Source organism: Ranitomeya variabilis, chromosome 3, assembly GCF_051348905.1.
Source record: "Ranitomeya variabilis isolate aRanVar5 chromosome 3, aRanVar5.hap1, whole genome shotgun sequence".
Taxonomy (NCBI): Eukaryota; Metazoa; Chordata; class Amphibia; order Anura; family Dendrobatidae; genus Ranitomeya; species Ranitomeya variabilis.
The window spans coordinates 779,158,484-779,266,802 of NC_135234.1; the positions used below are offsets into that span (position 1 = coordinate 779,158,484).

At 47.5% G+C, this 108,319-nt stretch overlaps 2 protein-coding genes across 2 annotated transcripts; both read right to left on the reverse strand.

Moving 5' to 3' along the window:
* Positions 1–17,233: 17,233 nt before the first annotated feature.
* On the reverse strand, positions 17,234–75,524 carry LOC143817490 (olfactory receptor 51E1-like). The gene is made up of 4 exons (XM_077298947.1): positions 74,651–75,524; positions 74,315–74,558; positions 20,780–21,019; positions 17,234–19,139 (listed from the first exon to the last, which is right to left on the reverse strand). Exons 3-4 carry the CDS (start codon positions 20,806–20,808, stop codon positions 18,140–18,142), a joined length of 1,029 nt encoding a protein of 342 aa, XP_077155062.1. The 5' UTR covers positions 20,809–21,019; positions 74,315–74,558; positions 74,651–75,524; the 3' UTR covers positions 17,234–18,139.
* Positions 75,525–78,467: 2,943 nt separating this feature from the next.
* LOC143818646 (olfactory receptor 51G2-like) lies at positions 78,468–80,384 on the reverse strand. Its single transcript, XM_077299909.1, has one exon. It carries the CDS (start codon positions 80,287–80,289, stop codon positions 79,312–79,314), a length of 978 nt encoding a protein of 325 aa, XP_077156024.1. The 5' UTR covers positions 80,290–80,384; the 3' UTR covers positions 78,468–79,311.
* Positions 80,385–108,319: the final 27,935 nt, after the last annotated feature.

A 108,319-nucleotide genomic window follows, 5' to 3' on the forward strand; every position in this document is an offset into this window, starting at 1 on the left:
AGGTGGAGAGAAGGAAGAAAGTGCAATTATGAAGGAGAGAGGGAGAAATAGCCAAGAAGGAGGAGGGCAACAGTAAGAAGGAGTAGAGCAACAGACAGGAATGAGAAGTGCAACAGTGAGGAAGAGAGGATGAGAGGAGTAAAAGCCAGGAGGGAGGAGGGCAACAGTGAAGAGAAAAGAAGAGGAGTAATAGCCAGAAAAGAGGAGGGGAACAGTGAAGAAGAGAGGATAAGTGGAGTAACAGCCAGGAAAGAGGAGTGCAATAGTGAGGAAGAGAGGATGAGATGACTAACGGCCAGGAAGGAGGAGTGCAACAGTGAGGAAGAGAGGATGAGAGGAGTAAAATCCAGGAAGGAGGAGTGCAACAGTGAGGAAGAGAGGATGAGAGGAGTAAAAGCCAGGAAAGAGGAGTGTAACAGGGAGGAAGAGAGGATGAGAGGAGTAACAACCAGGAGGAAGGAGTGCAACAGTGAAGAGAAAAGAAGAGGAGTAACAACCAGGAGGGAGGAGTGCAACAGGGAGGAAGAGAGGATGAGAGGAGTAACAGCCAGGAGGGAGGAGTGCAACAGTGAAGAGAAAAGAAGAGGAGTAATAGCCAGAAAAGAGGAGTGCAATAGTAAGGAAGAGAGGATGAAAGGAGTAACAGCCAGGAAAGAGGAGTGCAACAGTGAGGAAGAGAAGATGAGGTGAGTAACAGCCAGAGGGAGGAGTGCAACAGTGAAGAAGAGAGGATTAGAGGAGCAACAGCCAGGAAATGGGAGTGCAAGAGTAAGAAAAAGAGGAGAGGAGCAACAGCCAGGAAATGGGAGCGCAACAGTGAGAAAGAGAAAAGGAGAGGAGTAACAGCCAGAAATGAGGAGTGCAACAGTGAACAAGAGAGGAGGAGAGAAGTAATAGCCAGGAAAGAGGAGTGTAACAGTGAGAAAGAAAACATTGGAGGAGTAACAGCCAGGAAAGAGGAGTGCAACAGTGAGAAAGAGAGGAGAAGATGAGCAACAGGCAGAAAAGAGGAGTGCAGCAGAAAGGAAGAGAGGATGAGAGGAGTAACAGACAGGAAAGAGGAGTGCAACAGTGATGAAGATAGAATGAGATGAGTAACAGCCAGGAGGGAGGAGTGCAACAGTGAGGAAGAGAGGATGAGAGGAGCAACAGCTGGGAAATAAGAGTGCAACAGTGAGAAAGAGAAAAGGAGAGGAGTAACAGCTAGAAAAGAGGGGTGCAACAGTGAATAAGAGAGGATGAGATGAGTAACAGCCAGGAAGGAGGAGTGCAACAGTGAGGAAGAGAAAAAAGGAGAAGAGCAACAGCCATAAAAGATGAGGGCAACAGTGAGGAAGAGAGGAGGAGAGGAGAAACAGCCAAGAAGGAGAAGTGCAACAGTGAGGATGAGAGGAGTAACAGCCAAGAAAGAGGAGTGCAACAGTGAAGAAGAGAGGATGAGAGGAGTAACAGATAGGAAAAAGGGAGTGCAACAGTGAGGAAGAGAGGAGGAGAGGAGTAACAGCCAGGAGGGAGGAGTGCAACAGTGAAGAAGAGAGGAGGAGAGGATCAACAGCCAGGAAAGAGAAGTGCAACAGTGAGGAAGAGAGGATGAGAGGAGTAACAGTTAGGAAAAAGTGAGTGCAACAGTGAGGAAGAGAGGAGGAGAGGAGTAACAGCCAGGAAAGAGGAGTGCAGCAATGAGAAAGAGAGGATGAGAGGAGTAACAGCCAGGAGGGAGGAGTGCAACAGTGAGGAAAAGAGGAGGAGAGGATCAACAGCCAGGAAATGGGAGTGTGCAAAAGTGAGAAAAAGAGGAGAGGAGCTAAAACCAGGAAATGTGAATGCAACAGTGAGAAAGAGAAAAGGAGAGGAATAACAGCCAGAAAAGAGGAGTGCAACAGTGAGGAAGAGAGGAGTAACAGCCAGGAAGGAGGAGTGCAACAGTGAGGAAGAGAAAAATAGAGAAGAGCAACAGCCATAAAAGATGAGGGCAACAGTGAGGAAGAGAGGAAGAGAGGAGAAACAGCCAAGAAAGAGAAGTGCAACAGTGAGGATGAGAGGAGTAACAGCCAAGAAAGAGGAGTGCAACAATGAAGAAGAGAGGATGAGAGGAGTAACAGATAGGAAAAAGGGAGTGCAACAGTGAGGAAGAGAGGAGGAGAGGAGTAACAGCCAGGAAAGAGGAGTGCAGCAGTGAGAAAGAGAGGATGAGTGAAGTAACAGCCAGGAGGGAGGAGTGCAACAGTGAAGAAGAGAGGAGGAGAGGATCAACAGCCAGGAAAGAGGAGTGCAACAGTGAGGAAGAGAGGATGAGAGGAGTAACAGCCAGGAAGGAAGAGTGCAACAGTGAGGAAGAGAAAAAAGGAGAAGAGCAACAGCCATAAAAGATGAGGGCAACAGTGAGGTAGAGAGTATGAGAGGAGTACCAGCCAGGATAGAAGGATGCAACATTGAGGAGGATAGGAGTGACAGCCAGGAGTGAGGAGTGCAACAGAGAAGAAGAGAGGAGGAGAGGAGCAACAGCCAGGAAAGAGGAGTGCAAGATTGAGGAGGAGAGGAGCAACCACCAGGAAAGAGAAGTGTAACAATGAGGATGAGAGGAGCAACAGCCTGGAAGGAGGGGTGCAATAGTGAGGAAGAGAAAAAAGGAGAGGAGCAACAGTAAGAAAAGAGGAGTGCAACAGTGAAGAAGAGAGGATGAGAAGAATACTAGCCAGGAAAGAGGAGTGCAACAGTGACGGGGAGAGGAGCAGCAGCCAGGAAAGAGGAGTGCAATAGTGAAGAAGAAAGGACAAGAAGAGGAATGACGAATGCAACAGTGAGGATGAGAGGAGAAACAGCAAGGAGAGAGGAGTGCAGCAGTGAGGAAGAGATGATGAGAGAAGTAACAGCCATGAAAGAGGAGGTCAACAGTGAGGAGGAGTAACATCCAGGAAAGAGGAGTGCAACAGTGAGGGCTTGTTTCCACTTGCGAGAAACACGTCCGTGTCTCGCATGTGGAAACCAAGCTGTGGCGCCGGCACTTTGGAGCGGAGCGTGCAGCTCCATGTGTTCCTATGCGGCCGCACGCTCTGCTCTCAAGTGCCGGCGCCACAGCTTGGTTTCCACATGCGAGACACGGACGTGTTTCTCGCAAATGGAAACAAGCCCTGAGGAAGATAAAAGGAGAGGCGTAACAGCAAGAGGGGGGAGTGCAACAGTGAGGAAGAGAGGAGTAACAGCCACAAAAGAGAAGTGCAGCAGTGAGGAAGAGAGAAGGAGAGGAGCCACAACCTGAAAAGAGGAGTGCAACAGTGAGAAAGAGAGGAGCAACAGCCAGGAAAGGTGAATGCAACAGTGAGGAAGAGAAAATGAGAAGAGTTACAGTCAGAAAAGAGGAGTGCAACAGTAAAGAAGAGAGGATGAGAGGAGTAAGGGTAAGTGCACACGTTGCTGTTTTTACCTCGGATCCGCAGCAGTTTTCCATGCGGTGTACAGTACCATGTTAACCCATGGAAAATAAAAACCACTGTGCACATGCTGCGGAAAAAAACGCGCGGAAACGCAGCAGTTTATTTTCCGCAGCATGTCAATTCTTTGTGCGGATTCCGCAGCGGTTTTACACCTGCTCCATATTAAAAAACTGCAGGTGTAAAACTGCAGTAGAATCCGCACAAAAACTGCGCTAAATCCGCGGAAAATCTGCGATAAATTCGGAGGAAAAACGCAGTGTTTTTGCCCTGCGGATTTATCACAATCAGTGCGGAAAAATCCGCACACCAGTCCGCAGCGTGTGCACATAGCCTAACAGTCAGAAAAGAGGAGAGCAGCAGTGAGGAAGAGAGGAGGAGAGGAGTAAAAGCCATAAAAGTGGAGTGCAACAGTGAGGAGGAAAACAGAGGAGAGGAGCATCAGCCAGGAAAGAGGAGTGCAACAATGAGGAAGAGAAAAGAGGAGCAACAGCCAGAAAAGAGGAGTGCAACAATGAGGAAGAGAAAAGAGGAGCAACAGCCAGAAAAGAGGAGTGCAACAATGAGGAAGAGAAAAGAGGAGCAACAGCCAGAAAAGAGGAGTGCAACAATGAGGAAGAGAAAAGAGGAGCAACAGCCAGAAAAGAGGAGTGCAACAATGAGGGAGAGTAAAGAGGAGCAACAGCCAGAAAAGAGGAGTGCAACAATGAGGAAGAGAAAAGAGGAGAGGAGCAACAGCCAGAAAAGAGGAGTGCAACAATGAGGAAGAGAAAAGAGGAGAGGAGCAACAGCCAGAAAAGAGGAGTGCAACAATGAGGAAGAGAAAAGAGGAGAGGAGCAACAGCCAGAAAAGAGGAGTGCAACAATGAGGAAGAGAAAAGAGGAGAGGAGCAACAGCCAGAAAAGAGGAGTGCAACAGTGAAGAAGAGAGGATGAGAATAATACCATCCAGGAAAGAGGAGTGCAACAGTGAGGAAGAGAAAAAAGAAGAGGAGCAACAGGAAGGGCAACAATCATGAGAGGATCAACAATCAGGAAGATTAGGAGAAGTAGCAAAGTGTCTCTTCAGAGCGGGAGAGGACTAGAATTCTAACGCCACCTATAGGAAGTAGCAATCCTAAAGTTAATGTCGACCCTTTAACGAGCCTTGTCACATGACTCAGGATAATAGCCAAAACCAGAATCTCAATTTGCAGACACTGTGTTTTGGGGGTACTGCCCCTCGTCAGTGCAAAGTGTGAGATCTGGTGGGGAAGAGGCATCTGACCAGGATCCAAGTGGTAACGGTTCTGCTTGCGGAGACTGATGCTTAACATGTCATAGATGGCACTAGAGTTATAGAGAGATAGGTAGGTATGAAGGAAGGGACGGACAGGAAGTAGCAGCTCTCATGGAGGAGGAGTTGGTAAGATGAGCAGTTGTCATGGAGTGGGTAAAGACAAAAACCAGCTGCCAAGAGGAAGAGGAGGAAAAACATGAGCGTGTAGAGGGAGGGGGAGATGAGGAGCTGCGATGAGTAGGGTTGAGCGAAACGGGTCGTTCATTTTCAAAAGTCGCCGACTTTTGGCAAAGTCGGCGTCTCATGAAACCGAGCCGATCCCAGCGTTGCATCGGCCATGCGGTACGCGACTTTCGCGCCAAAGTCGCGTTTCAATGACGCGAAAAGCGCCATTTCTCAGCCAATGAAGGTGAACGCAGAGTGTGGGCAGCGTGATGACATAGGTCCTGGTCCCCACCATCTTAGAGAAGGGCATTGCAGTGATTGGCTTGCTGTCTGCGGCATCACAGGGGCTATAAAGGGGCGTTCCTGCCGAACGCCATCTCACTGCTGCTGATCTGAGCTTAGGGAGAGGTTGCTGCCGCTTCGTCAGAAGCAGGGATAGCGTTAGGCAGGGTCCATTAACCACCAAACCGCTTGTGCTGCAGCGATTTCCACTGTCCAACACCACCTTCGGTGTGCAGGGACAGTGGAAGCTATTTTTTTTTTTTTTTTCTCTCAGTGCTGTAGCTCATTGGGCTGCCCTAGAAGGCTCCGTGATAGCTGTATTGCTGTGTGTACGCCACTGTGCAAACCAACTGCTTTTTTCAAAGCACATATCCTCTTGTTCCTTCCTTTCTGCACAGCTATCTTTTTTGTTTGTCCACACTTTTTATTTAATTTGTGCATCAGTCCACTCCTTATTGCTGCCTGCCATACCTGGCTGAGATTACTGCAGGGAGATAGTAATTGTAGGACAGTCCCTGTTTCTTTTTTTTTTTTTTTGTGGGAGATTAAGATTGGCATTTCTGCTAGAGTGCCATCCCTGTGTGTGCCATCTCTCACTCAGTGGGCCATAGAAAGCCTATTTATTTTTTTGCTTGATTTGGGTTCTAAAATCTACCTGAAAAAAAAAAAAACATCAATCAGTGGGAGATTAATATTGCCCTTTCTGCTTGTGTGCCACTCCTGACTCCTGTGTGTGCCATCTCTCACTCAGTGGGCCATAGAAAGCCTATTTATTTTTTTGCTTGATTTGGGTTCTAAAATCTACCTGAAAAAAAAAAAAAAAACATCAATCAGTGGGAAATTAATATTGCCCTTTCTGCTTGTGTGCCACTCCTGACTCCTGTGTGTGCCATCTCTCACTCAGTGGGCCATAGAAAGCCTATTTATTTTTTTAGTATTTGGTTTCTAAATTGTCCCTGAAAGAAATCATTTGATCTTATTTGGTTTCTAAAGTCTCCCTGAGAAAAAAAAAAAAAGGTGTGAGATTAATATTGACATTTGTGCTTGAGTGACAGTCCTGCGTGTGTGTCATCTCTGTGATTTTGTGCCACAGAAAACAGAGTGTGTAACATTGTGCCTGATTTTCCTTGTGGTCTCACCAACCTGTTAAGGGATATTGAAATCATACTGAAGTTATAGCTCACCGTGTAAGTTGTTTGACAGCAACAAATAAAGTTACTTTGGTTAAGATTTTAAAACAATGAGGAAGTCTGGTGCAAGAGGTCGTCGTGGCCGTGGGCGTTCATTGTCAGCTGGTAATGATGGTAGTGGTAGTGGAGCATCAGGTGGTCGTGGGGATAAAAATATTCCACCTAAGTCTGGAGCTGTGGAGCCAGTTTCGTCGTCTGGCTACACAAGGCCTCGAACGCTCTCTTTTCTGGGAGTAGGAAAACCGCTTTTAAAGGCGGAGCAGCAACAGCAAGTTTTGGCTTACATTGCAGACTCAGCCTCTAGCTCTTTTGCCTCCTCTTCTGAAACTGGTAAATGTAAAAGCAGCGCGTCACTTGTGGATGTTCACGGTCAGGGACAAGTCGCTTCCTTGTCCTCTTCAGCAAAAACTACAACAAGAGAGAAGGATGCAGCAGGCGACACAACGGGTTACTCCATGGAGCTCTTTACACATACCGTCCCTGGCTTAGAAAGTGAAACACTTAACAGGCCATGCCCATTACAAGTAGATTCTGACATGGAGTGCACTGATGCACAGCCACAGCTAGAGTACTATGCTGCTCCTTTGACTCAGACCACCACATTGCCCTCTCAGGGTACTGATCCACAATCAGACCCTGATGAGACTATGTTGCCCCGCCACGAATGCTATACCACCGACCGACACAGTGACACAGACGAAGTTGCACACGAGCTCGAAGAGGAGGTAATAGATGACCCAGTTGTTGACCCCGATTGGCAGCCATTGGGGGAACAGGGTGCAGGCGGCAGTAGTTCAGAAGCGGAGGTGGAGGAGGGGCCGCAGCAGGCATCAACATCGCAACAGGTTCCATCTGCCGGGCCCGTATCTGGCCCAAAACGCGTGTCAAAGCCAAAACCTGTTGGAGGACAGCGTGGCCATCCGGTTAAAGCTCAGTCTGCAATCCCTGAAAAGGGATCCGATGCTAGGAAGAGTGCAGTCTGGCATTTTTTTAAACAACATCCAACTGATCAGCGCAAAGTCATCTGTCAAAAATGTTCAACTAGCTTAAGCAGAGGTCAGAATCTGAAAAGTCTAAATACTAGTTGCATGCATAGACACTTAACCACCATGCATTTTCAAGCCTGGACTAACTACCAAACGTCCCTTAAGGTTGTAGCACCCTCGGCCAATGAAGCTAGTCAGCAACGCAACATCCCTTCCGTCACTGTAAGGCCACCATTTTCCGCACCACCGGCAGTATCTGTGCAGGTTTCTTTGCCAGCCAAAAGCAGTCAGGGTCAGGGAATCACCAGTTTTGTAGGAGGAAATATTGCATCTAGGGCACCGGCGGAAACAATACCGTCTCCAACCGTCTCTCAGTCTGCCATGTCCACCGGCACACCCGCAAGTTCCACGACCTCCATCTCTCCAGTTCAGCTCACACTACATGAGACTCTGGTTAGAAAAAGGAAGTACTTATCCTCGCATCCGCGTACACAGGGTTTTAACGCCCACATAGCTAGACTAATCTCGTTAGAGATGATGCCCTACCGGTTAGTTGAAAGCGAAGCTTTCAAAGCCCTGATGGAGTACGCTGAACCACGATACCAGCTACCCAGTCGACACTTTTTTTCCAGAAAAGCCATCCCAGCCCTGCACCAGCATGTTAAACAGCGCATCGTCCATGCACTCAGGCAATCTGTGAGTACAAAGGTGCACCTGACTACAGATGCATGGACCAGTAGGCATGGCCAGGGACGTTATGTGTCCATCACGGCACACTGGGTGAATGTGGTGGGTGCAGGGTCCACAGGGGACATCAATTTCGGGACAGTTGTGCCTAGCCCACGGTCTAGGAAACAGTTGGCTGTAGGCGTTCGCACCCCCTCCTCCTCGTCCTCCTGCAGAAGCTACAGCTCTTCCACAGACCGCAGTCGGCCAACCACTCCATCGGCAGATGACACTGTTGCACACCAGTTGTCCCATTATGGGCCAGCTACTGGCAAGCGTCAGCAGGCTGTATTGGCTATGAAGTGTTTGGGCGACAACAGACACACCGCGGAAGTTCTGTCCGAGTTCTTGCAACAAGAAACGCAGTCGTGGCTGGGCACAGTAGATCTTGAGGCAGGCAAGGGAGTGAGTGATAACGGAAGGAATTTCATGGCTGCCATCTCCCTTTCCCAACTGAAACACATTCCTTGCCTGGCTCACACCTTAAACCTGGTGGTGCAGTGCTTTTTGAAAACTTATCCTGGGTTCTCCGACCTGCTCCTCAAAGTGCGTGGACTTTGCTCACATATCCGACGTTCGCCTGTACACTCCAGCCGTATGCAGACCTATCAGCGGTCTTTGAACCTTCCCCAGCATCGCCTAATCATAGACGTTGCAGCAAGGTGGAACTCCACACTGCACATGCTTCAGAGACTGTGCGAACAGAGGCGTGCTGTTATTTATTTGTGGGAGGATACACATACACGGGCAGGCAGTAGGATGGCAGACATGGAGTTGTCAGGTGTGCAGTGGTCGAAGATACAAGACATGTGTCAAGTCCTTCAGTGTTTTGAGGAATGCACACGGCTGGTTAGTGCAGACAACGCCGTAATAAGCATGAGCATCCCCCTAATGTGTCTGCTGATGCAAAGTTTGACGCACATAAAGGAGCAGGCGTCTGCACCAGAGGAAGAGGAAAGCCTTGATGACAGTCAGCCATTGTCTGGTCAGGGCAGTGTACAGGACGAGGTAGCGGGCAAAGAGGAGGTGGAGGACGAGGAGGATGATGGGGATGAGTATATTTTTAATGCGGAAGCTTTCCCGGGGGCACTGGAAATTGGTTGCGTGGCAAGGCCGGGTTCTGGTTTTTTGAGGGACACAAGTGACGTAGATTTGCCTGAAACTGCCCCTCAACCAATCACAACCGGAGATTTGACAACTGGAACTTTGGCCCACATGGCGGATTATGCCTTACGTATCCTAAAAAGGGACACACGCATTACGAAAATGATGAACGATGACGATTACTGGTTGGCCTGCCTCCTTGATCCACGCTATAAAGGCAAATTGCAAAATATTATGCCACATGAGAACTTGGAACTAATATTAGCAACCAAACAATCAACTCTTGTTGACCGTTTGCTTCAGGCATTCCCAGCACACAGCGCACGTGATCGTTCTCACACGAGCTCCAGGGGGCAGCAGACTAGGAGTGTTAGGGGTGCACACATCAGAAGTGGTGTTGGACAGAGGGGTTTTCTGACCAGGTTGTGGAGTGATTTTGCAATGACCGCAGACAGGACAGGTACTGCTGCATCAATTGAAAGTGACAGGAGACAACATTTGTCCAGTATGGTTACTAACTATTTTTCATCCCTTATCGATGTTCTCCCTCAACCGTCATTCCCATTTGATTACTGGGCATCAAAATTAGACACCTGGCCAGAATTGGCAGAATATGCATTGCAGGAGCTTGCTTGCCCGGCAGCAAGTGTCCTATTAGAAAGAGTATTCAGTGCTGCAGGTTCAATATTAACCGAAAAAAGGACTCGTCTGGCTACCCAAAATGTTGACGATCTAACATTCATTAAAATGAACCACAACTGGATTTCGAAATCTTTTGCCCCACCTTGCCCGGCCGACACCTAGCTTTCCTATGAAAAGCTCTTGCCTGTGGACTACTGTGAATTACTTTTCTAATGTCTAATTTGCTGCAGCTGATTGTCCAGCATACGACATGTTTACACCTCCCTAAATGGCCAAACTCCCCACACGGGGCCGTGGTATCGCGACTTGGCGCAAGCACCCGTGAGACTGCTGTTTGTCTGAAGAGGTGGGTGTGCTCGCTTTTGGGCGACGGCATTGCTACTGGGTCCCTCATAGTACAATAAAGTGTCTCTGGCGGGGGTGGTGCGCACCCAACGTCAGACACACTGTTGTAACATGAGGGGCCCTGGGCCTGTACCGCCGGCCACAGGAGAGTTCACCCACCCCCAGGTCAAACATTGCTCTACCACTTCCACAGTTATCTCTCACACTTCCACCAATGTTTAGTGTATGCGCTGACATCCTTCCATACCTGCCACTGACAATACCATTGTGTTGACATGTATGATGGTACTTAACATAGTCAGGGGCAGTGTCCTCTATTTACCACAGTAAATACTTTGCGCTAAATTAGTAGGTATGAAACAACGCAGAGGATCCCACCCCTGAACCTAACGATTGCACCCTTTAGTGTTTTTGTTTTGTTTTAATGCGAGACATTCACATTTATTTGTTGTTTTTGACTACTAACTGGCAGACACTCATTACAATCGGCCTCCACTGACCAGACCACTGCTGCCCGTGTACCCCTGGAACCTATTTTACAGTGCCTACAGCCAGCCCATTTTATTGTGTTAGGCCTTCGAAGCCTGTCTACGGTCCCTCCTTCCACTAGGCCTCCACTGACCTGACCACTGCTGCCCGTGTACCCCTGGAACCTATTTTACAGTGCCTACAGCCAGCCCATTTTATTGTGTTAGGCCTTCGAAGCCTGTCTGCGGTCCCTCCTTCCACTAGGCCTCCACTGACCAGACCACTGCTGCCCGTGTACCCCTGGAACCAATTATAAAGTGCCTACAGCCAGCCCATTTTATTGTGTTAGGCCTTCGAAGCCTGTCTGCGGTCCCTCCTTCCACTAGGCCTCCACTGACCAGACCACTGCTGTCCGTGTACACCTGGAACCTATTTTACAGTGCCTACAGCCAGCCCATTTTATTGTGTTAGGCCTTCGAAGCCTGTCTACGGTCCCTCCTTCCACTAGGCCTCCACTGACCTGACCACTGCTGCCCGTGTACCCCTGGAACCTATTTTACAGTGCCTACAGCCAGCCCATTTTATTGTGTTAGGCCTTCGAAGCCTGTCTGCGGTCCCTCCTTCCACTAGGCCTCCACTGACCAGACCACTGCTGCCCGTGTACCCCTGGAACCAATTATAAAGTGCCTACAGCCAGCCCATTTTATTGGGTTAGGCCTTCGAAGCCTGTCTGCGGTCCCTCCTTCCACTAGGCCTCCACTGACCAGACCACTGCTGCCCGTGTACCCCTGGAACCTATTTTACAGTGCCTACAGCCAGCCCATTTTATTGTGTTAGGCCTTCGAAGCCTGTCTGCGGTCCCTCCTTCCACTAGGCCTCCACTGACCAGACCACTGCTGCCCGTGTACCCCTGGAACCAATTATAAAGTGCCTACAGCCAGCCCATTTTATTGTGTTAGGCCTTCGAAGCCTGTCTGCGGTCCCTCCTTCCACTAGGCCTCCACTGACCAGACCACTGCTGCCCGTGTACCCCTGGAACCTATTTTACAGTGCCTACAGCCAGCCCATTTTATTGTGTTAGGCCTTCGAAGCCTGTCTGCGGTCCCTCCTTCCACTAGGCCTCCACTGACCTGACCACTGCTGCCCGTGTACCCCTGGAACCTATTATAAAGTGCCTACAGCCAGCCCATTTTATTGTGTTAGGCCTTCGAAGCCTGTCTGCGGTCCCTCCTTCCACTAGGCCTCCACTGACCAGACCACTGCTGCCCGTGTACCCCTGGAACCAATTATAAAGTGCCTACAGCCAGCCCATTTTATTGTGTTAGGCCTTCGAAGCCTGTCTGCGGTCCCTCCTTCCACTAGGCCTCCACTGACCAGACCACTGCTGCCCGTGTACCCCTGGAACCTATTTTACAGTGCCTACAGCCAGCCCATTTTATTGTGTTAGGCCTTCGAAGCCTGTCTGCGGTCCCTCCTTCCACTAGGCCTCCACTGACCTGACCACTGCTGCCCGTGTACCCCTGGAACCTATTATAAAGTGCCTACAGCCAGCCCATTTTATTGTGTTAGGCCTTCGAAGCCTGTCTGCGGTCCCTCCTTCCACTAGGCCTCCACTGACCTGACCACTGCTGCCCGTGTACCCCTGGAACCTATTTTACAGTGCCTACAGCCAGCCCATTTTATTGTGTTAGGCCTTCGAAGCCTGTCTGCGGTCCCTCCTTCCACTAGGCCTCCACTGACCTGACCACTGCTGCCCGTGTACCCCTGGAACCTATTATAAAGTGCCTACAGCCAGCCCATTTTATTGTGTTAGGCCTTCGAAGCCTGTCTGCGGTCCCTCCTTCCACTAGGCCTCCACTGACCTGACCACTGCTGCCCGTGTACCCCTGGAACCTATTATAAAGTGCCTACAGCCAGCCCATTTTATTGTGTTAGGCCTTCGAAGCCTGTCTGCGGTCCCTCCTTCCACTAGGCCTCCACTGACCAGACCACTGCTGCCCGTGTACCCCTGGAACCTATTTTACAGTGCCTACAGCCAGCCCATTTTATTGTGTTAGGCCTTCGAAGCCTGTCTGCGGTCCCTCCTTCCACTAGGCCTCCACTGACCTGACCACTGCTGCCCGTGTACCCCTGGAACCTATTTTATAGTGCATAGAGCCTATTTTTTTATTTTATTTAATATTAATAAAGCAAGGATGGACTACGATGTACCACGCTATGAGCTACCCAGTTGACAATTCTTTTGCGAGAAAAGCTATCCCACCCCTCCACCAGCATGTTAAAGACCGCATTGTCCTTGCATTCTGTCAATCTGTGAGTCCAAAGGTACACCTGACAACAGACACATGGACCTGTAGGCATGGCCACGGAAGGTTACGTGTCCTTTGTGGCTCGATGGGTTAATGTATTGGATGCATGGTCCACACAGGGGACAGCCTGGTAAGTCTGTCTGCAGTCCCTAATTCAAGTTGTCCTCAACTGAATAAAGCTGAGCTTCTACCTTCTGGCTCTGATTAACTGCTGTTTTTTAAAAAATTGGTGGTTCCGGCCTACTAACGGTGTCTGCCCCTGCCTGGTGTTGTCCTCAACTGAATAAAGCTGAGCTTCTACCTTCTGGCTCTGATTAACTGCTGTTTTTTAAAAAAAATGGTGGTTCCAGCCTACTAACGGTGTCTGCCCCTGCCTGGTGTTGTCCTCAACTGAATAAAGCTGAGCTTCTACCTTCTGGCTCTTATTAAGCTTTTTTCTTTTTTTTTTTTTTTTTTTTTTAATTGCTGGATGGGGCCTAATACCTCTGTTTGCTGCTCCCTGGTGTTTGTCTTCAACTGAATACAGCTGAGCTTCTACCTTCTGGCTCTCATTAAGTGCTGTGTTTTTAAATAAAAAAAATTGGTGGTTCCGGCCTACTAACGGTGTCTGCCCCTGCCTGGTGTTGTCCTCAACTGAATACAGCTGAGCTTCTACCTTCTGGCTTTCGGCCTATAGTATCAGATATTAAACTGCATTTGGCCTACTAGTGTGGTTAGGCCCTTGAAAAAGTGTTTGCTGCTCCTGGGTTTGCTACTCCACTGAACAAAGCAGTGCCGCCTGTTTAGTCCTGTTACCAATTTTGAACTGCATGTAGCCTACTTTATTCTTTGGCCCTATATCTGTTTCCTCCTCATCCTGCCCATTGCCCAGCCACTGCTAGATGAGTCTGCTGGTACATTGACCTAGACCACTACATTCCCCTTGCACTCTACACAGCCAGAATCTGACCCTGCTGAAAGTCAGGTTCCCCTTCCCGCATGTTATACCACCTTACACAGGGACAAAGAGGAAGGTGCAGATGAAAGTGCAGGTTCCTTCATCAGGTGGGGGGGGGGCATACTCGTTGGCGACGTCACTGGCACAGGGCCCCTCAGAGTACGCAAAAGTGTCACTGCTGGTGGGAGGCGCCCCCGCCATGCAAACACACCGCCATACTTTGAGGGGCCCTGTGCCAGTGCCAATGCGAACGAGTGGGCCCCCCTGCTTGCTCAGGATCACAGCACTTGCAACGTTGAAATACTTACCTCTCCCTGCTCCACCGCCGTGACGTAGTCCACGTTTCCTGGGCCCATTAAAACCTTGAACCAGCCCTACCCCCAACAACTTTTGCCAAATGACCCCCAAGTTCCAATGCCCAACTATTATTATAAAGTTAATTAAGATTGACAAGCTTCAGAAACAAGAATGGATGTTTTTGGCATTAAAATGGGAACTGTAGGTGTTTTCCTGTCCTCCACTCACTGCCGACTATGCTTCCCCATTGACTTGCATTGGGTTTCGTGTTTCGGTCGATCCCCGACTTTTAGCGATAATCGGCCGACTGCACTCGACTCGACTCTGGACAAAATCGGGTTTCACAAAACCCGACTCGATCTTAAAAAAATGAAAGTCGCTCAACCCTAGCGATGAGAGGTTGGTTTGGGGATAACATATCAGCTTAATGGAAGAAGAAGGTAGAGAAGACAATCAGCTGTCCGGGAGGATGGGTCAAAGAGGATTAGAAAAGGAACGTCTGCCATGAGGAAAGGGGTAGTAACAAGCAGAGACTGAGATTTCACAGAGGTGCGAAGCTTGTGTTTGTTTTTCTAAGAAAGTAATAGTTTAATGACATGATCCCTATATCGGGAACGTGTGAGGATTATAGTGTGAATATACAGTGTGGGAAATAAGTATTTGATCCCCTGCTGATTTTGTGAGTTTGCCCACTGACAAAAACATGAACAGTCTATAATTTTAAGGGTAGGTTCACTTTAAAATTGAGAGATAGAATATAAAAAAAAATAAAACCAAAATCACATTGTATAAATTATATACATTTGCATTTTACAGTGAGAAATAAGTATTTAATCTCCTACCAACCATTAAGAGTTCTGGCTCCTACTGACCAGTTAGACTCCTAATCAACTCGTTACCTGCATTACAGACAGCTGTCTTACATAGTCACCTTTATAAAAGACTCCTGTCCACAGACTCAATCAGTGAGACACTAACCTCTACAACATGGGCAAGACCAAAGAGCTTTATAAGGATGTCAGGGACAAGATCATAGACCTGCACAAAGCTGGAATGAGCTACAAAACCATAAGTAAGACGCTGGGTGAGAAGGAGACAACTGCTGGTGCAATAGTAAGAAAATGGAAGAAACACAAAATGACTGTCAATCGACATCGATCTGGGGCACCATGCAAAATCTCACCTCGTGGGGTATCCTTGATCATGACGAAGGTGAGAAATCAGCCTAAAACTACACGGGGGAACTTGTTAATGATCTCAAGGCAGCTGGGACCACAGTCACCAAGAAAACCATTGGTAACACATTACACTGTAAAGTTTTAAAATCCTGCAGCGTCTGCAAGGTCCCCCTGCTCAAGAAGGCACATGTGCGGCCTGTCTGAAGTTTGCCAATGAGCACCTGGATGACTCTGTGAGTGATTGGGAGAAGGGGCTGTGGTCAGAGGAGAAAAAAATTGAGGTCTTTGGCATTAACTCAACTCGCCGTGTTTGGAGGAAGAGAAATGCTGTCTACGACCCAAAGAACACCATCCCCACTGTGAAGCATAGAGGTAGAAACATTATGTTTTGCGGGTGTTTCTCTGTTAAGGGCACAGGACTACTTCACCTCATCAGTGGGAATCTGGATGGAGCCATGTACCGTAAAATCCTGAGTGACAACCTCCTTCCCTCTGCCCGGACATTAAAAAATGGGTCGTGGCTGGGTCTTCCAGCAAGACAATGACTCAAAATATACAGACAAGGCAACAAAGAAGTGGCTCAAAAAGAAGCACATTAGGGTTATGGAGTGGCCTAGCCAGTCTCCAGACCTTCATCCCATAGAAAACTTATGGAGGGAGTTGAAGCTCCACGTTACCAAGCGACAGCCTCAAAATCTTAATGATTTAGAGATGATCTGCAAAGACGAGTAGAGCAAAATTCCTCCTGACATGTGCGCAAAGCTCATCATCAACTACAACAAAACATCTGACTGCTGGGCTTGCCAACAAGGGTTTTACCATCAAGTTTAAAGTCTTGTTTGCCAGAGGGATCAAATACTTATTTCTCATTGCAAAATGCAATTAAATATATATAATTTATACAATGTGATTTTCTGGATTTTATTTTTGATATTCTATCTCTCAATGTTAAAATTAACCTACCATTAAAATTATAGACTGTTCATGTCTTTGTCAGTGGGCAAACTCACAAAATCAACAAGGGATCAAATACTTATTTCCCCCATTGTATTAGTAATTAGTCGTCCTGGTGTTATATTAATGATGGCTCAGGGCCTGGATTAATTCCAGGACACAAAATCCCCCAAAGATAAAGTGAAACATTGTATCAGTGTTGTGGAGCGGTTCCTTCCTAAATATACATTCGCCATTGACACGATGTTGGTGACATTCCATGCATTTTTGTTTTTCTGTTTTCCAATTCCCAAACCACGGCTGAGCTGCAAGGTGCACTGCGGACACCTCATCCTCTTCACAAAATCATCCGACCATTCCTCATTGTTACAGACCCCTTCATGCTTCTGACATTTCATGTGACTCTCCCAGCACTCCTGTCCTCCTGGCACCCTCAAAGATAACATCCCATAATACATCATGCAAAGGACGAGTGTCAGATGGGAGTCATGGAGGGCAGCTTATTAATGAGGACCTTCTGTAGAGATAAAAAGATACTAATTACCTGTCAGTCAAGAGCCAATGTACCTGTTCCTCACAGCTCACCTCCTCCTCCTCCTATACATTGACCTCTATATACAGTAGATAACACAGGATATACTGTATATACACAGACATTGATGATTAGTTCTGGAGCGGTGATCCTTTGAGGATCCTGTGGACTTGGACAATCCAACGTCTAGTAATTGAGCAGATCCCTCTAATGTCTTAGTCTTCTCTGCTTTGCGCTCGTGGCATTACCTGGTGTCCTATGATTTGGAGATCTGGTAGTTTGGAATAATACGCCATTGTGGTCCAGCTAGTTGATTCTACTCATTGGATGAAGAAGAGCAGATCCTGATCTATAACACTGGTGATCTGATCTTATTTTCGAGTCATTGGAGACAGATAATAACAGACTAGAAGAAGATTACCACTTTATTGTCTTGGTTCCTCTACATCTGACACATTTACAACTCTCCCCACTAAATTTATGTAACTCCTAAGATTCCTCCTGTACCTGGACCAGATAGTGTGAAGGGAACAGGGGCACCTTCTCTAGAGCCTTCAAGATCTACTTGGACTCCACTAGCAACGTTTCCGATAATTATTTCAAAGTGCAGCGTTGGAGAGGTGGCCATCTGGAAAACAAAACTGCAGCCACAATGCTGAAGACCCAGTCTTTATCAAAGAGGGTCTTCAGCATACAAGGCCACCTTTTCCATATTCATCTGTAATGGATGGAGGAAGTGAATGTCCCCAAGGTAACAAGGTTAGGTAAACTTAATAATATGCCCTATAAACTTAGAAGTAAGGGAAACTTGGGAGTGATGTAAGAAATTGAATCTTCTGCCATAATATTTTGACCGTGAGATGCAAATTCAATAGCTACAAAATTTCTTACAAAATAAAGAATACATTGTCCATTTCATTTTAAATGACGAGACCTCTAGTCCCACCAAGAAGCACAGAGGAGCAATGATGTTTGTGACTTAAGGTGCACTCACAAATAAGATTACAGTTGGCCAAGCCTGATGATTTTGGTGGAACTGGCTAAACATACTTCATGTAGGTCTTCTGACTTTCCCCTAACAGATGATGAGGGTTGGGTGACACTTATTGAAGGTGATGGGACTTTACTCTCTTTTGAACATTCTATGGAGGTAATTAGTGCCATTTTTTGGAAGAGTCCCCCTTTTCTGACACATTATTAATGGGCTATAATAACATCTCAAACATCTTAAATGATCGCCAGGTTTATTGTCCACTTCTCGATGTCAGTAAATCTTCCAAGGAGGTCCATGATTAAGGTTCTGCCATGCTTACATCAGATGATCATGGAATTTTTTTCCTGATGGATAATTTTACTATAAATCTTCTTCAGTCTAAGACGGATCTGCTTGGTTTTAATCCCATAAATTAAAGGGTTAATCACCGGTGGGAGCAGAAGATATACATTCCCAAAGAGAATATGGAGGGTGGGAGTTGTGTTTGATTTGAACCTGTGTACGACGGACAGACCGATCAAGGGGATGTAGTACACGAGGACTGCACATATGTGGGCAGCACACGTGCTGAAAGCCTTTGTGCTGTCTTCTTCCATCAGTCCTAGCACCGCCTTAATGATCAGAAAGTACGAAAAGGAGATGAAGAGCGAGTCTATGCCCATGACCGAGAGGATAACGAAGAGTCCATAGATGACATTGACCCTGATGTCTCCACAAGCCAGGTTCATCACTTCTTGGTGCAGGCAGAAGGAGTGAGTCAGGAGGTTACTTTTCCACTGTGGAAGCCTCTTGATGATGAAAGGGATGGGAACCATAACCAGAGTCCCTCTTCCCACAATCATTGCCGACATCTTACCAATTTTCTCAAGAGTTAAAATAGATGAGTATCGTAGAGGGTGACAGATAGCCACATAGCGATCTACAGCCATAGCCACCAAGATTCCCGACTCCAGTGCAGATAAGAAATGGATGAAAAACATCTGGGTAAGACACATGTCGAAGGCAATCACTCTGTTGTCCATCCAGAAGATCCCTAGCATTCTCGGCATGGTTGTAGTGGCTATCAACAGGTCTATCATTGACAACATGAAGAGGAAGATGTACATGGGTTCATGAAGCTCCGGATCCACCTTGATGATGTAAAGAATTGAGATGTTCCCCATAACTGCAACAAGGTACATAGAGATGAGAGGAAAGCCTATCCAGAAGTTGTAGTCCTCAAGAGACGGGATACCACTGAGGAGGAAATCACTGGAGTTGCTGCAGTTGACCTGAGCGATGGGCGACATGTCCTGGGTGAAGTTATAGAAGACGCATCTTCTGCAATGAGAAAATAAGGTCTAAAACAGATGAATAGAGAAGGATCTGACGGGCAGGAGGATCCTCTGTAACATTGTATAATGTTAGGAACTAGTGATGAGCAAGTATACTCTAGATTTCCCAAGCATGCTCGGGTGGTCTCCGAGTATTTTGGTGTGCTCGGAGATTTAGTTTATGTCGACGCAGCTGCATGATTTGAGGCTGCTAGACATCTTGAATACATGTGGGGGTTGCCTGTTTCTTAGACAATCCCCACATGTATTCAAGCTGTCTAGCAGCCACAAATCATGCAGCTGCGTCGACATAAACTAAATCTCCGAGCATGCTGAAATACTCGGAGACCACCAGAGCATGCTCGAAGAAACTCGAGTAACGAGTATACTCGCTCATCACTATTAGCAACCAATGACGGCATTACCGATAATGATGATGTCATAAACCAAACCGAGGACTGGTGGGGAAAATTGTCCATCACTGGTGTAAACAAACTGATACACTAATATCATGTACTTATGTATGTACAGCTGATATAACCTAGGCATCTCCATTATATAACTGTATATGTACAGCTGGTATAACCTGGGAATCTCCTGTATATAATTATGTATGTACAGCTGATATAACCTGGGCATCTCCTGTATATAATTTTATATGTACAGCTGATATAACCTGGGCATCTCCATTATATAACTGTATATGTACAGCTGGTGTAACCTGGGCATCTCCATTATATAACTGTATATGTACGGCTGGTATAACCTGGGCATCTCCTTTATATAATTATATATGTACACCTGGTATAACCTGGGCATCTCCTATATATCATTATATATGTACAGCTGGTATAATCTGAGCATCTCCTGTATATAATTATATATGTACAGCTGGTATAACCTGGGCATCTCCTGTATATACGGTAATTATATATGTACAGCCGGTATGACCTGGGCATCTCCTGTATATAATTATGTATGTACAGCTGGTATAACCTAGGCATCTACTGTATATAATTATATATGTGCAGCCGGTATAACCTGGGTATCTCCTGTATATAATTATATATGTACAGCTGGTATAACCTGGGCATCTCCTGTATATAATTATATACGTACAGCTGGTATAACCTGGGCATCTCCTGTATATAATTATATATGTGCAGCTGGTATAACCTGGGTATCTCCTATATATAATAATATATAGGAATCTGGTATAACCTGGGCATCTCCTGTATATAATTATATATGTACAGCCGGTATAACCTGGGTATCTCCTGTATATAATTATATATGTACAGCTGGTATAACCTGGGCATCTCCTATATATAATAATATATAGGAATCTGGTATAACCTGGGCATCTCCTGTATATAATTATATATGTACAGCCGGTATAACCTGGGTATCTCCTGTATATAATTATATATGTACAGCTGGTATAACCTGGGCATCTCCTATATATAATAATATATAGGAATCTGGTATAACCTGGGCATCTCCTGTATATAATTATATATGTATAGCCGGTATAATCTAGGTATCAACTGTATATAATTATATATGTGCAGCAGGTATAACCTGGGGATCCTCTGTAGTACAATATAGGTGCCGCAGCTTTTATAAGTCTTTCTCGTTACGTCTCACCTATATTCTTGTTGGGTTCCTGTCCACATCCATCACCTCTCCTCTCTGCTATGGTCTTTCCTCCGCATTCGGTCACCCGTGTTTTTCAAACATTTCTCCCAGGTGTTGAGTAGATCTTCGGTCGTCCAGAAAAAAAGTTTCTGAAGACGTTGGACATCAAACCTCCGAGATGCCGGGTCCAGGATCCACAGTGACCGATGAGACGAAGAGCGCGGCACGAGACTGCGGAGGCCAAAGGGTCTGTACGGAGAACAATAGATGTGAGATGTGCGGAGCTCGGAGATACAGAAAGAGGAAGCGGCTGAATATTATCTGATGGGAACGGACATTACAGCCGATCACTAGGAGGAAACTGACCCTGTGCCAGCTGAGCGCCAGCCAAGAGCCCTCATCACCCACACACCACCGCCGGCGGGCACAGTGTGCACAGGCTGCGGTAGAGAAAGCCAAGATCTCCACCCAATTGTACATCCCAGAGGCAACCACACAGTGATCACACGATATGTCTCAGGCAATGCTGTGGAGAAGACGTGGGCCGCGCGTCCACACATGATCTAAATGTGGAGAAAATGTACAAAACTGAACACGAGGTTCTTAGTCACCATTGTGATCCGACTGCGTGAAGCTGCTGCCACATCACTGTCACTGCAGTCGTGGTTGGAGGCTGGAGCACACTCAGCGTCGGACTGGAGCACCTTGTGCCCACCAGAGAAAATTATTTTTGGGGCCCACTATGTAGCTACATAGAAATAGATACAAGACCACCAATTGTGCGGTAAAAAGCGCTAATATCAGGGTATAATATAAGGTAGTTCACGTCTTAATTATGTATCAAGGGTTGGGGCAGCCCCCTCACAGAATATAATTTAGCCCCCTCATAAAATATAACGCAGTCCTCTCTCATAGAATATAATGCAGCACCCCACAAAATATAATGCCACCCCCTCAGGTATAACGCAGTCCCCACCATAGAATATGATGTAGCACCCTCATAGGGTATAATGCAGCCCCCTCATATAGTATAATGCAGCCACCACAGAATATAATGTATTCAACTGTGAGAATGCAGCCCCACCACAGAATATAATGCAGCCCCCCATAGAGTATACTGTAGCCCCCTCACATAGTATGATGTAGCCTTCCATAATATAATGCAGTCCCGGGAATAATGCAGTCCCCCCACAGAATATAATGTAGCCCCCTCATAAAGTATAATGCAGCCCCTCTCCACCCCCATCATTGTCCTCATCACCACCTCCATCATTGCCTTCTCCCCCACCACCCCTATCATTCTCCCCATCCACCTCCATCACTGCCCATTCCACCGCCTGCATCATTGCCTCCTCCCCCACCATCATTGTACAATTTATCACCTCCATCATCACCTCCATCATTGCCTCCCCCCACCATCATCATTGCCCATCACCTCCATCATTGCCTCCCCCACCACCATCATTGCCTCCCCCCACCACCATCATTGCCCATTTCATCACCTCCATCACTGCCTCCCACCACCATCATTGCCCATCACCTCCATCATTGCCTCCCACCACCATTGCCCATTTCATCACCTCCATCATTGCCTCCCACCACCAGCATTGCCCATCACCACCATCATTGCCTCCCCCACCACCATCATTGCCTCCCCACCATCATTGCCTAATCACCTCCATCATTGCCTCCCATACCATCATTACCTATAACCTCCATCATTGCCTCCCCTCACCCTCATTGCCCATCGCCTCCATCATTGTCTCTCCCACCATCATTGCCCATTACTTCCATCATTGCCTCCCCTCACCTCCATCATTGCCTCTCCACCACCACCATCATTGTTTTCCCTCCCACCATCATTGCCCATCACCTCCATCATTGTCTCCCCCCACCACCATCATTGCCCATCACCTCCATCATTGTCTCCCCCCACCAATATCATTGTCCTTCACCACACACACACAGCTCACAGCAGCAGCAGCTCATCACACACTCACACACACTCTCTCACACACTCTCTCTCACACACACTCTCACACACACACACTCTCACACATACTCTCTCTCATGCACTCTCTCACACACACACACTCTCACACACATTCACACACACACTCTCACACACACTCACACACACACACACACACACACTCTCACTCACTCACACACACTCTCTCACACACACTCACACACACTCTCTCACACACTCACACACACACACTCTCACTCACACACACACAAACACACACACACACTCTCACACACTCACACACACTCTCACACACACACACACACACACACTCTCTCACACACACACTCTCACACACACACACTCTCACACACACTCTCTCTCACGCACACACACTCACACACTCTCACACACACACTCTCACACACACACACACACACACTCACACACACACACACACACACACACACACTCTCACACGCACACACACACACGCAGGCACACAGCACAGCTCACCTCCCCACAGCAGCAGCTCATTACAGCAGCCTCTTCCTCGCTGGATTCCTGGAAGCTGTCTTAGGCTACTTTCACACTTGCGTTTGTAGCAGCTGCGGAGGGCTGCGGACTTCCTCCGTGAAGCCACGCCCTTTGCCGCTAGCTCCGCCTATTTCTGCATGCGGCCGGCATGCGGCCTGTGTACCTATATTTAACATTAGGTACGCAGGTCGTGCCGCAGTATGCGGATGCTTCCGCATGCGTCGTTTTGACAATGCGGAAAAAAAAAATTTGCTACAAGCTGCGTCCTACGCTGGTCACCGCGTCGTCAAAACGACGCATAATAATAATAATTTTTATTTATATAGCGCCAACATATTCTGCAGCGCTTTACAGCTTATAGAGGGGACTTGTACAGACAATAGACATTACAGCATAACAGAAATCACAGTTCAAAATAGATACCAGGAGGAATGAGGGCCCTGCTGCTCGCAAGCTACAAACTATGAGGAAAAGGGGAGACACGAGAGGTGGATGGTAACAATTGCTTTAGTTATTTGGACCAGCCATAGTGTAAGGCTCGGGTGTTCATGTAAAGCTGCATGAACCAGTTAACTGCCTAAGTATGTAGCAGTACAGACACAGAGGGCTATTAACTGCATGAAGTGTATGAGAACATGATGCAAGGAACCTGATTATGTGTTTTTTTTTTTTTTTTTTTTCTATTTTTAATTGGCCACACAGGGATAGTTAGGTTAATGCGTTGAGGCGGTAGGCCAGTCTGAACAAATGCGTTTTTAGGGCACGCTTAAAACTGTGGGGATTGGGGATTAATCGTATTAACCTAGGTAGTGCATTCCAAAGAATCGGCGCAGCACGTGTAAAGTCTTGGAGACGGGAATGGGAGGTTCTGATTATTGAGGATGCTAACCTGAGGTCATTAGTGGAGCGGAGGGCATGGGTAGGCTGGTAGACTGAGACCAGAGAGGAGCTGTAGGGTGGGGCTGAGCCATGGAGTGCTTTGTGGATGAGGGTAGTAGTTTTGTACTGGATTCTGGAGTGGATGGGTAGCCAGTGTAATGACTGGCACAAGGTAGAGGCATTGGTGTAACGGTTGGTGAGGAATATGATCCTGGCAGCAGCATTCAGGACAGATTGGAGTGGGGAGAGTTTGGTAAGAGGGAGGCCGATTAGTAGAGAATTACAATAGTCCAGACGAGAATGAATAAGAGAAACAGTAAGAGTTTTTGCAGAGTCGAAAGTAAGAAAAGGGCAAATTCTAGAAATGTTTTTGAGATGCAGATAAGAAGAGCGAGCCAGTGATCGGATGTGGGGGGTGAATGAAAGCTCGGAATCAAGGATGACCCCAAGACAGCGGGCATGTTGCTTTGGAGTAATGGTGGAACCGCACACGGAGATGGCAATGTCGGGCAAAGGTAGGTTAGTAGAGGGAGAGTTTTTGACAGGTTCAGTTTCAGATAGAGGGAGGATATGATGTTAGAGACAGCGGTAAGACAATCACTGGTGTTTTCTAAGAAGGTCGGAGTGAAAGCAGGAGAAGAAGTGTATAATTGGGTGTCGTCAGCATAGAGATGGTACTGGAAACCAAATCTACTGATTGTTTGTCCAATAGGGGCAGTATACAAAGAGAAGAGGAGGGGGCCTAGGACTGATCCTTGAGGAACCCCAACAGTAAGGGGAAGGTGAGAGGAGGAGGAACCAGCAAAACGTACAGTGAAGGATCGGTCAGAGAGATAGGAGGAGAACCAAGAAGCATTCGCATACTGCGGCACGACCTGCGTACCTAATGTTAAATATAGGTACAAAGGCCGCATGCCGGCCGCATGCAGAAATAGGCGGAGCTAGCGGCAGAGGGCGGGGCTTCACGGAGGAAGTCCGCAGCCCTCCGCAGCTGCTACAAACGCAAGTGTGAAACTGGCCTAAGACAGCAGCACGCTGGATGATGACGTCATCCAGCTGGGCTGTCTCAGACAGGAAGCAGGACGCCGGGAGGTGAGTGAGTACTTTGTGAGTGTTTGTGTGTGGTGGGGCTTTACATGCGGGCAGTGTTAGCTGCAGCCTGCGGCTAACGCTGCCCGCTATTAAAGAGAAATGGTATTCACTCCTCTCCACGCCCATAGGGGCATGGGGAAGCGTGAATATTCATTTGGCTTTAGCAGCAGGGACAGGATACGTTCTCCAGCTGCTGCTACTGGCTCAGGGCGGGCCCCCTTGACTCAGGGGCTCTATAGCCACTGGCAAGGGGCCCCTGGAGCAGTTGGGGCCCTAGGCAGCTGCTGGCCAGTATGCCAGCAGGTGTCAGTGCCTGGGCCCACCGGAGAATCCTCCGGGGGGCCAGTCCGAGCCTGAGCACACTCTTAAGGTTATAAGAAGTTAGGGCCCCACTGATGGGTTCAGCACGACGTGGCAGTGACTTCATACAGTCTGATCAGAATGGGAAACTAAGAACCTCGTATTCAGTTTTGTACATTTTTGCTGAGCCGCAATAGATCAATGTGTGATTTTTGTGCAGCGCCCCAGAGTCCTGGTCATTGCAGTACTGTGGCTCCGCCACTATGGGGAGCCATGGTGCGTCCGATGGCACTGAAGGAGTTCATCTGATGAGGTATCACAGACACCAATACATTTCACAGCCGGGCCTCTGGGGGGAGCTAAGGGTTCTATTCATTAGGCCACTCCCTACCATAGTGGGTAAACTGGGGGTCAGGCAGGAAGTTAGATCAGAAAGCTGACTGGATTGGACGAAGCAATACCTAGTGGCAGAGGGTGTTGTGGAGGAAGAGACAGTAGGGTCTCTGTCAGGGGTGGGCTCCTGACAGAGGCTTGGCATTGGAAAGAACGTAACGGGTCCGCGCCAGCTCCGGGAAGCGGCGGGGCCCAAGAAAGGACTAGAAGCGAGATAGATTGTGCTGAGTGAGAAACGAGATCAAGCGATAGGAGAATTCCAGTAGGGGTCGTGCTGTAAGACCGGAGCAACACCCTACTGAGGCGCACTACCGGTGGCCGGAACGCCGAGGGAGTATTATAACATTCAGCTTCAAGCAATACTCTAAACAGCGGCAGGACAGTCAGTTTAAGGCGGGCTGTCTAACTTATATCACTAGGGTTGAGCGACTTTCATTTTTTTAAGATCGAGTAGGGTTTTGGGAAACCCGATTTTGTCCAGAGTCGAGTCGAGTGCAGTCGGCCGATTATCGCTAAAAGTCGGGGATCGACCGAAACACGAAACCCAATGCAAGTCAATGGGGAAGCATAGTCGGCAGTGAGTGGAGGCCAGGAAAACACCTACAGTGCCCATTTTAATGCCAAAAACATCCATTCTTGTTTCTGAAGCTTGCCAATCTTAATTAACTGTATAATAATAGTTGGGCATAGGGAATTGGGGGAAAGTTGTGGGGGGAGTAGGGCTGGCTCAAGTTTTTCGTGGGCCCAGGAAATGCGGACTACGTCACGGCGGTGTTGCAGGGAAAGGTAAGTATTTAAACGTTGCAAGTGCTGTGATCCTGAGCAAGCAGGGGGGGGCCCACTCGTTCGCATTGCCACTGGCACAGGGCCCCTCAAAGTACGGCGGTGTGTTTGCATGGCGGGGGCGCCTCCCACCAGCAGCGACACTTTTGCGTACTCTGAGGGGCCCTGTGCCAGTGACGTCGCCAACGAGTATGCCCCCCCACCTGATGAAGGAACCTGCACTTTCATCTGCACCTTCCTCTTTGTCCCTGTGTAAGGTGGTATAACATGCGGGAAGGGGAACCTTACTTTCAGCAGGGTCAGATTCTGGCTGTGTAGAGTACAAGGGGAATGTAGTGGTCTAGGTCAATGTACCAGCAGACTCATTTAGCAGTGGCTGGGCAATGGGCAGGATGAGGAGGAAACAGATATAGGGCCAAAGAATAAAGTAGGCTACATGCAGTTCAAAATTGGTAACAGGACTAAACAGGCGGCATTGCTTTGTTCAGTGGAGTAGCAAACCCAAGAGCAGCAGACACTGTTTCAAGGGCCTAACCACACTAGTAGGCCAAATGCAGTTTAATATCTGATAGTATAGGGCGAAAGCCAGAATGTGGAAGCTCAGCTTTGTTCAGTTGAGGACAACACCAGGGAGGGGCAGACACCTTTAGTAGGCCGGAAAAGCCTATTGCATTTTTTAAAATGGTAATTTGGAGCAGAAGGTTGAAGCTCAGCTTTATTTAGTTGAGGACAACACCAGGCAGGGGCACACAGACAGACACCTTTAGTAGGCCGGAAAAGCCTATTGCATTTTTTAAAATGGTAATTTGGAGCAGAAGGTTGAAGCTCAGCTTTATTTAGTTGAGGACAACACCAGGCAGGGGCACACAGACAGACACCTTTAGTAGGCCGGAAAAGCCTATTGCATTTTTTAAAATGGTAATTTGGAGCAGAAGGTTGAAGCTCAGCTTTATTTAGTTGAGGACAACACCAGGCAGGGGCACACAGACAGACACCTTTAGTAGGCCGGAAAAGCCTATTGCATTTTTTAAAATGGTAATTTGGAGCAGAAGGTTGAAGCTCAGCTTTATTTAGTTGAGGACAACACCAGGCAGGGGCACACAGACAGACACCTTTAGTAGGCCGGAAAAGCCTATTGCATTTTTTAAAATGGTAATTTGGAGCAGAAGGTTGAAGCTCAGCTTTATTTAGTTGAGGACAACACCAGGGAGGGGCAGAAGCCGTTAGTAGGCCCTAACCACCATTTTTTTTTTTTAAAACCACTTAATGAGAGCCGGAAGGTTGAAGCTCAGCTTTATTTAGTTGAGGACAACACCAGGCAGGGGCACACAGACAGACACCTTTAGTAGGCCGGAAAAGCCTATTGCATTTTTTAAAATGGTAATTTGGAGCAGAAGGTTGAAGCTCAGCTTTATTTAGTTGAGGACAACACCAGGCAGGGGCACACAGACAGACACCTTTAGTAGGCCGGAAAAGCCTATTGCATTTTTTAAAATGGTAATTTGGAGCAGAAGGTTGAAGCTCAGCTTTATTTAGTTGAGGACAACACCAGGGAGGGGCAGAAGCCGTTAGTAGGCCCTAACCACCATTTTTTTTTTTTAAAACCACTTAATGAGAGCCGGAAGGTTGAAGCTCAGCTTTATTTAGTTGAGGACAACACCAGGCAGGGGCACACAGACAGACACCTTTAGTAGGCCGGAAAAGCCTATTGCATTTTTTAAAATGGTAATTTGGAGCAGAAGGTTGAAGCTCAGCTTTATTTAGTTGAGGACAACACCAGGCAGGGGCACACAGACAGACACCTTTAGTAGGCCGGAAAAGCCTATTGCATTTTTTAAAATGGTAATTTGGAGCAGAAGGTTGAAGCTCAGCTTTATTTAGTTGAGGACAACACCAGGCAGGGGCACACAGACAGACACCTTTAGTAGGCCGGAAAAGCCTATTGCATTTTTTAAAATGGTAATTTGGAGCAGAAGGTTGAAGCTCAGCTTTATTTAGTTGAGGACAACACCAGGCAGGGGCACACAGACAGACACCTTTAGTAGGCCGGAAAAGCCTATTGCATTTTTTAAAATGGTAATTTGGAGCAGAAGGTTGAAGCTCAGCTTTATTTAGTTGAGGACAACACCAGGGAGGGGCAGAAGCCGTTAGTAGGCCCTAACCACCATTTTTTTTTTTTAAAACCACTTAATGAGAGCCGGAAGGTTGAAGCTCAGCTTTATTTAGTTGAGGACAACACCAGGCAGGGGCACACAGACAGACACCTTTAGTAGGCCGGAAAAGCCTATTGCATTTTTTAAAATGGTAATTTGGAGCAGAAGGTTGAAGCTCAGCTTTATTTAGTTGAGGACAACACCAGGCAGGGGCACACAGACAGACACCTTTAGTAGGCCGGAAAAGCCTATTGCATTTTTTAAAATGGTAATTTGGAGCAGAAGGTTGAAGCTCAGCTTTATTTAGTTGAGGACAACACCAGGGAGGGGCAGAAGCCGTTAGTAGGCCCTAACCACCATTTTTTTTTTTTAAAACCACTTAATGAGAGCCGGAAGGTTGAAGCTCAGCTTTATTTAGTTGAGGACAACACCAGGCAGGGGCACACAGACAGACACCTTTAGTAGGCCGGAAAAGCCTATTGCATTTTTTAAAATGGTAATTTGGAGCAGAAGGTTGAAGCTCAGCTTTATTTAGTTGAGGGCAACACCAGGGAGGGGCAGAAGCCGTTAGTAGGCCCTAACCACCATTTTTTTTTTTTAAAACCACTTAATGAGAGCCGGAAGGTTGAAGCTCAGCTTTATTTAGTTGAGGACAACACCAGGCAGGGGCACACAGACAGACACCTTTAGTAGGCCGGAAAAGCCTATTGCATTTTTTAAAATGGTAATTTGGAGCAGAAGGTTGAAGCTCAGCTTTATTTAGTTGAGGACAACACCAGGGAGGGGCAGAAGCCGTTAGTAGGCCCTAACCACCATTTTTTTTTTTTAAAACCACTTAATGAGAGCCGGAAGGTTGAAGCTCAGCTTTATTTAGTTGAGGACAACACCAGGCAGGGGCACACAGACAGACACCTTTAGTAGGCCGGAAAAGCCTATTGCATTTTTTAAAATGGTAATTTGGAGCAGAAGGTTGAAGCTCAGCTTTATTTAGTTGAGGACAACACCAGGCAGGGGCACACAGACAGACACCTTTAGTAGGCCGGAAAAGCCTATTGCATTTTTTAAAATGGTAATTTGGAGCAGAAGGTTGAAGCTCAGCTTTATTTAGTTGAGGACAACACCAGGGAGGGGCAGAAGCCGTTAGTAGGCCCTAACCACCATTTTTTTTTTTTAAAACCACTTAATGAGAGCCGGAAGGTTGAAGCTCAGCTTTATTTAGTTGAGGACAACACCAGGCAGGGGCACACAGACAGACACCTTTAGTAGGCCGGAAAAGCCTATTGCATTTTTTAAAATGGTAATTTGGAGCAGAAGGTTGAAGCTCAGCTTTATTTAGTTGAGGACAACACCAGGGAGGGGCAGAAGCCGTTAGTAGGCCCTAACCACCATTTTTTTTTTTTAAAACCACTTAATGAGAGCCGGAAGGTTGAAGCTCAGCTTTATTTAGTTGAGGACAACACCAGGCAGGGGCACACAGACAGACACCTTTAGTAGGCCGGAAAAGCCTATTGCATTTTTTAAAATGGTAATTTGGAGCAGAAGGTTGAAGCTCAGCTTTATTTAGTTGAGGACAACACCAGGCAGGGGCACACAGACAGACACCTTTAGTAGGCCGGAAAAGCCTATTGCATTTTTTAAAATGGTAATTTGGAGCAGAAGGTTGAAGCTCAGCTTTATTTAGTTGAGGACAACACCAGGGAGGGGCAGAAGCCGTTAGTAGGCCCTAACCACCATTTTTTTTTTTTAAAACCACTTAATGAGAGCCGGAAGGTTGAAGCTCAGCTTTATTTAGTTGAGGACAACACCAGGCAGGGGCACACAGACAGACACCTTTAGTAGGCCGGAAAAGCCTATTGCATTTTTTAAAATGGTAATTTGGAGCAGAAGGTTGAAGCTCAGCTTTATTTAGTTGAGGACAACACCAGGGAGGGGCAGAAGCCGTTAGTAGGCCCTAACCACCATTTTTTTTTTTTAAAACCACTTAATGAGAGCCGGAAGGTTGAAGCTCAGCTTTATTTAGTTGAGGACAACACCAGGCAGGGGCACACAGACAGACACCTTTAGTAGGCCGGAAAAGCCTATTGCATTTTTTAAAATGGTAATTTGGAGCAGAAGGTTGAAGCTCAGCTTTATTTAGTTGAGGACAACACCAGGCAGGGGCACACAGACAGACACCTTTAGTAGGCCGGAAAAGCCTATTGCATTTTTTAAAATGGTAATTTGGAGCAGAAGGTTGAAGCTCAGCTTTATTTAGTTGAGGACAACACCAGGCAGGGGCACACAGACAGACACCTTTAGTAGGCCGGAAAAGCCTATTGCATTTTTTAAAATGGTAATTTGGAGCAGAAGGTTGAAGCTCAGCTTTATTTAGTTGAGGACAACACCAGGCAGGGGCACACAGACAGACACCTTTAGTAGGCCGGAAAAGCCTATTGCATTTTTTAAAATGGTAATTTGGAGCAGAAGGTTGAAGCTCAGCTTTATTTAGTTGAGGACAACACCAGGGAGGGGCAGAAGCCGTTAGTAGGCCCTAACCACCATTTTTTTTTTTTAAAACCACTTAATGAGAGCCGGAAGGTTGAAGCTCAGCTTTATTTAGTTGAGGACAACACCAGGCAGGGGCACACAGACAGACACCTTTAGTAGGCCGGAAAAGCCTATTGCATTTTTTAAAATGGTAATTTGGAGCAGAAGGTTGAAGCTCAGCTTTATTTAGTTGAGGACAACACCAGGCAGGGGCACACAGACAGACACCTTTAGTAGGCCGGAAAAGCCTATTGCATTTTTTAAAATGGTAATTTGGAGCAGAAGGTTGAAGCTCAGCTTTATTTAGTTGAGGACAACACCAGGCAGGGGCACACAGACAGACACCTTTAGTAGGCCGGAAAAGCCTATTGCATTTTTTAAAATGTAAATTTGGAGCAGAAGGTTGAAGCTCAGCTTTATTTAGTTGAGGGCAACACCAGGGAGGGGCAGAAGCCGTTAGTAGGCCCTAACCAAAGTTGAAGGCCAAATGCAGTTTAATTTCTGATACTATAGGCCGAAAGCCAGAAGGTGGAAGCTCCGATTTAGACAGTGGAGGACAATTTGAATTAGGGACTGCAGACAGACTTAGTAGGCTGTCCCCTGTGGACCATGCATCCACCACATTAACCCATTGCGCCGTAATGGACACGTAATCTTCCGTGGCCATGCCTACAGGTCCATGCGTCTGTTGTCAGGTGCACCTTTGTACTCACAGATTGCCAGAGTGCATGGACAATGCGGTCTTCTACATGCTGGTGGAGGGTTGGGATGGCTTTTCTCGCAAAAGAAGTGTCGACTGGTTAGCTTGTAGCGTGGTACAGCGTAGTCCATCATGGCCTTATTAATAGTAAATAAAATATATAACTAGGCTCTATGAACTTTTAAATAGGTTCCAGGGGTACACGGGCAGCATTGGTGTGGTCAGTGGAGGAGTATTGCAAGTAGGGGCTGCAGACAGGCTATCAAAGGCCTAAAATAACAAACAGTAGGCAGTCATGGCAGTTTTACATCGGTTACATGGATACACAGGCAGGCACTCCAGGCAGCATTGTGGTCAGTGGAGGAGTATTGCAAGTAGGGGCCGCAGACAGGCTATCAAAGGCCTAAAATAACAAACAATAGGCTCATTGCAGTTTTACAGCGGTTACATGGATACACGGGCAGGCAGCTTGGTGGTCAGTGGAGGAGTATTTAAAGTAGGGACCGCAGACAGGCTATCAAAGGCCTAACATAACAAACAATAGGCTCATGGCAGTTTTACAGCGGTTACATGGATACACGGGCAGGCAGCTTGGTGGTCAGTGGAGGAGTATTTAAAGTAGGGACCGCAGACAGGCTTCAAAGGCCTAACATAAGAAAATGGGCTGGCTGTAGGCACTTTATAATTGGTTCCAGGGGTACACGGGCAGCAGTGGTCTGGTCAGTGGAGGACTAGTGGAAGGAGGGACCGCAGACAGGCTTCAAAGGCCTAAAATAACAAACAATAGGCTCATGGCAGTTTTACAGCGGTTACATGGATACACGGGCAGGCAGCTTGGTGGTCAGTGGAGGAGTATTTAAAGTAGGGACCGCAGACAGGCTTCAAAGGCCTAACATAAGAAAATGGGCTGGCTGTAGGCACTTTATAATTGGTTCCAGGGGTACACGGGCAGCAGTGGTCTGGTCAGTGGAGGACTAGTGGAAGGAGGGACCGCAGACAGGCTTCAAAGGCCTAAAATAACAAACAATAGGCTCATGGCAGTTTTACAGCGGTTACATGGATACACGGGCAGGCAGCTTGGTGGTCAGTGGAGGAGTATTTAAAGTAGGGACCGCAGACAGGCTTCAAAGGCCTAACATAAGAAAATGGGCTGGCTGTAGGCACTTTATAATTGGTTCCAGGGGTACACGGGCAGCAGTGGTCTGGCCAGTGGAGGACTAGTGGAAGGAGGGACCGCAGACAGGCTTCAAAGGCCTAACATAAAAAAATGGGCTGGCTGTAGGCACTTTATAATTGGTTCCAGGGGTACACGGGCAGCAGTGGTCTGGCCAGTGGAGGACTAGTGGAAGGAGGGACCGCAGACAGGCTTCAAAGGCCTAACATATAAAAATGGGCTGGCTGTAGGCACTTTATAATTGGTTCCAGGGGTACACGGGCAGCAGTGGTCTGGCCAGTGGAGGACTAGTGGAAGGAGGGACCGCAGACAGGCTTCAAAGGCCTAACATAAAAAAATGGGCTGGCTGTAGGCACTTTATAATTGGTTCCAGGGGTACACGGGCAGCAGTGGTCTGGTCAGTGGAGGACTAGTGGAAGGAGGGACCGCAGACAGGCTTCAAAGGCCTAAAATAACAAACAATAGGCTCATGGCAGTTTTACAGCGGTTACATGGATACACGGGCAGCTTGGTGGTGAGTGGAGGAGTAGTGCAAGGAGTGTCTGTCCCAGTACTCCCAAAATATAAATAGATGTTAATGTCTCGCAAAACAACCAAAACAAAAAAAAAGGTGGCATACTTAGGTACAGGGGTGGGCTCATCTGCTGAGTTTCTGACATAGTAATTTGGCAGTAACTATTTAATGGTGCCAATATAGGACACAGACACAGACTACTTTAAGTTGCATCATAGATGTCTACAAATTTGTATTGTCAGTGCCAGACATTGAATGATGTCAGCGAATAGACTAAAGATTGGTGGAGCTGTGCGACATAATTTTGCATGTGGTAGAGCACATTTTGAGCTGGGGTAGGGGGGAACTCTCTTGAGGCCGGCGGGACCGCCCCAGGGCCCCTCATGTTACAACAGTGTGTCTGACGTTGGGTGCGCACCACCCCCGCCAGAGACACTTTATTGTACTATGAGGGACCCAGTAGCAATGCCGTCAACCAAAAGCGAGCACACCCACCTCTTCAGACAAACAGCAGTCTCACGGGTGCTTGCGCCAAGTCGCGATACCACGGCCCCGTGTGGGGAGTTTGGCCATTTAGGGAGGTGTAAACATGTCGTATGCTGTACAATCAGCTGCAGCAAATTAGACATTAGAAAAGTAATTCACAGGCAAGAGCCTTTCATAGGAAAGCTAGGTGTCGGCCGGGCAAGGTGGGGCAAAAGATTTCGAAATCCAGTTGTGGTTCATTTTAATGAATGTTAGATCGTCAACATTTTGGGTAGCCAGACGAGTCCTTTTTTCGGTTAATATTGAACCTGCAGCACTGAATACTCTTTCTGATAGGACACTTGCTGCCGGGCAAGCAAGCTCCTGCAATGCATATTCTGCAAATTCTGGCCAGGTGTCTAATTTGGAGGCCCAGTAATCAAATGGGAATGACGGTTGAGGGAGAACATCGATAAGGGATGAAAAATAGTTAGTAACCATACTGGACAAATGTTGTCTCCTGTCACTTTCAATTGATGCAGCAGTACCTGTCCTGTCTGCGGTCATAGCAAAATCACTCCACAACCTGGTCAGAAAACCCCTCTGTCCAACGCCACTTCTGATGTGTGCACCCCTAACACTCCTAGTCTGCTGCCCCCTGGAGCTCGTGTGAGAACGATCACGTGCGCTGTGTGCTGGGAATGCCTGAAGCAAACGGTCAACAAGAGTTGATTGTTTGGTTGCTAATATTAGTTCCAAGTTCTCATGTGGCATAATATTTTGCAATTTGCCTTTATAGCGTGGATCAAGGAGGCAGGCCAACCAGTAATCGTCATCGTTCATCATTTTCGTAATGCGTGTGTCCCTTTTTAGGATACGTAAGGCATAATCCGCCATGTGGGCCAAAGTTCCAGTTGTCAAATCTCCGGTTGTGATTGGTTGAGGGGCAGTTGCAGGCAAATCTACGTCACTTGTGTCCCTCAAAAAACCAGAACCCGGCCGTGACACGCAACCAATTTCCTGTGCCCCCGGGAAAGGTTCGGCATTAAAAATATACTCATCCCCATCATCCTCCTCGTCCTCCACCTCCTCTTCGCCCGCTACCTCGTCCTGTACACTGCCCTGACCAGACAATGGCTGACTGTCATCAAGGCTTTCCTCTTCCTCTGGTGCAGACGCCTGCTCCTTTATGTGCGTCAAACTTTGCATCAGCAGACGCATTAGGGGGATGCTCATGCTTATTACGGCGTTGTCTGCACTAACCAGCCGTGTGCATTCCTCAAAACACTGAAGGACTTGACACATGTCTTGTATCTTAGACCACTGCACACCTGACAACTCCATGTCTGCCATCCTACTGCCTGCCCGTGTATCCTCCCACAAATAAATAACAGCACGCCTCTGTTCGCACAGTCTCTGAAGCATGTGCAGTGTTGAGTTCCACCTTGTTGCAACGTCTATGATTAGGCGATGCTGGGGAAGGTTCAAAGACCGCTGATAGGTCTGCATACGGCTGGCGTGTACAGGCGAACGTCGGATATGTGAGCAAAGTCCACGCACTTTGAGGAGCAGGTCGGAGAACCCAGGATAAGTTTTCAAAAAGCACTGCACCACCAGGTTTAAGGTGTGAGCCAGGCAAGGAATGTGTTTCAGTTGGGAAAGGGAGATGGCAGCCATGAAATTCCTTCCGTTATCACTCACTACCTTGCCTGCCTCAAGATCTACTGTGCCCAGCCACGACTGCGTTTCTTGTTGCAAGAACTCGGACAGAACTTCCGCGGTGTGTCTGTTGTCGCCCAAGCACTTCATAGCCAATACAGCCTGCTGACGCTTGGCAGTAGCTGGCCCATAATGGGACAACTGGTGTGCAACAGTGTCATCTGCCGATGGAGTGGTTGGCAGACTGCGTTCTGTGGAAGAGCTGTAGCTTCTGCAGGAGGACGAGGAGGAGGAGGAGGAGGGGGTGCGAATGCCTACAGCCAACTGTTTCCTAGACCGTGGGCTAGGCACAACTGTCCCTAAATTGATGTCGCCTGTGGACCCTGCATCCACCACATTCACCCAGTGTGCCGTGATGGACACATAACGTCCCTGGCCATGCCTACTGGTCCATGCATCTGTAGTCAGGTGCACCTTTGTACTCACAGATTGCCTGAGTGCATGGACGATGCGCTGTTTAACATGCTGGTGCAGGGCTGGGATGGCTTTTCTAGAAAAAAAGTGTCGACTGGGTAGCTCGTATCGTGGTTCAGCGTACTCCATCAGGGCTTTGAAAGCTTCGCTTTCAACTAACCGGTAGGGCATCATCTCTAACGAGATTAGTCTAGCTATGTGGGCGTTAAAACACTGTGTACGCGGATGCGAGGATAAGTACTTCCTTTTTCTAACCAGAGTCTCATGTAGGGTGAGCTGGACTGGAGAGCTGGAGATCGTGGAACTTTCGGGTGTGCCGGTGTACATGACAGACTGAGAGACGGTTGGAGACGGTATTGTTTCCGCCGGTGCCCTAGATGCAATATTTCCTCCTACAAAACTGGGGATTCCCTGACCCTGACTGCTTTTGGCTGGCAAAGAAACCTGCACAGATACTGCCGGTGGTGCGGAAAATGGTGGCCTTACAGTGACGGAAGGGATGTTGCGTTGCTGACTAGCTTCATTGGCCGAGGGTGCTACAACCTTGAGGGACGTTTGGTAGTTAGTCCAGGCTTGAAAATGCATGGTGGTTAAGTGTCTATGCATGCAACTAGTATTTAGACTTTTCAGATTCTGACCTCTGCTTAAGCTAGTTGAACATTTTTGACAGATGACTTTGCGCTGATCAGTTGGATGTTGTTTAAAAAAATGCCAGACTGCACTCTTCCTAGACTCGGATCCCTTTTCAGGGATTGCAGACTGAGCTTTAACCGGATGGCAACGCTGTGCTCCAACAGGTTTTGGCTTTGACACGCGTTTTGGGCCAGATACGGGCCCGGCAGATGGAACCTGTTGCGATGTTGATGCCTGCTGCGGCCCCTCCTCCACCTCCGCTTCTGAACTACTGCCGCCTGCACCCTGTTCCCCCAATGGCTGCCAATCGGGGTCAATAACTGGGTCATCTATTACCTCCTCTTCGAGCTCGTGTGCAACTTCGTCTGTGTCACTGTGTCGGTCGGTGGTATAGCGTTCGTGGCGGGGCAACATAGTCTCATCAGGGTCTGATTGTGGATCTGTACCCTGAGAGGGCAATGTGGTGGTCTGAGTCAAAGGAGCAGCATAGTACTCTGGCTGTGGCTGTGCATCAGTGCACTCCATGTCAGAATATACTTGTAATGGGCATGGCCTGTTAAATGTTTCACTTTCTAAGCCAGGGACGGTATGTGTAAAGAGCTCCATGGAGTGACCCGTTGTGTCGCCTGCTGCATCCTTCTCTCTTGTTGTAGTTTTTGCTGAGGAGGACAAGGAAGCGACTTGTCCCTGACCGTGAACATCCACAAGCGACGCGCTGCTTTTACATTTACCAGTTTCGGAAGAGGAGGCAAAAGAGCTAGAGGCTGAGTCTGCAATGTAAGCCAAAACTTGCTGTTGCTGCTCCGCCTTTAAAAGCGGTTTTCCTACTCCCAGAAAAGAGAGCGTTCGAGGCCTTGTGTAGCCTGACGATGAAACTGGCTCCACAGCTCCAGACTTAGGTGGAATATTTTTATCCCCACGACCACCTGATGCTCCACTACCACTACCATCATTACCAGCTGACAATGAACGCCCACGACGACCTCTTGCACCAGACTTCCTCATTGTTTTAAAATCTTAACCAAAGTAACTTTATTTGTTGCTGTCAAACAACTTACACGGTGAGCTATAACTTCAGTATGATTTCAATATCCCTTAACAGGTTGGTGAGACCACAAGGAAAATCAGGCACAATGTTACACACTCTGTTTTCTGTGGCACAAAATCACAGAGATGCCACACACGCAGGACTGTCACTCAAGCACTAATGTCAATATTAATCTCCCACCTAATTTTTTTTTTTTTTTTTCTCAGGGAGACTTTAGAAACCAAATAATATTAAAAAAAAAAAAAAAAAAAAAGGCTTTCTATGGCCCACTGAATGAGAGAGAGAGGTGGCACACCCAGGAGTCAAGACTGGCGCACAAGCTGAAAGGGCAATATTACTCTCCCACTGTTTTTTTAAGTTTTTTTTTTATTTCAGGGAGACTTTAGAAACCAAATAATATTAAAAAAAAAATAAAAAAAATAGGCTTTCTATAGCCCACTGAATGAGAGAGAGAGGTGGCACACCCAGGAGTCAAGACTGGCACACAAGCTGAAAGGGCAATATTACTCTCCCACTGTTTTTTTATGTTTTTTTTTTTTTTTTCAGGGAGACTTTAGAAACCAAATAATAAGAAAAAAAATAAATAAATAGGCTTTCTATAGCCCACTGAATGAGAGATAGCACACACAGCAGTGGCACACAAGCCCTGACTGAGGCCAATATTTTTCTCCCACTGATTGATGTAGTGTTTTTGTGTTGAGGTAGATTTTAGAACACAAATCACGGAAAAAATAAATAGGCTTTCTATGGCCCACTGAATGAGAGAGAGGTGGCACACCCAGGAGTCAAGACTGGCACACAAGCTGAAAGGGCAATATTACTCTCCCACTGTTTTTTTATGTATTTTTTTTTTTCAGGGAGACTTTAGAAACCCAATAATATTTAAAAAAAAAAATAAATAGGCTTTCTATGGCCCACTGAATGAGAGGGAGAGAGGTGGCACACCCAGGAGTCAAGACTGGCACACAAGCTGAAAGGGCAATATTACTCTCCCACTGTTTTTTTATGTTTTTTTTTTTTTTTCAGGGAGACTTTAGAAACCCAATAATATTTAAAAAAAAAAATAAATAGGCTTTCTATGGCCCACTGAATGAGAGGGAGAGAGGTGGCACACCCAGGAGTCAAGCCTGGCACACAAGCTGAAAGGGCAATATTACTCTCCCACTGTTTTTTTATGTATTTTTTGTTTTTTAAGGGAGACTTTAGAAACCCAATAATATTTTAAAAAAAAAAAAAATAGGCTTTCTATGGCCCACTGAATGAGAGGGAGAGAGGTGGCACACCCAGGAGTCAAGACTGGCACACAAGCTGAAAGGGCAATATTACTCTCCCACTGTTTTTTTATGTTTTTTTTTTTTTTTCAGGGAGACTTTAGAAACCCAATAATATTTAAAAAAAAAAATAAATAGGCTTTCTATGGCCCACTGAATGAGAGGGAGAGAGGTGGCACACCCAGGAGTCAAGCCTGGCACACAAGCTGAAAGGGCAATATTACTCTCCCACTGTTTTTTTATGTATTTTTTGTTTTTTAAGGGAGACTTTAGAAACCCAATAATATTTAAAAAAAAAAAAAAAATAGGCTTTCTATGGCCCACTGAATGAGAGGGAGAGAGGTGGCACACCCAGGAGTCAAGACTGGCACACAAGCTGAAAGGGCAATATTACTCTCCCACTGTTTTTTTATGTTTTTTTTTTTTTTTCAGGGAGACTTTAGAAACCAAATAATATTAAAAAAACCAAAAAAAAAAATAGCCTTTCTATGGCCCACTGAATGAGAGAGAGAGGTGGCACACCCAGGAGTCAAGCCTGGCACACAAGCTGAAAGGGCAATATTACTCTCCCACTGTTTTTTTATGTATTTTTTGTTTTTTAAGGGAGACTTTAGAAACCCAATAATATTTAAAAAAAAAAATAAATAGGCTTTCTATGGCCCACTGAATGAGAGGGAGAGAGGTGGCACACCCAGGAGTCAAGACTGGCACACAAGCTGAAAGGGCAATATTACTCTCCCACTGTTTTTTTAGGTATTTTTTTTTTTTCAGGGAGACTTTAGAAACCAAATAATATTAAAAAAAAAAAAATAAAAAAATAGGCTTTCTATAGCCCACTGAATGAGAGATAGCACACACAGCAGTGGCACACAAGCCCTGACTGAGGCCAATATTTTTCTCCCACTGATTGATGTAGTGTTTTTGTGTTGAGGTAGATTTTAGAACACAAATCAAGGAAAAAAAAAAAAAAAATGCTTTCTATGGCCCACTGAATGAGAGAGAGGTGGCACACCCAGGAGTCAAGACTGGCACACAAGCTGAAAGGGCAATATTACTCTCCCACTGTTTTTTTATGTATTTTTTGTTTTTTAAGGGAGACTTTAGAAACCCAATAATATTTAAAAAAAAAAATAAATAGGCTTTCTATGGCCCACTGAATGAGAGGGAGAGAGGTGGCACACCCAGGAGTCAAGCCTGGCACACAAGCTGAAAGGGCAATATTACTCTCCCACTGTTTTTTTATGTATTTTTTGTTTTTTAAGGGAGACTTTAGAAACCCAATAATATTAAAAAAAATAAATAAATAGGCTTTCTATGGCCCACTGAATGAGAGGGAGAGAGGTGGCACACCCAGGAGTCAAGACTGGCACACAAGCTGAAAGGGCAATATTACTCTCCCACTGTTTTTTTATGTTTTTTTTTTTTTTTCAGGGAGACTTTAGAAACCAAATAATATTAAAAAAACCAAAAAAAAAAATAGCCTTTCTATGGCCCACTGAATGAGAGAGAGAGGTGGCACACCCAGGAGTCAAGACTGGCACACAAGCTGAAAGGGCAATATTACTCTCCCACTGTTTTTTTATGTATTTTTGGTTTTTTAAGGGAGACTTTAGAAACCCAATAATATTTAAAAAAATAAATAAATAGGCTTTCTATGGCCCACTGAATGAGAGGGAGAGAGGTGGCACACCCAGGAGTCAAGACTGGCACACAAGCTGAAAGGGCAATATTACTCTCCCACTGTTTTTTTATGTATTTTTTTTTTTTCAGGGAGACTTTAGAAACCCAATAATATTAAAAAAAAAAATAAATAGGCTTTCTATGGCCCACTGAATGAGAGGGAGAGAGGTGGCACACCCAGGAGTCAAGACTGGCACACAAGCTGAAAGGGCAATATTACTCTCCCACTGTTTTTTTATGTATTTTTTTTTTTTTCAGGGAGACTTTAGAAACCCAATAATATTTAAAAAAAAAAATAAATAGGCTTTCTATGGCCCACTGAATGAGAGGGAGAGAGGTGGCACACCCAGGAGTCAAGACTGGCACACAAGCTGAAAGGGCAATATTACTCTCCCACTGTTTTTTTAGGTATTTTTTTTTTTTCAGGGAGACTTTAGAAACCAAATAATATTAAAAAAAAAAAAAAAAAAAATAGGCTTTCTATAGCCCACTGAATGAGAGATAGCACACACAGCAGTGGCACACAAGCCCTGACTGAGGCCAATATTTTTCTCCCACTGATTGATGTAGTGTTTTTGTGTTGAGGTAGAATTTAGAACACAAATCACGGAAAAAATAAATAGGCTTTCTATGGCCCACTCAGTGAGAGATGGCACCAGGGGCGGACTGGGCCAGGTGGCAGGAGTGCATATGCCCCCCGGGCCGGTGCCTGAGCAGCTGCACAGGGCCGCTGGAGGACCGGCAGCGATTTTAATACATAGCGCGCCGCATCCCTCCAGCCGGCCCTTTAAATCTAAGCCAGGTCCTGTGTGCGCGCATTGCCCGAGCTGATAAGTGCCGCGGCGGCCCACGCTAGTGCGCGAGCACGGCCGCGGTCCTAGTTCCTGCGCGTGCTCGTCTGCTGCCCGTGTCAGCGCGGGCAAGCAGGAGACCACGCGCGCACATTTGAAAAGGCCGGCGCGCATAGGACGCCTCCACCTGACCTGACTGTGTCTGACGCTGGCCGGCCTGTACCAGCGTCAGAGAAGACTGCTCACCAATGCCTGGGATCGTCTTCACCGCCGACGCTGGAGAGGACCCAACACATCACAGCCCTTCATCCTCCCGACCTCCCCCCCCAATCTCAGGGACCTGGGTGAGTCCCAAGATGATTTTTTAATGTATATACAGCAGTTGCACCTATATAATGTGTATAGACTGCTATATATACGTTATATAGGTGATACTGCTGTATATAATCACTATACCACTAAAATGTATGTATAGCAGCCTATATCTTATATAGGTGACACTGCTACTGATGCATATATACCTTATATAGGTGACACTGCAGTGTGTGTGTATACATACTGTATATACAGTATACTGTAGTGTACACACACATGTATGTATACACATATATGTACATGTATACACAGCAGTACCACCTATATAATGTATATACACATCAGTAGCAGTGTTACCTATATAAGATGTAGACTGCTATACATACATTATATAGGTAGTATAGTGATTATATACATCAGTATCACCTATATAATGTATATTTAGTAGTCTATACACATTATATAGGCAATACCGCTACTGATGTGTATATAGGTGATACTGCTGTGTATATATGTCGTTATATAGGCTATACTGGTGTGTGTATACACACACACACGTACATATATACACAACAGTATCACCTATATATAACATATATACACATCAGTAGCAGTATTGCCTATATAATGTATATAGACTGCTGTATACATGATATATAGGTGATACTATCATATACAGCAGTAGCAGTATCGCCTATATATCGTGTATCCAACATTTGCAGTATCACCTGTATAATGTATATACTACTGCATATACGTTGTATAGGTGATACTGCTGTGTATAGCAGCACTATCTATCTGTGTCTAATATATATATATATATATATATATATAATTTTATTTTATCAGTTTCATCTATATAATGTGTGTACACCAGTCACAGTATCACATACAATATATAGGTGATACTACAACTATACACATCAGTCGCAGTGTCAACTATATATTGTATATACAGTAGCTTCAATGTGATATATATTCAGCAGTCGCGGTGTCTCCTATGTACATCAGCCTCTGTGTCTCCTACGTGATGTATGCATCATAACATAGTATAATTCTGTCCTAATTACCGTATATTGTAGAGATGTGTGTGTGTGTATATATTTTTTGAATATATATATATATATATACAGTATATATATATATATATTACATAGAGAGAGAGAGAGAGTGTAGAGATGTTTGTATAGTATGGCGCTATGTATATATATATACAATATATAGTTGACACTGCGACTGATGTGTATAGTTGTAGTATCACCTATATATTGTATGTGATACTGTGACTGGTGTACACACACTATATATACACTGCTGCCACATCTCTACACTATCTACTATATAATTGTCTAAGGGTCACTTCCGTCTGTCTGTCACGGATATTCATTGGTTGCGGCCTCTGTCTGTCATGGAATCCAAGTCGCTGATTGGTCTCGCCAGCTGCCTGTCATGGCTGCCGCGACCAATCAGCGACGGGCACAGTCCGATTAGTCCATCCCTACTCCCCTGCAGTCAATGCCCGGCGCCCGCTCCATACTCCCCACAGTCAGTGCCCGGCGCCCGCTCCATATTCCCCGCAGTCACCGCACACAGGGTTAATGCCAGCGGTAACGGAGCGCGTTATGCCGCGGGTAACTCACTCCGCTACCGCCGCTATTAACCCTGTGTGACCAACTTTTTACTATTGATGCTGCCTATGCAGCGTCAATAGTAGAAAGATCTAATGTTAAAAATAATTTTAAAAAAATAAAAAATCATTATATACTCACCTTCTGCCGCCTTTCCCACTCCTCGCAACGCTCCGGTGACCGGTCCATGCAAGCGGTAGGTTCCGTTGGCAAGGATGGTCTGCGAGAAGGTCCTGCCGTGATGTCACGGTCATGTGACCACGACGTCATCACGGGTCCTGAGCGCCTGCGCGAGAAAGACCTGCGATGATGTCACGGTCAAGTGACTGCGACGTCATCACACCCTGGGACCGGAAGCTGCCGCCTGCACGGCACACAGGCGACAGAACTACAAGGGACCCCTCGGAAGGTGAGTATATGTTTATTTTTTATTTTTTAACCTGTGACATACATGGCTGGGCAATATACTACGTAGCTGGGCAATATACTACATGGCTCTGTGGTGTATACTACGTAGCTGGGCAATATACTACGTGGCTCTGTGCTGAATACTACGTCACTGGGCAATATACTACGTCACTGGGCAATATACTACGTGGCTGGGCAATATGCTACGTGGCTGGGCAATATGCTACGTGGCTGGGCAATATACTACGTGGCTCTGTGCTGTATACTACGTAACTGGGCAATATACTACGTGGCTGGGCAATATACTACGTGGCTCTGTGCTGTATTCTACATCGCTGTGCAATATACTATGTGGCTCTGCTGTATACTACATCGCTGTGCAATATACTACGTGGCTCTGTGCTGTATACTACGTGGTTGGGCAATATACTACGTGGCTGGGCAATATACTACGTGGCTGGGCAATATACTACGTGGCTGGGCAATATACTACGTGGCTGGGCAATATACTACGTGGCTGGGCAATATACTACGTGGCTGGGCAATATACTACGTGGCTGGGCAATATACTACGTGGCTGGGCAATATACTACGCGGCTGGGCAATATACTACGCGGCTGGGCAATATACTACGTTGCTGGGCAATATACTACGTAGCTGGGCAATATACTACGTGACTGGCCAATATACTACGTGGCTGGGCAATATACTGCGTGGCTCTGTGCTGTATACTACATTGCTGTGCAATATACTACGTGGCTCTGTGCTGTATACTACATCGCTGTGCAATATACTACGTGGCTCTGTGCTGTATACTACATCGCTGTGCAATATACTACGTGGCTCTGTGCTGTATACTACGTCACTGGGCAATATACTACGTCGCTGGGCAATATACTACGTGGCTGGGCAATATACTACGTGGACATGCATATTCTAGAATACCCGATGCGTTAGAATCGGGTCACCATCTAATATAATATATACACCGCTCTATATTCCTTAACACGGTATATAATATGCCTCTGTGTATATAATAGATTGTAGTATACCGTATAAACTCATGTATAAGCCGAGTTTTTCAGCATATTTTTTTTTGTCCTGAAAACACCCCCCTCAGCTTATACACGAGTCATTGTCCCAGAAAAACGGAGGGGGAGCAGCGAGTCACAGAATATTCCAGTGCCGTGAATATTCATTTCTCTTATAGGGTTCACAGCCACAGCTGCTGGCTTCCAGCACACATCCTACTTACCTTCCCTGCGCTCCCTCGCTGCATCTTGTTCTGGCGCCAACAGCTCTTCAGACCGAGCGATCATGTGTCTGCCTCTCATTAAGGTAATGAGTATTCACCCCTCTCCACTCCCATAGGCGTGGGTAAAGGCCGGAGACACACTGGTGCGAGATACGGCCGAGTCTCGCTGGTTAAAAGCAAGCTGTGGCACCTGCACTCCGGAGCGGAGCGTGCGGCTCCATGTATTGCTATGCAGCTGCACGCTCCGCTCCGGAGTGCAGGTGCCACAGCTTGCTTTTAACCAGCGAGACTCGGCCGTATCTCGCAGCAGTGTGTCTCCGGCCTAAATATTCATTATCTTAATGAGTGGGGGACACGTGATCACCCAGCCACAGGAGCTGCTGGCACCAAAACGAGATGCTGCGAGGGCATGCAGGGAAGGTAAGTAGGATGTGTTTTTTTTTTTTTATCGGAACCATGCATACATGAACAAGGACGGAGCCATGCATAAAAGGACGAGGATAAGGAGCCATGCATACAAAAATGGGAATAAGAGGCCCATGCATACAAGGACGGGGATAAGGAGTCATGCATACAAGGATGGGGATAAGGAGCTAAGGAGCCCATGCAGACAAGGATGGGGATAAGGAGCCATGCATACAAAGACGGGGATGAGGAGCCATGCATACAAGGACGGGGATGAGGAGCCATGCATACAAGGACGGGGATAAGGAGCCATGCATACAAGGACTGGGATAAGGAGCTCATGCAGACAAGGATGGGGATAAGGAGCCATGCATACAAAGACGGGGATGAGGAGCCATGCGGACGGGGACGGGGGAGCCATGCAGACAAGGATGGGGATGAGGAGCCATGCATACAAGGACTGGGATAAGGAGCAATGCATACAAGGACAGGGATGGGGGGACCATGCATACAAGGACAGGGATGAGGAGCTATGCATACAAGGACGGGGATAAGGAGCCATGCATACAGGGACAGGGGAGCCATGCATACAAGGACGGGGATGTGGGGACAATGCATACCTGGCTTATACTCGACTCAATAAGCTTTCCCAGTTTTTTTCTGGCAAAATTATGTGCCTCGGCATATACTTGGGTCGACTTATACTCAAGTATGTACGGTATATTGTGGAGCTGTGTATACTTCTACTGTCCTGCATAAATGGTGTAATTCTCAGTATCTATTCTTATTATGTATGTGTGTGTATCTGTCTATCTATCACTCTGATTAATTGTGAGAAAAGTAGCGTACTCCTTATTGGCCCATGTGGCAACGTTTCGGATCCATAACTGCACATTTCTCTGATATGGAAGTGAAATGTTGCCACATGGACTAATATAGTGTATAAAAAAAATCGGTTCCATTTTCTTCCACAAAAGTAGTATGATTCTCTTCTCACTTGCTGTCCGTGTGCAGTCGTTTTTTTTTTTCCTCAGCAGATGTTGCAGTCTGATACACGGCGAGTCAGACCATTGAGGAGATGGAGAAATTAATTTCTCCGTCTCCTCCACACTTGTGCTGCGAGAGCATTGGAGCACGGACACTCGGATCATGCTCACAGCAGAGCAGGAGCCAAGTAGCATTGGCAGATCACTTCCAATGCCATATGCTAGTGTTATTCCACCCTAATGAGCACCTGTATTAAAGGGAACCTCAACCCCCCCCCCAGCGTTTTTAACTAAAAAAGCCATCTTGTGCAGCTGTAATGCTGCATTCTGTGAAGGTGGCTCTTTTAGTTCTGGTCCCTTCCAACGCTGAAGTAATCGTTTTTAGAATTTGCCTGTCATACCTGTAGTTTGTCAGGGGGGCATGTCTTTTCCCCCCTGACACAAACGCCTCCCTCAGTACTCTGTGTGCCAGGCGCCACCTCCTCTTCCTTCATTAGCGTCTCCAGCGCCTGCGCTGTAAGGTTTTTTTCGGGCATGCGCAGCTTGCGCTGCCCTTCCAACTTACAACGCAGGCGCCGGGGGCACTAATGAAGGAAGAGGAGGTGGTGCCCGGCTCCGGAGCAGAGACTGCTGGGCGGCAGGAGGAGCCCTGGTCCCCTGTGAGGGAGATGGCACCTCTGCTGTGAGTCCTCTGCAGAGCAGTCACTGGGCGCTGTGCTCCTCAGTCCTCTGCCATCCTCTGGGCTCTCCTCATCCCCAGGGTGTCCCTGATGCCTGCCTGCAGTGTAAAGAGCACCATGTAAATGGACCTGTGTTCGATCATGTGCACTGCGGCGCCATTCACATGTGGCTCTTCAAATAACGCCTTTAAGAGAAGTGTTGAAGGGCAGGACAAAGTATAGCAAAATTCACTGATCAGGATGGGGAGTGTTATAGTATGTGGGCTGGTGGGGTTTGTGTGGCAGGGCTGTTTTTTTTTGTCCCAGTCCGGCCCTGTGTGTGTGATTATACAGTGTGTGCGTGAGATTATACAGTGAGGCTGTGTGTGAGATTATACAGTGAGGCTGTGCGTGTCATTATACATTGGGGCTGTGCGTGTCATTATACAGTGGGGCTGTGCGTGCGTGTGTGTCACTATACAGTGGGGCTGTGTGTGTGTCATTAATTATACAGTAGGGTTGTGCGTGTGTGTGTCATTATACAGTGAGGCTGTGCCTGTCATTATACAGTGGGGTTGTGTGTGTGACTGTCACTGTATACAGTAGGACTGTGTGTTTTATATATATATATATATATATATATATATATATATATATATATATATATATATACACTCACTGGCCACTTTATTAGGTACACCTGTCCAACTTCTTGTTAACACTTAATTTCTAATCAGCCAATCACATGGCGGCAACTCAGTGCATTTAGGCATGTAGACATGGTCAAGACAATCTCCTGCAGTTCAAACCGAGCATCAGTATGGGGAAGAAAGGTGATTTGAGTGCCTTTGAACGTGGCATGGTTGTTGGTGCCAGAAGGGCTGGTCTGAGTATTTCAGAAACTGCTGATCTACTGGGATTTTCACGCACAACCATCTCTAGGGTTTACAGAGAATGGTCCGAAAAAGAAAAAAAATCCAGTGAGCGGCAGTTCTGTGGGCGGAAATGCCTTGTTGATGCCAGAGGTCAGAGGAGAATGGGCAGACTGGTTCGAGCTGATAGAAAGGCAACAGTGACTCAAATCGCCACCCGTTACAACCAAGGTAGGCCTAAGAGCATCTCTGAACGCACAGTGCGTCGAACTTTGAGGCAGATGGGCTACAGCAGCAGAAGACCACACCGGGTACCACTCCTTTCAGCTAAGAACAGGAAACTGAGGCTACAATTTGTACAAGCTCATCGAAATTGGACAGTAGAAGATTGGAAAAACGTTGCTTGGTCTGATGAGTCTCGATTTCTGCTGCGACAATCGGATGGTAGGGTCAGAATTTGGCGTAAACAACATGAAAGCATGGATCCATCCTGCCTTGTATGGAGCATCTTTGGGATGTGCAGCCGACAAATCTGCGGCAACTGTGTGATGCCATCATGTCAATATGGACCAAAATCTCTGAGGAATGCTTCCAGCACCTTGTTGAATCTATGCTACGAAGAATTGAGGCAGTTCTGAAGGCAAAAGGGGTCCAACCCGTTACTAGCATGGTGTACCTAATAAAGTGGCCGGTGAGTGTATATATATATAATATATATTCATTCGCATGCTTGCAGTCACAAGACCACCTGTTCCCGGCACCAGAGAATCCTCACAGTGTGCACGATATGGGGATTCACACACAGTGACTTTAGACATGTAGCTTAAGATCCGACAACCCCTTTAAGGATGGGCCGCGACTCATGGGCCACTGCTGTGTGGTTGCCCCCCAGGCTAAAATTTGCCAGCCAGCCCCTGGATGGCACACACAGGGATGGCACTGTAGCAGAAATGCCAATCTTAATCTCCCACAAAAAAAACAAAAAAAAAACAGGGACTGTCCTACAATTACTATCTCCCTGCAGTAATCTAAGCCAGGTATGGCAGGCAGCAATAGGAGTGGACTGATGCACAAATTAAATAAAAAGTGTGGACAAACAAAAAAGATAGCTGTGCAGAAAGGAAGGAACAAGAGGATATGTGCTTTGAAAAAAGCAGTTGGTTTCCACAGTGGCGTACACACAGCAATACAGCTATCACGGAGCCTTCTAGGGCAGCCCAATGAGCTACAGCGCTGAGGGGAAAAAAAAAAAAAAATAGCTTCCACAGTCCCTGCACACCGAAGGTGGTGTTGGACAGTGCAAATCGCTGCAGCACAAGCGGTTTGGTGGTTAGTGGACCCTGCCTAACGCTCTCCCTGCTTCTGACGAAGCGGCAGCAACCTGTCCCTAAGCTCAGATCAGCAGCAGTAAGATGGCGGTCGGCGGGAACGCCCCTTTATAGCCCCTGTGACGCCGCAGACAGCAAGCCAATCACTGCAATGCCCTTCTCTAAGATGGTGGGGACCAGGATCTATGTCATCACGCTGCCCACACTCTGCGTTCACCTTCATTGGCTGAGAAATGGCGCTTTTCGCGTCATTGAAACGCGACTTTGGCGCGAAAGTCGCATACCGCATGGCCGACAAGCACAGGGGTCGGATCGGGTTTCATGAGACGCCGACTTAGCCAAAAGTCGGCGACTTTTGAAAATGATCGACCCGTTTCGCTCAACCCTACATATCACCTATGAAGTCTTGGGAGGCAATTGCGGGAGAGGGGCGTCTCTAGGGTCCCGGAAGAACTCCAGGCCTACCCGACAAACGGGTGCCGTTCTAACTGTAACATCAGGAAGGGACGGAAGATTAGAAGAACATCATTTAATCGAGTTGTGAGGGAACTTAAGAAACAGACACAATGGTTGTGGGGTACTTTCCGTAAGCACAGCAGGGAAGGACTACAACACATAGCGCTAAGAAGGAAGGCACCGATTTCCACCTGTGAAGTGAACTCTGGAAGTGCCATTGGACCGGCCGGACTTGCGCAGCCTGGTGAACCGTATTCTGGACTGAGGATTCAGAGATCTCCAGTAAAGAGGTAAAGAGACTGAAACCTGGTGTCCTCGTTATTTACCGCGACCTGCATCCCACAACTGCACCACCAACATCCACACCTATCATTCACTGTGCGCCCCACGGCAGGGTCACGGACCGGGGCCTAGCCGCCGTGACAACCCCAGAAGCAGAGACTCAGAGGCCCGGTACCGGGTACCCCTCGGCCCTGCGGCAGTGGGGGCGCTACAATTTGGCGTCACGAACAGGATCTACTTAAGCCTGAAGAATCAGGTCATGTGTGCCTTGGAACTGTGACTTGTTGTGCTTGGACTGTACTTTATTGCAAAGACTGTGCTGCGCCATTTACCGCCAAAAGTTCCCGCCAAAAACCGCCGCCATTGCTACACCAGAGAAGCAGGAGGGCGTGCCATGGGAGGAGACTACCAAAGTGGCGCCAGAAGCGGTGATCGCCCCCTGCGCCTCCCGCTGCAAAGCGATGACCTGCCTCAAAGCAGAGAACCGCCCCCTGACTTGCGATGGCGGGAACGAGGTGAAGGAGGAGCTCGACCTTGGAGAAATGGCAGAGTCAGATGTATGCCTTGCCCTCGAATGCCGGACAGCGACGATGAACAGCGGGGGCCCGAACAACGGCAAGGTGAACCCGGCTTGCCCTCATCCATCAGAAGAGGACCCGCGTCCACCGCAGCGGGGGGACCTGAGTTCCTCGGAGCCGGTAGCGGAGCTGAGCCTACCTATCCCGATCCCGGAACTAGTCGAAGAAGAGCTATGGGGAGCGGAGCCGTATCCAGAGACTGCCGGGGAGGAGCCGCGGTCCGGGCTGCAGCCGACTCCAGCGTCCTCGTTAATGGAACAGACCGACATCGGTGGAATCACATCAGACGCAGGTATAGAAAGCGTCCCTGCTCCCCCGACCGATCTCGATCCTGCGATCGATCCTCGCCCCCACAATAACCGTTTCCTTTTTGCGGGGCTAGGGGTATTATCCCCCGGCGCAACGGGGAGATTGATACCTCTGCCACCGACTCAGACGGGGGAGTTCGTAGATGTGAGCCCGGAGGGAGTTATCCTCCGGTGGGAGGCCCCCCGAATTGGACTGGATGGAGTCCGGCGAGAAGGTCACACCATTGCCGTGCTGAATTGGGAACAATATAAGCGGTACTTGATCCTACAATGGAAAGACTGGAAAGAAAGCGAACAAACTACCGCTGCATCAGCCGTGGACCAAGGGCTGAAGCCTGCACGGTCGGGAGGTGTCCACCATCAGCTGTTGTTTAGCAACCTCCCACGGCCACCTGAGAAAGAATAAACCTCGATACCATGAATCTGTAAATAGTTACTGTTTTCTGTTGGGCTGCTAAACCCGTTCAGGGTAAACTCTTAAAGGGATCCCTTTGTTGACCCGGGATCCCTATTGTTTGTTTTTTGTTACCAAAAGTTTTGCACAAGTTTTAAAAACTGCTGAATCATGAACTGTGCATGATCCGAACTCTTTTGCATATAGTTTGCACCTTATTAAAGGCGCTCCCTACTGGTTTTACTTAAACAAGGACTCTTTGCGAAGATACCGCACTGGAACCTTTGATGAGTATGGACTGGTAGCTTGAGAAGATGTGCTACCTGTCATGATCTCAATGGCAAGAGAACATAGCATAAGCATATATAGGAACTAGCTCTTGGAAGATGGGAACTGAGCTGACCATGAACTAAACCTAACGCACAACTAGCAGTGGCCGGGTAGCATGCCTACGTTGATTCTAGATGCCCAGCCCAGCCGGAGGACTAAATAAAGCTAGCAGAGGAAAATATTAGTCCTAGCTCACCTCTAGAGAAATACCCCGAAAGGAGACAGAGGCCCCCCACATGTATTGGCGGTGAGTAGAGATGAAATAACAAACGTAGTATGAAAATAGGTTTAGCAAATTTGAGGTCCACTTACTACATAGCAGAAGACAGAAAGGACACTTTCATGGTCAGCTGAAAACCCTATCAAAAAACACCATCCAGAAATTACTTTAAAACTCTGGCATTAACTCATAACACCAGAGTGGCAATTCCCGTTCACAAGAGCTTTCCAGACACAGTAACGAAACTACAGCTGTGAACTGGAACGAAATGCAAAAACAAACATGGACAAGAGTCCAACTTATCTAGTAGTTGTCTAGGAGCAGGAACAAGCACAGAGAGGCTTCTGAAAACATTGTTGACCGGCAAGCAACTAACAGAGCAGCAAGGTTATATAGCGACTCCCACATCTTGATGGGAACAGGTGAACAGAGAAGATGAAGACACCAGTTCAATTCCACCAGTAGCCACCGGGGGAGCCCAGAATCCAAATTCACAACAGTACCCCCCCCTCAAGGAGGGGGCACCGAACCCTCACCAGAACCACCAGGGCGATCAGGATGGGCCCTATGAAAGGCACGAACCAGATCGGAGGCATGAACATCAGATGCATTCACCCAAGAATTATCCTCCTGGCCGTATCCCTTCCACTTGACCAGATACTGGAGTCTCCGTCTGGAAACACGAGAGTCCAAAATTTTCTCCACAACGTACTCCAACTCACCCTCAACCAACACCGGAGCAGGAGGCTCAACGGAAGGCACAACCGGTACCTCATACCTGCGCAATAATGACCGATGAAAAACGTTATGAATAGAAAAGGATGCAGGGAGGTCCAAACGGAAGGAAACAGGGTTAAGAATCTCCAATATCTTATACGGGCCGATAAACCGAGGCTTAAACTTAGGAGAAGAGACCCTCATAGGGACAAAACGAGAAGACAACCACACCAAATCCCCAACAGAAAGCCGAGGACCAACACGACGGTGGCGGTTGGCAAAAAGCTGAGTCTTCTCCTGGGACAACCTCAAATTGTCCACCACCTGCCCCCAGATCTGATGCAATCTCTCCACCACAGCATCCACTCCAGGACAATCCGAAGATTCCACCTGACCAGAGGAAAATCGAGGATGAAACCCCGAATTACAGAAAAACGGGGATACCAAAGTGGCAGAGCTGGCCCGATTATTGAGAGCGAACTCCGCCAATGGCAAAAAAGCAACCCAATCATCCTGGTCAGCAGACACAAAACACCTCAGATATGTCTCCAGGGTCTGATTAATCCGCTCGGTCTGGCCATTCGTCTGAGGATGGAAAGCGGACGAAAAAGATAAATCTATGCCCATCCTAGCACAGAATGCCCGCCAAAATCTAGACACGAATTGGGTCCCTCTGTCAGAAACGATATTCTCAGGAATACCATGCAAACGAACAACATTTTGAAAAAACAGAGGAACCAACTCGGAAGAAGAAGGTAACTTGGGCAGAGGAACCAAATGGACCATCTTAGAAAAACGGTCACACACCACCCAGATGACAGACATCTTCTGAGAAACAGGCAGATCTGAAATAAAATCCATCGAGATGTGCGTCCAAGGCCTCTTAGGAATAGGCAAGGGCAACAATAATCCACTAGCCCGAGAACAACAAGGCTTGGCCCGAGCACAAACGTCACAAGACTGCACAAAGCCTCGCACATCTCGTGACAGGGAAGGCCACCAGAAGGACCTTGCCACCAAATCCCTGGTACCAAAAATGCCAGGATGACCTGCCAACGCAGAAGAATGAACCTCAGAGATGACTCTACTGGTCCAATCATCAGGAACAAACAGTTTATCAGGTGGGCAACGATCAGGTCTCTCCGCCTGAAACTCCTGCAAGGCCCGCCGCAGGTCTGGAGAAACGGCTGACAATACCACTCCATCCTTAAGGATACCTGTGGGCTCAGAGTTACCAGGCGAGTCAGGCTCAAAACTCCTAGAAAGGGCATCCGCCTTAACATTCTTAGAACCCGGTAGGTATGACACCACAAAATTAAACCGAGAGAAAAATAATGACCAGCGCGCCTGTCTAGGATTCAGGCGCCTGGCGGTCTCAAGATAAATCAAATTTTTGTGGTCAGTCAATACCACCACCTGATGTCTGGCCCCCTCAAGCCAATGGCGCCACTCCTCAAAAGCCCACTTCATGGCCAAAAGCTCCCGATTCCCAACATCATAATTCCGCTCAGCGGGCGAAAATTTACGGGAAAAGAAGGCACAAGGCCTCATCACGGAGCAGTCAGAACTTTTCTGCGACAAGACTGCCCCAGCTCCGATCTCAGAAGCGTCGACCTCAACCTGAAAAGGTAGAGCAACATCAGGCTGACGCAACACAGGGGCAGAGGAAAAACGGCGCTTAAGCTCCCGAAAGGCCTCCACAGCATCAGGGGACCAATCAGCAACATCAGCACCCTTCTTAGTCAAATCGGTCAATGGCTTAGCAATATCCGAAAAACCAGCAATAAATCGACGATAAAAGTTAGCAAAGCCCAAAAATTTCTGAAGACTCTTAAGAGAAGAGGGCTGCGTCCAATCACAAATAGCTTGAACCTTGACAGGATCCATTTCAATGGAAGAGGGGGAAAAAATATATCCCAAAAAGGAAATCCTCTGTACCCCAAAAACACACTTAGAACCCTTCACACACAAAGAATTAGACCGCAAAACCTGAAAAACCCTCCTGACTTGCTGGACATGAGAGTCCCAGTCATCCGAAAAAATCAGAATATCATCCAGATACACAATCATAAATTTATCCAAATAATCGCGAAAAATATCATGCATAAAGGACTGGAAAACTGACGGAGCATTAGAAAGACCAAAAGGCATCACTAAATACTCAAAGTGGCCCTCGGGCGTATTAAATGCGGTTTTCCACTCATCCCCCTGCCTGATTCGCACCAAATTATACGCCCCACGAAGGTCAATCTTAGAGAACCACTTGGCCCCCTTTATGCGAGCAAACAAATCAGTCAGCAACGGCAATGGGTATTGATATTTAACAGTGATTTTATTCAAAAGCCGATAATCGATACATGGTCTCAAAGAGCCGTCTTTTTTTGACACAAAGAAAAAACCGGCTCCTAAGGGAGATGACGATGGACGAATATGTCCCTTTTCCAAGGACTCCTTTATATATTCTCGCATAGCAGCATGTTCAGGCACAGACAGATTAAATAAACGACCCTTTGGGTATTTACTACCCGGGATTAAATCTATGGCACAATCGCACTCTCGGTGCGGAGGTAACGAACCAAGCTTGGATTCTTCAAAGACGTCACGATAGTCAGACAGGAACTCAGGAATTTCAGAGGGAATGGATGATGAAATGGAAACCACAGGTACATCCCCATGAGCCCCCTTACATCCCCAGCTCAACACAGACATAGCTCTCCAGTCGAGGACTGGGTTGTGAGATTGCAGCCAAGGCAATCCTAGCACCAAATCATCATGTAGATTATACAGCACCAGAAAGCGAATAACCTCCTGATGATCCGGATTAATACGCATAGTTACTTGTGTCCAGTATTGTGGTTTATTATTAGCCAATGGGGTGGAGTCAATCCCCTTCAGAGGAATAAGAGTCTCCAAAGGCTCTAAATCATACCCACAGCGTTTGGCAAAGGACCAATCCATAAGACTCAAAGCGGCGCCAGAGTCGACATAGGCGTCCGTGGTAATAGATGACAAAGAGCAAATCAGGGTCACAGATAGAATAAATTTAGACGGTAAGGTGCAAATGGAAACAGATTTACCAAGCTTTTTAGTGCGCTTAGAGCATGCTGATATAACATGAGTAGAATCACCACAATAGAAACACAACCCATTTTTCCGTCTAAAATTCTGCCGCTCGCTTCGGGACAGAATTCTATCACACTGCATACTCTCTGGCGACTTCTCAGTGGACACCGCCAGATGGTGCACTGGTTTGCGCTCCCGCAAACGCCTATCGATCTGAATAGCCATTGTCATGGACTCATTCAGACCCGCAGGCACAGGGAACCCCACCATAACATCCTTAATGGCATCAGAGAGACCCTCTCTGAAAGTCGCCGCCAGGGCGCACTCATTCCACTGAGTAAGCACAGACCATTTACGGAATCTTTGGCAGTAAATTTCCGCTTCATCTTGCCCCTGAGATAGGGACATCAAAGTTTTTTCTGCCTGAAGCTCCAAATGAGGTTCGTCATAAAGCAACCCCAAGGCCAGAAAAAACGCATCCACATTGAGCAACGCAGGATCCCCTGGTGTCAATGAAAAAGCCCAGTCTTGAGGGTCGCCCCGGAGCAAGGAAATCACAATCCTGACCTGCTGTGCAGGGTCTCCGGCAGAGCGAGATTTCAGAGACAAAAATAATTTGCAATTATTTCGAAAATTCTGAAACCCGGATCTATTCCCCGAGAAAAATTCCGGCAAAGGAATTCTCGGCTCAGATACAGGTGCATGACAAACAAAATCTTGCAAATTTTGTACCTTCGTGGCGAGATTATTCAAACCTGCAGTTACACTCTGAAGATCCATTACAAACAGGTGGACACAGAGCCATTCAAGGGTTAAGAGGAGGTAAGAAGCAGCTAGACAGCAATTAAGGGCTAGGCAGCAAAACTCTGAGGGGAAAAAAAAAAAAAAAAAATTTCCCTTCAACACTTCTTTTTCTCCTGCTTCAGCCCAAACAATTAACACTTTGCGGGCCGGTCAAACTGTCATGATCTCAATGGCAAGAGAACATAGCATAAGCATATATAGGAACTAGCTCTTGGAAGATGGGAACTGAGCTGACCATGAACTAAACCTAACGCACAACTAGCAGTGGCCGGGTAGCATGCCTACGTTGATTCTAGATGCCCAGCCCAGCCGGAGGACTAAATAAAGCTAGCAGAGGAAAATATTAGTCCTAGCTCACCTCTAGAGAAATACCCCGAAAGGAGACAGAGGCCCCCCACATGTATTGGCGGTGAGTAGAGATGAAATAACAAACGTAGTATGAAAATAGGTTTAGCAAATTTGAGGTCCACTTACTACATAGCAGAAGACAGAAAGGACACTTTCATGGTCAGCTGAAAACCCTATCAAAAAACACCATCCAGAAATTACTTTAAAACTCTGGCATTAACTCATAACACCAGAGTGGCAATTCCCGTTCACAAGAGCTTTCCAGACACAGTAACGAAACTACAGCTGTGAACTGGAACGAAATGCAAAAACAAACATGGACAAGAGTCCAACTTATCTAGTAGTTGTCTAGGAGCAGGAACAAGCACAGAGAGGCTTCTGAAAACATTGTTGACCGGCAAGCAACTAACAGAGCAGCAAGGTTATATAGCGACTCCCACATCTTGATGGGAACAGGTGAACAGAGAAGATGAAGACACCAGTTCAATTCCACCAGTAGCCACCGGGGGAGCCCAGAATCCAAATTCACAACAGCTACCTCACCGAGATTTGGTCCCCTCTTAAAGGGGATGTTCATTTGTTGCACGTAAATGGTGATATTGCTTTAAGACCGGTAGCAATAATGTCAATGGAAGAAAATGATGATAATATTTACATGTAAAAGTTATATGTATGCCATTAGTTAATTGTAAAGGAATGCTGATAATGTTCTCTGAAAGAAAAAGTAAAAGGAAGTAATGAGAAAGTTTAATATTGTGAAAAGAAGATAGTTGATAATGTTGATAAGAAAAGGGGGGGATAGAAGGTAAACCCTGCGTTCCCCATCGAAAGTTAGTAATGTGTTATTAAGGACAGAAAGTGAACCCGTAAGGGTTAGTGGGTGAGTCCTTATAGGAGCCAAGTAGAGCTGGCTCGGTGTTCTCAAACTGAAAGAAAAGTTATGTTCTATACTGTGTATAGTAGTTGAAAAGGCAGTAGGCCCTGGCTGAACGGGGCGGTCCTGTAACAGAAGGGAGAGGCAGTAGGTCTGGTGCCGATAGGACAGGCGGTCCTGCAGATCCAAAGTAGGAGAATGAAAAAGTTAAAATACCTTGTAATGTGATTATAGGAAGGTCTTTAGCGGATTAAGAGTGTATATCCTCAAAGACAAAGTTAAATTATTGGTTAATAATGTTTGCACTTAGTAGAATACCCGGTTGGGTAAGAAAAGTTAATTATAGCATGTTGCTATGATATTTTTGCCATGTTTGTAACGTTCAAGTGTCCTTACCTCCCATAAAGGGAAGCCTGTTCAAGTATACTTATTGTTATTGCACTCAACAAAATTGTATGTCTTTTTGCTAACTTGTATTGTTGTTTTCTTCCCAGTCCCGGAGTACTGTGTTTCACCAGGGGGGAGTGCAGCGCCCCAGAGTCCTGGTCGTTGCAGTACTGTGGCTCCGCCACTATGGGGAGCCATGGTGCGTCCGATGGCACTGAAGGAGTTCATCTGATCAGGTATCACAGACACCAATACATTTCACAGCCGGGCCTCCGGGGGGAGCTAAGGGTTCTATTCATTAGGCCACTCCCCACCATAGTGGGTAAACTGGGGGTCAGGCAGGAAGTTAGAGGAGAAAGCTGACTGGATTGGACGAAGCAACACCTTGTGGCAGAGGGTGTTGTGGAGGAAGAGACAGTAGGGTCTCTGTCAGGGGTGGGATCCTGACAGAGGCTTGGCATTGGAAAGAACGTAACGGGACCGTGCCTGCTCCGGGAAGCGGCGGGGCCCAAGAAAGGACTAGAAGCGAGATAGATTGTGCTGAGTGAGAAATGAGATCAAGCGATAGGAGAATTCCAGTAGGGGTCGTGCTGTAAGACCGGAGCAACACCCTACTGAGGCGCACTACCGGTGGCCGGAACGCCGAGGGAGTATTATAACATTCAGCTTCAAGCAATACTCTAAACAGCGGCAGGACAGTCAGTTTAAGGCGGGCTGTCTAACACATATCACCTATGAAGTCTTGGGAGGCAATTGCGGGAGAGGGGCGTCTCTAGGGTCCCGGAAGAACTCCAGGCCTACCCGACAAACGGGTGCCGTTCTAACTGTAACATCAGGAAGGGACGGACGATTAGAAGAACATCATTTAATCGAGTTGTGAGGGAACTTAAGAAACAGACACAACGGTTGTGGGGTACTTTCCGTAAGCACAGCAGGGAAGGACTACAACACATAGCGCTAAGAAGGAAGGCACCGATTTCCACCTGTGAAGTGAACTCTGGAAGTGCCATTGGACCGGCCGGACTTGCGCAGCCTGGTGAACCGTATTCTGGACTGAGGATTCAGAGATCTCCAGTAAAGAGGTAAAGAGACTGCAACCTGGTGTCCTCGTTATTTACCGCGACCTGCATCCCACAACTGCACCACCAACATCCACACCTATCATTCACTGTGCGCCCCACGGCAGGGTCACGGACCGGGGCCTAGCCGCCGTGACAACCCCAGAAGCAGAGACTCAGAGGCCCGGTACCGGGTACCCCTCGGCCCTGCGGCAGTGGGGGCGCTACATTTGCATATGTGGTCTAGGGCGTGTTCTACAGCATTGGGACATGACATGTCTATTACTGCTGTACATCATGTCTGCGAGGTTGTGAGCCCGGACTCCCGGTGATGACATCACTGATCTCTTTCCCCTCCTGAGTTCTCTGCACCACTCCATATCCTTCTTTCTCCTCCACCATATTGACATGTTGATTTTCAGACACTGGAGGCCCAGCTGTTAACGTATGGACGGGCCGGATCAACCAGAATGTCACCAGCCTGTTTACGGTCTTGGGTCAGATATGGAGCTGCTCCTTTGAGCAGTGAGATCACAGTCACTGAATGAGTGACATTGCTGTATTGTGACCCCCCACCAACACAACCCACCAACCCTCCATGACCAGAAGAGGCTGCTGAGACCATCGGCTGTCCCCATATGAGTGAGATAAGAGGATGATACCACTGATTCTCCTTGTGGGGTCTCGGCAGTCAGTGACTAATCTGTACAAATCTCACCCTTTTACAAAGCTAAGCAGAGAATGACAGGCTCAGATGTTCTGTGTCATGGCCTCATACTCTTCCCGGTCACATGAGTCCTCGGAAGAAAAGATTCTGCTCATTTATTGTGTCTGTTTGGACTTTGGCTTCCTGCAAATTTGAGACAAGAGCCAGGAGGTCACAAGTGAGTTGTGGTGTCGCATTCACACAGAAATAAGCTAAAGGACCCCCTCACTGACCCCATCATTGTTATCATTTATAGGGATGGGTCAGGACTTTAGGGACTTTTGGGGGGAGCGGATAAAAAATGCTAAACTTTACAATTATAGATGTGGGAGAAAACTGCTCCAACCTTCTTGATTTGGGCACAGCGTGGCAGATGGAGGATAAAGTGTGACACCCTGGGACATCACTATAACACTTAGGTAGTCTCAGCTGTGACCTCCCTACAACACTCAGGTAGGTTCAGGGGGACTTAGAACCAGACCCAGGCATAATAATAATCTTTATTTTTATATAACGCTAACATATTCCACAGTTACAGGTTGCACACATTATCATCGCTGTCCCCGAGAGGGCTCACAATCTAAATTCCCTATCAGTCTGTCTTTGAAATGTCAGAGGAAACCCACTCAAACATGGGGAGAATATACAAACTCCTTGCAAATGTCCTTGGTGGGATTTGAACCCAGGACTCCAGTGCTGCAAGACTGCAGTGCTAACCACTGAGCCACCGTGCAGGGATGTAGTAGCTACTAATGTTTCCCTACTAGTGTTACCGTAATTATGTTTAGTGAAACTATGTCTAACCTGTCAATACTATCCATTGGTAAAGCTGAGGCAGCTGCCTAGGGGGACAAATTCTAAGGGGGCACAAGATTTTGGAGACCCCTGTCCTCTCTGTCAAATGATTCAGAAGCTCCAGCGGCAGCATCATTTCTCTTGGAGCAGAGCATTCAGTGCCAGTCTGATGGCCGACGAGCTAAATGAATAAAGTAGACAGCTGCTGCCTTGTCACCTCAGTCACTGCCGCCAGTCCCTATGCAAAGCGCTATATAGCTATATAAGCTATGGCTGCTTATACTGCGTCTGGTGCTGCCCCTGTAGAGCTCCCCCTGATTACTCCTGGTACTACTATGGCTGCTTATACTACGTCTTGTGCCGCCCCTGTAGTGGTGTCCCTGATTACTCCTGGTACTACTATGGCTGTTTATGCTACGTCTGGTGCTGCCCCTGTAGTGGTGTCCCTGATTACTCCTGGTACTACTATGGCTGTTTATACTACGTCTGGTGCCGCCCCTGTAGTGGTGTCCCTGATTACTCCTGGTACTACTATGGCTGCTTATACTACGTCTGGTGCTGCCCCTGTAGTGGTGTCTCTGATTACTCCTGTTACTACTATGGCTGCTTATACTACGTCTGGTGCCGCCCCTGTAGTGGTGCCCCTGATTACTCCTGGTACTACTATGGCTGTTTATACTACATCTGGTGCTGCCCCTGTAGTGGTGCTCCTGATTACTCCTGGTAATACTATGGCTGTTTATGCTACATCTGGTGCCGCCCCTGTAGTGGTGCCCCTGATTACTACTGGTACCACTATGGCTGTTTATACTACGTCTGGTGCCGCCCCTGTAGTGGTGTCTCTGAATACTCCTGGTACTACTATGGCTGCTTATACTACGTCTGGTGCCGCCCCTGTAGTGGTGCCCCTGATTACTCCTGGTACTACTATGGCTGCTCATACTACGTCTGGTGCTGCCCCTGTAGTGGTGCCCCGGATTACTCCTGGTACTACTATGGCTGCTTATACTACGTCTGGTGCCGCCCCTGTAGTGGTGTCCCTGATTACTCCTGGTACTACTATGGCTGTTTATACTACGTCTGGTGCTGACCATGATTACTCCTGGTACTACGATGCCTGTTTATACTTCGTCTGGTGCCGCCCCTGTAGTGATGCCCCTGATTACTCCTTGTACTACTATGGCTGCTTATACTACGTCTGATGCCGCCCCTGTAGTGGTGCCCCTGATTACTCCTGGTACTACTATGGCTGTTTATGCTACGTCTGGTGCCGCCCCTGTAGTGGTGTCTCTGATTACTCCTGTTACTACTATGGCTGCTTATACTAAGTCTGGTGCCGCCTCTGTAGTGGTGCCCCTGATTACTCCTGGTACTACTATGGCTGTTTATACTACATCTGGTGCTGCCCCCGATTACTCCTGGTACTACTATGGCTGCTTATACTACGTCTTGTTCCGCCCCTGTAGTGGTGTCCCTGATTACTCCTGGTACTACTATGGCTGTTTACACTACATCTGGTGCTGCCCCTGTAGTGGTGCTCCTGATTACTCCTGGTACTACTATGGCTGTTTATGCTACGTCTGGTGCCGCCCCTGTAGTGGTGTCTCTGATTACTCCTGTTACTACTATGGCTGCTTATACTAAGTCTGGTGCCGCCTCTGTAGTGGTGCCCCTGATTACTCCTGGTACTACTATGGCTGTTTATACTACATCTGGTGCTGCCCCTGTAGTGGTGCTCCTGATTACTCCTGGTAATACTATGGCTGTTTATGCTACATCTGGTGCCGCCCCTGTAGTGGTGCCCCTGATTACTAGTGGTACCACTATGGCTGTTTATACTACGTCTGGTGCCGCCCCTGTAGTGGTGTCTCTGAATACTCCTGGTACTACTACGGCTGCTTATACTACATCTGGTGCTGCCCCTGATTACTCCTGGTACTACTATGGCTGCTTATACTACATCTGGTGCCGCCCCTGTAGTGGTGCCCCTGATTACTCCTGGTACTACTATGGCTGCTTATACTACGTCTGGAGCCGCCCCTGTAGTGGTGCCCCGGATTACTCCTGGTACTACTATGGCTGCTCATACTACGTCTGGTGCTGCCCCTGTAGTGGTGCCCCTGATTACTCCTGGTACTACTATGGCTGCTTATACTACGTCTGGAGCCGCCCCTGTAGTGGTGCCCCGGATTACTCCTGGTACTACTATGGCTGCTTATACTACGTCTGGTGCCGCCCCTGTAGTGATGTCCCTGATTACTCCTAGTACTACTATGGCTGCTTATACTACGTCTGGTGCCGCCCCTGTAGTGGTGCCCCTGATTACTCCTGGTACTACTATGGCTGTTTATACTATGTCTGGTGCCGCCCCTGATTACTCCTGGTACTACTATGGCTGCTTATGCTACGTCTGTTGCCACCCCTGTAGTGGTGTCCCAGATTACTCCTGGTACTACTATGGCTGCTTATACTACGTCTGGTGCTGCCCCTGTAGTGGTGCCCCTGATTACTCCTGGTACTACTATGGCTGCTTATACTATGTCTGGTGCCGCCCCTGTAGTGGTGCCCCTGATAACTCCTGGTACTACTATGGCTGCATATACTAGGTCTGGTGCCGCCCCTGTAGTGGTGCCCCTGATTACTCCTGGTACTACGATGCCTGTTTATACTTCGTCTGGTGCCGCCCCTGTAGTGGTGCCCCTGATTACTCCTTGTACTACTATGGCTGCTTATACTACGTCTGATGCCGCCCCTGTAGTGGTGCCCCTGATTACTCCTGGTACTACGATGGCTGTTTATACTTCGTCTGGTGCCGCCCCTGTAGTGGTGTCCCTGATTACTCCTGGTACTACTATGGCTACTTATACTACATCTGGTGCTGCCCCCGATTACTCCTGGTACTACTATGGCTGCTTATACTATGTCTTGTGCCGCCCCTGTAGTGGTGTCTCTGATTACTCCTGGTACTACTATGGCTACTTATACTACATCTGGTGCTGCCCCCGATTACTCCTGGTACTACTATGGCTGTTTATGCTACGTCTGGTGCCGCCCCTGTAGTGGTGTCTCTGATTACTCCTGTTACTACTATGGCTGCTTATACTACGTCTGGTGCCACCCCTGTAGTGGTGCCCCTGATTACTCCTGGTACTACTATGGCTGTTTATACTACATCTGGTGCTGCCCCTGTAGTGGTGCTCCTGATTACTCCTGGTAATACTATGGCTGTTTATGCTACATCTGGTGCCGCCCCTGTAGTGGTGCCCCTGATTACTACTGGTACCACTATGGCTGTTTATACTACGTCTGGTGCCGCCCCTGTAGTGGTGTCTCTGAATACTCCTGGTACTACTATGGCTGCTTATACTACGTCTGGTGCCGCCCCTGTAGTGGTGCCCCTGATTACTCCTGGTACTACTATGGCTGCTCATACTACGTCTGGTGCTGCCCCTGTAGTGGTGCCCCGGATTACTCCTGGTACTACTATGGCTGCTTATACTACGTCTGGTGCCGCCCCTGTAGTGGTGTCCCTGATTACTCCTGGTACTACTATGGCTGTTTATACTACGTCTGGTGCTGACCATGATTACTCCTGGTACTACTATGGCTGCTTATACTACGTCTGGTGCCACCCCTGTAGTGGTGCTCCTGATTACTCCCGGTACTACTATGACTGCTTATACTACGTCTGGTGCCGCCCCTGTAGTGGTGTCCCTGATTACTCCTGGTACTACTATGGCTGTTTATGCTACGTCTGGTGCCGCCCCTGTAGTGGTGCTCCTGATTACTCCTGGTACTACTATGGCTGTTTATGCTACATCTGGTGCCGCCCCTGTAGTGGTGCCCCTGATTACTACTGGTACCACTATGGCTGTTTATACTACGTCTGGTGCCGCCCCTGTAGTGGTGTCTCTGAATACTCCTGGTACTACTATGGCTGCTTATACTACGTCTGGTGCCGCCCCTGTAGTGGTGCCCCTGATTACTCCTGGTACTACTATGGCTGCTCATACTACGTCTGGTGCTGCCCCTGTAGTGGTGCCCCGGATTACTCCTGGTACTACTATGGCTGCTTATACTACGTCTGGTGCCGCCCCTGTAGTGGTGTCCCTGATTACTCCTGGTACTACTATGGCTGTTTATACTACGTCTGGTGCTGACCATGATTACTCCTGGTACTACTATGGCTGCTTATACTACGTCTGGTGCCACCCCTGTAGTGGTGCTCCTGATTACTCCTGGTACTACTATGACTGCTTATACTACGTCTGGTGCCGCCCCTGTAGTGGTGTCCCTGATTACTCCTGGTACTACTATGGCTGCTTATACTACGTCTGGTGCTGCCCCTGATTACTCCTGGTTCTACTATGGCTGCTTATACTACGTCTGGTGCCATCCCTGTAGTGGTGTCCCTGATTACTCCTGGCACTACTATGGCTACTTATACTACGTCTGGTGCTGCCCCTGTATTGGTGCTCCTGATTACTCCTGGTACTACTATGGCTGCTTATACTACGTCTGATGCCGCCCCTGTTGTGGTGTCCCTGATTACTCCTGGTACTACTATGGCTGCTTATACTACGTCTGGTGCTGACCCTGATTACTCCTGGTACTACTATGGCTGCTTATACTACGTCTGGTGCTGACCCTGATTACTCCTGGTACTACTATGGCTGGGTTGTCAGTTCATACTACTCGCACCTCTTGGGAAGGAGGGAACTGGATCGTGACAGGATGTCGGCTTTCCTGGCTGATGGTGTTCCTGAGCCAGGGGCTAACCTCTCGATGGGCGGTTTGTCTGAAGTGAACAAAGAAGAGGAAGCGAGACTGGCAATCAATGCACTCAGGCCCAAAAAATTGCCAGGTCCAGATGGTTTAATACCCGAGTTCTTTCGGACCTTTAGGGACTCATTGGTGCCCCTCTTGACTCAGGTGTCTAATGAGTGTCTTTCTTCGGGCACTCTGCCGAAATCATTAAGGAGGTCAGCTTTGATCATTTTGTCAAAGGGTAAGGAATAGAGTTGAGCGACTTTTACTTTTTTAGGATCGAGTCGGGTTTCTCGAAACCCGACTTTGTCAAATGTCGGGTCGGGTGAAATCGGCTGATTATTGCGAAAAGTCGGGGATCCGACTGAAACACGAAACCCAATGCAAGTCAATGGGGAAGCAAAGTCGGCAGTGAGTGTAGGACAGGAAAACACCTACAGTGCCCATTTTAATGCCAAAAACATCAATTCTTGTTACTTAAGCTTGTCAATCTTAATTTACCTTATAATAATAGTTAGGCATTGAAAATTGGGGGTTATTTGGCTCAAGTTGTGGGGGGGGGGGTAGGGCTGGCTCAAGTTTTTCGTGGGCCCAGGAAACGCGGACTACGTCACGGCGGTTGAGCAGGGAGAGGTAAGTATTTAAACTTTGCAAGTGCTCTGTTCCTGAGCAAGCAGGGGGGGGGCACTCGTTCGCATTGGCACTGGCACAGGGCCCCTCAAAGTACGGCGGTGTGTTTGACAGCGGGGGCGCCTCCCACCGGCAGAGACACTTTTGCGTACTATGAGGGGCCCTAACCAAACAAGTAGGCCAAATGCAGTTTAATATTTCCTATAGGCCGAAAGCCTGAAGATTGAAGCTCAGCTTTGTTCAGTGGAGCAGAACAGCAAGGAGTGGCAGACACCGTTAGTTGGCCCAACCAAACAAGTAGGCCAAATGCAGTTTAATATTTCCTATAGGCCGAAAGCCGGAAGATTGAAGCTCATCTATATTCAGTGGAGGAGACAAGCAAGGAGCGGCAGACACCGTTAGTCGGCCCAACCAAACAAGTAGGCCAAATGCAGTTTAATATTTCCTATAGGCCGAAAGCCTGAAGATTGAAGCTCAGCTTTGTTCAGTGGAGGAGACAAGCAAGGAGCGTCAGACACCGTTAGTAGGCCCAACCAAACAAGTAGGCCAAATGCTGTTTCATATCTGATACAGGCTGAAAGCCTGAAAATTGAATCACAGCTTTGTTCAGTGGAGGACAGCTGCATTGAGTGGCGCAGACAGACACAAGTAGTAGGCCTAAAATAAAAAAGTAGGCTAAATGCAGTTTAAAATAGGTAACAGAGGTACACAGGCGGCATTGGTTTGTTCAGCGGAGGACGATTGTAAGGAGTGGCGCAGACACACTTAGTAGGCATAAAATAAAAAAGTAGGCTAAATGCAGTTTAAAATAGGTTACAGGGGTACACAGGCGGCATTGGTTTGTTCAGCGGAGGACGATTGTGAGGAGTGGCGCAGACAGACTTAGTAGGCCTAAAATAAAAAAGTAGGCTCAATGCAGTTTAACATTGGTTACAGGGGTACACAGGCAGCATTGGTTTGTTCAGCGGAAGACGATTGTAAGGAGTGGCGCAGACAGACTTAGTTGGCCTCAAATAAAAAAGTAGGCTCTATGCAGTTTAACATTGGTTACAGGGGTACACAGGCAGCATTGGTTTGTTCAGTGGAGGTCAACTGTAAGGAGTGGCACAGACAGACTTAGTAGGCCTCAACTAAAAAAGTAGGCTCAATGCAGTTTAAAATTGGTTACAGGGGTACACAGGCAGCATTATTGGTTTGTTCAGCGGAGGACGATTGAAAGGAGTGGCGCAGACAGACTTAGAAGGCCTAAAATAAAAAAGTAGGCTCTATGCAGTTCAAAACTGGTAACAGGAGTAAACCGGCAGCATAGGTTTGTTCAGTGGAGGACAACTGTAAGGAGTGGATGACACAGTTAGTAGGCCAAAACAATAAAGTGAGGTTAATGTCTACCAAACAAATTTTCATAAATAAACAGGTGGCATAGCTAGGTACAGGGGTGGGCTCCTCTGCTGAGTAGCAGACAGTGGTAGTTGGTGCAAAGTATTAACTGGTCTAAATGGAGGCCAGGGCCCCTGTATATTTTTACTATCATCTATCATTTCAACACATTTTTATTGGCAGTGCCATTGAAGGATTTAACAGCACAGACTACACAGTGGTGGAGCCGGGAGAGGTAAGTTTTGCAAGTGGTAGAGCACTGTTCGACCAGGAGGGGAACACTCTCTCGTGGGTGGCGGTACTGGCCCAGGGCCCCTCATATTACGACGGTGTGTCTGACGTTGGTTGTGCACCACCACCGTCAGAGACACTTCATTGTACTATGAGGGACCCTGTGCCGTCGCCCAAGAGTGGGCACACCCACCTGTCCAGGCAAACGACACTCGCACGGGTGCTTGTGCTAGGTGGTGACCACGGCCCTGTGGGGGGAGTCAGCCCATTTATGGAGGTAAAAAAATGGCCTATGGTGGACATTCAGCAGCTGCAAATGGAGGAATTGGAGCAGTCAGTAAGAGGAGTCCAAAAGCAACACATTTTTCAGGCAAACTACGTGTCAGCAGGGGAAAGTGGGGCAAAATAATTAGAAATCCATGATTGGTTCATTTTTTTGAAGGTTAGATCATCAACATTTTGGGTAGCCAGACGAGTCCTATTTTTTCAGTCAGTATGGAACCAGCAGCACTGAAGACTCTTTCTGATAGCACACTAGCAGCAGGGCAAGCGAGCTCCTGTAATGCATATTCTGCCAATTCAGGCCAGGTGTCTATTTTAGATGCCCAGTAATCAAAGGGGAATGACGTGTGAGGGAGAACATCGATAAGGGAGGAAAAGTAGTTCGTAACCATACTGGACAAATGTTGTCTCCTGTCACTTTGAATTGATGCTGCAGTACCTGTCGTGTCTGCGGTCATTGCGAAATCACTCCACAACCTGGTCATAAAACCCCTCTGTCCAACGCCACTTCTGATTTGTGCACCTCTAACACCTCTGCCATGTTGCCCCCTGCAGCTCGTGTGAGAACCATCACCGCTGCTGTGTGCTGGGAATGCCTGAACCAAACGGTCTACAAGAGTTGCTTGTTTGGTAGCCAATATTTGCTCAAGGATCTCATGTGGCATGATATTTTGTAATTTTCCTTTATATCGTGGATCCAGGAGGCAGGCCCACCAGTAATCATCATCGGTCATCATTTTGAAAATGCGGGGGTCCCTTTTTAGGATACGCAAGGCATAGTCAGCCATGTGGGCCAATGTTCCAGGTGTCAATTCACTGCTTGTGCTGGGTTGAGGAGCACTTTCTGGCAAATCAACATCACTTGTCTCCCACAAAAACCCTGTACCTGACCTTGCAACGCCACCAGTTTCTATTGCACACTGAGAAGCTTCCTCCTCCCATAAATATTCATCCCCATCATCCTCCTCCTCCTCCTCTTCGTCCGCCACCTCGTCCAGGAGAATTCCCTGAGCAGACAATGGCTGACTGTCATCAAGGCTTCCCTCCTCCTCAGCTGCAGATGCCTGCTTCTTAATGTGTGTCAAACTTTGCATCAGCAGACGCATTAGTGGGATGCTCATGCTTATGATGGCGTCGTCAGCACTAAACAGGCGTGTGCATTCCTCAAAACACTGAAGGACTTGACAGAGGTCTTGTAGCTTCGACCACTGCACACCTGACAACTCCATGTCTGCCATCCAACTGCCTGCCCGTGTATGAGTATCCTCCCCCAAATACATTACAGCACGCCTCTGTTCCGCACAGCCTCTGAAACATGTGCAGTGTGGAATTCCACCTTGTTGCAACGTCGATTATTAGGCGATGCTGGGGAAGGTTCAAAGATCGCTGATGGTTCTGCATACGGCTGGAGTGTGAGCAAAGTCTTCGCACCTTCAGGAGCAGGGCTGGTAACCCCGGATAACTTTTCAGGAAGCACTGCACCACCAGGTTCAAGGCGTGAGCCAGGCAAGGTATGTGTTTCAGTTCTGAAAGGGCTATTGCAGCCATAAAATTCCTTCCGTTATCACTGACTACCTTGCCTGCCTCAAGATGTACACTGCCCAGCCAGGACTGAGTTTCTTGCTGCAAGAACTCGGCCAGAACTTCCGTGGTGTGTCTGTTGTCGCCCAAACACTTAATTTCCAACACAGCCTGCTGACGCTTACCACTAGCTGTTCCATAATGGGACACCTCGTGTGCAACACAGGCAGCTGCGGATGGAGTGGTCGTGCGACTGCGCTCTGTGGACGAGCTTTCGCTTCTGCTGGAGGAGGAGGAGGGGTGGCGAACGCCTACAGCCAACTGTTTCCTAGACCATGGGCTAGGCAGAACTGTCCCACTATGGCTGTCCCCTGTGGACCCTGCATCCACCACATTAACCCAGTGTGCCGTGATGGACACGTAACGTCCCTGTCCATGCCTACTGGTCCATGCATCTGTTGTGAGGTGGACCTTTCTACTGACTGATTGCCTGAGTGCATGGACAATGCGGTCTTTGACATGCTGGTTTAGGGCCGGGATGGCTTTTCTCGCATAGAAGTGTCGACTGGGTAGGTCATAGCGTGGTTCAAACCCTGTGTACGCGGATGAGAGGATGAATACTTCCTTTTCCTAACGAGAGTCTCTTGTAGGGTGAGCTGGACTGGAGAGCTGCATATGGTGGAACTAGTGGGGGTGGTGGTGGACATGGCAGATTGATAGAGGGTTGGTGATGGTATTCTTGATGTTGGCCTACATACAGTGTTTCCTACCAAGAACCTGGTGATTTCCTGACTGCTTTGGCCTTGCGACGATACCTCCGCATTTGATGCAGGTGGTGTCCTAAACGGTGGGCTTACAGTGAGGGAAGGAATGTAGCGTTGCTGACTACCTTCATTCTGAGCGGGTGCAACAACGTAATTGGACGTTTGGTAGTTAGTCCAGGCTTGCAAGTGCATGCTGGTTAAATGTCTACTCATGCATGTTGTATTTACATTTTGAAGATTCTTCCCTCTGCTAAAGGTCTTTGAGCATTTCTTACAGATAACTTTGCACTGATCATTTGGATCTTGGTTAAAGAATTGCCACACTGCACTCTTCCTACTATCGAATACCTTTTCAGGCATTGCACGCTGTGCAACTTTCACCGGATGGCCACGCTGTCCTAAAACTGTTTTTGTTTTTGACACACGTTTTTGGCCTGATACGGGCCTGCCAGATGAAAGCTGTTGCGATGTTGATGCCTGCTGCGGCTCATCCTCCTCCGCTTCTGAGCTACTGCCAGCAGCACCCTCTTCCCCCAATGGCTGCCAATCGGGGTCAACAACTGGGTCATCTATCACCTCCTCTTCAATGTCCTGTGCACCTTCCTCTGTGTCACTGTGTAAGGTGCTATAGCGGTCGGGATGGGGCACCATAGTCTCATCAGGGTCAGGTTCTGGCTCAGTACACTGCGAGGGCAATGTAGTGATCTGAGACAATGGAACAGCATAATAATCTAGCTGTGGCTGTGCATCAGTGCACTCCATGTCCGATTCATCTTGTAAAGGGCTGTGAACTATTTCGCTTTCTAACCCAGGCACGGTATGTGTAAAGAGCTCCATGGAGTAACCTGTAGTGTCGCCTGACGCATCCTTCACTTTTGCTTTGGGTGAAGGACACAAGGAAGCGACTTGTTCCTGACAGTGAGCATCCACTGACGACTCGCTGCTTTTAAATTTGGAAATTTCGGAAGAGGAGGCGAAAGAGCTAGAGGCTGAGTCAGCAATGAAAGCCAAAACTTTTTCCTGCTGCTCCAGCTTTAAAAGCGGTTTTCCTACTCCCAGATAAGGGAACCTTCGAGGTCTTGTGTAGCCAGACGATGACGCTGGCTCAACAACTCGAGCCTTAGGTGCTATTTTGCTTTTCCCACTACCACCAGATGCTCCACCACCACCACTATCATTAAAAGCTGGCAATGACCGCCCACGGCCTCTTCCACCAGACTTCCTCATTCTTGGGAAAATGTAACCAAACTAACAACCGTTATATGGTACTGTAAAACAAGGTAGAAGGTGTATGTAAACTTGTTGAGAATTTAAATCTCCCTTTTTATGTGTGCAAACATCAGGCCCACTGTATTACACTACACAGTACGTGGCAGAAAGGGGCTGGAAGATATATAAAAAAAAAGGGACTGTACTACAATAACAATCTCCCTACAATGATCTCAGGACAAGTATGGCAGCAATAAAAAGGACTGCTGCACACAAAAAAGTGGACAAATAAACAATAGAACTGTGCAGAAAAGAGCAACAGGATTTTTGCTTTTAAAAAAGCAGTTGGTTTGCACAGCGGCGTACAAACAGCAATGCAGCTATCAAGGCAGCCTAATAAGCTACAGAGCTGATGCACAGAAATCTAGCCTCCACTGTCCCTGCACACCGAAGGTGGTGTTGGACAGTGGAAATCGCTACAGCACAAGCAGTTTGGGTCTTAACCTTCCCTCCCTAACTATGTCCCTTCTTCTGACGAAGCGGCAGCAACCTCTCCCTACGCTCAGATCGGCAGAAGTAAGATGGCGGTGGGCGTGCACGCCCCTTTATAGCCCCTGTGACGCTGCAGAAAGCAAGCCAATCACTGTCATGCCCTTCTCTAAGATGGTGGGGACCGAGACCTATGTCATCACGCTGCCCATACTCTGCGTCCTCCTTCATTGGTTGAGAAATGGCGCTGAAAGCGTCATACGAAACGCGACTTTGGCGCAAAGATCGCCGACAGCATGGCCGATCCCACACTGGGATCGGGTCGAGTTTCACGAAACCCGACTTTGCCGAAAGTCGGCGATTTTTGAAATTGTCCGATCCGTTTCGCTCAACCCTAGTAAGGAATCCTTACTAGGGATCCATCACCCATCATGATAAAAGAAGATTATGTGGTAATACTGAAGCAACATTTTAAAAGATCAGCCAGGAAGATAAAGCTTGAGTGGAAATGGGTCTTCCAAATGAACAATGACCCAAAGCATACTGCCAAATGGTAACAAAGTGGCTTCAGGATAACAAAGTCAATGTTTTAGAGCGGCCATCAATAAGCCCTGATCTTAATCCTGCTGAAAATGTATGGGCAAAGTGGAAAAGGCCGATGCGAGCAAGGCGACCAACAAACCAGGATCAGTTACACCAGTGTTGTCAGGAGGAATGGGCCCAAATTCCGACCAACTGTTGTGAGAAGCTCGTGGAAGGAAATCCCAAACGTCTAACACAAGTCATTCAGTGTAAGGCCAATGGCACCAAATTCTAATGAAATTGATGGAAACTTTTGACTTTGCAATATGTAATAAAAATGCCTTGAAACATTCTCTCTCTCTCACTATTCCACATTTGGCAAATATTAATAATTATGGTAATCCTAATCGACCTAAAACGGGAAAGGTTTATTCTGATTTCATGTCAGATATTGAGAGAAACCTGCAAATGTGTCTGTATATATAGTGGATGGAAACTTTTGGCTTCACTTGTATGTGTGTAATGTTCTGTATGTTAGTGTGTACACTTGTGAATGTGTGTGCATATTTCAGTGTATAATGTGTATGTGTATCATGTGTGAGATGGGTATATGTGAGTGTGTGCTCTTTAAGATGTTGGCATGGAGTATGAATTTATAGACTGTATTCAGGATTGGGGATTGTGGAATTCTTATCGGTCACACTGCGCAGTGCCGGACACACGGACATGGTCTCCAAAGCTCTACCCACACTTAGATGATAAATCTGGCGACGTGACAAAGCATTCTGCAGATTTTCTGATCCTCTATGTCAAGCAGAAGTCGTAGATGTTCACCACTTATTTCACCCTTACAATGTACGGCATTCAATTTTCATCAATACAAAAAAAATTCCAAGTAACACAGAACTATATGAGCAAAGCATATAGAAGCGGACATAGTAGCGTTGGGTGTTGGGAACCTCAGCCATGATTATATTAGTCTCTTATCCCCGGCCGAATGAGACGTTATTATCACTGTGCACCCGCGATGTAAAACACGCACAAACGCCATGGTCGGAGTCACTAGTTTTTTTAGTAACTTTCCTGTTGTCGCACAATACCTTGAGATCATAGAATGTTAGAGTTGGAAGGGACGTCAAGGGTCATCGTGGCCAACCTCCTACTCAATGTTGCACATAACTGGAAATTTTCTGCAAAATCTTGTGGCTAACAAAAAAATCACTCCAGGGGGAAGAGCGAAACGGAATACATTTGCCCCCCAAACTTTGTGACTGTTGAAGAAACCACAAACAATGAATCGGCTGCATCTATTTCCTGTAGTTTCACAAAAACTGTGAACACAATGGAGAAAATAATGGGGAACAAATAGAAAACAGGGTTAAAAATAGGCGCAATTTTGGCACAAAGAACCCAGCGAATGCAATAATGATCAGAGTCCTATGTGCTAATATATTGTGGCCCATTAGTCCGGGATGGCGTGTGGCCCTTTCCAGCAGAATCGGGGGCCCCTGCTGTCAGGGACGTGCACTCACCTGGGCTCCGTCGCTCTCTCTGCTTGGTGCAGAGCTTTATCCGGCAGATGTGCCGAGCTCCCAGCTCTGGAACCTTTATACATAAGCTCTGAGCACTGGGAATTACTGCTGCACTTGTGGAGCGTCCAGGGAAATGTCCGACAGGATAAACAAGATTTCGGATGTCATCTATTTAGGGAAAAACTCCGGGGTCGAAGGCTGAGGACTAAAGTTAGAAATGACCATTACTGCTCCAAGATAAATCCTGCAACATGGAAGGAGGAAAGATAAAGCAACGCTATCACAAGAGTAATGCAGAATGATATCATTACTGAAGATTACATTGTGACTACTCACCTTCTCTAGGTGGTCACGGCCACGTCAGTTACATCTATTAATAATGTCATCTCGCTCCTCAAGTCCACCCGTCCTTAATCATCCGGATCTCAGGGGATCACTTGGGAAAGTGATTTTTCTTGTTGTCCCCTCAGCGACACGTGGGGGAATATCTCTGTCCTGCAAGCTGATAGGACAGGTGGAATGACGGAGAGAAGAGATTCATGTTCATCATTTACTCAATTTGTCATAAGTTGCACAAAAATGTCAGATTTGCCAGAAATCGCTTTTCATGATTCAAGTCCTTAAAAAAATGATGAACTCCTGGCCACAATATTGCTGCATTCTTCCGAAGACCAGGAAGGGGATAAATAAATATAATAATACTCTTCCCTTCCCTGTCCTAATCCAGTCTCACCTGTCTTTGTCTCTCCACTCTTTGCTTCGGATCTTCTGGCCTCCGGTCTTTGGACCTTCTGCACTTCAGGTCCTCACTAGGGCCTCATACGGCCACATGGGACATAGTCAATATCAGAAGACACAAAGGCCGAGTAATCTGAAGTGATAACGGCAGGAGCACCAGCAACAGGACAGGGGAATAGAATCTAGCTCCTCCATTTCTGATGCTTCAGGGTCCGGAGATCTCTCATAGTATAATGGACGTCTTTTAGGGGTAATTTAGTGATGTGAAAAATAATTTCAATCAAAATCCAAATTTTCAGATGAATTGAAACCTCCCAAAAAGGAATCACAAAAGAAAAAAATTCTAAATCATCACTTCCCTTCCATCCTTTACAGCAGCACAATATGTGGCTATGTGACACGGCGCCCTAGGAGCCAGGCTACCTACAGACCCAGAATTGGGCCACTTAAGGTGGTGTCTCCTGAAGCCTGTGGGGGCTACTGAAAGCAGGAGCTCCAGATGACTCCGTACAGATCGGGGTCTAGTAATGTCTAGTAATGATTCACAGAAACGTCAGTGCCAGAGATCGGCTGAGCAGAGAGAGGGATGTTAAATCCGAGGCTGCAGATAAGTCCATAGTTAAAGGGAATCTGTCACCTCATTTTTCAGATATAAGCTGTGGCCACCAACGACAGGGGCTTATCTCCAGCATTCTGTAATGCATTTTGTAACGTTGTAGATAAGCCCCTGATGTAACCTGATGTCGTCGTCGTCCTTCTTGCTTCTGTCGTGGCTCCGGCGCAGGCGTACTTTATGTGTCCTGTTGAGGGCAGAGTAAACAACTGCAGTGCGCAGGCGCCAGGCTTCTCGGACCTTTCCCGGCGCCTGCGCACTGCAGTACTTTGCTCTGCCCTCAACAGGGAGATAATTATACCGGCGCAGGAGCACGACAGAAGCAAGGAAGAGGAAGTCATCACATGAAGATGGGAGGTGCCGGACCGGACCTGTGACGCCCATCGGACCGAACAGCACCGCCCCCCCAAGGTAAGTATAATCTAACTAGTTTTTTTTTTATCTTTCAGGTTACATCAGGTCCTTATCTACAACATTACAGAATGCTGTAGATAAGCCCATAATGGCGGTGGCCGCAGCTTATATACGAAAAATGAGGTGACAGATTCCCTCTAAACACAATTTCATAGTTTCACACAAGAGCATAGTTTGGTGTTTTCCTTACTAGCTTCAATTGATATTTTTTTTTGCCACAATTATTCCCATTGAATATGTGCTCCATGGAAAATTGCGCCAAGTGCATCTTGTGAGATATCTGCATCTAACAGCCGTTTGAGGGTGAATATGTCTGCACTCGATGCCAGCAAGTTACATGTATGGAAGCCCAGGTAATGGATCTAAATGTGCAGCTGGTAACTCTCAGGAGCATTGCAAACCTGGAGAGGAGCTTTACCATTTAACACGACTCTTTGTTTCCTGCCTTTTTGCCAATTCCCTATCCATCTGCATATAGTTTCCCCCCAGTTTTTACTTCTGTAGCTTCAGTATAAGGCTGTTATGTGGTACAGTATGAAATGCCTTTGCAAAGTCCAGATAAATTACATCAACCGCATTGCCAACATCCAGATCTGCACTCTCCTCTTCATAGAAACCTAACATGTTAGTTAGACACGACGTATTCTTCATGAATCCATGCTGGTTGTCAGTTATTAGATTCTTCTGTGCAATATATCTCTGCAGATCATTTCTTACAGTGGGAGAAAAAAGTATTTGATCCCTTACTGATTTTGTGAGTTTGCCCACTGACAAAGACATGAACAGTCTATAATTATAAGGGTAGGTTAATTTTAACATTCAGAGATAGAATATCAAAAATAAAATGCAGAAAATCACATTGTATAAATTATATAAATTTATTTGCATTTTGCAGTGTGAAATAAGTATTTGATCCCTCTGGAAAACAAGACTTAATACATGGTGGCAAAACCCTTGTTGGCAAGCACAACAGTCAGATGTTTTTGTAGTTGATGATGAGGTTTGCACACATGTCAAAAGGAATTTTGGTCCACTCCTCTTTGCAGATCATCTCTCAATCATTAAGATTTTGAGGCTGTGGCTTGGCAACTCATAGCTACAACCCTCCATACGTTTTCTATGGGAATAATGTCTGGTCACTCCATGACCTCAATGTGCATCTTTTTGAGCCATTCCTTTGTTGCCTTGGCTGTATGTTCTGGGTCATTGTCTTGCTGCAAGACCCAGCCACGACCCATTTTTAATGCCCTGGTGGAGGGAAGGAAGTTGTCACTCAGGTTTTTACGGTACATGGCTCCATCCATTCTCCCATTGATGTGGTGAAGTAGTCCTGTGCCCTTAGCAGAGAAACAACCCCAAAACATAATGTTTCCACCTCTATGCTTGACAGCGGGGATGTTGTTCTTTGGATCATAGGCAGCATTTCTCTTCATCCAAACACGGCGAGTTGACTTAATGCCAAAGAGCTCCATGTCCCTCATGATGAAGCCATGATATATTGGCTGCTGTCCTGTCTCTGGTCCTTCGGATGTTTTGAGGTCTTGGCTGAATCTCTGTCTGTCTCTCTATGTCTCTCTATAGAGGCATGTAACCTCTTTTTATACTTAACAAGTGTCCTTCATTCAGTATTTACATAAAGGGTAAGGGTACTGTCACACAGTGGCACTTTTGTCGCTACGACGGTACGATCCGTGACGTTCCAGCGATATCCATACGATATCGCAGTGTCTGACACGCAGCAGCGATCAGGGATCCTGCTGAGAATCGTACATCCTAGCAGATCGTTTGGAACTTTCTTTCGTCGCTGGATCTCCCGCTGTCATCGCTGGATCGTTGTGTGTGACACTGATCCAGCGATGTGTTCGCTTGTAACCAGGGTAAACATCGGGTTACTAAGCGCAGGGCCGCGCTTAGTAAGCCGATGTTTACCCTGGTTACCAGCGTAAAAGTAAAAAAAAACAAACAGTACATACTTACATTCCGGTGTCTGTCCCCCGGCGTTCTGCTTCTCTGCACTGTGAGCGCTGGCCAGCCGGAAAGCGAGCACAGCGGTGACATCACCGCTGTGCTTTCCGGCTGGCGCAGACACAATGCAGAGAAGCAGAACGCCGGGGGACAGACACCGGAATGTAAGTATGTACTGTTTGTTTTTTTTTACTTTTACACTGGTAACCACGGTAAACATCGGGTTACTAAGCGCGGCCCTGCGCTTAGTAACCCGATGTTTACCCTGGTTACCCGGGGACTTCGGCATCGTTGGTCGCTGGAGAGAGCTGTCTGTGTGACAGCTCCCCAGCGACCACACAACCACTTACCAACGATCACGGCCAGGTCGTATCGCTGGTCGTGATCGTTGGTAAATCGTTTAGTGTGACAGTACCCTAAGAATGGAGACGAGATCAAGTAGCATTACTTGATTATTTAATCTATTTGCATAGTTTTTACTCCTCTGCTTTCAAAGTCACCAAACTATCTGGCCTATACAATGCATATCAGTATACATCACTAGTCATCAAGGATAAGAGCACAATATGTTATATGAAATGTCAATATTACAGGCTTACACAAACAAAAGTCTGATTTCATTGCCAACACATAAATTCAAAAGTCAACATACAAATAAGTCTTTTCTTCTTGGTTTGCTAAAAATAGTCGTCTGGATAAGTAAGATACAATGCTCTGTCTCCGCACTAAACAATAGTGCAGAAACAGCGACACGAAAGAACGGCATTTATGCAGAAAAGCAAGACTTGCCAGAAGTCACATGGAACAGCAGAGCTGGATATGGAAGACGACAAGTGGATCAGAGGAGGCGTTACAGGATGGGGTTGAGACATTACCAGTTGAGATTGAGTAGGGGTTCTTATGATCCTACACAAGCACAAATGTTTCAAGTAAAACGGACTCAACTCCAATATCGTTCCATGGACAGGACAAGTGCTGTTTTTTAAATATAAGCTGATCCTTTTTCCTAATCTTGGACAACCCATATAAGATGGAATAGCCTTAAAAAAAGAAGCCCACTATAAAAGCTACGTATACTACGAGATACTTATACTGGGCAAAAATATGTAGGAATAGTAACACAGAATCATTTTCCCGCTCATTTTTCACCATTTTTACTCTCATACATAAAACATCTACCTCTGATGGTTACAAATTGTTTGTATCACTCTAGGGCAGTACATCATAATACAACATATAATATAGTAATGAATGAAGCAAGAGGATGTCAGGTCTTTATTGCAGCCACCCCATCAGCAGGAGTCCTTCTATGCATCATGGAGAACCTGAAGACCTTCACGATCTTCCGGCGGATTGGTTTGGTTTTCACACTGTAGATTATGGGATTGATCACAGGAGGAACCAAAAGGTAAATATCAGCCATCAGGATTGGAATAAGATGGGAGGCATTCTTTCCAAATCTATGGACAACTGACAACCCGATGAGTGGGATGTAAAATAACAGGACGGCACATAAGTGGCAGACGCATGTGTTGAAGGCCTTCAGTCGAGCTTCATTCTTCTTAATGCTAAGGACGGCTTTAAGGATCATTATGTAGGAAATGATTATAAACATAGAATCAATGCCCTTTGTCATGAGGACAGCCACAAGACCGTAGAGGCTATTCACTGTTGTGTCAGCACAAGCCAGTCTGATAATGTCCTGGTGGAGGCAGTAGGAATGGAACAGGACATGGCTCTTACAAAATGGAAACCTCTTGGTAAGGAAAGGGACTGGGAAGACAACACAAAGGCTCCGCAACAGTATGACCAGTCCAATCTTTCCTATGACTGAATGGGTTAAGATGGAAACATATCTCAAAGGGTCCCAAATAGCAATCAATCTATCTATGGCCATGGCCACCAAGACCCCTGACTCCATTGCTGCCAGCGCATGAAGAAAGTACATCTGGGTGAGACACAAGTCCAGAGGGATCTGATTGTAATTAAAGCAGAAAATTCCAAGGACTGTCGGCATAGTAGCCAAGGACACACCAAAGTCAGTCAACGCCAACATGGCAAGCAGGATATACATGGGCTGTTTGAGACTTTCCTCTCTCTTAATGATGACCAGAATAGTACTGTTGCCAAATAATGCAACAATGTATAGAAGAAACAAAGGAAAGGCAAGAACCGTCTGATTGTCATCCAGATCTGGAATCCCACCGAGGAGAAATATCTCAGAAATGTTCGTAGTAGCCACCATGGCCCACCACAAGAGTCTGGAATAGAGAAATAAAAAAATTAATTAACAATATGCATAAAATTCTGAGAAGTTAAAGGTTGAATGATATCACAGTAATCCTTTGTGTTCTGACCATGACAAGCCCGGCCAATGATTGGTCTTCAGAGTAGGACGTAGATTTATGGACTTAACTTATCAATGATTAACCTATTTCCTGTTCACTTTGGCCAAGTAATGAAGGTAGAGGACATATCTACTAAACTACGGAACAGTTTCCATGTGCTGCTTTCAATAAATAAATGATCCACCATCATCCTGCAGCAGAAAGATAAAACAGGGGCCACATGATGAGATAGCTACCACTTGACTCTTCATACATAACTGCTGCATGGCTTTCTCCAGACTATATTATATGAAGAATGCATACAATATAAAGTCACCTTTCACATCACAATGACCTGCAACCTATGTCTATGTCTCCAACCTACGGAGATGAAAGCATCAATTTGTATCAAATTTGTTTTATGTGAATACAGAAAAATGCCAACTGTCCGTTTTGCTAAACTCAAAAGGGCTCTCAAGGCTTAAAAAAAAATATATTCTTCCTCTCCTTGACACTCACCTTCCCCTGCAGCTCCTGGTCAGTCTTCACAGTTCCATGCTACTCTTCTGTCAAATCATGTCTTTGGTCTTCTTTTAGCTATCATACAATATTTGACATCGGCGCTACTGAGTAGGCCTCACAAAGTCATGATATCATGGAGTATTACACGTCATGACACCACAAGTCCTAGTCAGTACTGAAGCATTGGAGACCTGAGGCTTGATTTACATCATGGAGCCATGATGCAGGTCATGACATCACGTGAGGCCTAGCCAGTCCAGGAGATAGTGAAGACTGAAGGAGACCTGTCAAGATGAACAAAGACCTGCTGTGCCTGAAGATGAGGCAAGAACTAAAAGGACGGCAACAAGCTGGCCAGAGATGGTCAGGGCGGGGTGAGTATTATTATTTTTTTACGCTATATAATAGATTCAATTCAATTAATACTTCTTGGACAAATCTGAATGAACTCTTAAATTTTACAGATTCACTCATCCTTATCTAAGACCTTTCAATCAATTATCCAGCTCCCTGCTCTGCACTGATGAGTGGTAAGAACCCCTATACAGCTCCAGACAGGACTCTTTCATATGGAGAAGAAGGTGTTTAGTCGATATACTTAGTAATGTCTTTAGACTTTGTTAAGGGCTTGGACCTTGTCTTATAGCGTTCCTACCTCCAATATTTAGAAAGATGGCCTTCATTCCCATGGATGAGACATAATTTGCATACCATTTTCCAAGGAAGCATTGTTTATCCTGTAAGGCCCCGTCTCACATAGCGAGATCGCTGCTGAGCCACAAGTTTTGTGACGCAACAGTGACCTCAGTAGCGATCTCGCTATGTGTGACACGTACCAGCGATCAGGCCCCTGCTGCGAGATCGCTGGTCGTGTCGGAATGGCCTGGACCTTTTTTTGGTCGTTGAGGCCCCGCTGACATCGCTGAATCGGTGTGTGTGACACCGATCCAGCGATGTCTTCACTGGTAACCAGGGTAAACATCGGGTTACTAAGCGCAGGGCCGCGCTTAGTAACCCGATGTTTACCCTGGTTACCAGCGTAAATGTAAAAAAAACCAAACCGTACATACTCACCATCTGATGTCCGTCAGGTCCCTTGCCGTCCGCTTCCTGCTCTGACTGAGTGCCGCCGTACAGTGAGAGCAGATCACAGCAGTGACGTCACCGCTGCGCTCTGCTCTCACTGTACGGCCGGATCTCAGTCAGAGCAGGAAGCAGACGGCAAGGGACCTGACGGACATCAGATGGTGAGTATGTACGGTTTGTTTTTTTTTACATTTACGCTGGTAACCAGGGTAAACATCGGGTTACTAAGCGCGGCCCTGCGCTTAGTAACCCGATGTTTACCCTGGTTACCCGGGTGCTGCAGGGGGACTTCGGCATCGTTGAAGACAGTTTCAACGATGCCGAAGTTGTTCCCCTGATCGTTGGTCGCTGGAGAGCTGTCTGTGTGACAGCTCCCCAGCGACCACACAGCGACAAAACAGCGACGCTGCAGCGATCAGCATCGTTGTCTGTATCGCTGCAGCGTCGCTGTGTGTGACGGGGCCTTAAGACTTCCTGTGCCAGATGTTGGTCTCTACCAGGAGAAATGACGGAGATGTTTGAACGCATCTAAGTGAGATGGTGCCCAAGAAAGATGTGAAAGCAATTCCCTCCTGGTCTCTCTGTCCCCCATAGTTCACACTTTCTCAGCTTACTATGTGTACAGTGCTACATCACAGACACTTACATAGGAAGGTCTGAGAGATAGAAAAAGTGTTCCTGTAGTGTCCATGGGGCCTGTAGTGGTTTAGTGGGGGCTTCTCATTCATGGAGGGGATCACTGACAATGTGTGAGGGCTTCTCATCCATGGAGGGGATCACTCACAATGTGTGGAGGCTTCTCATCCATGGAGGGGATCACTCACAATGTGCGGAGGCTTCTCATCCATGGAGGGGGTCACTCACAATGTGTGAGGGCTTCTCATCCATGGAGGGGATCACTCACAATGTGTGGAGGCTTCTCATTCATGGAGGGGATCACTCACAATGTGTGGGGGCTTCTCATCTATGTAGGGGATCACTCACAATGTGTGAAGACTTCTCATCCTTAGAGGGGGATCACTCACAATGTGTGGAGGCTTCTCATCCTTAGAGGGGGATCACTCACAATGTGCGGGGGCTTCTCATCCATGGAGGGGATCACTCACAATGTGTGGAGGCTTCTCATTCATGGAGGGGATCACTGACAATGTGTGGGGGCTTCTCATCCATGAAGGGGATCACTCACAATGTGTGGAGGCTTCTCATCCATGGAGGGGATCACTCACAATGTGTGGAGGCTTCTCATCCATGGAGGGGATCACTCACAATGTGCGGGGGCTTCTCATCCTTAGAGGGGGTCACTCACAATGTGTGGAGGCTTCTCATCCATGGAGGGGGTCACTCACAAAATGTGGAGGCTTCTCATCTATGTAGGGGATCACTCACAATGTGTGAAGGCTTCTCATCCATGGAGGGGATCACTCACAATGTGTGGAGGCTTCTCATCCATGGAGGGGATCACTCACAATGTGTGGAGGCTTCTCATCCATGGAGGGGATCACTCACAATGTGCGGGGGCTTCTCATCCTTAGAGGGGGATCACTCACAAAATGTGGAGGCTTCTCATTCATGGAGGGGATCACTCACAATGTGTGAAGGCTTCTCTTCCATGGAGGGGGTCACTCACAATGTGTGGGGGCTTCTCATCCATGGAGGGGGTCACTCACAATGAGTGGAGGCTTCTCACCCATGGAGGGGTCACTCACAATGTGCGGGGGCTTCTCATCCATGGAGGGGATCACTCACAATGTGTGGGGGCTTCTCATCCATGGAGGGGATTACTCACAATGTGTGAAGGCTTCTCATCCATGGAGGGGATCACTCACAATATGTGGAGGCTTCTCATCCATGGAGGGGGTCACTCACAATGTGTGGGGGCTTCTCATCCTTAGAGGGGGATCACTCACAATGTGCGGGGGCTTCTCATCCATGGAGGGGATCACTCACAATGTGTGGGGGCTTCTCATCCATGGAGGGGATCACTCACAATGTGTGGAGGCTTCTCATCCATGGAGGGGATCACTCACAATGTGCGGGGGCTTCTCATCCTTAGAGGGGGATCACTCACAAAATGTGGAGGCTTCTCATTCATGGAGGGGATCACTCACAATGTGTGGAGACTTCTCATCTATGTAGGGGATCACTCACAATGTGTGGGGGCTTCTCATCCATGGAGGGGATCACTCACAATGTGTGGAGGCTTCTCATCCATGGAGGGGATCACTCACAATGTGTGGAGGCTTCTCATCCTTAGAGGGGGATCACTCACAAAATGTGGAGGCTTCTCATTCATGGAGGGGATCACTCACAATGTGTGGAGACTTCTCATCTATGTAGGGGATCACTCACAATGTGTGAAGGCTTCTCATCCTTAGAGGGGGATCACTCACAATGTGCGGGGGCTTCTCATCCATGGAGGGGGTCACTCACAATGTGTGGGGGCTTCTCATCCATGGAGGGGATCACTCACAATGTGTGGAGGCTTCTCACCCATGGAGGGGATCACTGACAATGTGTGGGGGCTTCTCATCCATGAAGGGGATCACTCACAATGTGTGGAGGCTTCTCATCCATGGAGGGGGTCACTCACAATGTGTGGAGGCTTCTCATCCTTAGAGGGGGATCACTCACAATGTGCGGGGGCTTCTCATCCATGGAGGGGATCACTCACAATGTGTGGAGGCTTCTCATCCATGGTGGAGATCACTCACAATGTGTGGAGGCTTCTCATCCTTAGAGGGGGATCACTCACAAAATGTGAAGGCTTCTCATTCATGGAGGGGATCACTCACAATGTGTGGAGACTTCTCATCTATGTAGGGGATCACTCACAATGTGTGAAGGCTTCTCATCCTTAGAGGGGGATCACTCACAATGTGCGGGGGCTTCTCATCCATGGAGGGGATCACTCACAATGTGTGGGGGGCTTCTCATCCATGGAGGGGGTCACTCACAACGTGTGGATGCTTCTCATCCATGGAGGGGATCACTCACAATGTGCGGGGGCTTCTCATCCATGGAGGGGATCACTCACAATGTGTGAAGGATTCTCATCCTTAGAGGGGGATCACTCACAAAATTGGAGGCTTCTCATTCATGGAGGGGATCACTCACAATGTGCGGGGGCTTCTCATCTATGGAGGGGGTCACTCACAGTGTGCGGGGGTTTCTCATTCATGGAGGGAATCACTCACAATGTGTGAAGGCTTCTCATCCATGGAGGGGATCACTCACAATGTGTGGGGCTTCTCATCCATGGAGGGGATCACTCACAATGTGTGGGGGCTTCTCATTCATGGAGGGGATCACTCACAATGTGTGGGGGCTTCTCATCCATGGAGGGGGTCACTCACAATGTGTGGGGGCTTCTCATCCATGGAGGGGGTCACTCACAATGTGTGGGGGCTTCTCATCCATGGAGGGGGTCACTCACAATGTGTGGGGGGCTTCTCATCCATGGAGGGGATCATTCACAACGTGTGGAGGCTTCTCATCCATGGAGGGGATCACTCACAATGTGCGGGGGCTTCTCATCCATGGAGGGGATTACTCACAATGTGCGGGGGCTTCTCATCCTTAGAGGGGGATCACTCACAAAATGTGGAGGCTTCTCATTCATGGAGGGGATCACTCACAATGTGTGAGGGCTTCTCATCCATGGAGGGGATCACTCACAATGTGTGGGGGCTTCTCATCCATGGAGGGGATCACTCACAATGTGCGGGGGCTTCTCATCCATGGAGGGGATCACTCACAATGTGTGGAGGCTTCTCATCCATGGAGGGGATCACTCACAATGTGTTGAGGCTTCTCATCTATGGAGGGGGTCACTCACAATGTGCGGGGGTTTCTCATTCATGGAGGGGGTCACTCACAATGTGCGGGGGCTTCTCATCCATGGAGGGGGTCACTCACAATGTGTGGGGGCTTCTCATCCATGGAGGGGGTCACTCACAATGTGTGGGGGCTTCTCATCCATGGAGGGGATTACTCACAATGTGTGAAGGCTTCTCATCCATGGAGGGGATCACTCACAATGTGCGGGGGCTTCTCATCCATGGAGGGATCACTCACAATGTGCGGGGGCTTCTCATCCATGGAGGGGTCACTCACAATGTGCGGGGGCTTCTCATCCATGGAGGGGTCACTCACAATGTGCGGGGGCTTCTCATCCATGGAGGGATCACTCACAATGTGCGGGGGCTTCTCATCCATGGAGGGATCACTCACAATGTGTGGAGACTTCTCATCCATGGAGGGGATTACTCATAATGTGCGGGGGCTTCTCATCCATGGAGGGGATTACTCACAATGTGTGGGGGGCTTCTCATCCATGGAGGGGGTCACTCACAACGTGTGGAGACTTCTCATCCATGGAGGGGATCACTCACAATGTGCGGGGGCTTCTCATCCATGGAGGGGGTCACTCACAATGTGCGGGGGCTTCTCATCCATGGAGGGGATCACTCACAATGTGCGGGGGCTTCTCATCCATGGAGGGGATCACTCACAATGTGCGGGGGCTTCTCATCCATGGAGGGGGTCACTCACAATGTGTGGAGACTTCTCATCCATGGAGGGGATCACTCACAATGTGCGGGGGCTTCTCATCCATGGAGGGGATCACTCACAATGTGCGGGGGCTTCTCATCCATGGAGGGGGTCACTCACAATGTGCGGGGGCTTCTCATCCATGGAGGGGGTCACTCACAATGTGCGGGGGCTTCTCATCCATGGAGGGGGTCACTCACAATGTGCGGGGGCTTCTCATCCATGGAGGGGATCACTCACAATGTGTGGAGACTTCTCATCCATGGAGGGGTCACTCACAATGTGTGGAGACTTCTCATCCATGGAGGGGTCACTCACAATGTGTGGAGACTTCTCATCCATGGAGGGGATCACTCATAATGTGCGGGGGTTTCTTGTCCATGGAGGGGCTCACTTGATTCGGTTCTTATGTCTGCAGCCCCAGCAGACATCTGATGTATCTGATGATCAGATCTGATGTATCTGATGATCTGATGGCTCTTCTTACTCCCAGTAATGATAGATACGCTACTGACCTGCCCAGCACAGAGCTGTGTCCTTGGCTTCACCCCGGTCTCATCCTCTGAGGTATCTCTCACCTCGCGCCTCCTGGGCCTCATACAAGCTCCTTACAGCACTGGAGTTTTATAACCTGGGTATAAACCACAGGGACCAGAGGAGCTGCGGAAACCTCACAGCGAGCACCGAGGACGCGTCCTGTTAACCCATCACAGTACTGAGCGACCTCACTATCAGGATAGAGATATTTCACCGGGTCTCATTACATTCTGTGTCAGTCACCGCATATCTGGCATGAAGCTGAAACGTGACAAAGAGGTTCTGCAGCAGCAATGGGGTGTATGATACCGTGCTATGACCGTAATGCTGCAGATTTTTTTCCACATGATGCCACATCCCCCGGCCGACCCCTCCGTCATATTTACCCTGTGCCCCTTATATGTGACTTCGGTACATGGGAAGGAATTTCCTGAAGAATTAACCAGTGACGGAGATAAGCGGTGGCTCGGTGGCACCAACTGTCGACATGAAGGCACTTCCCAGGATCACTCCACTTTTACATCCGATCCGGGTGGTGGTATTCTCACTGAAGCCTCGGACACATTGGAAGATTCACTCAGCATTTCCCACAGGAGTAAAAGAGTAGTTGTCAACACTAATTACCCGGCTCATGCTAGTTGTCAGACGTCCCTCTTGGAATGTCCATATTATTAACCCCTTCACCCCCGGAGCTTTTTCCGTTTTTCCGTTTTCGTTTTTCGCTCCCCTCCTTCCCAGAGCCATAACTTTTTTATTTTTCCGTCAATATGGCCATGTGAGGGCTTATTTTTTGCGGGACGAGTTGTACTTTTCAACGACATCATTGGTTTTAGCATGTCGTGTACTAGAAAACGGGAAAAAAATTCCAAGTGCAGTGAAATTGCAAAAAAAGTGCAATCGCACACTTGTTTTTTGCTTGCCTATTTTGCTAGGTTCACTAAATGCTAAAACTGACCTGCCATTATGATTCTCCAGGTCAGTACGAGTTCATAGACACCTAACATGACTAGGTTATTTTTCACCTAAGTGGTGAAAAAAAATTCCAAACTTTGCAAAAAACAAAACAAAACAAAATTGCGCCATTTTCCGATACTCGTAGCGTCTCCATTTTTCGTGATCTGGGGTCAGGTGAGGGCTTATTTTTTGCATGCCGAGCTGGCGTTTTTAATGATAGCATTTTGGTGCAGACACGTTCTTTTGATCGCCCGTTATTGCATTTTAATGCAATGCCGTGGCGACCAAAAAAACGTAATTCTGGCGTTCCGATTTTTTTTCTCGTTACGCCGTTTTGCGATCAGGTTAATGCTTTTTTTTTATTGATAGATCGGGCGATTCTGAACGCGGCGATACCAAATATGTGTAGGTTGGGCGCTTTTTTTATTGATTTATTTTGATTGGGGCGAAAGGGGGGTGATTTAAACTTTTATGTTTTTTTTTTTTTTTTCACATTTTTAAAAACTTTTTTTTTTTACTTTTGCCATGCTTCAATAGCCTCCATGGGAGGCTAGAAGCAGGCACAGCCCGATCGGCTCTGTTATGCAGCACCGATCATAAGATCGCTGCTACACAGCAGAATTGCAGGTGTGCTGTGAGCGCCGACCACAGGGGGGCGCTCACAGCCACCGGCGATCAGTAACCATAGAGGTCTCCAGGACCTCTATGGTTACCTTCCTGATGCATCGCTGACCCCCGATCATGTGACGGGGGTCGGCGATGCGCTCATATCCGGCCGCACGGCCGGATGCGGTAGTTAAATGCCGCTGTCTGTGTTTGACAGCGGCATTTAACTAGTTAATAGCGGCGGGTGATCGCGATTTCACCCGCCGCTATTGCGCGCACATGTCAGCTGTAAGAAACAGCTGACATGTCGCGACTTTGATGTGCGCTCACCGCCGGAGCGCACATCAAAGCGGGGGTCCCGACATGTGACGTACTATACCGTCACATGTCGGGAAGGGGTTAAGTAGATTTTTCTCCATCTTCCTGTGTGTCAGTCTTTTCCGCTTTTCTTGCGTTTTACTCATGCACCAGGACAGGGGCTCAGGATGTGTAGAGCATCAGGCCCTCGCAGGCCGGGAGTGATATAGAGGAGGCATTATGGAAGGACACAGTGATTACAGGGGTAGATGACCTCCGCGTCATATTCACTAGACCGCCACCGACCTGTACATAGCCTTGGGCTGGTGATTGCCACCGATACTTCAGCCTCTTCTGGCCACATACAGGGCAACTTGGAGAAATGTCCATCAGGGAGTCCTGGCATAGGGGAGCTCTGACCTAAAAGAGTGGACCAAAGCCAAAGTGGCGCCTGTGATCACAATCCGCTCCTATATTTGCTCAATCCTCTCAGAGACGAGTAAATCTGTTCACAACTTGAGATGAGCGAATTTGTTCAGAAAACGATCACCACAGAGAAACGTTGGCACGAATACGGCACATTAAGATTCGTGATCGGAAACATGAGCAAATTTTCATAAAATTGTGAAAAATCGGTAACCTTCAGTAAAAGTGCGGAAAAATGTTTTCGTTGCCACAAAAATATTTTCAGAACTTTAGCAACAATAATGGTGGTGTATGATGACTGTTTGACACGTGTTTGATGAGGGAGGGGGTTTACCGAGCTCAGAGGCGCCGCGCGCTTGTAAACTTTTTTTTCCTAACTTTATGTGTGCACCTTGCGGCTAGCCAATCAGGGTGCCGGAAACACCCACAATGTCCTGACACCACGGCTTGTGTTATTGGCTGCTGAAATCACATGTCCCTCTCCATATAAAGAGCGGACATCTTGTTTTAGAGCCATTTTGACACTGTAACAGCACGGAGAGGCTGCTCCTGACACAAGCACTGTTAGCAGCACGATTTTAGTTAGTTGGTTAGGCGGTTGTATATCAGTCACATAGTGCAGCTAGATAGTGTCCAGTGTGGCTGATAAATTTACCTTCCAGCAGAATTGTTGTTTTTTGTGCCATTACTGAGGTCCACAGACACCTACGTCCTTTAATTCTCTATATTCTTTCTTTTTGTCGCTTATTGCGCCCCTTACAGCTCTATTCAGCCATATTGGTTTCCTCCTATTTCTGGTATGTTTATTCCCATACGGTATATACTGTGCACAGGTCCTATCCAGGAGGCTAATAAACGTCTCCCATTTTCTTTGTGTATTTTTATGTCTCAGGATATCGTCCCAGTTTATTGCACTAAGGCCGACGTCACACTGCGTTAAATTCGGACGAGTGCTATGCCACAAAACATCGCATAACACGCGGACCATTGTTAATCTATGGGGAAGCTCACATCACTGTTTTTTAACTCGGGCGTAATTCTACGTGTGAGTGAAATCGCAGCATGCTGCGATTGTATGCGTATATCGTCCGAGTCTATCGGCAAGTCTATGGGTGCGAGAAAAAAAGGCACAGCACTCGCACCTCTGTCTGTATTTTACGCACCGGTGTCCTTTGAAAAGCCGGTAATTCATGTGCGGTGTACAGTAAAATCACACTGACAGGTTAGAATAGATAAAATAGATATATACACATATAATACATATATATATATACATGTCAATGACACACATATATATACAGTATATATGGATTTATATTGAACTGAAAGAAAAGCCGGCTTCTGTAAAAGCACTGCAGGAGTCGACAGGATAGAAGAGATGGATTACGTACAGTAATACATATAGAATAGGTAGATATATAGATGTCAGTGAGAAATACAATTAGTACAGTGTGTGCAAATTACTAGACATGTATGTAATTATGAAAAGATTATTTTATGGACAAAAGGGCATGGTTTCCCGCGCAATTTTCAAAACCAGCAGAGGGAAAGCCAGCGACTGGGGGCAGATGTTTTTAGCTTGGGAAGAGGGTAATACCCATGGAGCTTCCCAGGCTATTAATATCAGCTTACAACTGTATACTTAGCCTCTACTGGCTATTAAAATGGGGGACCCCCCAAAAAAATGACTTGGGGGTTCCCCCACAATAAATAACCAGCAAAGGCTATGCAGACAGCTGATATTAATAGCCTAGGAAGGGGCCATGAAGATTGCCTCCCTGGCTGAAAACATCAGCACTCAGCCACCTCAGAAAAGGCGCATCTCAAAGATGTGCCAATTCCAACACTTAGCCTTGCTCTTCCCACTGCCCTGTAGCAGTGGCAAGTAGGTAATAGTTTGGAGGTTAATGTCACCTTTGTATTGTAAGGTGACATCAAGCCCATGGCTTAGAAATGGAAAGGTGTCAATAAGACACCAATCCATTACTAATCCTATAGTTGTTACAGGTTAAATAAAGACACAGACAGAATAAAGTCTTTAAATGAAATAAAACACAACACAGTTTTCCCATTTTATTATTACTTCTAATCTATCCAAAGACCTCGATCTCCTGTAATAAAAATAGAAATAACAAACCAACAATCTACCATACCTGTCCATCATTGTGTCCCACACAGTAATCTATATATGGGGGATATACAGTTTTCAACCAGGATGGTGCCAAGATGTGACCGTCCCGGCTGAAAACCACTGGTGAATGAGCTGCTGAGAGCGGAGCTTCAGTTACTAGTGGTGACATCACTGAAGCTGCGCTCCCTCACAGCCTGAACTGCGGTGACCTCTGGAGCGTGGGAAAATGACAGTGCTGGAACTGCAGGTTTCTGTTCCCCAATCTATTTCAGGGTAGTTGAAGTCCCCCATAATAATGACTTCTCCTTGAGTCACAGCTTCATCTATTTGCTTTACGAGGATATTCTCCATTGCTTCCATTAGTTTTGGAGATTTAGAACAAACCCCTATCAGTAATTTATTATTTTTCCCCCTCCCCTTATCTCCACCCACAGGGACTCTACATTTTCATTAGATTCACCTATATTATCACGCCGGATAGGTTTTAAGGAAGATTTTACATACAGACACACCCCACCCCCTCGCTTATCTGTACGGTCATTTCTGAACAGGCTATAGCCCTGCAAGTTAACAGCCCAGTCATGGCTCTCATCCAGCCACGTCTCAGATATCCCCACCATGTCATAATTATGCTCCAACAACATTAATTCTAATTCCGCCATTTTGTTGGTGAGGCTTCTGGCATACTTCATTCAAAATACTTCTTTCCAGAGCCATAACTTTTTTATTTTTCTGTCAATATGGCCACATGGGGGCTTGTTTTTTGCAAGACGAGTTGTAGTTGTGAATGGCAACAATGGTTTTACCATGTAGTGTACTAGAAAATGGGAAAAAAAATCCAAGTGCGGTGAAATTGCAAAAAAGTGTAATCCCACACTTATTTTTTGTTTGGCTTTTTTGCTAGGTTCACTAAATGCTAAAACTGACTTGCCATTATGATTCTACAGGTCATTACGAGTTCATAGACACCTAACATGTCTAAGTTCTTTTTTATCTAAGTGGTGAAAAAAATTCCAAACTTTGCTAAAAATATATATATGTTGCACCATATTCTGATACCTGCAGCGTCTCCATTTTTCGTGTTCTGGGGTCGGGTAAGGGCTTATTTTTTGCGTGCTGAGCTGATGTTTTTAATGAACACCATGTTGATGCAGATACGTTCTTTTGATCGCCCGTTATTGCATTTTAATGCAATGTCGCAGCGCCAAAAAAAAACGTAATTTTGGCGTTTTGAATTTTTTTCTCGCTACGCCGTTTAGCGATCAGGCTAATTCTTTTTTATTTATTGATAGATGGGACGATTCTGAAAGCGGCAATACCAGATATGTGTAGGTTTGATTTTTTTTTTATTGTTTTATTTTGAATGGGGCAAAAGGGGTTGGATTTAAACTGTTATATTTTTTAATTTTTTTAAAACAATTTTCTTTAAGTTTTGCCATGCTTTAATAGTCTCCATGGGAGGCTAGAAGCTGCCATAGCTTGATCAGTTCTGCTACATAGCAGCGATGTTCAGATCGTTCCTATGTAGTAGAATTGCAGCATTGCTATGAGCGCCGACCACAGGGTGACGCTCACAGCAATCCAGCATCAACAACCATAGAAGTCTCAAGACAAACAGATGACCCCCGATCACGTCTTTATCAGGTCTTATCCTCCAGGTCGTCTGGGGAATTTTCTTCTATGGCTGCCGACGAAGTAGAGGAAGAATATCTCAACCTGACTGATGAACAACTTCTAGACCCTTTAGTTTGGCAGTATGTGAAAGAAGAAAGGCAGAAGGAGATGCGAGAATTGCAGGTATCTGACTCCCCACAAAATAACAAAGAGAAGCACGAAGAGTTCTCGCCCGTGGAATGGCGAGCCACAAGAGAGGGGGAATGTAAGGAGGTTGCTTTCCTGTTCCTTACCTGGAACCACTTAGTCGGACAGCTGGGTTGTTGGGGGGAGGACTTTCTGCCCTGGACAGAGGGGACCATGTGACTGCTGGGGACAGAGAGGAAGAGAGAGGGGTGTGGTCAGAAAAGAGCGGGAGAGCAGAGCGCGTGAGACAGAGGGGACAGCGCGCAAGAGAGAGTGCAGGCTGCAGCGCCACGCTCCCCAAGAGAGAGTGCTCCCCATGAGGGCACTGAGGCTGAGTTACCAGCCGTAGTGAAGGCTGGATGTGAGAGTGTGGACTTGGAAGCCTCTGTAATCAGAGAAGACGTATCCCCTGATAGTGACCTGAGCGTGCAGCCCCGGTGACCGCAGTGACAAGCCAGGACCCCTAAGTGTGACAAGTAAACTGCTCGGTGGGTGTGTAGCATTGCTACTGCAGAGAGACTGCCAGGCTAATATACAGAGACTGTGCAGCAGAGTGGCTGTGTTATTTCCTGCTTCCAGCTGCACTGGGAGAAAAGACTGCAAAGACTTAACCCTGGAGTCTCCAGTTCCCAGGAGACAGAGGAGAGACTTTAGGATCTCAAGCGCTGCTGGTGGCTGTACCCACGTTGGAATAAGGACCCTCCAGTCAGGACCTCCCAGGACTGATAAGTTACAAGAACACTCGTTAACCATATCGATTCCGCTTAACTGTTTGCTTTTTCTCTATTAACCCCATGTTTACTCCCTGCAAGGAGAATCTTACTCCTGTTAATAAATTCCCCTCAACAGTTGGTCTGTCTGTTCCGTGGTGGCTATTACACAGTCACCTCCAGAGCTGGGATCACTATCCTGCTGTTACATTGTGTCTTGTCTTCCAGTTGTAGGGGATGGTATGGTACCTTTTCTTGTCCTGCTACTCATCCCCACTTGTGTGTTCTAATATTCTGCAAATGTGTCGTGCATGTGGCAGGAGCAGAAGGCACTAGAAGGGGAGCAGTGGTAGACTACAAGCAGGCATGGGTTAACTTGGAGGGAGGAGCTAGGAGATAAGGGAATGTAACACCCCAGGGGCCTGGTTGTTACAGTGGGATTGCTTTCCTTTCGGGGAGAGTGATGCCACGCTTGGAAGCAAGGGAAGATCTCTTCTATCAGGTAAACACAAACATGCAACAGTTCACACTCCAGGCCAGGGGGAGCTCTGATCCTGCTTATGGGTGGCTCCCCTATATATAAATTCTGGTCTGGAGGGAAAGACAGTTAGTTAGTGCCGGACAGCAGACTGGAGCAGTCTGAGGCAGAAGGACGTGTGAGGGGCTGTGCAGCCTGAGGTGCTGCAGCTCCTGGATAGTGAGATACAGAAGGAATAACAGCGTTTAGTGAGCGTGCAGGAGAGCGAAGCACATGAGAGTGACATTTGGGGAGGACAGCTGCGACTAAGCTACCTCCCTGGCAGGGTGCAGATACCGGTAGTGGGAAAACCGAGGTTGTATCTGCCTCTAGGAGGCACAGCAGAAACCGGCAGGACAGCTGGATTACACATCACCTGTCTGCCCTAATACCCAGGAGGCACACTGGCACATAGAACCCGGATAATGATAGAGACCCTGTAAAAAAGGCTCGAGCCACCTGTCATACGGGTTTGTGTTGTGAATTTACCTTTTGGCTCCCTCTAGTGGCTACTAGTGATTTGACTCTGGGTATGTCATTCATCCCTTGTATGCTCACCTGGGTCGTTAGGTCAGGGGTGTTGCTATATAAGCTCCCTGGACCTTCAGTTCAATGCCTGGCAACGTTGATATCAGAGCTAATCTGTAGTGCTCTTGTCTACTGATCCTGGTTCCTGCTTGATTAAGCTAAGTCTGCTTTCTTGCTTTTTGCTATTTGTTTTTGTTTGCATTTTTGTCCAGCTTGCATATTATCTGTTTCCTGACCTTGCTGGAAGCTCTAGGGTGGCTGGTGTTCTCCCCCCGGGCCGTTAGACGGTTCGGGGGTTCTTGAATCTCCAGCGTGGATTTTGATAGGGTTTTTGTTGACCATATAAGTTATCTTACTACATTCTGCTATTAGTAAAGTGGGCCTCTCTTTGCTAAAATCTAGTTCATCTCTGTGTTTGTCATTTCCTCTTACCTCACCGTTATTATTTGTGGGGGGCTACTATCCTACTTTTGGGGTCTATTCTCTGGAGGCAAGAGAGGTCTTTGTTTTCCTCTTCTAGGGGTAGTTAGTCCTCCGGCTGGCGCGAGACATCTAGCGACCAACGTAGGCATGTTCCCCGGCTACTGCTAGTGTTGGCGTTAGGAGTAGATATATGGTCAACCCAGTTACCACTGCCCTATGAGCTGGATTTTTGTACGTCGCAGACTTACTTGTTTCTCTGAGACCCTCGCCATTGGGGTCATAACAGTTTGCCAGGCCAGTATTAAATGTTAAATGCATTGCAGAAGCGGGATTATAAGAAAGAAAGTTCTGAGTTTTTTTTTCTCTCTCTCATTTTTTTTTTCTTTTCCCCTTTACCTCTGAGTGGCTTGTGTTTGCTGCAGACATGAATGTCCAGACCTTGATTACAAGTGTGGACCAGCTTGCTGCTCGTGTGCAGGGCATACAAGATTATGTTATCAGAAGTCCTATGTCAGAACCTAAGATACCGATTCCTGAACCGTTTTCCGGAGACCGATTTAAATTTAGAAATTTCAGGAATAATTGTAAATTGTTTTTGTCCCTGAAACCCTGTTCATCTGGAGACTCCGCTCAGCAAGTGAAAATTGTTATTTCTTTTTTACGGGGCGACCCTCAGGATTGGGCCTTCTCGCTGGCGCCAGGAGATCCGGCATTGGCTGACATTGATGCGTTTTTTCTGGCGCTCGGTTTGCTTTATGAGGAACCCAATCTTGAGATTCAGGCAGAAAAGGCCTTGCTGTCTATGTCTCAGGGCCAGGACGAGGCTGAGGTGTATTGCCAAAAATTTCGGAAATGGTCCGTGCTGACCCAGTGGAACGAGTGTGCATTGGCTGCTAATTTTAGAAATGGCCTTTCTGAAGCCATTAAGAATGTGATGGTGGGTTTTCCCATTCCCACAGGTCTGAATGATTCTATGGCCCTGGCTATTCAAATTGACCGGCGGTTGCGGGAGCGCAAGACCGCAAATTCCCTCATGGTGTTGTCTGAACAGACACCTGATTTAATGCAATGTGATAGAATCCTGACTAGAAATGAGCGGAAAATTCATAGACGCCAGAATGGCTTGTGTTACTACTGTGGTGATTCTACACATGTTATCTCAGCATGCTCTAAACGTCTTACTAAGGTTGTTAGTCCGGTCGCCATTGGTAATTTGCAACCTAAATTTATTCTATCTGTAACTTTGATTTGCTCACTGTCATCGTATCCTGTCATGGCGTTTGTGGACTCAGGTGCTGCCCTGAGTCTGATGGATCTGTCATTTGCCAAGCGCTGCGGATTTGTTCTTGAGCCATTGGAAAATCCTATCCCTCTTAGGGGTATTGATTCTACGCCATTGGCAAAAAATAAACCGCAGTTTTGGACACAGGTTACCATGTGCATGACTCCCGAACATCGGGAGGTAATACGTTTTCTTGTTCTGCATAAAATGCATGATTTGGTTGTTTTGGGTTTGCCATGGTTACAGACCCATAATCCAGTCTTGGACTGGAAGGCTATGTCGGTGTCAAGTTGGGGCTGCCATGGAATTCATGGAGATTCCCTGCCCTTGTCTATTGCTTCTTCTACGCCTTCGGAAGTTCCGGCGTATTTGTCTGATTATCAGGATGTCTTCAGCGAGTCTAAGTCCAGTGCACTGCCTCCTCATAGGGAATGTGACTGTGCAATAGATTTGATTCCTGGCAGTAAGTTTCCTAAGGGGAGACTGTTTAATCTGTCGGTACCTGAACATACCGCGATGCGTTCATATATCAAGGAGTCTCTTGAGAAGGGGCATATCCGTCCTTCTTCTTCCCCTCTTGGTGCGGGATTCTTTTTTGTGGCCAAAAAGGACGGATCTTTGAGGCCTTGTATTGACTATCGGCTTTTAAATAAGATCACTGTCAAATTTCAGTATCCTTTGCCGCTGTTGTCAGACTTGTTTGCCCGGATTAAAGGTGCCAAGTGGTTCACCAAGATAGATCTTCGTGGTGCGTACAACCTTGTGCGCATTAAGCAAGGCGATGAATGGAAAACCGCAATACGCCCGAAGGTCATTTTGAGTACTTGGTGATGCCATTCGGTCTCTCTAATGCACCTTCAGTTTTTCAGTCCTTCATGCATGACATTTTTCGGAAGTATCTGGATAAATTTTTGATTGTTTATCTGGATGATATTCTGTTTTTTTCTGATGATTGGGACTCGCATGTGGAGCAGGTCAGGATGGTTTTTGAGATTCTGCGTGAAAATTCTTTGTTTGTAAAAGGCTCAAAGTGTCTCTTTGGTGTACAGAAGGTTCCCTTTTTGGGGTTCATTTTTTCCCCTTCTGCTGTGGAGATGGATCCAGTCAAGGTCCGAGCTATTCATGATTGGACTCAACCCTCGTCAGTTAAGAGTCTTCAGAAGTTCTTGGGTTTTGCTAACTTCTACCGTCGTTTTATTGCAAATTTCTCTAGTGTTGTTAAACCGCTGACGGATATGACCAAGAAAGGCTCTGATGTAGCTAACTGGGCTCCTGCTGCCGTGGAGGCTTTCCAGGAGTTAAAACGCCGGTTTACTTCGGCGCCTGTTTTGTGCCAGCCTGACATCTCACTTCCTTTTCAGGTTGAGGTGGATGCTTCGGAGATTGGGGCAGGGGCCGTTTTGTCACAGAGAGGCCCTGGTTGTTCTACTATGAGACCTTGTGCCTTTTTCTCTAGGAAGTTTTCGCCGGCAGAGCGAAATTATGATGTGGGCAATCGGGAGTTGTTGGCCATGAAGTGGGCATTTGAGGAGTGGCGTCATTGGCTCGAGGGTGCTAAGCATCGTGTGGTGGTCTTGACTGATCACAAAAATCTGATGTATCTCGAGTCTGCTAAACGCCTGAATCCTAGACAGGCCCGCTGGTCATTGTTTTTCTCCCGTTTTGACTTTGTGGTCTCGTATTTGCCAGGGTCTAAGAATGTGAAGGCCGACGCTCTGTCTAGGAGCTTTGTGCCTGATGCTCCTGGAGTCGCTGAACCTGTGGGTATTCTTAAGGAAGGAGTTATCGTGTCTGCTATTTCTCCAGATCTGCGACGTGTGTTGCAGAGATTTCAGGCTGGTAGGCCTGACTCTTGTCCACCTGACAGATTGTTTGTGCCTGCTAGATGGACCAGCAGAGTCATTTCCGAGGTTCATTCCTCGGTGTTGGCAGGGCACCCGGGAATTTTTGGCACCAGAGATCTGGTGGCCAGGTCCTTTTGGTGGCCTTCCTTGTCAAGGGATGTGCGGTTATTTGTACAGTCCTGTGGTACTTGTGCTCGAGCTAAGCCTTGCTGCTCTCGTGCCAGCGGGTTGCTCTTGCCCTTGCCTGTCCCGAAGAGACCTTGGACACACATCTCTATGGATTTCATTTCTGATCTTCCGGTGTCTCAGGGCATGTCTGTCATCTGGGTGATATGTGATCGTTTCTCCAAGATGGTCCATTTGGTTCCTTTGCCTAAGCTGCCCTCTTCTTCTGATCTGGTTCCTGTGTTCTTCCAGAACGTGGTTCGTTTGCACGGCATTCCTGAGAATATTGTGTCGGACAGAGGATCCCAGTTTGTTTCCAGGTTCTGGTGATCCTTTTGTGGTAGGATGGGCATTGAGTTGTCGTTTTCATCCGCTTTCCATCCCCAGACTAACGGACAAACGGAGCGAACTAATCAGACTCTGGAGGCTTATTTGAGGTGTTTTGTCTCTTCTGATCAGGATGATTGGGTGACCTTCTTGCCGTTGGCTGAATTTGCCCTTAATAATCGGGCTAGTTCCGCCACCTTGGTTTCGCCATTTTTCTGCAACTCTGGTTTCCATCCTCGTTTTTCCTCGGGACATGTGGAGCCTTCTGACTGTCCTGGGGTGGATTCCGTGGTGGATAGGTTGCAGCGGATCTGGGGGCATGTGGTGGACAACTTGAAGTTGTCACAGGAGAAGGCTCAGCGTTTTGCCAACCGCCGCCGCGGTGTGGGTCCCCGACTTCGCGTTGGGGATTTGGTGTGGCTGTCTTCTCGATTTGTTCCTGTGAAGGTCTCCTCTCCCAAATTTAAGCCTCGCTTCATTGGTCCTTACAAGATATTGGAAATCATTAATCCTGTATCCTTTCGCTTGGATCTTCCGGTGTCGTTTGCCATCCACAACGTATTTCATAGGTCCTTGTTGCGGCGGTACGTTGTGCCTGTGGTTCCTTCTGCTGAGCCTCCTGCTCCAGTGTTGGTTGAGGGCGAGTTGGAGTACGTGGTGGAGAAGATCTTAGATTCTCGTCTCTCCAGGCGGAGGCTTCAGTACCTGGTCAAGTGGAAGGGATATGGTCAGGAGGATAATTCCTGGGTGGTCGCCTCTGATGTGCATGCGGCCGATTTAGTTCGTGCCTTTCACGCCGCTCATCCTGATCGCCCTGGTGGTCTTGGTGAGGGTTCGGTGACCCCTCACTAAGGGGGGGGTACTGTTGTGAATTTACCTTTTGGCTCCCTCTAGTGGCTACTAGTGATTTGACTCTGGGTATGTCATTCATCCCTTGTATGCTCACCTGGGTCGTTAGGTCAGGGGTGTTGCTATATAAGCTCCCTGGACCTTCAGTTCAATGCCTGGCAACGTTGATATCAGAGCTAATCTGTAGTGCTCTTGTCTACTGATCCTGGTTCCTGCTTGATTAAGCTAAGTCTGCTTTCTTGCTTTTTGCTATTTGTTTTTGTTTGCATTTTTGTCCAGCTTGCATATTATCTGTTTCCTGACCTTGCTGGAAGCTCTAGGGTGGCTGGTGTTCTCCCCCCGGGCCGTTAGACGGTTCGGGGGTTCTTGAATCTCCAGCGTGGATTTTGATAGGGTTTTTGTTGACCATATAAGTTATCTTACTACATTCTGCTATTAGTAAAGTGGGCCTCTCTTTGCTAAAATCTAGTTCATCTCTGTGTTTGTCATTTCCTCTTACCTCACCATTATTATTTGTGGGGGGCTACTATCCTACTTTTGGGGTCTATTCTCTGGAGGCAAGAGAGGTCTTTGTTTTCCTCTTCTAGGGGTAGTTAGTCCTCCGGCTGGCGCGAGACATCTAGCGACCAACGTAGGCATGTTCCCCGGCTACTGCTAGTGTTGGCGTTAGGAGTAGATATATGGTCAACCCAGTTACCACTGCCCTATGAGCTGGATTTTTGTACGTCGCAGACTTACTTGTTTCTCTGAGACCCTCGCCATTGGGGTCATAACAGGTTTGTGTCCCACCTCTATGGAGGACAGAGAGAACTGTGAGGACCTTGCCAGAAGCCATAGGCAGTAAGGGACTATAATACCACTGCACTATGAGGAAGGCTTTTAATTCCACCTGGTAAAGAGGACTCTGAACTTGCTTCCAAGCCGGCTGGACCCTGCCTGTACCTGTGATCTGGTGCCCTGGAATGTTGCTGCCTGAAGTCTTCAGTAAACCAGGTAAAGAGACTGCAAACCCATGTCCTCCGTTCTTTATACACTAACTCATTATCTTCACCTATACACCGGGAGCCCTGGGGACCTACTTCACCTGTGGGAAGTTATACCATCTTAGCTGCCATAACATCACCCCAGAGGACCCCTTTAAGCAGCGTCGGTCCCCACTGACCGAACACCACAGGTGGCGTCATGAACACAAACTTTATTCAGAATCCCTTTAAAGATATTCCCTTTAACATGGGCCCCCAGGGCCACGGACCCGGTACCTAGTACCCCACAGCCCTGGTGGGTGACTCAGGAACAACAGGAAGAAGTCAGTGGCAGAGTCCCAGCAGCCAAGAAGTGAATAGAGTGCAGAGCCCAGGCAGCCATGCCCCGGGCAAGAAGTGAATAGAGTGCAGAGCTCAGGCAGCCATATCCTGGGCAAGAAGTGAAGGAAGTGCAGACCCCAGGCAGCCATGCCCTGGGCAAGAGATTAATAGAGTGCAGAGCCTGGGCAGCCATGCCCTGGGCAAGAAGTGAATGGAGTGCAGAGCCCATGCAGCCATGCACTGGGCAAGAAGTGAATAGAGTGCAGTGCCCGGCAGCCACGCCCTGCGCAAGAAGTGAATGGAGTGCAGTGCCTGGGTGGCCATGGCCAGGGCAAGGAGTAAATAGAAGCTGTGTTGCAGAGATGGGGCAAGAGTAGGAAGATTCCAGACCTCTGGGACCAGAGTCAGTGGTTGAGAGTATCATCCTGAGGACGTCCCGTAGAGACAAAGGAACACTACAGAAACAGTGTGGACCAGTGACGGTGTAAGCACACTCAAACACATTGAGTCAAGGGTCCATGTGAGTACAAGAGTCCGGCAGCCAGAGACAAAAACAGGGTCAAGAAGGTGTTCGGACTGGTGCACAGGAAGAGAGTCAGCAGCTGCGGCTGAGGACTGAATAGAAGCTGTGGAGAAGGGATAGAATTCATAGCCGAGTAGCACAGCTTCCTAGGACAAGACTGTTCAGCAACTGGGACTGAGTGTGTGCTGAAAGTGAAGGACTGCCTGCTGCTTATTACCTGTGCTTGAAGATATTGACACTGCTAAACCTTCTTGTAACCTGTGCCTGAAGACATCTATTCTGCTAGTAAATGTTTTCGTTATAAAAAGCATTGGACCTGTCATTGTCTTGTCATTGTCTGTCTCTTCGCCACCCTGGGAAGGAGAAGTGAACGTGGAATAGAGATAACCAACTGTATATCAGTACCAGGACTTTATTTATCTTTTCATGTACAAGGTGCTGGGGTGCTCACTGACTGTTGCTTAGTGAAATTGCCCACGAATACCACCCCGTGCCACCTTGTTACACAGTCACCTCCAGAGCAGCAGTCACTATTCTGCTGTTACATTGTGTCTTATCCTCCAGTCACGTCTAGAGCTGCACTCACTATTCTGCAGTCACATCATGTCTCATCCTCTAGTCTCCTCTGGAGGTGCAGTCACTATTCTGCTGTTACATCATGTCTCATCCTCCAGTCACCTCCAGAGCTGCACTCACTATTCTGCTGTCACATCATGTCTCATCCTCCAGTCACCTCCAGAGCTGCACTCACTATTCTGCTGTTACATCGTGTCTTATCCTCCAGGTCTTTTATTAAATAAAATAAAATACTTTACATGACAATAACCAAGATACATTACAAATAAAACACAACAGAACAAAACATAAGAACAAAGCTCCAATCAGACGACAACAAACAACGAAAATCACAAAGAAATAAACCAGAAATGGAACCAAAATGGAGAAAGTTCATGACCTACAAATCAGGGACGAGAAAGAAAAATTCCAATAAAAATAAAGAAAGCAAAACTAAAAGACAACAAACAAAATACTCATAACTACATGAATACCCCTGTAAAAATTTTACATAATAAATAGTATAAAATCATATAAGACCCCCGGCCCAGCTTCATTCATACTACTATATACAACCCCAACTACATTCACACCGTCCTATATACAATATTATATACAATATATATACTATAAACACATTATACTAAACCAAATATTATACAACACCGCAAACACAACAAAACCCTACTGGTCCCACTGCCTTACCTTACAGCCACCCCCTTACACCACCACATTCACCCTACAACAAACCTAAATACAATACAGTGTACAAAATTAACATTTTTTTTTATTTTATTTATTTTTTATTTTTTTTAATTTTTTTTTTCCTTTTTTAATATATATACACACCTACTCTAACTATCCCGCCACCCCTGATCCAGCTCTGGCCACAAAGTTCAGGAATTATCCGAGCTAGGATCAGGCCCCAAAGTTTTTCCCCAGGCGGGGCCTGGGCCAGGCCAGATCAGTCTCTTATCACCGCCGTTGAACCCCCCAATCCCCCCACCCAACCTAACTAAGACCCTCTATTATACACACTATATACAATATATACAATACACTATATACAATATATACAAAAAACAACATCACAGAACACAACCTACATACTCACCACCCAAGGCTCAAGTTCGATGCCTGCAAACCTTCTATTCAAGGAACAGAAATACAAAACAAAAATCTAGGGTGTAAAGACATCAGCCCACCACCAGGATATAGGAGCGCTAACGGACTAAGGCACCCCGAAGGAGAAACCCCTCCAGAGATGGGCCGCCCTCCGCGCACCCAGTCTTTCGCACTCCAGAGAACGCACCTTCACCAGGGCACCTAGGATGCTGCTACAAACTTCATCTACACGGAGGATTTTACTCTGCGTCGAAACTAAAACTCGTGCGTTCCACGTGAAGTACCTGACCACTGCGCTGACTAAGAATAAAGTGGCTCGGTCCCTTCTCCCGAGGTCTCTGAATGCTCCATAGGCCCACTCGGCATAGGACAGAGTGGCCAGCCGCGGCCAACCAATGGAAGCACCCAACCTGTTGTACACCTCTGTATTAAAGGGACAATGAAGCAGGAAGTGCTCCATGCTTTCCAGCATGGTAGCGCAATCCTCACGGGGACAATTCCTTTCCACGGAGCTCCTGTGCTTCAAATTGTCCCTCACATACAACTTACCTTGGAAGCAGCGCCAAGTCAAGTCCCAATACTTCTTGGGGATCCTACTAGAATTTAACAAACTTAACCCAACCTCTAGATCCCAACTCGGGCAGTCCCTGAGGACCAATGGTCTCTGAAAATGCGAAAGCAAGACCCGCATGTCGAGGAGTTTCCTCGGGAGGGACCTCACTTCCCACATTCCCAGACCCCACCGGCGCATCATTTTCAGAACCGGGGTAACATAAGCCGGGAGATGCCCGTGCGGTGTGCGAAGATCCTTCAATCTTCCCCCTGTCTCCCATTCCTGGAAGAAAGGCTGAAACCATCCTTTGCAGGAGAATACCCACGGAGGAGCCCTCTCTTTCCAGAGGTTTGCCACATTAACTTTCAAAAAGGTGTTCACTAGAAACACCACGGGGTTCACCATATTCAACCCCCCTAGTCTCCTCGTGCGATAAGTGACCTCCCGTTTGACTAGGTTTAGTCTATTCCCCCATAACATCTGGAAGAACAGACTGTAGACCCGTGTCCAGAGAGGCTCCGGCAAGACACAGACGCTGCCCAGGTAGATTAACAAGGGGAGCAGGAAAGCTTTGCACAGGTCAACCCTTTCCCTCAGGGTCAAAGACCAACCCTTCCATTGGTCCACTTTTTGGGCGACACCCTTGATTCTGCCTTCCCAGTTTTTCGTGGGGTAATCACCCTGGCCAAATTCGATGCCTAGGACTTTGGCATGTTCTTGGGGTTCGGGGAGGGTGTCCGGAAGATCAAACGTGGGATCCCCGCCTCCCAGCCAGAGACTCTCACACTTGTCCTGGTTGACCTTGGACCCGGATGCCTCCGAGTAGCTCTCCACTTCTGACATCACCACCATCGCCTCCTCTTGCGAAGAAACAAAGACAGTAACGTCGTCCGCGTAGGCCACTACCCTCAGGATAGCCTCTGGCACCAACCCGCCCATCCTCACCCCCGCCAACGGTCCACAATCAACCCTTCTGAGGAAGGGATCCATCGCAAACGCGTAAAGCAAAGGACTAAGAGGGCAGCCCTGGCGGACACCAGATCCCACCCCGAAAGGTTGTCCAATCCACCCGTTTACCAGAGGGAAAGTCTCAGCCCCTGCGTACAAGGTCTTAAGCCAGTCCACAAACCCTCCAGGCAGACCATACCTCAAAAGAGTGGACCAGAGGTACTCATGGTCGACCCGATCAAAGGCTTTTGCCTGATCCAGGGTCAGCAAGAACCCCTTCCAAAGGCCCGCCCTGCCTTGCTCCACGGCCTCTCGGACACCCAGAACAGCACTGAAAGTGCTACGGCCAGGAACGCAACAGTGCTGGGCCTCCGAAAGGAGCCGCGGTGCAAACTTCACCAGCCTATTGAAGAGTATCTTAGCCAAAACCTTCCTGTCCACATTGAGAAGTGATATGGGACGCCAATTCTCAATGCGTGACGGATCCTTACCCTTTGACAAAATGATCAAAGCCGACCTCCTTAATGATCTCGGCAGAGTGCCCGAGGAGAGACACTCATTAAACACCTGAGTCAAGAGGGGGACCAAGGAGTCCCTAAAGGTCTTAAAGAACTCGGACGTTAAGCCATCCGGACCTGGCGATTTTTTGAGCCGGAGCCCATCGATCGCCAGTCTCACTTCCTCTTCTTTGATCGCTTCTGCCAAACCGCCAAGCGAGAGGTCAGCCCCTGGCTCAGGAACAGCTTCAGCCAGGAAAGCCGACATCCTGTCACGATCCAGTTCCTTCCTTCCCAAGAGGTGCGAGTAGTATGAACTGACGACCTCCAAGATCCCTGATCTGGACCTTCTCAGGGATCCCGTACTGTCCATCAGCCCGGTCACTATCTTACTATTCACTGACATCTTGCAGCTTCTGTAAGGGTCGGGCGAGTAGTACTTCCCGTAGTCCCTCTCAAAAACCAAAGATGCGTGCCTATCGTACTGACACCTCTTTAGCAAGGATTTCACACTGGAGATCGCCTCGCGGCTACCCCCAGTCGAGACAAGTTGCTCGAGTTTCCTCCTCAGGCACTGATACAGGCGATCCCTGTTCAGGCTTCTGAGGTTCGAGAGTTGCCGGAAGAATCTCGCCACCCGATGTTTGAACATCTCCCACCACTCAGACTTAGTGTTACTTAGGCCCAGCAGCGGTACCTGGCTCTGAAGAAATTCCTCAAAGGACCGTCTTACAGCTTCTTCCTCAAGGAGTGACAAATTCAGCTTCCAATAACCTCTTCCCATCCGAGGAGTCTCTGTAACGCTCAGAGAAAACATAATCAAACAGTGATCGGAGAATTCCACCTCCACAACCGACAACGGCGAGGAGACGGCATCCTCCTTCAAATAAAACCTGTCTAACCTAGACCTGCACTGACTACCTCTAAAAAAGGTGAACCCCGCGTGGCCTGTGTTGTGCCGGATGTGGACATCCACCAGGCGTGCCCCACCTACTATCCCATTTAGCGCGACGCAATCGTAAGCCAGCCGGTCTCCGGAACCTCCTCTATCACAGGGTCTCGTGACGTTGTTGAAATCCCCTCCAAAGACCACCTGCCGACTCGAAAATAAGAAAGGTTTGATCTGCATGAAGAGACACTTGCGGTCCCACTTGGACTGGGGACCGTAGATGTTAATGAGCCGAAGCTCCTGTCCCCCAATGGAGACATCTAGGATCAAGGATCTCCCCATTTCTAACTCGATCAATCGTCTGCATTCAACCGCTGCGGTCTTAAAAAGGACCGCCACCCCGCTATACGGCTCGGCCGCAAGAGACCAGTAGGAGGGCCCGTGCCTCCACTCCCGCCTTGCTTTATGCATGGTTGATAGGTCGGTCAACCTGGTCTCCTGCAAAAACAAAATGTCGGCGTCAAGTTGGCCGAGAAAATGAAAGGCCGTGTACCTTGCCACATCTGACTTTATGCTGGCAACATTAATGGTTGCCAGCGTCAACGGGGTGGGTGCCGCCATCATGATTGATTGAATTAGATAGCCTTTTTCTTCCCACCCCCAACAGTTTCACCCTCTTCCTCTGACAATGATGAGTTTTTAGTGCGCTTAAGACAAACAGACTCATCCATTCTCTCCTTACATACACTCTGGCCCTTGTCTGGTGGTCCTGAGGTAGTCCCCCCCCCCAGAAGGCTTTGTATTTGCCCCCTGAGAAGAAGACCCAGCGACCTCCTGAGCCCCAACAACCTTGTCCGCAACCTCCGGCCCCGGGTCCCCATCGCCCCCCTCTGGAGGGGAGTCCTGGAGGGCCCGGAACCGGTTAGAGAGATCCACCAGAGGGGGGGCGGCTGGACCTTCCAATGGCACCTGGATCAGGGCTACGGAGTCAGAGGGGTCGCACTCCAAGGAGGAGGCTCGAGGCCCGGACCCCCTCTTATCCTTAGTTGTTTTCCTGTTACCCTTTTTCTTTTGCTGTGACCACTCCCCCTCTCCCTCATCCAGACTGTCACCGGATGAAGGTTCCTGGGCAGACATGGCGTCCTTTTGCTCCTCCCTTTCAAGTCTCTTGACTTCCTCGCTCAATTCGCCGTCTTTAGGATCCTCAGCTGCAAGTGAAGCACCCGGGTCAGAGTTTAGGGTCATTACTCCCTGCCCCCTGTTCCCACGGCGCTGCTGCTGCCGCCTGATATTGGATGGCGGCAGCCTGCTCCTCACCGGTTCCCTGCCTCCTCCGCCTCTGCTGGTCCCTTCACCGGCGAGATTAGTCCCGGCTTTCGCCTGTCCCGCACCCGCCGCTTTCAGGACCGCATTGGCAAAGGAACGCGGACAGCGACTGAACGGGTGACCGAGGTCACCACACAAGTTACACCTAATCCTGCCAAAGGTAGCAGCAAGATGGTCGAGGTCCCCACACAGTGCGCATTTCTGGGTGGTACACTGCGCACTGAAGTGTGTGGGGCTGCCGCACCTGTGACAGACCTTAGGCTGCCCCCGGTAGAAAATCAATATCCTGTCCCTCCCCAAAAATGTTGAGGAAGGGATATGGGTAACGGTGTTTCCTGAAACCTTCAATTTCACCATGAAGGTCCAGGCTCCTGACCAGATACCATGCTCATCGAGGGTCTTCTCGGGAATACCGACGATGTCGCCGTATCGTCCAACCCAGGTGGAGATGTCGACACAGGAAAGTGACTCGTTACTGGTCAAAACGGTCACCTTCCTGACCGAGTTCTGGCGGGATATTGCTACAGCGAGGAAACCCTGCCATTCGGGGCGACCCCGAGTCAGCTCATGGCGAGACTAGAAAAGCTCAAGGCCCTCCGGTCTCACGAAGCTGACATCGAAGTAGGAGGTCCCATAGGGATGGATCAAGGCAAAGATGTCATATGCCACGAAA

Coding starts and splice junctions, on each gene's coding strand:
- LOC143817490 (XM_077298947.1), bottom strand. CDS start 20,808: ATGTGGACAGGAACCCAACAAGAATATAG. Junction 19,140..20,779: donor GGAACCCAACAAGAATATAG/GTGAGACGTAAC, acceptor TTCTCATTGCAG/AAGATGCGTCTTCTATAACT.
- LOC143818646 (XM_077299909.1), bottom strand. CDS start 80,289: ATGGTGGCTACTACGAACATTTCTGAGATATTTCTCCTCGGTGGGATT.